The sequence below is a fragment of the Cinclus cinclus genome, chromosome 27 (assembly GCF_963662255.1).
Source record: "Cinclus cinclus chromosome 27, bCinCin1.1, whole genome shotgun sequence".
NCBI lineage: Eukaryota > Metazoa > Chordata > Aves > Passeriformes > Cinclidae > Cinclus > Cinclus cinclus.
In genome coordinates this window covers 1038014-1177226 of record NC_085072.1, presented here as the reverse complement: position 1 = coordinate 1177226, position 139213 = coordinate 1038014, and the positions used below count along the sequence as shown (strand labels likewise).

The 139213-nt window shown below is 51.3% G+C and overlaps 8 protein-coding genes across 13 annotated transcripts in view; 5 read left to right on the top strand and 3 right to left on the bottom strand.

The window, feature by feature from the left end:
• Positions 1–3617, top strand: part of CTTNBP2NL (CTTNBP2 N-terminal like) — a 13505-nt gene extending 9888 nt beyond the window's left edge. The window contains exons 3-4 of the mRNA XM_062509649.1: positions 1312–1419; positions 2151–3617. Coding sequence (XP_062365633.1) covers positions 1312–1419; positions 2151–3617 — 1575 coding nt within the window. The remainder of the gene's footprint in view (positions 1–1311; positions 1420–2150) is intronic.
• A 32259-nt stretch (positions 3618–35876) lies between these two features.
• Positions 35877–50987, top strand: WNT2B (Wnt family member 2B). Its single transcript, XM_062509368.1, has 5 exons — positions 35877–36040; positions 47311–47531; positions 49038–49315; positions 49716–49980; positions 50758–50987. The coding sequence occupies exons 1-5, from the start codon at positions 35877–35879 to the stop codon at positions 50985–50987; spliced, it is 1158 nt and encodes a 385-aa protein (XP_062365352.1).
• A 7667-nt stretch (positions 50988–58654) lies between these two features.
• Positions 58655–80868, bottom strand: ST7L (suppression of tumorigenicity 7 like). 2 transcript variants are annotated; one of them, XM_062509782.1, is made up of 16 exons: positions 80676–80868; positions 79243–79325; positions 78122–78281; positions 77566–77620; positions 76925–77040; positions 74932–75010; positions 74062–74216; positions 73840–73937; positions 73308–73422; positions 71512–71584; positions 70710–70812; positions 67431–67581; positions 67207–67299; positions 64508–64647; positions 59400–59468; positions 58655–59176 (listed from the first exon to the last, which is right to left on the bottom strand). In XM_062509782.1, exons 1-15 carry the CDS (start codon positions 80866–80868, stop codon positions 59415–59417), a joined length of 1668 nt encoding a protein of 555 aa, XP_062365766.1. In that variant the 3' UTR covers positions 58655–59176; positions 59400–59414. The 2 variants fall into 2 exon arrangements, with proteins under 2 accessions (XP_062365766.1, XP_062365768.1); XM_062509784.1 differs by lacking the exons at positions 77566–77620; positions 79243–79325; positions 80676–80868 and having other exon boundaries at positions 78122–78129.
• A 552-nt stretch (positions 80869–81420) lies between these two features.
• CAPZA1 (capping actin protein of muscle Z-line subunit alpha 1) lies at positions 81421–92583 on the top strand. Its single transcript, XM_062509539.1, has 10 exons — positions 81421–81464; positions 85636–85699; positions 85957–86008; positions 86843–86906; positions 88219–88425; positions 88808–88887; positions 89317–89395; positions 89875–89946; positions 90485–90547; positions 91135–92583. The coding sequence occupies exons 1-10, from the start codon at positions 81426–81428 to the stop codon at positions 91273–91275; spliced, it is 861 nt and encodes a 286-aa protein (XP_062365523.1). The 5' UTR covers positions 81421–81425; the 3' UTR covers positions 91276–92583.
• A 1018-nt stretch (positions 92584–93601) lies between these two features.
• Positions 93602–100224, top strand: MOV10 (Mov10 RNA helicase). 2 transcript variants are annotated; one of them, XM_062509451.1, is made up of 22 exons: positions 93602–93753; positions 94485–94578; positions 94674–94807; positions 94894–95132; positions 95290–95530; positions 95715–95837; positions 95926–96079; positions 96168–96322; positions 96430–96606; positions 96689–96836; positions 96930–97091; positions 97186–97289; positions 97520–97617; positions 97708–97827; positions 97909–98011; positions 98214–98337; positions 98425–98616; positions 98757–98831; positions 98914–99039; positions 99221–99309; positions 99433–99554; positions 99717–100224. In XM_062509451.1, exons 1-21 carry the CDS (start codon positions 93620–93622, stop codon positions 99545–99547), a joined length of 2907 nt encoding a protein of 968 aa, XP_062365435.1. In that variant the 5' UTR covers positions 93602–93619; the 3' UTR covers positions 99548–99554; positions 99717–100224. The 2 variants fall into 2 exon arrangements, with proteins under 2 accessions (XP_062365435.1, XP_062365436.1); XM_062509452.1 differs by lacking the exons at positions 93602–93753; positions 94485–94578; positions 94674–94807 and having other exon boundaries at positions 94967–95132; positions 95310–95530.
• Positions 100225–100624: 400 nt separating this feature from the next.
• RHOC (ras homolog family member C) lies at positions 100625–109442 on the bottom strand. Of its 4 annotated transcripts, none has more exons than XM_062509409.1 (7): positions 109349–109442; positions 107886–108145; positions 102332–102489; positions 101958–102078; positions 101540–101670; positions 101269–101400; positions 100625–101095 (listed from the first exon to the last, which is right to left on the bottom strand). In XM_062509409.1, exons 2-7 carry the CDS (start codon positions 107905–107907, stop codon positions 100664–100666), a joined length of 996 nt encoding a protein of 331 aa, XP_062365393.1. In that variant the 5' UTR covers positions 107908–108145; positions 109349–109442; the 3' UTR covers positions 100625–100663. The 4 variants fall into 4 exon arrangements, with proteins under 4 accessions (XP_062365393.1, XP_062365394.1, XP_062365395.1 ...); XM_062509410.1 differs by having other exon boundaries at positions 108073–108145; XM_062509411.1 differs by having other exon boundaries at positions 100954–101400.
• A 3228-nt stretch (positions 109443–112670) lies between these two features.
• PPM1J (protein phosphatase, Mg2+/Mn2+ dependent 1J) lies at positions 112671–120278 on the bottom strand. The gene is made up of 10 exons (XM_062509541.1): positions 120037–120278; positions 118645–118771; positions 117854–118177; positions 117248–117360; positions 115534–115618; positions 113898–114016; positions 113658–113721; positions 113378–113485; positions 113084–113235; positions 112671–112818 (listed from the first exon to the last, which is right to left on the bottom strand). The coding sequence occupies exons 1-10, from the start codon at positions 120276–120278 to the stop codon at positions 112671–112673; spliced, it is 1482 nt and encodes a 493-aa protein (XP_062365525.1).
• Positions 120279–130836: 10558 nt separating this feature from the next.
• The window catches only part of TAFA3 (TAFA chemokine like family member 3), an 8889-nt gene continuing 512 nt past the window's right edge, over positions 130837–139213 (top strand). The window contains exons 1-3 of the mRNA XM_062509589.1: positions 130837–130954; positions 138039–138188; positions 139104–139213. The exon at positions 139104–139213 is cut by the window's right edge and continues 96 nt beyond it. Coding sequence (XP_062365573.1) covers positions 130837–130954; positions 138039–138188; positions 139104–139213 — 378 coding nt within the window. The remainder of the gene's footprint in view (positions 130955–138038; positions 138189–139103) is intronic.

The following is a 139213-nucleotide window of genomic DNA, read 5'->3' as shown; positions in this document are numbered from 1 at the left end:
GCAGAGCCTCTCGGGAAGTTTGTATTCTGGCTTTTTTGTTGAGTTAATAGCATTTCGATTATTCATGTAATTCAGTGTTAAAGCTGAAGGAGCTCCTTCACTGGGTCCTTATGGGAAACAGTTTCACTTCAAGAGCTCATCTTGTTCTTAAGTGGAAGAACAAATTAATGTTCTTTAAAATAAACTTTTCATTGGAGTCCTCAAATCCCTGTGAGGCACTTGGGGAAGGCTGTGTGGGAATTGCTGCTGGAGCCACAGCAGGGGCTGTGCTGCTGTTAGTGCCCTGTGTCTCCTGCAGGCAGCACCTCTGCTCCTGCTGGGCCTTGCATCGATGGTCCTGCCAGGAAATTCTGAGTTTCAAGGGACAAGAGGCACAAACTGGAATACAAGCTGGAATTTCCAGCTGAATATGAGGAAAAATTGACGTAATTTGAGGGTGACAGGACACTGGAACAGGCTGTGGAGGGGCTGTGGGTTCCCCTTCCCTGCCAGTGTTCAGAACCCTCCTGGGGTGGTCTGTGCAATCTGCTCCAGGGCAAGGCCTTGGCCAGGGGCTTGGGCTGGATGATCTGCAGAGACCCTTCCAGCCCCAGCTGTTCTGGGGTGAGGGCACCATTCAGAACAGAGCCTCTCGAGGACATGGCACAGTCTGGGAAAAGGGTGCAGTTTGGATATTTAATAATAAAATGAACCTACATCCAGTGGGGGGGTTCCCTAACATGTTTGACGAGAATTGCATTGAATATTCTCAATATGATGATAATATCATATGTTGAACTTGTCCAAGAGCTGCTTTTCTGTGAGCTGGGTTGACCTCAGTGTCTGAAGGTGCCCTGGTGGCTGTCCCGTGTCAGTCCAGACCAGTGCCAAGGCACTGCTCTCACTGCCTGCCACTGGGCACAGGCACTGGGCACTGAACACGGGGCACTGGCACTGAGCACTGGCACGGGGCACTGGGCACTGGCACTGGGCACTGAACACGGGGCACTGGCACTGAGCACTGGCACGGGGCACTGGGCACTGGTGCTGGGCACTGAACACGGGGCACTGGGCACTGGTGCTGGGCACGGGGCACTGGGCACAGGCGCTGGGCACTGAACACGGGGCACTGGCACTGAGCACTGGCACGGGGCACTGGGCACTGGCACTGGGCACTGAACACGGGGCACTGGCACTGAGCACTGGCACGGGGCACTGGGCACTGGTGCTGGGCACGGGGCACTGGGCACTGGCGCTGGGCACTGGGCACTGGCACTGGGCACTGGTACTGGGCTCTGGCACTGGCACTGACTGGCTGATGCTCTCGGGCAGGTGATCCTGGACCTGGAGGAGGAGAGGCAGCGGCACGCCCAGGACACGGCCGAGGGGGACGATGTCACCTACATGCTGGAGAAGGAGCGCGAACGCCTCACCCAGCAGGTACCAGCCCACGGGAACCCTGCCTGGGCAGGGATGTGGTGAAAGAGCAGCAGGAGCCTCCCTCTGTAGGGCACTCACTAGCTTTTATCATCTCGACATGAAAAACAGCCTTCAGTTCCTCAGTGTGTTTTGGTAGCTGAGCAGTGCTCAAAGGTATTCGCAGGGAGTGAAATGCTTGGAAATCTTACTTCAGCCTGAAATCCAAGCAGTTCTGAAGGACAATTCATAGTGAGCTGCAGCACTCAAAATACAGAATAAGTCATGGAAGATCTCCTGGGGGTGTTATTCAGAGATGCTAATAAATATTTAATCCACTGTTTTCTGGTACTCGAGCTGTGCATTGTTAAGAATATGTAACACATCAGCATTTTAAAGCCTAAATGCCTTTAAAAGGCAAACTGACAAAGTAGTAAATGAGGTGGAAGGAAGCTTTGCTTGTTCCATCAGTGTATGGCAGACTGGGTGTGTATCTCACTAGAGGCCAATCAAATTTCATACAGGGTAAAACTACTAGTAAGTAATAATTGGCACTGTGTGCAAGCTGAGTTGGTCCAGACTGTTTTGCTGATTTCTGGGAAGGTAACCTCTTTCTTAGCCATTGTCATTATTTACTGTGTAATTTCTCCAAGATACAAAGTAAACCTGTTCCCTTTTGGGGTGTTGCCCTTCATTTACTTTCAGGAGGTTTTATGGTTTCCTTAAAATCCTTTTTTTTTGTTCTTGACTTCCAGGTGGAGTTTGAAAAATCTCAAGTGAAAAAGTTTGAAAAAGAGCAGAAGAAGCTGTCAAGCCAGTTGGAGGAGGAAAGGGCACGCCACAAGCAACTGTCTTCCATGCTTGTTGTGGAGTGCAAGAAAGCCACTGCCAAAGCAGCTGAAGAGGGCCAGAAGACAGCAGAGCTGAGCTTGAAATTGGAAAAGGAGAAGAGTAAGGTGAGTAAACTGGAAGAGGAGCTGGCAGCCAAGAGGAAGCGGGGTTTGCAGATGGAAGCACAAGTAGAAAAGCAGCTCTCAGAGTTTGACATTGAAAGAGAACAGCTGAAAGCTAAGCTGAACAGAGAAGAAAACCGTACAAAAGCACTCAAAGAGGAGGTGGAATGTCTGAAGAAAGCCCTGAAAGAGCTGGAGGCTTCTTGCCAGGAGCACAGTCCCTCTGGGCCTGTGCAGCCCAGCCCCTCGGTGACATCCAGGGGGGTCACGACTGACAGTCCCCCAGTGAAGTCTGTGTCCTGCCAGACCGAGAGTCTGCAGGCGGAGCGAGCGCACCCTGGCAGCAGCAGCAGAGCTGTTCACGCCCTGCTTGCCAGCCCCTCTACACCTGCTCACTCCTATGCAAAATCCAACGGGCACTGTGACACAGACGTGCAGATGGCTGGGGAGACAAATGCTGCAGAGAGCCAAGTTCCCAGGGAGAAATCTGCTGCAGCCTCAGAAAATGCAGTGGAGAATGGAAGTTCACCTGTAAGAACAGAGTCACCGGTGCATCTGCTGTCCCAGCTCCCTTCTGCTGGGGTGTCCCTGTCTCCCAGCAGCACAGCCGCCTCCTCCCTGACCCCTTCTCCCTGCTCCTCACCAGTGCTCACCAAACGCTTGGTGGGAGCCTCGGCCAGCAGCCCTGGCTACCAGTCCTCCTACCAGGTGGGCATCAACCAACGTTTCCACGCAGCTCGGCACAAGTTCCAGTCCCAAGCAGAGCAGGACCACCAGGCCAGTGGCCTGCAGAGCCCTCCCTCCCGGGATCTGTCCCCCACCCTGGCAGACAACTCTGCTGCCAAGCAGCTGGCCCGGAACACGGTCACCCAGGTGCTGTCCAGGTTCACCAGCCAGCAGGGCCCCATCAAGCCTGTCTCCCCAAACAGTTCCCCTTTTGGCACGGACTACCGAAACCTGGCGAGTGCTGTCAGTCCCCGAGCCGAGGCTGGGCACTCTCCAAGCCCTGTCAAGGTTTCCAGCCCGCTCAGCCCGTTGTCTCCTGGGATTAAGTCACCAACCATTCCTAGAGCAGAAAGAGGGAACCCTCCTCCCATTCCTCCAAAGAAACCCGGCCTGGCTCAGTCACCTGCTGCTCCTGCTCCACTCACCAAAACCTCCCAGGCCTCCTCCCTGGGTGCCCCCATGGACGTGGCGAGTAGCTGCTCTAACAACACTGTTGTGTCAAATGGCAAAGACCTGGAGATCCTCCTGCCAAGCAGCAGCTAGTCTCCAGAAAATGGGAATGTGACATTCCACAGCTTAGCTTACCCTGCAGCTAAGACACTGTTTTTCCACTCCATGTTATTTATTTCCATAGTAGCAGATTCTGTCTGTGTAAAACATTTAGTATATATTTTTTTCTTTTTAATAGGTAGGAAAATATTTTTTGTTTATGAAGAAACCTTAACTACAGCTATACAGTAGCCTCCAAACATCTCATGGCAGCAGTCAAATCATTAGAGATAACAACCATAATCATGTGGTGGGACCTATCAACCTCTAATGGGACTGAAATGCTACTTTTAAATTATGCAGAAATAATTTTTGCAGACTTTTTACTCCAGATGAACATTTTATAAAAGTGCCTGAACTAAGCCTGCAATATGAATGTGATTCTTGGGAAAAGGTGAGGAGGGAAACATCTAGCTGCAGAAACAAATTATTCTGAGTCCTGAATGTTGAAACCAACACTGGTTTTCCTTTTAATTCTTTCCATTTGCTAAGGTAATAAGTTAGCAAGTGTGCTACAAATTCTGCAAGGTGGCCACCAGACCCATGCAGCCAGCCAGGCTACGTCCTTCAGGACATAGCTCCCAGCTATTTGGGGAAGCACACATGAGTTTCTTGGGGTAAAATTTAGTTGTGGTAGCATCCAGATTACTTCTCTGTCAGTATTCCTTGTCCATATAGTTCTTTTTGCTTTCCTGCCAAGATGCCTGTGTGCTTAAGTGACTGAACTCTGGTTTCTGGTTGATCACCTGGAATTTTCAAGCTCTTCAAGCATTCTACTGCTGTGTGTAGAACTTCTGAAAAAAGGATGTTTTTATTTATTACTTGACAAAGATCTCACTATTACTTGAAAAAGTAACTCATCCATACAATACAGGTTTTTTCAACACCTGTAGCATGGGATCTTTGACTTTAAACAAAAGCAATAATTTTGCTCCTCGTCTGTGTCAGTTAAGTCTGACTGACCTGGATTTTACCCACTAGCTATGGCTAGCTTTCCTTGGCTGCAAATATGGAACCAAATCATTGCTGCTGTGGAATTGAATATATAGATCTGTGTAAGTATGTCACACACGTACATACTAAACACACAGTTTATTAGGGAAATACTGATCTCTTCTTGATCTTCTGCCTCACCTGAAGAAAAAACAGCCATTCACTGAGATTTTAAAAAATTCCTCAGTGAGGAATTGCTTAAGTTTGAGGCAGATTATGCCTGTGAAGAAGTATTTGGACCCAGAAGAAGCAGCTGATTCCCGTGCAGAAATGTTTGCTGCAAGAAGACCAACGGGCACAGCGTGGTGGTTTTCTGAGTCACTGCTGAGGCGTGCAGGACAAACACCACAGGTCAGTGGCAGAGGCCGAGAGCCCTGAGTTAATGGTCCCGGGTGCTGCACGTGAGCTGATCCTGCATTTGGAGGCTGGACTTGCTGCTCGGTGTGGTGCAGTGCTGTCTGCACAGAGCTCCCCCTGCCAGAGACCCGTTCTCCCCTGTCCCTTTTCCCTGTCCCCTGGACAGTCCCTGTGGCCGGGAGGATGCAGAGCTGTGCGTGGCAGAGAGGCTCCTTTGAGCCTCGTTCTGCTGGAGCTCTGCTGCTGTGGGCTGCCTGTCGTTGGAGTGACCCCACACAGCGTGGCAGGGGTTTAGAGGTTTGCACAGAGCTTTCGGTAGCCTTTTAGTATTATGGGCTGTTGTTCCTAATCCGGTGGAACAGTTTGTGTATTAACAGCAGGGGCACAAAAGCAGCCAGAGCTGAATGGACGGTGACTTTTGGAAGCACATTTATTACTTTTTTAACTTAAGTGTCCGCGGCAGATTTTTTTTTTCCCTCTTGCTGAGAGAAAATGTAAAAATGAGTGGGCACATGGATTTTGGCCCATGTATCCCTTCTGACTGAAAAGTGAGGCTTTTGTATACACTGCTTTAATGAGTTTCTTTGCTTTTACATTAATCTGACTGGTATTATCCCCTTTATTGATAGCTCTAGAGAGAGAGAGATACTATGATGGAGTCTAATAGGAAATGCACTGAGTACTGTTTCTTCTAAAATAAAATATGGGAAGGGGTATGCAAAAGAATGTATTTTTGCTAGTAGACTAACTTCTGAAAGAAACTAAGCACAAGGGATTAAAATGAATCCAACTAATTCAGTGAGACATTTAGAGTTAGTATTTAATTGTTGATGTAGATTCTGTGTGGAAGCAACTAAATATTCCTTCTCTAACTCATATGTGTCCTAAGCAGACATTGTTGCAGAGTTTGTCACTGGCTAATGGAGTATAATGAAGTGCAAAACATATAACACTAGTATTAATTCATTAACACTTGTAAATTTGTAAAGCCAAATGTACCGAGCTGAAGTCTTTAATCATTTTTATAGCTGATGGCATTAAACATGTTAAACATTCATATTATCAATAAAGGAATTTATTTTTAAGATGTTCAGATTGCTTAAGGAACTGTTTGGGGTTGGGGCTGCCCAGCAGGAGACAATTCTGCTGGTGGTAACTGGGCACCTGTGCCCACCTGGAACCTGGGGCTTTAGTGGAAGCTCTGAAATGTCAGAAGAAAGTGAAATTCTTGGGAGTATAGTGGATCCTGAGCAGTCTTGGCTGCTGCAGGCAGAGCATGTTGCTGCTCCGAGTCCCCCCACTTGCAGCTGCAGGTGCTGGAAGTTGGGAGGCGTGTGGGGCAGTTCTGCTTCAGGTGGCACAGCACACTCTGGATGTTGCAGACAGATCTGGCTTTTAGGTATTTTTCAAGTAAGAGCAATTTTCCTGGAGTACCTCTTTGCCACAGTGTCACGATACAGAATGGATGACACTTTGTATTAAAGAGCCCTTTGGGGCTGGGGAAGGAGAGTCCCCAGTGCCCTGCTGAAGGCTCAAACAGGATGCAGCCTTATGGGAATTCCCTGTGCCAGGAGTGCGGCTCAGGTATGTGGCAGCATTCAGCTGGGAGCCTGGCTGCAGGAAAAGCTGCTTTGTCTGGAGTGCAGCGTGTCCATGCACAGAACCATCGCCCCTCTGCCCTGGAGGGCTGGGGCTGCTCCGGGTGCCTCCCTGCCCTTGTGCAGGGCAGAGCCCGCAGCTCCTGAGCCTCCCCTCATGTGCCTCAGCAGTGACCTGATTTTCTTATCTTTACATCCGTTCGTTTGAACAGGTTTTGCAACAGCCTGGGAAGAAGCTCTTTATTCATCTCTCCAGGCTTGATGACATCCCCGAGGTGGTGCCAGTGCTGGTACCAGCCGAAAGCCACCGAACTGGTGCTGCTCCCTGCCCGGGACAGCCGGAGGTGAGGAGCCCTGCCCGGACAGGAGCTGGTGTGGCTCAGCCACAGCCCTGATGGCTTTTTATAGCAGCAGCGGTGGCAGGTCCTTGCCCAAGCGTGGAATGCTGACAAACCCTTGGGTAAACACCTCGGTGCTGGCTCCGGGCACCGAGCCCGGCGTCAGCCCGGCCCGGGGTGAGCCTGGGGCCCGTGTCCAGCGGGATGAGCCGAAGCCGGTCCTGATCCGTGTCCTGGTGCCCGCTCGGAGCCGCTTTCTGTGCGGGGGAGAGGAAGGCAGCTCCTTGGGCACGAGGCATTCCTTCAGCCCCTAAACCGCGTCCGTGCCAGTTCGGCTTCTGTGTCCGCGGGGCGAGGAGAGGAAGGGAAGCTCAGGACAGGACAGGGAAGCTCAAGACGGGGCAGGGATGCTCAGAACGGGGCAGGGAAGCTCAGAACGGGGTAGGGAAGCTCAGAACGGGGCAGGGATTCTCAGAACGGGGCAGGGAAGCTCAGGACGGGGCAGGGAAGCTCAGGACGGGGCAGGGAAGCTCAGAACGGGGCAGGGAAGCTCAGGACGGGGCAGGGAAGCTCAGGACGGGGCAGGGAAGCTCAGGACGGGGCAGGGAAGCTCAGAACGGGGCAGGGAAGCTCAGGACGGGGCAGGGATGCTGCCCGGCAAGGGCTCGCCCCGTGCCCGGTGCGCGGCGCAGCGGGGCCGCTGGAGGGCGAGCGGCGCCCGGTTACGGGAAAGGGAAAGGGAAAGGGAAAGGGAAAGGGAAAGGGTCGGGGCTGCTCCGTGAGAGACCGCGCTGAGCAGCGGCAGCGCCGCAGCCGGGCCGGGAATCGGGGCGGATCCGCAGCACATCCCAATTTGCAGGACACCCCCATCGCAGGGGTCCCATCACCGGGCACCCCTATACAGGGAATCCCCCGGGAAGCGTGATGTGCCCCAAATGCTGCTAGTTGTCAGGAAAAGCTCTTTCGCTTTGGCGTGCGTTCGCCCTGAGCACGAACTCGGGGCCATCCCGCCCGCGGTGCTGCGGGCTCGGTTTGTTTGCACAGCCCGGCCCTGGCTCTCCCCTCCGCCGGGGTGTACGCGGCCAAGGAAGGCTTCAAGCGCTGAGTGTTGTTGTGAAAAGTTTTCATGCTGCAGGTTTAGCACAAGCAAACATGCCAAGGAGCTGAGCTCTGCTTACCCTACTGCCCTGCCCCGCTAATTCCGCCTCGGGCAGCGCTGCTGATAACCCCTGGGAACAGCCGGGGAACAGCCCACCAGGGCCGGCAGAGCAGGGTGAAGCACCTGGGAAAATCACTCTCAGGGCCATCATCTCTTTCGGGATGAAGATACTGAAAGCAGCGCACACAGGACCAGATTTGGAGGTTGGAACACCACGTGCTTCGGTTGCAGTTCTCTGCTTCCAGTTTGTGCATCCTCCTGGCATTATTTCCTGGTCCTGCTCCATGCTGGATCCCCTGCTTGTTCCTGAGCGTCTGGAGGGTCTCCGGGGTGTCCTGGAGGAGCAGCTGCCCAGGGACACGTTTTGGCTCAGGCACAGCACTCGCACTGTTTAATGCAAGGTCACACGGTGACAAATAGACCAAGACAGGAACGGGGCCTGGCCATGAGGGAGCAGGGGCCAGGACCAGTCCCACTCTCTCCCCCAGAGCCCGCAGCAGCTTCCCGGGGGTTCCTGGGAATCCCCTGCGGTGCACCATGCCCGGATGAGCTGCGGCAGCCGGTCCTTCAAAAGGGACCGGGGCTGCGCGGGGCTCCTCTCGTCTGCAGGAGCCTCACGGGCACAGCGGCCTCGGCCGGGTGATGAATCTTCTGGCACAGAGGAAGAGGCAGAAGCAGCAATTAATAAACCCGCGGCTTAGGCTGGAACGCGGCTCTGCCGTGCCCCCGTAAACATCGCCGTTCCCTGCCGGCGATCGGGATGTGCCGGCGGCGGGCACGGGCGCACGAGTCCCCCAGGAAAGCAGGGTCAGCACTGTTTGACGAGGAGGAATCACCAGAGGGAGGATGTTTGTTTTTGTAGCAGCTGGATGTGTCTCGGGGAGGGATGGGAACGTCTTCTGTCACTCGTGGGCCGGGAGGAGGCCGGCGGGGCAGGGATAAAGCTCCTGACAAGTTTGGACTAGCAGGCGAGTTGATTAGCTGAGAGATGAAAATTCACAGCTCGGCTCTTGCAGGGGCCGGGAGCTGCTGGAGGGATGTTTACGTGAGGGGAGAGCCCCCCGAGCCCGCTGCCCCTCACCCGGCCCCCGGGGCTGCCGAGCCGGCCGTGCCCGGGCAGAGCTCCTTGGCGCAGCCCTGGGTCCCCAAGGCAAAGCCACCCCTGGTTCACAGCCACGCACCCTGCTCGGGGAGGAGGGGGCCTGGGGCAGCCCTGTGGGGACGAGGGGACCCCGACTTCTCCACGGCCGGGGCTCGTGCCACGGGCAGGGGTCACCGTGGCCACCTGAACACCACCGCAGCGGCCTGGACATGCCCCGTGTCCCACCGCCACCGCGGGCACCGGGCTCTGGACACCCCGCACTGCCTCGGGCGTTAACTGGAGGGGGGGTGACAAAGAAACCCGGCCTGGCAAGTGCAGGTGCTCGTCAGCTGAGAGCCCGGGCTGGGCTGTGTCTGATGGGACCGATTACCCGATGATAGACGCAGATAAATGTGTACAGCTGGAGGCAGAATAAATCGATGCTATATGTTGTATAATTGGCTTGAAAATAAGGTAATGCCGGGCTCTTGGAATGCTTTGATCTTATCAGAAAGACAAGGAATACACTAATGGCTTTAATTAGACTTCGGGGATGTAATGATTTCAGCCTCCTGGGTGAGCTGGTTTCTGGAACTGACCACTGGTGGGGATAGAAAGGCTTTAATCAGATTTAGGCTCTTTACTACCCACAACAGTGTGTCTGCATGTGTGATACAAACCTGCTGCTCAGGGTATTTTGGTGGGGGCTCCGAAGGCTGCATGTTCTTGGGCTTCCAGTGCCACTGAGATCCGTGTTTCAGTGCTTTTCCAGCTGAATTTAAGCTCAGCAGAAGCTACTAGCTTTATTTATTGACTTCTAAGTTGAAAACAACTTGTCAAAAAGCAGTGGAAAGCTGGGAATCGTCATGTATTTGATTGTTAATTATTGCGTATACTGGCTACAGCAGAAGCGGGGGCAAAGCTTCTCGTCTCTCCAGGAACACATCTTTGTGCTGTCCCCGAGAGCACTCGAATAAGCAGCATTTAGTGCACAGAGGGTGAGCAAGGTCTGAGTCAGCGCCGTGACTCACCGGGTGAAGGCGTTGCTCCTGCGCCGCCTGATGTGCGGAGGGGTGGGGATGTCCCAGCTCTCCGGGGCTCTGCCTCCGCTCCCCCCTGCCTGTGTCAGGGCCATGTCCCCCAGTGTCCCCTGAGCAGCGTCACACCAGCATCCCTGGGAGCCTGAGGGTTTGGCTGGGGCTGCGATTTTTCAGAGGCTGCACCTGACCTTCCCTTGGTTATTTCCCAGCAGAACTGGAGTGCTTGCTAAGCAGCAGCAGCCCAGATGCTGACGCTAAACATGCTGCAGTTATTCCTCCTGGGCTGTGTTTATGCCTTCCCTGTTGTAACTACAGACTTGGATTATTTTGGTCGGTTGACATTATCTGTTGTGCTTCCCTTATGTTAATTTGTTGGGCTGAGATGAGCTCCTGAAAAGGATTTAATAACAAGAGCTGCTGCCAATGAAAGCATAACCTCGTTCAACGCTTACTGAGCAGCCAAACCCTCGGAACACCGAGCCTCCAGGCGTGGTATCAACTCCTGCAAGTAGCTGAGGTTTCGCGTAAAGCACAGGCAAGAGCACAGCGAGGTCAGGGCTTGTCCCACAGGCAAAGGAGGTGGGTCCCAGCTCTGGCGAGCCATGAGCTCCCCAGGACCACCCTAATGGTGCCACGACTCAGCCTCATGCAGAGGGCACCCAATATTTGACAATTCTGGCTCAAATGGCAGGGCCGTGCCAGCGGCCCCTAAATTAGGGAACAAGGATAAGGCCCCTCCTTTCTCAGATCCCCAGGGATGCCCATTCTGTACCCCTCATCCCAGAGGGGTGACCACACACCGGTGTGGTGGTGGGATCCCCCCGGTCCCCAGGGGAACACCACGGGGCCATGGACACCCTGGTGCTTGTCCCACCCCCAGCACCACTCTGACAGGAGAGGAGGATGCAGGAACGCCAGGGGAGGAAGGGCATGAGCTGCCCGGGCCAGGCAGCACCAGGGGCCTGTCCCCCCACACCACCCCACTTGCTACATTGCCCCAGGATGTGAGATCACCTGTACGTGTGGGAAAGCTCCTCACCTCGGCACAAACACACACATGCTTCGTAACATAATCTCTTAAAAGCAAAATCCCAGAAATTCCTTTTTCTTCGTGGAAAATGTTGCCTGGGGGAGAAGCTCATAATGAAGGATGAAAGCTTAATCCTTGAAGCAGAGCAGGACTGGGGGGGAAGAGTATAAACATGACAGTTGTTGCTCAGTGAGTCGGAAAGAAAAGGTGAAGGGATAAAAGTCGTGGTGGGGCAGGAGGGTGAGGGCTGTGGGGATGGGCAGTGCTTCCTCCCTGACCGGGTCACATCCATCATCCCGTGCTGGCCACGACAGCACGGGTTACCCTGGCAGTCTCAGGAGCAGAAAAGAGTTCTGTGCTCTGGTGAGTGAAGGTGGGAGAGTAAATGATACTCTGCGCTTGTGTAATTCACCTCTGGGGACAGCCCTGGGTTACCAGGTATCAGCATTAGCCACTCTGTGAAGAAGCTTTACTCAAGATCAGGCACTGAGCATTATAAAATGAAGCACCAATGTGTGTCAGACTGATTTCTCCATGTTTTCTGAGCTGTCAGCATGGATGCTGGCAGGTGATGTGACAATGCTCAAACGAAATGCACTGGAGGAAGCAGCACCTCACTGCCAGCCCCCAGTAACCACCACTCTAACCTGCCTTCTGCAAAGCTAGAGAAAACCTGTTTAAACCAAAGTTAAACCCCCTGCAATGCAGGTTTCAGCTGAACCTCCCTGGCAGCGGGCAGCAGGAGAGGCAGGGCAGGGGCAGGAGGAGAACACAGCTCACAGCTGGGGACAGGACATGGGGGTTGTGCACTGGTGACTGATTTATGGCAGTGGAAGGAGTTGGGCTGAGGGTTTGGGGCAGAAATGGGAATTGTCCATGGCTCCTGGTAGCTCTTGGCAGCTCCCTGCAAGCCAGGCTGGGAGGGAGCCGTGGTGTGTCCCAGGAGGTCCCCAAGACAGAAACTCCCCAGCCTGTGAGAGGGGCTTTCCTTGCACGGCATCCCCAGTCCAAGAGGGAAAAACAAACAAGCTCCACTTCTCTTCTTTATTTTTAATTGGCAGTGGAGCAGCAGAGGTGGGGTTACACTCTCCAGAGCCCAACCTGCTCTGTCTTTGCTCACTGCACAGCAACGCTGTTTATGGACTCAGATTCCAACCTTCTCCTCTCTCGAGGCTGTGAAGATGTATTTCCTCTTGTGCCATTTCTCCTTCTGGCAAGCAGGCTCCCAGGTGGGTCTGGAAAATGTCAAAGTGGGAAATAAAGTTGTTCAATGTAAAAAAAAAAAAAAAGAAAAAAAAAAGAGAGAGAGAGAAGAAAAAGGGAAAGACAGAAAGGAACAAGCCCCAGAGGTGCAGTGCGAGGTCTGCTGGGAGCTGACCCCTCAGGTAGGAGTGTGAGGATTCAGACACGAAGCTTCATGAGATTCCCACTCTGTACCACAGCTGCCATGTGCCCAGCACTGGGCACCACAGCTCCGTCAGGGCGGCTGGAGGCTCCGGATTTTTCATCCCTGGAGCAGCCTAAAAACACAGGGCAAGACAAAAGGAAATAGAAATAACCCAAACCTGACCTGTGCAGCCTGTAAAGGACGGCAGACAGCAGGCAGGCTCTGGTGATGGGGTGCCCTGCATCCCTGCCCAGAACCTCGCTCCACCTGCCGAGCTGCCTGGCACGGAAAGCTCAACCTGCATGTGCTCGTGAGCGTGAGCTGGGCCAGAGAGGGCCAGGCCGCCCGCAGGAGCACCGGGGCTGGGCACAGATGCTGCAGATTAGAGAATGAAAAGCTGGGAGGTTTCTGCTGAAGACATTTTTCCATTCGTGAGGCCATGGGGTGGAGTGGGCGAATGGGGGGGGGGGTGGGGGGGGCAGCGCCTGCAGCAACAACAAAAGGCAGAACAAGGGGGAGGGGAGCACGAGGGAGAGATTTTTGATTCATACTCAAAAATTACCCAAACTTTATTGCCAGAATGTCTACATTTTTATGTGCTTAAGCACAGTGAGTTATGGAAATCTTAGAACAATGGAATGATCTCCTTCATTGCCCTCAGTGCGTTCAAAGTCACCACCCCTCCTCACCAAGACGAATCTCTTTTTCTCTTTTACTGACTTACAAAAATGCCTCTGCTATCAACACCCTCCACGTGCATCTCATAAATACCAGGGTGGGACATGGGGCTATTGGTGGGTGTTTCTTATAAACCCATCTCTGCCCCAACCCTTACTCAAGAAAGTTTTTATGGCATTTGGTTGATTTGGCAATTTTTCTGCTAGAACCTGCCTGAACAAGAGGGGCTGAGAATTCCTTGATTCAGGTCCAAGCTCAGAGCTTTGTGGCTCCCCTGCTCTTGTCTTTGCTCTGTGGGAGTCCCTTATCTGTCAGTCACGTACTGATCTATAAATCCTCTGCCTCTCCATGTGAGAGCATTGCAGGGTGTGCCTTACACGCTCCATCTGCCAGGTAAGGAACTGCAGCGCCAGCAATCCAGCTGCAGCACGTGTTCTGCAGCCCTGGACATGCAGAATGAAGTAGGTTTGGGTGGGTTTTAGCACGGTAGAGCAGGCATGGAGCAGAGCCATTCATTTCTGAGCACACCAGGAGCAGGGAGCCACGGGTGCCCTCCCAGGCACCATCCCCGGGCATCGCACACCAGGTTCCGAGCCAGCAACGCCCAGAGCAGGGAGAAATCCTTCCCCCAGCAGCCGTGCCTGTAGGAAAGTGTAACAGAGTGTGCAGCAAGGGCCAGCAGAGTACACACACCAGGGTGGTTTCCTTTGCTGCCGAGATAATTCCTCCCCACCCCTCTGAACCTGCATCCTCCTCGGCTGCGCTGGCGGAGCAAAGCCCGGCCACACAGGCCTGGGCTCTGATTTACAGCCTGCCAGCTGCCAGAGCTGCAGCCAGGGAAAGTGCTGAGCTGGGAGAAAATGAGGAGCAGACTGGGAAGAGTGGGGGGTTTGCCGGGGAGGTTTTGGGAGCCAGAATCCAGAACCATCCCACCTTGGCTGCGTGCAGGGCGGGCAGGGAGCACCTCAGCTCCTAAGCTGCCAGAAGGAACTGGGGCATGGATGGGAAGCCCCAGTGTCTGCTCAAACCCTTCTGACTATCCCTCATTTCCCAGGCTCATCCTGCCCATCCTGCCCCGCTTCCAGCTCGCTGAGGAGAGGGAAGCTGAGCGAGCCACCGGGAAATGTCTCCAGCCCTATAAACTGACACTGTTGTTTATAATATTCCTAAGTGCCATTGCGCGATGATAGCAGCAGTCTGACAGAGAAAATTTACTTTTATCCTTCTCTTTAAAATAAAGTTAGGAAGTTGCAAGTCCCCCAGGAGATGTTTTGGCCATTATGCTGGGTTAGTTTGGGCTGCCCACAGTGGGGGAATCAGAAGGGAACATGCCATACTGGAGGATGGAAGATGAAGCAGGGAGCTCTCTCCTGCGCGGAACAGCAGGGCATGGAGCAGGGAGCTTACAGCAGACTTTTACAACTCCTTGTCCCAAGCACCCACAGCCTCTGGAGCCACTCACAGCTGAACTTCCTGGGAAAGAGGCTTGGATTTGAGGGATGAAAATTAAACGCCGTTGATCCACTGGACGAAATTTATCTGTGCACATTTCACATCCCAGGGGATGAAACCATTACTTTGTCATTACAATTTGTGTGCAAACACTCCTCCATAGGAGTCAGGCACTTTGCTGAGGGCACTGCAATTTCCTCCAATCTCCAGTTTGCTTATATTGTGCTAAAATCAAACAAACAATCCCTGAACGGCAGCAAGAGCTGCAGAAATTTTCTAAAAAAAAAAATGCAGCAGGGATTTATCAGGGCTTCAGTGCAGGGCACAGCAGGGATTCCGTGAGGACACTGAACCTACTGATGGGCACCCTCCAGAGCACCCAAGCCTCTGGGTGTCAGCAGATGTGGCTGTTCCTACATGGTCAAGGGTGGGCCTGACTCTTCACTGACCTGCCTTTCCATCAGCTGAGGCATGGGATATCATAGAATTATGAATCACAGAATATGCTGAGTTGAAAGGAACCCACAAGAGCCATCAAGTCCAACTCCTGGCCCTGCACAGCACAACCCCAAAACAGGAAACAAGGGTAGGAAGTTTCTAAACATGCTGAAAGTGGTTTAGGGGAAGAGGTTATAAAATGCACTTAAAGGTTTTATAAAGTGTCCTGATCACACTCCTTGGTCACTGTATGATTTTGATCATAATTCAGAAAATGAGCTGGAGAACTGAAGGAAAGGGAATGGCCAGGAGGGCAGTGGATTGGTGTAGAATCAGTATGGACATAAAAGCAAGTTTGTAACAGCGACCGAGCCATGACTGATGCACAGTCAAGCACCTCAAAACGTGGAAAAACTAATTGCAAAATCCATAAACAATGAGTGCAGTACAAGCATCATGAGTCTGACGTTTGGCTTCTCATTGCTGAGCTGCTGGTCCAACAGCTCACAAGCCAGAGGTCAAGATTCCCTGTTCCTCCTTTTGATATGCAACATTCTCATTTTTCCATGTTGTTGGACACAAGAAGGAAAAACCCCCTCCGAATTAGCCGGCAGGGCGAGACTCTAATTGCTTTCCCAGCTCCTCCCTGAGCCGGGTCCGGACGCACCCGCACACGCCCGCTCAGGACAGAGCAAAACAGGACAGAGAGGAAAAAGTGCTGCACTTTGGGGTGGATACACAGGCTGTGGAAAGGTGCTAAATGTGAGAGCACAGCCAAGAGCTGCCCGAGCTCTGCCGCCATCCCCGTGCCCATGGCCGGAGCTCCAGCCCCTCGTGGCCCCACGGGCCGACTTGGCAGACGTGTCTCTATCCATTACCAGTTAATAAAATGGAACTGGCTGACAATGGGCTCAGAGACTGCCAAAATCCAACATGAGGGCTGCAGATGTCCCTGGGACCGGCAAACCCCGCTGGAAGATCCCTGCGGAGTGAAAGGTCACCCTCGATTTGCTTCAGATGCTGCTCGCACCGCCCGACAGCCATCACTGGAGGAGGGGCCTCCATCGCAGAGAAGATAAATCCTGCTCTGCTCCAGACTGTTATTGTCTCCTCTGGTTCAAATTAAGCGACTGGGGTCATTTTTTATATGTTGCCATTTGTCTTTTACCTGAGGGCATTGCAGAAAGGAAAGAAGAAAAGGTGAATCTAGCACGAAAGCAGGGAAGGAGCAGAGTCTTTAGTAGACAATTAACTGCACTGACATCGGGTTCTCCCTAAAACATCAAACTGGAGATTAAATGCAGGTGGACACAGCTAATTCCTTGCCAGTGGGTCCAGTGATAAATCAGCACCAGTGGCCGTGGCTGCAGGGCAGCATCCAGCCCTGATCCCAGGGATGTCACAGAGGAGGGGCAGCATGGGAGACACCCCAGCTCCCACCAGCACTGTCAGCCTCACGGCAGCACCTCCAGTTCAATGTCTAAGAGCCAGGAGGGAGGCAAAGATCCAGCCCAGCAACCAGACAGGCACAGGGTGACACCGGTGCCACCACCAGATGCCACCATGCATTTGTTCTCCAGGCGAATAAAATGCAACGGAGGAAACAAATTCTTCTCCCAACCCCTGCTCCGTGTTCCCAGAGCGCCAAAGGGCTCTGCCTGTGCTGAGGCTGGAGACGTGGGCTGGCTGTTCAGCAAGCATTTCAAGATACTGGGTATTTTATCAACTGCTTCATTAGAGGCAAATGGACTGCAGGAAGCCTCAGATGAATGAATGAATGAATGAATGAATGAATGAATGAATGAATGCCAGCACCGTGGGACGTGGAGAGCCCTGGCAGGTGGACCTTGCCTCTTTCTGATGCTCACATCAGCCTGGCTCACCCACATGGAGAAACTGCTTGGAAGAGGGGCAAAAAGGGGATCTAGTGCTTCCAGCAGCCTGATACGCCACAAAACCCCAGCCACTGTTCGCCCTTCCCAAGAGTTTATAGAAACATAGAATCTTTAAGGCTGGGAAAGACCTCTAAGACCATCGAGTCCAACCATTATGTGCCTGTAGAAATAAGCAGACTTGAATGAGTCTCAAGGTCCACTTCCAGAAGTCAGGAGAGGCCAGGAAGGAGGCTGGGAGCCTGTCTGTCCTGTCCCTGGCCATGGCTGGGACTGGGGATGCTCCACGCAGCCCTGCTGCTCCCCAGGGTCCCTCTGTCCAGGGAACTGCTGGCACTGGAAGCAATCCCTGTGGAATCGCTGGTGTTTGTCAGAGCCTTCCTCCCAAAGCCAGCCCCAGCCCAGGACGTGGCTGAGGACATCGATTTCTGCTGACAGGCTCCACACACACTGCTGGTTTTATTCATGGCTCTTGACGTGTCTTCTGCCACACTGGGCAAAATTTGGGCTCGGCCCAGAGCCAGTGTTGGGGGTAAGATATGAGCTATTTTCAAGTGGTTTATAAAATTAACATCCCCAAAGTATCCTGATGTTTGCCAAGGTGAAATCTGGTGTCTGCTCTGGATGATTTGATTATTTAGTGACCCTTTACATAATTTTCCTTTTCTTTTAAAGCAGGGAGATTTCCACTTCCAGCCCATCTGGGCATCCCACAGCCCCCCTGCAGCACCAAGACCCTTTCCAGCATTGTATGGGAAGGGAAACCTTGCTTCCAGCACCTGAAAACCCAACCAAGCTCCCAGATCACCTGCACTGCCTTCCTGCAAGTGCATCAGGGCAGCTGAGCTCCCGACAGAGCCCCACGATGCCACAGCCCTGGGCATGCCCTGGCACAGGGAGAAAAAGCATTACCTTGCCCTGAATTTTCTGTACTAAAACCAAACCGAAACAACTACTTCAGTGGAAATACAGAATGAAATTTAGACCTAAAGCCTGTGATCTCTGCTACTTTTGTCAGAACACGAGCAGCTCTATCCCAAAGCAGTCTCTTCTCAATATATTTGGTGCTTTAATTAAAAAAAAAAAAAAATTCTCTTTGACAAAAGCAGATGCATCTCATGCTTCCACTGAAAGAAAATGTAATATCTTAGAAAACAACAGTTTGATGAAAATCTGCCCTGTTTGGAGCAGTCGTGGAGAGCTCCATCCCCACACCCGGCACTCGACCTGGCTGGCCACAAACCACAATCCTGCTTTGGGTCAGGCTCCTTTTTTCCAGCACTCTGATTATTTTTTCTCCTGGGGATAGGGCTGGAAAGGACTCAGCCTTCAGCTCAAGACAAATCCTGCCCTTTCAGTAAAGTGTAATAAACTTCTTCCCCTGACACATAGGAAAATGTTTTAAGGCAAGACTTTATAGAGAGCATCAATCACTTTGGAGGTGATGGAATTGCTGCAGAATTATAAGCAAGTCTGAAGTGTCTACAGAGGACTCTAAACACTGTCTTCTATTTATTCTCTGTGTCCTTTGTAAATGTAAACTTCTGTGGAGTTCAGAGGCCCTTCCGTCTCCACGGCCTGTCAATCCAGCACCTTTCACCACTGCTAAAATCACAATTAAAAAAAAGGGGGGATTACAAAAACAAACACAGAGCTCACACGGGCGAGTGATGGCTGCGGACTGTTGTGGGATCCTGCCCTGTGCCCACATCTTCCCATCCCTGGCGTGCAGGAGCAGGAGCCCTGGAGCTGCCTCCTTCCAGCCCCCCCTGCCCAGGGACCGTCTGTCCCCAGGGCAGGAGCTGAGGGGAGAGAGGAGTGAGGATGGAGCAGAGCTCATGTGCTGGCCACTGCACCCACCCCTGGGTGCTCCTCTGTGAGCCCATCCCCTCCTCTCAGGGGAGCAGGAGCAGGGACAGAATGACCAGGAATAAACCCCAGAGAAGACAGGGATGCAGACCCAGCTGGATGCAGGGCAAGTTTTTCCCCTTGTTGTGCACGGGCAGGATTTTATCTCCCCCAGACACAGCCAGCGAGGAAGGGTTATGGTGCCCTCCTGCATAAACACCCAGCAGGGCTCTGAAAGGCTCTGAGAAGATCATGCAGAGGACAGTGCACTGACAGCAGGATGGAGCTGGGTGTGGGAGAGCCATCCCAGCTGGAATGCTGCTCAGGGGAGCAAGTGGGAAGTGACTCTTTCTTCCACAGAATGAAAAAAAGAGATAAAAGCTCTATAAAGTTAGAAGATAATCTATATTTAAAACTTCTATTTGACAAAATAGCTGGAAAAAATACTTTATACACTGAAATATTCCACAGCTGCTCCGGGGGGAAAAAGTCTCCTTTGAAAAATACCTTTCATGAGTGATTTCCTCTGACCCTGGATCATCCTGATCCTAGCACACTGGACATGGAGACTGCAGGGGGACGAGTTGCAATGGTTTGTCCCTGCCCATGAAGGGTCAGGAAATAAACATCTGGAAGCCTTTTGGTTATTCACATTAGCAGAGGTTTTGGTCAAACAGCTCTACACAAAACAACACATCCCCAAATATCACTGTAACGTCAAAATAAAGTGGGAAATTCCTGCAAGGGTCAGTCCATGACCCACCTTACCTGTGCCTGAGTGACAGCCCTCGGTCCCACTCCTGCCACCTTGCTGGGAATTTGCTTCACCAGTCAATGTGGCACTGGCTCTTGCCAGCATCTCTAGTCCCCTCAAAAGCCCTTTGCCTCAAAACCCAAATCAAAATGCAATTATTTGGGTAGAAAAGCAGCATTTTGGAGACTCTCCTGTAACACCCTCACTAAGTCATGCTGACAGGTTGGAGTTCAGGAAGGCAACATGGGGCACAAGCGTGGAGAGCTCCCCATGCACCTGCTGATGCTCACTGTGATCCCCAATCCCAGCAGGGCTGTGACCCCCATCCCATCAGGGCTGTGACCCCAATTCCTGCAGGGCTGTGATCCCCCATCCCAGCAGGGCTGTGATCCCCATCCCAGCAGGGCTGTGATCCCCAATCCCAGCAGGGCTGTGACCCCAATTCCTGCAGGGCTGTGATCCCCAATCCCAGCAGGGCTGTGACCCCAATTCCTGCAGGGCTGTGACCCCCATCCCATCAGGGCTGTGATCCCCATCCCAGCAGGGCTGTGATCCCCAATCCCAGCAGGGCTGTGACCCCCATCCCAGCAGGGCTGTGATCCCCAATCCCAGCAGGGCTGTGACCCCAATTCCTGCAGGGCTGTGATCCCCGATCCCAGCAGGGCTGTGATCCCCATCCCATCAGGGCTGTGACCCCAATTCCTGCAGGGCTGTGATCCCCAATCCCAGCAGGGCTGTGATCCCCAATCCCATCAGGGCTGTGACCCCCATCCCATCAGGGCTGTGACCCCCATCCCTGCAGGGCTGGGCTCTCAGAGCTGTGGCCCGCTAGCCAGCCGGGTCGCTAGCCAGCAGGTAGCGCTGCGGGTCCGTCCCTGGCCCCGGAGGCTTCGCTGCGTCCCCGCGACCGCCCTGCGGAGTCCGTGTGTCTGTCCGGAGCCCGCACGAGTGACAGCGAGCCTGGGGACCCGTCCGGCACGGGCGGTGCTGTGCTGGGACCCCCGAGCGGGACCCATCCATCGGGATTCCCAGTGTGGGACCCGTGTCAGGACCCCCGAGCGGGACCCATCCATCGGGATTCCCAGTGTGGGACCCGTGTCAGGACCCCCGAGCGGGACCCATCCATCGGGATTCCCAGTGTGGGACCCGTGTCAGGACCCCCGAGCGGGTCCCATCCATCGGGATTCCCAGTGTGGGACCCGTGTCAGGACCCCCGAGCGGGTCCCATCCATCGGGATTCCCAGTGTAGGACCCGTGTCAGGACCCCCGAGCGGGTCCCATCCATCGGGATTCCCAGTGTGGGACCCGTGTCAGGACCCCCGAGCGGGTCCCATCCATCGGGATTCCCAGTGTAGGACCCGTGTCAGGACCCCCGAGCGGGTCCCATCCATCGGGATTCCCAGTGTAGGACCCGTGTCAGGACCCCCGAGCGGGTCCCATCCATCGGGATTCCCAGTGTGGGACCCGTGTCAGGACCCCCGAGCGGGTCCCATCCATCGGGATTCCCAGTGTGGGACCCGTGTCAGGACCCCCGAGCGGGTCCCATCCATCGGGATTCCTGGTGAGGAGCGCTGCTGCTGCCGAATCTGTGCGGACAGGGAACGGGAACACGGCCGCGTTTGCAACAGGTCTTTTTGCTGGCGCGCTCCAGAATGCTGAAACATTCCAGCGGCCACGGCATTCCGCTGCCTCCTGGCTGCACTGCAAACAGCTGATCCCTGTAGGATCGCACCCGCAGCCTTTCCCAGGGCTGACCTGGAGCATCCCTGCCTCCCCAGCCCACCCCGCGGCCTCTCGCTCTGCCTTCAGCTGCTTTGTTCGCACTGAAGAGTTGCTGTAGCAGAAGTGCAATTCCAGCAAAAGCTGGCAGGGAATCCAGGGGCCGAGTCCGGAGAAATTCTGATAATGCTGTGTTTACATCAGGAATTTCTTTGGCAGATTAATCAGATGAATGAAGTAACAGATGGGAACTCGCTGGAGACACTGTAGCAGGAATTCCAGCGCAGGGCCAGGCTGGCAGCTCAGCCCCTGGAAGCGCCGCTGCCGGGACCACCTCTGCAGGGAAGAGGGGATGAGGTCAGACAGGGATCAGTGCTGGAGAAAAGCAGCACCCGGAGGGGAATTCTCCTCCGAGAGCCAGTCGAGAGCAGCCTGGACAGCAGCTCATCCCCTGGCACATGCCAGCCTGTCCTCCCAAGGCTCGTGACATCCAAGAAATGATGGGTATCGAGGGCATCGTTGCAGGAAAGGTCTCATGCTCTTGCTGCCAGCCTCACCCTCACCACCCTCTGGTTTTACCAGACCTAGACTTGGGTTACACCTGGAGTTTAAAAGCACACAAGATCAGAATTCCCCAGGGAGCAGGTGATCAGTCCAGCACGGGCTCTGGTGTGTCAGGCAGTGCAGGACAGATACAGCCACCACCACGGTTGTGCTTTATTTCCCGGAGGTTGGGATGCCAAACTTCTCCCAGACTGGGGAATTATTTCCAGAGTCAGCTGCTCAGGAACACGCCACGTGCTTGTTCAAACAGCCATTTGTATCAGCCCAGAGCTGTGCCTGTGTGCCTGGCTTGCCAGATGCGGCCTGAGGAGTGACAGGCTGCCAAGTCTGGCACAGGGCAGGGGAGGGAGCAGATGTGCAGGGAGCAAGAGCGCAGAGCCGAGTGTGGGGAGCCCTTCACTGGCCACAGAAGGCTGTTGGTGACAGGCAATGGTCTTCCCCTGCTCGCTCCTTCATTCAGAATCGTGTGATCACTTTACAGTGCCCATGCTCCTCCAGAGAGCTCCTTCACTGCTCCAAAGCAGCCAGGCACCCAGGTGGGCAGCACCTGTGGGCAGATGAGGGAATGTGCAACCAGGAGCACGAGTGCTCAGGGAAGATGTGGTCTGTGTTTGCTTCACGTGGTTTTAACTGCACCCCAGGATCTCATAAGCTCTCTTGCAATAAAGCTGCACACAGTTTTACTAAGCAAGGTTTGTAATGTTAAGGTTTAAACAGGTTGTTTTAGTGACACAGCAGCTTGCTGAGGAAACACCACTTCTGCTCCTGGGTTCTCCCGTCATGCTCTAAGAGCCAGTTCCAAGTGAAGGGCATCACTTAGATCACAACAGTCTCTTACATAGTACCAGATCCAGGCTAGCCAGGGCAGGCTGGAGACTTCTTGATCTCTTCATAAACCATTCCTGTCTGGCTGAGTGCTGCCCACAACGCTCGCCAGTGGCACCAGCGCTGAGCTCCTCCCAAGGTCTGGGCTGCACCAACAGACCCCAGCTGGGCTCTGGCTGCCACAGCAGGAAGGACACAGGTGTGAGGTGCTCAGGTGAGAGGGGCAGAGCTGGGCATTGCGTGGTCCTGGCTCTGCCCCCTGCCCTGGCTCCGTAGCTGGTTCCTGGGTCCTGGAGCTGACACGGCTTCCTGCTCTGGGGCCAAAGGAGCTGCTCTCCCCTAAGGCTGCAGAGGGGAACATACGGGACCCTGTAGCTGGGAGCACATAAAACCCAGCCCTGGATTAGTCATCAGCTCCCTCATGTTCCTTCCACTGCTGGGGGACTCTCACAGCAGCGCCCGACAACTGCTTGTGCTTCTGTCAGCTCCAATAAACAACCGTGTTTAATGCCACAAAGGGAGAGGGGGCTTGCAGACTCCATCCAAAAATAACAAGTTTTAAGCACGATATCCTCGCCAGCTCAATGGCTCCATCTCTCCAGCAGTTTGCCAAGCAGCACTACTGGGAAGCAGGGTCTGAGGGCCAGGATGACCCAGCACTAAAGAAGCTCTGTCCCCTGCTTGCTGTCCCAGCGCCCACCCGCATCCTCCTGCTGCATGGCCGTGCATGTTCCAGCTCGCTGGGCCCGCTGAATCACGCGCCATTAACATTCTCACTGTGACATCTCCGAAATATTTCAGGGATAAATTGGTTGCTGGCTGATTTGCAAAGCATTTAGGCAAAATTATTAGGAGAAAGGTTGGTGGGGAGCCAGGAGCTGGACCCCGAGGGAGGCTGCATGCTTGTGGGTCACTTGGATGCTCATCCCATGGCCTCGGGGAGCTCAGGCTGGGCCCCACAGGCTGACACGCCAGCCAGTAAACACGGTATAACTCACCCTCATAAAGGGCTTAAGTGCCCTGGTGCTGTTGGATAAACAGGACCATGCTGAATGCACACAGCAGCCTGGCACAGCCCTGCAAGCATCTCAGCATCTTCACAAGACCCCCTGTGACAGCGAGTGGCACCAGAAGGGACCCGGAGCCCAGTGCCACTGCCATCCCACTGCCTGCCCACATGGGCATGGGCAGGTGTTGGTGGGCAGGATTCCCACAGTCGGGGGGAATGGGTCAGCAAAAAAGCCAGGCAAGTTTTGCATAGCCACAACTCCACGTGCCCCACAGGCCAAAGCAGTGGCCAAGAGCACCCATCAGTCTCCTCCTGCCCACCCTGCCTGGAGGTGATGTGGAGTTCTAGGCTGTTAGAGGGCTGGAAAGCTGTTGCTGGAAAACCTGAGATAGGAAGAGAAATGTCGCCCCAAATTTATTGTATTTACTTTCTCCAGTGTTTTCAGAATTTTTTAGTCTTCAATAGTTTATATTATACACATTTATCAGCTTTCCTTCAGGCTTTTAACCCCAGATTCACTGTCTCAGGTTATAGTGGAAAGTGATGAAATGGGCATTCCTGGAGCATCTGCTCAAGGGAAAGTTGTGGCCAAATTTAATCAAATGGCCAAAATGAACCCAATGCAAGGCTGCTGCACAGCGAAACCCTCAGTATCCCTGGCACTGTGGACTTCCCGTGGATCTCCATGCCCCCACTGTTGCCAAAAAACACACACCTGTTTTATTACCAGCTCTATTCACATATTTCTTGTTCACCAGCACCGCATTTTTAAATTCTTTTCAGTGGAGAAAAAGGCAAACACACGTTATCAAAAAATATTTGCAACTAAAATGGCCTTTTCTGTAACAATCTTATTTTTAAAGAGCATTTTCAACCCTCCAAGCGACACCAACCCCACCAGACCACGCCGCGCCCGCAAGACCCAGCCACGGCAGGAGGGCGGTATTGCCGAAATCAGGGGAAATCACACAAACGAAGGGAAGACTTGAGCAAAAACGGTATTTAAATCCGGGCAGACGTATAGGCGATGAGTAAATTAACCCCCCGGCTGCGATCTACTGAACGGCACGGCCCCAGGAGCGGACAACGGCAACAAAGCTTGAATTCCCCCACGTTCTTGCCGGGGTGGCCGCCGCGCCCGGGGGCCCTGAGCCGCTCAGCAGAGCTCAGAGGAGCCCAGCTCCCCGGGCCGGGACACAAGTGCGGGGTTCCTGGAGCTGGGCTCCCGAGGGGAGGGAGGAGCCCCCCCGAGGGGGGCCGGCAGCGCCCGGGGCCGCGGGGACTGGGGGCGGCGGAACGGCCGAACCAGAGCCCAGCGTTAGGCTGCGGGGCAGGCACGGAGAGTGCACAGACACAGACACACACTGTGCACACACACACTGACACACACTGTGCACACACACTGACACACACACTGTGCACACACACTGACACACACACTGTGCACACACACACTGACACACACACTGACACACACACTGTGCACACACAGACACACACTGTGCACACACACACTGACACACACACTGTGCACACACACACTGACACACACACTGTGCACACACAGACACACACTGTGCACACACACACTGACACACACACTGTGCACACACACACTGACACACACACTGTGCACACACAGACACACACTGTGCACACACACACTGACACACACACTGTGCACACACACACTGACACACACACTGTGCACACACAGACACACACTGTGCACACACACACTGACACACACACTGTGCACACACACACTGACACACACACTGTGCACACACAGACACACACTGTGCACACACACACTGACACACACACTGACACACACACTGTGCACACACACACTGACACACACAGACACTGTGCACAGACACAGACACACACTGTGCACACACAGACACACACTGTGCACACACACACTGACACACACAGACACTGTGCACAGACACAGACACACACTGTGCACACACAGACACACACTGTGCACACACACACTGACACACACTGTGCACACACACTGACACACACACTGTGCACACACACACTGACACACACACTGTGCACACACAGACACACACTGTGCACACACACTGACACACACACTGTGCACACACAGACACACACTGTGCACACACAGACACACACTGTGCACACACACACTGACACACACACTGTGCACACACAGACACACACACTGTGCACACACAGACACACACTGTGCACACACAGACACACACTGTGCACACACACACTGACACACACACACACACACTGTGCACAGACACACTGACACACACACTGACACACACACTGTGCACACACACACTGACACACACAGACACTGTGCACAGACACAGACACACACTCTGCACACACACACTGACACACACACTGTGCACACACAGACACACACTGTGCACACACAGACACACACTGTGCACACACACACTGACACACACACTGTGCACACACACTGACACACACACTGTGCACACACACACTGACACACACACTGTGCACACACAGACACACACTGTGCACACACACACTGACACACACAGACACTGTGCACAGACACAGACACACACTGTGCACACACACACTGACACACACACTGTGCACACACTGACACACACACTGTGCACACACACACTGACACACACACTGTGCACACACAGACACACACTGTGCACACACACACTGACACACACACTGTGCACACACACACTGACACACACACTGTGCACACACAGACACACACTGTGCACACACACACTGACACACACACACTGTGCACACACACACTGACACACACACTGACACACACACTGTGCACACACACACTGACACACACAGACACTGTGCACAGACACAGACACACACTGTGCACACACAGACACACACTGTGCACACACACACTGACACACACAGACACTGTGCACAGACACAGACACACACTGTGCACACACAGACACACACTGTGCACACACACACTGACACACACTGTGCACACACACTGACACACACACTGTGCACACACACACTGACACACACACTGTGCACACACACACTGACACACACTGTGCACACACACTGACACACACACTGTGCACACACAGACACACACTGTGCACACACACTGACACACACACTGTGCACACACAGACACACACTGTGCACACACACACTGACACACACACTGTGCACACACAGACACACACACTGTGCACACACAGACACACACTGTGCACACACAGACACACACTGTGCACACACACACTGACACACACACACACACACTGTGCACAGACACACTGACACACACACTGACACACACACTGTGCACACACACACTGACACACACAGACACTGTGCACAGACACAGACACACACTCTGCACACACACACTGACACACACACTGTGCACACACAGACACACACTGTGCACACACAGACACACACTGTGCACACACACACTGACACACACACTGTGCACACACACTGACACACACACTGTGCACACACACACTGACACACACACTGTGCACACACAGACACACACTGTGCACACACACACTGACACACACAGACACTGTGCACAGACACAGACACACACTGTGCACACACACACTGACACACACACTGTGCACACACAGACACACACTGTGCACACACAGACACACACTGTGCACACACACACTGACACACACACTGTGCACACACACACTGACACACACACTGACACACACACTGTGCACACACACACTGACACACACACTGACACACACTGTGCACACACACACACACACACAGTGCACACACAGACACCCTGCCCACGGGCAGCCCCCACGCTGCCCGGTCTCTGGGGGTTTTAAAGTCACAATAAAGCATGGGGCTGAGCTCCTCACGGGTCCAGAGGAAATGGGCTCAGCTTTCTGCCGGCTACGGGGGATTTACACAGGCAGACGGGGACGGGAGGCAGCAGTTTTAAACTGAAAGAACAAGACTTAGATTAGATGTGAGGAGGAATTATTAACGCAAAAATACCCTGGTGCACGTTTCCCAGAGAAACTGTGGATGCCCCATCCCTGGGAGTGTCCAAGGCCTGGCTGGATGGAGCTTAGAGCAAACTGGGCTAGTGGCAGGTGTCCCTGCCCGCAGCGGGCCTTGGAAGTAGGTGAGCTTTAAGTTCCCTTCCAAGACAAGTAATTTGAAGATTTCTACACTCTGGGCTCCTCGGTGCTCAAGCTGACCCCAGCTTTGCAGCTGCTCCAAGTGCATCTCACCAGCCAGGAGCAGGAGGCTGCAGCCTGTGCAACGGCTGGAGCTGCTCAGCACGCTGTGTCACCCAGCAGCACACGCTGCCATCACCTCCACCACGACACCCAGACCTGCTGACACCTCAGTGAGCCGCAGCCCCGTGTCCCCCCTTGCAGCAGGGACAGCAAGTGGCAGTGCTGGTGGAGCTGGGATCCCATCCCAGGGATGTTGGAGCCCACTGGGAGCACAGAGCCTGACCCGTGGAGCGCACACTCTGCAGGGCACTGGGCAGGGAAGTGTGTCCATCATGACAGCTACCACAGCAGATGGGCAGGAGAGGAGCTGGCGACCTTTCACTGCCAGGATGGAGGGCCCTGCTACCAACGGGGGTCTTTCAATACTCTTTAGTATCTCTGGATCAAACCTTCCATTTCCATGGAAACACAAACTTTTAGGTGTCCAACCTCAGGGTCTTTGCATTCCTCCAGAGAGGCTGGATGCTTCTCAAGTCACACTCCTCACCCTCCAGGATTAGCTGATTAGCCAGGTCAAAAGCAGTGCCTGAATTCAGCTCAGCAAGAGCTGATTCATTAAATCTTTATTTCCTTGAAAAGTGGATTTGCACCAGACCAGACATTTTTAAGGTACAGAGAAGCACTAAGCTAAATAGAAATATACGTTTTCCAGGTTAAAAATGATTTTCACCTGCTCCAGCCTGGAATCACCACAATAGCTCTTGACAGCAGCACGCAGGTTATCAGAGCAAAGGCTGAAAGCACAGCTTGCTGCCCTGACTCCTTGTTGGATTTCTGAGAGTCTGGCAACAGAAAAGCTGATCCAATTTATCCACAGTTCATTATCCGACATAGCATGACATTGGGACACTCGTAGACATAATCCAGCTTCCTCCTGCCTTGCAAGATGTATTGACCAAAGGCAAGAAAACAGAGCATTAATAGCTCTCTGCTGTGCAGCTGAATCTGGGCAGCAGCAATGAGATTCTTTGGGCTATTTCTATCCAATCCCACACAAGAGTAAATCAGAAGCTTCTACAGACTTTCATTAAATTTCTCCCCATTAATACCAGCATAGCAGAGATCAGAATTTGTCCTTTTTTATGTTTTTCTGGTATTTTAAAAAATGCTAAAACTCTTCAGCTTCTAGCTGAGCTTAAGATAAAAGTTAACCTCTGAACCGGAGCAGTACCTTTCATGTAAGGCACAATACAGAGAGGACCTTTTACAGCAGATTTCACTCAGTAATGTGTGTTTCAGACTGCATGCTCCCCCATCCTCACCTGACTCTGGGAGCCAGGGTACAAGGAACCACTAAACTTCACAAGAAATTTCTGAAGATGGCAAGAGGGACCAAGAGTACCCATGGAATGAGACTAGCCAGGACTGAGTATAAATCTTGCTCCATCCCTGAAATTCTTCCAAGCCAGTCTGGACATGCCATAGAGCACCCCTGGTCTGGTGGAAAGTGTCCCTGCCCATGGCAGGGTGTCAGAACAAGGTGATCTTTAAGGCCCCTTCCAACCCCAACCATCCTGTGATTCTATGATCAATAAGAGAAAGAGGCCCTGTTCTCTACCCTCTGACCACCTGGACCACACTTGAGACACCAATATTTTATGCCTCCCCAGGGCTGCCCAGCCCTGGCAGATGCCCCACAGCAGCAAGGGCTTTGTAATAACCTGTTATCTGATCTGAGCTCTCTGGCCTTTCCTCTCTGGCAGACAGTCCTTCAAACCCATTCAGGGATGATGAGTCACTGAAGAAGCACTTAAAATCCATCCTGGATGATAAGGTTAGAGCTATGTGTGGTGCATTTCCTGCCCTAGTTTGGAGTTATGCTTGGGCTCTCCGCACTTCCTCGCTTATTCCACCTTCTTTCTCCTTCCGAATTCCCCACCATGCTAAGCTGCAAAACCTCCAGCAGTTCAGTGGAGATTCATCAGGACTCAGTAACCACACTGGGCTTCAGTAGGGAGCAGGCAGCAAGGATAGATCAGGTTTGGGAAAGCACAGCATTACCTGCTTCAAAGGGCAGAAAAAAACTGTGGGAACTTTGATCAGGAAATGTGCTACAATGATGCCACCGGCCCAGGAGCAGCTCCTCACTCGGCTGAACAAAGCAAATAATCCCAACCACTCCTTACATGGCTCCTTTGGACCTTTCACCATCCTCTTGTCCCTCATTTGGACATCCTCTAACAGCTTTACTTTCTTATACTGTGGTGCTCAAAGGTGCACCCAGGACTTGAGGTGAGGCTGCATAAGCGCCGTGGGTCACCTGTGCCCAGGTGGGTCACCTCCACGCAGGAGAAGGTGACCCCTGTGTCCAGGAGCTGAGCGTGGCTTCATGACAACAGCATGAAATCCTCATCACTGCCACTCACCCATCTGACCCATTGTAGTGGTTTGGGTTTCAGGAAATCTTTGCAAACCACCACACCAATGTCCATGGCTCGCAGCGTGCCCCTCGCTATCAGCAGTGCAGGATAAGAAATTTGCTTTACATTAGTGAAATGATTATTCTTAATACTCAGATACTGATCATATTCCTGAGGAAAAGGAAACATAAATCCCTCCCTGCACTGACAGCAACAACCCGCATCCCTAGATAGGAGAGAGCTAATTAAACCTGGTCATTCCAGCCAAAGCCCAACCAGCGTGTTTGTACAAGCTTTGCGGTCAAAGCATGTGCAGGATTTGGCCCTATTTCCCCATTTTCATTAATCACAGGGAAAATTCTCCACTTAGAAACAATGCTAGAGATAAACCTGATAGGACTTTTTTTCTCCCTTGGCCACTTCCCACTTGGCAACAGGGATGAAGTTCTGCCTTTGCAAAACATTTTGAAACCTGTTTCTGTTCCAGTTCAGAATCACCCACCCCAAAGCTTTCCAGGTTATCTGTAAAATAAAACCTAGAGAAATGGATGGCTTGAAATGCTTCAAACTGATAAACTCAAAATATGTTATTTTAACTGTAATTTTGGTTTGCGTTACAAAGCAGAGTGAAAATGTTAAAATCCACAGAACAAATAGCCATTGGAAATGGGAAATGTTGTTTTGAAATTGAAGAAATTGAATGTTTCTGCCCTGGGGGACCACCTTCCCTTTCCTCCAAAGCTTGACAGAGTTTCACAAAACACTTCAGGTTTGATGTGCTGTGTTCTAGGGGGAGCTGAGCTGTTTCTGCTGGGCAGGGCAAGAAAAGGCTCCACGAGCAAAAAAAAAACAGCTGGAATCCAGACAAGGTGCACTGGTGCCACAGTGGGACCAGTCCCTCCAGCTGGGCTCCATTGCTGGTTTAGACTTGGTTTTGGTGGCCCTGAGCCCCATTTCAGCTGCTGCAGAAGTGTCTGGAGCAGGCAGAGGTGTGGATGGGAACGCAGCTGCCACGGGGATGAGGAGCAGGCAGCCCATGCCGCTCCGCTCCTGTAAAAACCCACCTTAAACACTTCCCTGGTTATAAATAAAGCAGCCACTGACCTTGGAGATTAATCAGTGGGCTGGTGTCTCTGCGTGATGTCACCCCGTGTTTTTCCACAGGCCTGTCAAGTGTCAGCCCGTCGGATCTGCCCGTGGCAGCCGGGCCGGGCCGGCAGCGCAGGATTTGTGCATTTGTGGATTTGTGGATTTATGGCAGGTTCCTCCCCGGCTCTCCCGCACGCACAATACACAGATGCCTCTGCAGGATGATGGAAAGCGGAGCTGCTCGGCGCAGTGTGGGTATTTTTAGGTGTTATTGCACCATTTCTGGCCTTCGGTGACTTCTATGACTAACACAGCTGGATTTGGAGCCATCCATCTGAACCTGGGTGCTTGGGCACGTTGAGCTGCTCCAAGAGAAGCCTGTGGGTCTGGTGGGCAAGGAAGGGAGGGATGGAGCCAGGTCCAAGCTGATGCCATAGCATGGGATGAATCTCATGATGGGAGATCAGTGCAGGAAGGCACAAAAGCTCCTGGTTGGAAACCCAGGTCTGAAATCACGGTTTTATTTTCAGTATTTGACCTTTACTCCTACTTGCAGTGGAACCTGCAGCCTGATCCTCTTCCCATGTTTACCAGGCAGGAGCTGCTCAGCTCCAGCTGGGCACCAGTGGGAAGGGAGGATGTCCCCACGATGTCTGTGCCAGATAGCAAAGGGTTACACACACCACAGGGCTGCACAGCAAGGCACTGCATGTCCACACAGCAATTCATCAATTAATCTGAGAAGGAACAAAGCAATTAACACTGGAAGCAGGGGATAGACTAACTAAGCACATGCTGTCACTCTGCTAATGGGGCTGCCTTGTGCCTGTTTGTTTGGCTTCTGTTTCTATGGAGGTGGGGGCCATACTGAAAGGTCAATTCATTGCTCTGGTTATTTGTATCTATCCAAAATGCATTCTTAACCTCTCAGAGCCTGAGGAGATAGCCAGGGGCTAACTGGGGACTGCTCAGCCTTTGGGAGTTGTGTTCTTTTGGGGGATAAAAGACCTTCCTACCACAGCCAAGTGCTGGAGCCACCAGGACTCAACACTAACCACATGCTCACCTTTGCTGAATCAGGACCCTCATGTCCTGGTGCTGTCCCTCAGCAAGGGACCCCTTACCTGCCCCAGAAAGGAACTCCTATCCTGTCTCCAGACAGCTGGAACTGCTCTTGAGTATCCTCCTTGGCACAGTCTGGGGAATGTGGGGGTCCAGGGCCAGCTCTGCCAGCAGCAGATGCCCCAGCATGGAGCAGGACTGCCTGCCTCAAGCCCACCTCTCTCCTGGGGCTCCACTGGTGCTGCTGCACTGGGCAGTGACAATGTCCAGCACCATGTCCCCTGTTGTGCTGTGGCTGTAGAGGAAACGAGCTCGATGGAGGCTGCAGTCCCAGTACCACACAGCCCCTCATCGGTCCCTTCTCCACAAGTCCAGGAGCTCGGTCGAGCTGCATTATCAACCCCAAAATAAGTACCCAATAAATATATCTATAATAGGTCTCTGTTCCCTCAGAAAAAGGGTTTCCCATGAGGTGAGCCAGCCTGGCACGGAGGGTTATCCCAGGACAGTGATTTTCCCCCTGGGTTTCAGGTGGCTGTGATTAGGCAAGGCTCCCTGGCAGCAATCCCTCTGCCACCTCCGCCTGGTCCGTGTGCCCGGCAGAGCCCGGCACCTGTGCCTGCACAATCAAAGGTGCAATCCCAAATCCAGCACAGACAGCTGGAGAGGGCAGGGGCAGGCGAGATCACACTGCCTTCCTCTCCATGCAAAGATGGGGTGACTTCTGCAGAGCAGGGCTGGATCTGGTACCCACCCACGGCTTGCAAATCCTATCTCAGGCTGCCTCGAGCACACTGCAGGCTGGGTGCCACCTACGGAGCAGCTCTTTGGGGCAGGGAATGCTACAGACCAGTACTGCCCATTCATTTACTCACCCTGTTCTCCTCCTTAGGCATAACACTGGCCATGGACTGCTCCTCTGCCCCTCGACACAGCTCTGTGTGTGACACCAAGCTCTGCAGCAGCTGCCCCAGCTCCCTGGAATGACCAGTCACCACCTTCAGCACCCAGAGTAAGTCTGTGGAATGACCGACCTGCTAAGAAAATAGAGAGCCCATTCCTTTGAAGTTAATGAATTGTGAAAACCTTTGAAAGCAGAGCCTTGTTTATTTACTCACCACAGCTCATGTGGACAAAACACCCAGACACCCTGAGCACTGCTAATTTGAATGGAAGATCAAACATGAGACTCTGCCCAGTTGGTGGAGTGAGAGCTGCCCTGGCCTCTTCACTACCCAGCACAGGGAGAGCCTCGAACAAATCCAGGGCAGTCCATGGGCTGTCAGCTGGGTTTTATGGAGAGGAGAATCAAATAAGACACAAGGCTGACAGAGAAGTTCAGTATCCTGGACGCAAAGTTCTGACACCCAGCCTGAGCATTTCACTGCAACACTGAAATTCAGCTGTGATCCCTCCTGAAGACACCCATCCCCTCCCAGGACTGGCACTGCTGCCTGCACTGCTGCCTCTTGCTCTTATCCTCAGTTTCATCCCGAGCCAGAGGTCTCCTGCCCAGGCCCACATCACAGCCAAGATTTGCTGTGATGTTCACATGAATGTCGTGCTTGTCACCTCCTCCCTTTCCCTCCCTATAAGAGCAGGATACAGAGTACTCAGGCTTCTGTCTTTATGTTAGAACAATCCAGTAACAGAGAAAAGCCCACAAAACGGCCACAGCAGAGCCTCCAGCATTCTGCCCACTGTGATGGGTCTTCTAAACAAATTCACAGCCTTCCACATTCTATAAATATCAGCCTTTTCAGTGCCACTGCTTTGGGGATAAGCTGTAATGCAATATTCTGTGTGGGCTCTTGGACAAAAGGACAGCACCCCACCAGCACCAGCTTTCTGTCACTGCAGTTTTCTGAAGTATAATTGGATTATAACCATGTGTGAGCTTCTAGCCCCTGTTTCTGCCAGGCTGGGGAAGTCGCTCTCTGATCTGCACAACACAAATAGGAAGGAAAGAGCAGAATGAGCTGAGCTGGCTGGAGGAGAGGGGGTGGCTGAGGGCTCTAGCTATGTGGAAAGGACTTTGGTGGATAATGGGGTTTACAATACCAGTAATTAATCAGTAATTAATCTCAGTAATTAATCATTAATATCACGAAAGTGCTGACAACGAGAAGTTACCAAAATGCCTGCTCACCTCCGTGGTGTGGAAGGACCAGCCAGGGACCACAAGGGGAAGAGGGAACTGCCAAGCCAGGCTGGTCTTCACCAGCTGCCAGTCACCAGTTTTAGGGCGATGAAGGAAGGAAAGCTGAGAGCCTAGGGCAGCTCATGCAGTAGCTCTCCCTGTCCCACAGCCACAGGTGACAGAGACGCCTGTGAGAAGAGAGAAGGGAGAGCCCTCGCCAAATTAGCGCAAAGGGCTGTGTCCGAGCTTGGGCGCTGGTATCCCACAGCGGCTCTTGCCGTGGCCATCGCCGTCCCAGGGAGCGTACGTCCCCCCAACCTCTGCCTGCAGGTCCCCGGGCACCTGCGGCGCCTGCACCGCCTCCGCCCCACGGCAGGGTCCCTCCCGGAGCCGCCAGCTCCCGGCCGGCCGAGCTCCGTGCGCCGCCCGCTCCTGCCCGCGCCGGGCGGACACAGCCCCGCGGAGCGCGGCTCGCCCTGCGCTTTCCCACCCAGCAGTGACACCTGGCGGGGGCGAGCGCGGCCGGAGCGGGCCCGGCCCCCGCATCCCTCATCCCGCATCCCGCATCCCGCTGAGCCCCTGCCCCGGGCGGGGCCCGACGGGGCGGCCGCGACCGGCGGCTCCGCTCCGCATCCCCGCGGGTGCGAGCGCGGCGGTGGGAGCGGCCCCGGTGCGGGGCGGCGGCGGGGGCAGGAGCCCGGAGGGGGCTGTCCGACGTGCCCTCGGGGAGGCGGGGGTCGGTCCGGCCGGAGCGGCGGCTCCGCGTCTCTGACTCTGCCCAATGAGAGCCCGCAGCACGCCGGGCGCCGGCGATATTTGGCCGCGGCCCCCGCGCTCCCATCCCCAGAGCGCCCTCGCCCTCCGCGCGAGGACCTCCATGGCCCGGCCCGGCCCCGCCGCCCGCCCCGCGCCGCTCGGGGGGCCCGGGCCCCGCTGAGCGCCCCGCAGCCCCCGGGGAGCCCCCCCGTTCCCCCGCAGCAGCATGAGCCCGGGCGCGGGGGCCCAGCCGGGGCTCGCTCAGCAGCGCGGAGCGGGCGGACGCGCCGCGGGGCCGTGACGGGCGGTGCCCCGAGGGGAGCGCGGGCAGGACCCCCTTCCCCGGTCATTTCTCCGTCTGGACCCCGCCCCGGAGAGATATGCTCAGCCCAAACCGCCTGGAAGCGTCTCCTGGGATTGCCGTGGCCCCCGGGCCTGCGGAGTGCGGAGCCTTCCCTCGGACGGCGGGCGCGGCCCCCCGGCTTTGCCTTCCCCTCGTCCTCCTGCTGCTCGCCCTGACGCCCCGCGCCGACTCCTCGTGGTGGTGAGTGAGTCCCCGCACCGCCCCGACGGTCCCCGGGCCACCGCCGGCGGGAGCTGCGCGGGGCGCGGTCGAGGGACGGGGACGGAGACGGGGATGGAGATAGGGATGAGAACGGGCACGGGATGGGGGACGTGGACGGGGATGGGGACGGCAAAGACCGACCAGGGGCCGGGGCAGCGCCGGCGGGAGCGCAGCGAGCCCCGCAGTGCCGGAGCCGACGTGCGGCCGCGGGAGCCGGCGGGGAGCGGCCGGGGCCGTGCGGGCTCCACCTGCGCGGCTCCGGCGCCGTCCCGGGCTCCCGGAGCACAGCGGCGGAGAGGAGCCGCCCCGGGGCCGGTACCGAGGCTTTGCCCGGTCACCGCGCTGGTCACGGGCGTCCCGCGCCCCGAAAACGCCGCCGCTCCTTGCTTGGGGATGGGACTCGCTGCGGGGACCTCCGGCTCTGCCGGGGAGACGAACCTCATGCGCTGCGACACCTCTGACAGGCATCACCCCCCGGGCACGGCGAGGAGCGGGATGAGCCCCTCGATAGGGCTTGGACAGGGGAAGCGGCAGCAGCTCGGATCCCCCGGTCCACCTTGTCCCCGCCGGAGCTCCCATCCCTGCGGGCTGCGGTGCTGCCTGCACAGTTACATTACTTTGCTCCTGGAAAGCAAAGAAGTTGATGTCCCTTTTCCTTTAGATAAGATGAGGCTTTATAACAGACAGAAATGACACCATAACAAAAACCTTCTGGAAATTAGTCTCCTCCTGTCCCTGTTCGTGTAACAATGAAAATTCATCTATGCACAATGGCAGTAAACGAGGATCGAGAAGTTTTCCAAGCGCCCCTGTGCTGTATCAGTAGTTCAGCAACACTGGAGAAAAAAAAATAGTTGGCTGCAGTAAAGTTCTCGGCGTCCCCCACCCTATAAAAGTCCTCTCTAATCTTGTGGAAAACAGGGCTTTCCACGCCAGTCTCATCATCATTAACAGATCACGGTGGATGAGGCAGAACTTAATCGAGTTCAACCCATCTGCCACTGAAAGAAAACGGTAGTTTCTGGAAATTCTCAGCTACCGTGGAGCACTCTGTAAGGGGCCGGGAGCACTTAATAGTCATGCAGATAGCACAAGTATTCCCGGTGTTTGAGAGCACGTCTGGGCGTGTGGCAGCCCTGGCCGGGCTGGCATCCCTAGAAGAGCGATTGCAGGGTGAGAAAGGCGGGTGGGAAAGCTCTGGGGCTGGGAGGGAGAGAGGAGCCCAGGGCACAGGCTGCTCGGGCAGCTGGTGGCAACCGAGCACAAAAACTTCAAGACACCAGAAAGTGCTGTGGGGGGCAAATGGGACGTAGAAAGAGTAACGCTGTTCACAGCCGTGCCCAGAGGAGTTTTCCCGAAGCCTGGTCAGCTGAGGAGAACTGGAATCACTGGGAGAGAAAACGAGTCAGTGCTGGGGAGTCTCAGGTTGATACAAGCACTGACCTGGCTTCCAGAGCCAGCTCTGCCCCAACCCAGCAAGGCAGGTGAAGGCAGGACGGCTTCTGTGGGCAAGGTGAGGTTGCTAAAAGCAAAAAGCTGAGGAAGGGAACGAAGGAAGGGACAGTGGAGAAATTGGATTATTTCCATTGTCACGGAGGTTGGAGAAAGAGAGGTTCGTTAGAGCTGAGGAGTGGGTGCATGGGATAACCTGGCTGGGAAAAAAAGGAGGAATGGAGCAGTCACAGCATCATCTGCTCAGAGGTGGGCAGTTCTGGAAACACACGTGGATGCTGCCTGAAGGGAGAAAATTCCTTCTTTAGGAGGAGTGTTAAAACCACATATTTCCCTTGCTGTCGTACCCCGCTTCTCCCCACAGTGGCTCCGCCGCGGTCTGCCCTCACTCCAAGTGCGTGTCGCTTCCCAGCAAGCGGGAGGAAAACCAGCCACGTTTTAAGCCTCAGTAGCTGTGGCTTGTTTGGAGGAAGCTAGATTTAGCTCCCACAGCAGTTTGTGTTCTGAGCTTGCGGGCCGGTCCCTGGCTGGCAGCTCGGTGGGGAGAGGAGAGCTGGGCAGGGCAGCCCTGGGGACCGAAGCTTGTCTGGGGCTGGGCAGCCCCACGGCCACGGGGCAGCCAGGCACGGTGCCTTGGGGCATTTCTGCCAAGCAGCATTGGTCCCAAGGACCTTAAATACATGACTTTAAAAACAAAAACAATTCAAAATAGACTATATTAAACTCTTAAGACTCACACTTTCAATTGAACTTTGTCTTCTGGAAAGCAGAACATTCCTAAGAAAAGCCTAAATTGAACCGAGCTCTGTTGTGCTGGACGTGTTAGTGCTGATAAAATAGCGTGTTTAGATGAAATTGTGTTTTACTGAAAATGGTTTCAACCAGCTGCGGTTTGGGGAAAAAAGTTATTCAGTGATTTACATAGGTTTCCAAGCACATCTTTAGCACCACTGATATTACAGTAAATACATTTGTTGGTGCATCATCTTCCCTTATTTTAATTATTATTGCCAAATTCTTCTAGGGATTCACACACAATAAACTTGTGGAACTAGAGGAAATGCTTGTCATTTTCAGAGTCAACTTTTTAAGTAGTTTAGTAGGAAAAACTGGGTCCCCTCTGATCACAGTACATGGAAAGGAAATATCAACCAAATGTTTCTTCTAAACAACTGCAAATTATTAATTTTCAGTGATGTCAGGCATGGCCCAACCGCCTCACATAAATGCCAGGAATTGGTGAACTTTGGCATCCAGAAGAGTGGCCGCGGGTGTGTGTGTGTGTGCGTGTGCACGTGCTCAGAGTGCGGGCAGAGGGGACAGGTTGGGGACAGTGGCTTTGGCCAGCGTGCCTGTGGCCGGGCTCCGAGGCCACTGTGACTAACAGTGACAGCGGGGTGGCTGCGAGGAGCAGCACCCTTGCAGAAATGCTTCCAAACTCCGAAGTGTTACTTAGCAACAAAATACCAGCTGAAACACAGACGGAAATTAAGAAGGAATGCAACGGGAAAATCCCTAAATCCCGTTTACACTTGCGTGCGCTCGGCAGGGAGAGCAGCATCGTCTGGGGCTGGCAGGGCTGTGCCCCAGAGCCCGCCCGGCCCCCAGAGCGGCCTCCGAAATTCCTTTGGAAAGATTTGGGAGATTAGACAAATGTTGCTTATAAACATAAACTGTGCAATAAACAAACTTGCTGTAAATAACTAAGTAGAGTTTAGTCGCTATTGAAAGCCCGGCGAGCTGTTCTGGTGTGGAAAGCCATTCTGAAATTGAAGGTTTGGTTAAAGAAAAATGTACACAAAGCCCTGTGTGCCCCCGTGCATCCCACCCTCACACACACCCACCCTCCTGCGACCCACACAGACCCCCCCAGGTCCCCAGCACACCAAATCCTTGTTAGCTAACTTGTTTATTGCTAACCACAGCCCTTGGAAACTACAAATATTTAATTTCATCTGGCATTGGAACAGATGGGAGGCATCAGGCTCCCAAAGAGATAAAACAAATCTGTGGAAGGAAGAGGATCGCAAGTTCGGGTGTGGGTTGGAGAGTGGTTGGGAGCCAGGCAACCACATGGGGCTGCCCATGGTGCTGTCAGGATACAGGGGCTCCAAGACAGCTGCTGCGTCCCGGGGTGCGATGCCCGTATGGGGATTTTGAGGGATGACCAGTCCACAGTCAGGCAGCCATCACGGTCCAGCTCCTTTCCCTGGCCAGGGAAGGAGGAGTGTGTTCACGGGCATGGAAAACATGCCAAATCATGAAGCAGGAGTGCCCATGGCTGCCTCTGTGTCAGAGCACCCCCTGGACGTGGTGCCGGGCTCTGACCTAGGGTTTGGCAAGGACACCCTCACTGCAGATGGAGAAGGGGACATTCCCACCATAATGGGCTGTTGGCTGTGCTCCCATTAACGTTCTCCTCCAGGACTTGCCGTGTGTTTCCACTGTGACACAGTGCTGCTCGTGGTCCAGGTGCAGTGGATGGCCACAAGGAGTGATGGAAAAATGGAGCCATAGATGCGTGTGGATATAGGATATAGGATATAGGATATAGGATATAGGATATAGGATATAGGATATAGGATATAGGATATAGGAGAGAGAGGCTCATTAAAGCAGGCATCATGCTAAGGTGTGTGGGAGGGGAAACAGCAAAAATAGGAATGTTTGAAATTAAGCCAAGGGAAAGACAGCTGCATGGAGGAGCTCCACAGCCCTGTGTGTAACCCTGGGGGCCCGGGGTGCCCCTCGTCCCCTCCGTGCCAGTCTCAGCTGGGCAGACCCACAGCAGCCCCCGGAGGGCTTTGCTAGCACAGGGTCTCAGGCTGCGAGGGGGCTCCGAGGGCTCTGTGTCCGCGGCTGTGATCCCATCCCGCGCCGTGGATGAGCCACTGCCTCTGCCACCGGTGCTGCTGCTGCCGAGCAGCATCACCCTTTCTGTCTTGGCACAGTTGCAGCCAGATACGGAGCCATAGAATCACAGAATGGGTTGGAAGGGACCCTAAAGCAGCCGATTCCAGCCCCTCTGCCATGGCCAGGGACAGGGGACAAAGCTCCAGGAGCAGAACTCGCCACCTCCAAGGGGAGAGGACGTGCAGCGCTCGGGACACGGAGACCTCCGGGTGCTCGCCCTGCTGTCAGTGTGGTGCTGCAGAGCACTTTGCATGGCAATAAAAGCAGGAGGTCAGTGACCAGGAAGTCTTTATCCCGAGGCGCTCCACAGCTCTGGCTGTCCAGGCAGCCATGCTGTGAAAAATAAGTTTTAAAGTAATGTCAGGCTGACGGAGAATGAACCCCGTGGCCTTTGCAGCAGCCCTTGTGTTCTTGGTTAGGGGGGATGGAACAGATGGGTTCTCTCAGTCACTCTGCGCCGTTACAATAATCCTAACTGTGCCGCTCAGTCCATTTTTCATTAGGGTCACTTTCACCTATGGGAAATCTTTCTTAGAAAGAAATGCAGAAGCAAAAAATCCTTCTGCTCTTCCAAACTCATTAGCTTTTACCAAAAGTGATTTCAGCAGTGCCATGAGGAGATCTGTGCTGGGCCAGAGCCCATGGAAACACAGTTCTTCTTGGAGCAGTGCACACCCAACACACAGGATGTGCCATGGAAAAGATAACTGTACGTCCAGCTTTGGTACCAGAGGCTGTCTTACCTTCCCACCTTTTAGCAAAGGACTTTGACATCTGGGGAGAAAAAAATTGATTCTTAAGGGTAAAGCCATTGTCAGTATGGCATATTGAAAAGAGTAATTATTTTGTATTTATGCACCACCAACAATGTCCCTGAGGAACAGCTTTCACCCAATGCTGACTGAAGTTTTCAGACCTCAGTTTTCAGGTTGAAGCCTCCCACATCTGCCCGGGGGACAACAGACTACAGCACCCATCTGCTCCATCTCCCCAGGACCACAGAGTTTCAGTCGTCCTCACAGAAACTCCATCCCAATGACTGCATGGGGTGCAGGAAAGCCACAGAGAGGGGACTCTGACCAGGATCTGACTGCAGACAACTTTAAAAGAGGGATGCACAAGGAAGAGAAAGATACCGGTCCAGAAAATGAAAAACATGTCCCTTGAATGACACTGGTAGTGGCTCAGCATTAATGATATTAGAAATTATTGAAGTGAGACTAAGACTCTCAACATGCAGAGTAGTGGCTCTAAGTGAGGAAATTAGGACTATTAATCACTCAAAGGCGTTAACAATTCCAGCAGGCCAGGATGGCCCTGTTCCCAGTGGGGCTTAATAAAATACTCAGGGTTTGTAATACTAAAATAATATCTCAGATGTTTATAGCACTTTGCAACCCAAGGTGTTTGGCAGTTGGCTATAAATCGTCTGCCACAGCACGGAGAGCAGAGGAAGGAAGGTGCAGCATCCTTGGGAAGTATGCAAAGAACTCAAGGAGGTGAAATGCTGCCAGGCATTATGGAATTTGCTCTTCAGCAGGCAAAGAGGCAGGGGTGTTGGATTTGATCCTATCTGTACTTGCTGTCTCTTAACAGCTGCCTATGGCTTTCCAGCCTCCCTCCAAAATACGGATTTCATGAGGACTCAGTGGGATGGGAAGAGACCAGAAGCCAGGACAGTTTGGCTCCCAAGCTGATCCTTCAGGACTGGCAAAGCTGTTAGAGAGCCATGGGGAGCTGAATCACTCTTCCCAGGGGATGGACTCCAACAGCCTCTGATGCCACCAAGAAGCCGGACCATGTTTTCTTTTCAGACCACAGAAGCAGAGACTGTGCAGAACCCCCGGGAGCAGCCTGGGCTGGGCCCAGGGATTCCAGGTTGCTGTTCCCCAGCTCAGCACAGCCTGCACTTGGTAGGGAGTAGCTGTGCCAGGAAAGGCAAATTCTCCAGCTGAAAACTCTTTACCTGGGATGTCAGAGCCGAGCCTGCTGCCATTGCTAAGATCCTTTGAGCTGAAGGAGCATCTCTGCACCTCAAAGCCATTGTGCTGAAGGGACTCACGGTGCTGTGTCCAGCCAGAGCTCCCTGACCCTGGCCTCTGTGTCCAACCATGCTCCTCTTCCCACTTGGCTCTGCCACCAAAGGAGGTACAAACTGCTGGGAAAGTTTTGGGATCCTCGAGTTTTCACCCACAAACTCTGTCTACATTAGTAAGGGACATTAATGAGTGAGGAAGCCTCGTGCAGTCGTTCTTTGTGTGTCAGGGACCAGTCCTGGGCTCCCTGAGCTTCCTCACCTGGGTCCTGCCCCACTGCATCACCAGGGCTGCTTGCACAGACATCCTTCTCCCATGTAAAGCTGTGACACTGATTTTAGTAAAGCTTCACTTCTATCAATCTAATTTAAAACTGTGCCTTTAATGATATTGCTGCAACCCACAATGGGAATTTTTGACGTTTCAAGCAGCTGTTTTAATTCAGAGTGCTAAAATGTTGATTTGTCTGAGAATGGCAATTCCAAAGATTTCCCTTTTAAAGTCAAGTCATGTTCAAATAGGTTTTCCAGAACCTTATGAAATGGTGAAAAACGCAGTCTTAGCTAAATCAGTGTCTAGTATAAATTTCATTGGAAACTGAATTAGGGCACTCAATTATTTTGCAGGAAGACCTTGGTATTATGGAAGAGCAGCAGGACAGTTTCTCATTCCATATAATTTTACGAATTCCGATTAAATTAATTTCTTTCTTCAAAACCTCATTTTTCCAAGAGGCATTTCCCACCTGGTATCTCCAGCGAGCACATGCAGGGAGCAGCGCAGCCGTGGAGAGCTGTGAGCTGTTCAGACTCACCTGAGCAGAGGGCACAGACACGGTGTGGGCCACAGGAGCCTGCGAGTCCTCCGGGCTCCGTGGGAAGCGCGGGAGCAGCACGCATCCAGCACGGAGCCGTGCGAGGGGCTGAGCACAGCCCGCACGCTGCCAAGTAAATACATGCGTCTGCCTCTGATTTGCATGTTTATATTAGAAGCAATTTAGGTTTCTCCTTGTTTACAAGAGCCAAAGTCAGCAGGCTCTCCACAAGAACAACAGCTTGGAAGGCAGCACGTGACAGTTGTCTCCTGTTCCCTCGATGTTGGGACGAGCCTCTGGATGCATCCCTGCAGCTTCCAGAGGGGAGGAGGGCCTGACCTCGCAGGCTCCAAAAGCACCTGCCCTTGGAACGTGAGGTCTCCATCCTCTGCTGAGGTTGCTGCCTGGTGAGAGGAAGAAAAGAAAGGGAGGGGGGTTCGGGGTCCAGCAGCGCGGCCCCTCACAGCCGGCTCCCGGCAGAGAGCTCGGGGAAAATGGGAAACGCACCTGGCTTGGAACTGCACACCGGCCAGCAAGAGGTGACACTGCAGCGTCCTGCAGCCCAGGGGGGCCAGGACACTGTGCCAGCCCTCACCAAAGCTGCGCAGACGGTTCTGCGCTTGGCAAAGGGCAATGCCAGGGCTTCGTGCACCCTCGGGAGGCAGCAGCAGATGGAATCCCGTTGGACAGGGTGGGGGATTGTTACCCCACATGCACTTAATTATCCACTCCCTTCTTCCCTGCCTCCCAGCTCCTCCTCACTGCAGGCTCCTGCTTCTGCCTCTCTCCTCCCTGCCCTGAAGTCCAGGCCTGAGCAGCCTCCAGTATGGGTTGTGTCTCACAGACTTTTCCAAACTCAAGGCTTGAGTTTTGTGGGGCTTTTTAAAGCTAGAAAAATGCAGATTCCCCCAGAGTACAGCACAGCAGAAGCGTGCCGCTTCCAGCGCAGCTTCATTCGTTTGAAAACAAAGTTCTGATAAGGCAGCTGGGGATTTCTCAGAACATCCATTGTCTTTTCCCACTGCAGTGTTTTTAAAATGTCACAGATTTTGAGAAATAAAATTAGAAGGGATGCTTTCATCTATCCAAAACAAATGTTTGGGTTTTTTCCTTCCCAAAACTCTGCTTGGCAGAATTTTCTGATGTTCCTTGTCTTGCTCCATTTCAGAATAACTGAATCCAACTGGAGCATTTCTCACCAAGTGGAAGCTTTTGCCTTTGCCGAGATAATCACAGCCTTTCCAGGACATGGGGGGAATTTTCCCTTTGGTTGTGTGTTATGTTTCAGTACATAAACTCTGATGGAATGCTGTAGGCACTGTTGTAAATCTGCTGCCACAGGCAAAGGGAGATGCAGGCACTGACCCTGGCAGTTCTGGGATGCACATGGCAAGGGACTGCTGCAGGAGCTGGTGCCCTTCACACTGCTCTCCTTCCACTCTCTCCTGCTGATAATGTTTGCTCTGATCTGGGTATTTGGCAGGAGAAATAAGGAGAAGTAATTAGCTTCCAGTGTGAAAAAGGGAGTGCCTAGTGTTTATCTTGTCTGGAGGGTTTCCCTTGATCTTGGTCTCCCAGGGGATGTGTTAGTGCTTTATCCATAACTCTCCAGTCTGGGAGGCAGCTCTGCTGCCAGCTGCTGTGTCCCAGCCCAGTCCACTGCTGTGACTGGACACCAGTGCCCCAGCTCCACAAGATCCCTGGTGAGGTGGCCCATCACAGAATATTTTACCTTTTCCAGCTTCCCCAGCATCACTTTTCTCCAGCAAAGGGGAGCTCTGGCTACTTCTGAAACCTCCATCCTGCAGCCTGCTGCCTCCCAGCATCTCATCACTGCTCTTGCCTGCACAGGCAGGGATAAGCCAGCCATACCCATCCTTGCTGGGCAGAATGAATTTAGGCTTGGGGAGCTGGCCATGCCTCCCCATAGGAACTCTGCAGTCCCACTCAATGCCACTGTGCCATCATGCAGCTGGTGGGTCACCCCTCTGCCCTGCCCTGTCCCCGAGGGAAGGAACTGCTGCTCTCACAGGCTGGGGCTGCTCTCACAGTCTGGCACGAGCAAGGCAGTGAAACGTCCACAGTCAGCAGTGCTTGAGGAGCTGCTGTTGGTTTTTCTTTCCCAAACCACTTCTGCTACTTCTGTGTTCCCCTGCTTCAGGATGAAAGACTGGTGAGCATGCCTGTGACAATAATGCTCACTGCCCCTTGGAGTCTGGGCTTGCAAAGCCATGGGGAACTGGGTTTATTATCCTCAGCTCCAGCCCGAGATGAACTTGTGCTTCTGCCAGCATTTAAACAAAATATTTTAGAAGAGGGAACAGATCCCATTGCTTTCTGTGCTCGCAGGGCTTTCCTGAGCCTGGGAGCTCTCTCTGGGGTGGATAGAACTGAGAGAACACGTCCAGAGAGAGAGACAATGAAATAGTGTCCAAGCTTATTGCTTTTTATTATTATTGAAGGAAGGTTTTTGCTTCCAGTTTGGAGGTTAGAAAAAAATCTGAATATCACCCAAACCTCATCCCTTCCAGCCAGAATCCCAGCTCCGTGCTCTGTGGCAGAAATCATGCTCAAGCGCAAGCAGCCAGAGGGGTAAGCGGGTGGTGCAGGCGGGAGTTGACTGGGATGGAAAATTCCATGTTGCTGCCATTGTCCGGGGTGGTGTGAGAGTGCGGGGCAGAGCTCAGGTCCCTCCCCGTGACTGTGGAAAGCTGCCCATGGGGCTCAGCCAGGCTCTGGCAGGCTGCTGTCGTCTCTCTGCTCCGAGTTCTTGCTCTCTCCCCACTGCTGCAGAGAGGGGACCAGGATACAGGCGAGATACAGGCAAGAGAGGAGCCACAGCATAGTTCTGTCGGTTATGGAGCTTCAGGGCATGAGAACAAATGTTCAGGAGATGCACAGAGAGGAATCGACAGCTGGGGGATAACAGTGTGAGTAAGGAGTGCAGCACCGAGAGCTGAAGTCTGCTCCTCTTCCTCCCTCACCTCTGCATGCCACAGGTGTCTGTGCCACGGACATTCCTGACAAATGCGGGCAGGAGACAGGGCAGAGCCTGCCCGAGCCACCCTGGGCTCAGCTGGGCTCCATCCTGCTGTGCTCAGCAGGGCTGGGCGACGGCGCAGGCTGGGATGTTGGGAAGAGCCTGGGTTTTGCACATCAGCAAGTTTCTCTGCTGCTGCCCCAGGAGTTGACACAGCCCGGGCTTATGGGAGACATGCCATGACTCACAGCACCCAGAGCTGACTGTCTGCTGGGGGAGGCAGGCTCCACAGACTCCCTGCTCCTTCCTGCAGCCATGCACACACTGAGAGCAGCTCTGCTTGCTCCTGGCTGCTGCATCTCGGGATTATTTTATTTCTAAAAAATACTGTAGTGGCTCAGCTGTGCCCTGTCCCTGTGCCCCTGTCCCTGTGTCCTGTCCCTGTGTCCTCCTGTCTGAACCACAGCCTCAGGCAGCCCCATGCCAAGGGGTTGCTGTAGGGGGGCACATTCCAGTGTAGAGACACTCTGAGCAGAGCCTGCAGCAGCTCTGACACAGCCAGAAAGGACAGAGGGAAAGCTAGACTTCAATGTAAGACCCACCAAGCAAGGTGAGGACCTGGAGTCACTTGGTTTGTTCAGCTGGAGAGGAAGAGACTGAGGTCAGACCTCACTGGGGTCTACAGCTTCCTCCTGAGGGGCAGTGGAGGGGCAGCTCTGACCTCTGCTCTCTGTGACCAGGGACAGGACCCAAGGCAATGCTGGAACTGTGCCAGGTGAGGTTTAGGCTGGATATTGGGAAAAGGTTCTTCTCCCAGAAGGTGCTCAGGCACTGAACAGGCTCCCCAGTGCAGTGGTCACTGCCCCAAGGCTGCCAGAGCTCAAGGGTTTAGACAATACTCTCAGTCACAGGGTGGGATTCTGGGGATGTCCTGTGCAGGGATAGGAGTTGGACTCGATGATCCTTGTGGGTCCCATCCTACTCAGGATATTCAGTGACTCTGTGACTCCCCTCTGCAGGCAGGGCAGTAACGTGGTGCTGTTCTCTCCTGCAGGTACATCGGGGCCCTGGGCGCGAGGGTGATCTGTGATAACATCCCCGGGCTGGTGAACAAGCAGCGACAGCTCTGCCAGAGGTACCCTGACATCATGCAGTCGGTTGGGGAGGGAGCCAAGGAGTGGATCCGGGAGTGCCAGCACCAATTCCGGCACCACCGCTGGAACTGCAGCACCCTGGACCGGGACCACACTGTCTTCGGCCGGGTCATGCTGCGAAGTAGGTTCTGCCCTGTCCCCTTCCCACCACCATGTGCCTTGTCTTCCTGGGACAGTCTCTCCTCCCGCTGGGCTACCATGCCTAGTGGCTTGGATTACTCCCTGAGGAGAGCTTTGCCTTTCCTTGTAAATTAATCAAATAGTAATGGGAGCAGAGCGCTGCGTTTGGAATAGCTGCACCAGATGAGATGGAGCAGGGGGAGCACTGGGGGAGAAGGGGGAAGGAGGAGACACCTCCAGAGAACGGGCTCATATGTAAACAGTAATGGGATATATAAATATTTGGAGAGCAGGGTTGGCCAGGACTCAGCAATTCACGTGGGAACTGGCTGTTCCCTCGCATGGCAAGGGAGGCAAGGCACAGATGCAGCTTCAGTCCTTGCTTCGGGCTCTGAGGTGGAGCAGGACCGTGGCTCTGGGGCAGGTGTCAGCCCTGCACAAAGGAGAGACCTTCCCACTCCAGGTGAGGGACAGATACAACACAAGCAGGGATGCACCCAAGAAATGAACCCAAGGAACAAAGAGGAAAGGCACGAGGGGACAGGGATGAGGTGCTCCCAGAGCAGGAGCAGCATCGTGGGCTGCAGCAGTCCCAGGAGTGCTCTGGGGGCAGACAGACCCTGCAAGCCCCAGCACGGGCAGCAGCACTGCAGGACGGCTCCTGCTGCATCCCATGACGTGCCGGGAGCATCCAGCCATGTGGCCTCCAAATCAAAAGCGGCTGGGAGAGTCTTTCCACTCAGAGCTCGTATGGAGCACACGTGAGCGCCACAGAAGGAGCTGGTGAGTGGGAGCTTGCTCCGAGCTGCCAGGGGATGGGGCAGCTGCCCGTGGGTGGACAAGCATCAGAGCCACAAGCCAGAAGCCCGACCTGACTGGAGGGAAGGGGACTGGAATGCTGAATGCAGCAGTCACCCTGCCATGCTGCAGCCTGCCTGCTCAGCCACTCTGTTCCCATCACGGCACCTTTTCTTCTGCTCCATCCTCTCCTGGCAAAGGATGGGGAATGATGAAAGCTCCTCACCACAGCCCCATCCTGCAAGGCCCAAAGAGAGCTCTGCAGCCTTTGAAGTTGCTTTCAAAGGCTCTCAAAATGAAGAGTAACATGGTTTTGATTTGCAGCTTCTTTTACAACATTATAAAAACAGCTGCGAACTTGAACCAGAGACATAAAATAGCAGGCAGCAAGCTGTGCTGCACAGGGAGAGCCCAGCCCAGCAGGGCTGGCGCTGACTCCACGCTCCGCACGGCGCCGGGAGGGAGGAGAGTGGCCCTGGCAGAAGGGAGCTGGTCTCTGCATCCCGGGCATGTACCCTCAGCATTGCAATTACTCTGAAGGGCTCCAGGGAAGCCGAGGCTGGGCACTCTGGGCAGCAGAGATGGCTGGGCTTGGCTTACCCACTTACAGGATGGTCTCGCTCCGCATGGCCTGGTCCTCCATGGGCTGCAGGCACTTGGCGCAGCCTGGCACGCTCACTGCCCATCCCTGTCTCTCTCCCCATGGCAGGCAGCAGGGAGGCCGCCTTCGTCTACGCCATCTCCTCGGCCGGGGTGGTCTATGCCATCACGCGGGCGTGCAGCCAAGGGGACCTCAAGGTCTGCAGCTGTGACCCGCTCAAGAGGGGCCGCTCCAAGGACGAGCGCGGGGAGTTCGACTGGGGCGGCTGCAGCGACAACATCAACTACGGGATCCGCTTTGCCAAAGCCTTTGTGGATGCCAAGGAGAAAAAAGTGAAGGATGCCCGGGCACTGATGAACCTGCACAACAACCGCTGCGGGAGGATGGTGAGTGCAGCCCCTGCAGCGGAGCCCAGCTCACCCACCCCACTGGGACCTTCCCTAGGGGACTGGGCAGCCAGAACAGCATGGCCAGAGAAACGGGGCCTTGGGCAACTTGGGAGGGTGGTTCCTGCTGTGGTAAGGCTGGATGCTGCCCTGCATTCCTAGTGCTCCCCTGCACGCTCTGCCCAAGGGAATGGCCCCACAGGGGCCCACACTCACTTTGGCCTCCTGTGTCCTCACTGTTGTTGGCATCAGTGACCTCCATACACAGCCCTTGTCTCCCATTAGGAGCCCCATCCCACACAGCCAAGGGCTGATAAGCTGCACCAGGAATGAGTAGATGCTGGTGCAGTATCTGATGCCCCGGGTGCCCACTAGTCCTTACCCATCCCTCTTCCCACAGGCTGTGAAGCGCTTCCTGAAGCTGGAGTGCAAATGCCACGGGGTCAGTGGCTCCTGCACACTAAGGACTTGTTGGCTGGCAATGTCAGATTTTCGAAAAACAGGGGATTACCTAAGGAAGAAATACAATGGGGCCATCCAGGTGACGATGAATCAGGATGGCACTGGCTTCACAGTGGCCAACAAGAACTTCAGGAAGCCCACAAAAACAGATCTGGTGTATTTTGAGAACTCGCCTGATTACTGCGTGATGGACAAGTCAGCAGGTAAAACCCAGAGCTCCAGTCATTACTCAAAAGCATCTCTTCCTCCCTTCCCAGCAGGTCAGCAGCTCCCAGCTAGCCCAGCCTGGGGGCTCAGCTCCCCCCTCAACCCCAGTCTTTAGGGAGGCAGTTACCCAGACCCAGATTCTCCACAGCACCCTACCCCTGCACAGGCAGGACTGCATTTGTCCAAAATCCCCACACTTTAGACTAAGGCCCCAAACCCCTCAGATTCCTGGTCATCGCAGAAGTGGAGCGTATCCTCAGAGCCCATCTTCTGCAGAGCAAAGCTCCCTTGGACAGGCAACAAAGAACCTGTACCATGCACAGAGGGGCTGCAGAGAGCACATCCCTGTCTCCTACTGCTCCTGTGCTCTGGCAGCAGCTAACACCAGCTCTAGCTGTGGGCAAGGGAAGGGGGCCGTGCAGATTGCCATAAAAACCCAGAATGTTTTGGGTTGGAAGGGGCGTGAAAGATCATCTCATTCCAACCCTCCATCATGAGGGACGTGAGAGATACCAAAGCTGCGTCCCTGGCCGGGTTTGTGGCATCCCATGTCCATAAAGCACAGCAAGTGCGGGCTTCAAAGCGGTGCCTTTGGGGACCCCACTGCAGCACGTGCTGTGACAGCAACTAGGGGTTTGCCCACTGAAGCAGTGGCACCGAGGCCCCCGCTGTGGATGGAGATGCCAGTCTCACCAGTGAGCCCCACGGGTGGGAGGGCAGGGAAGCACTGGGACGGTGGAGAACGCCCTGACCTGCTGTCCTTCCTTGGCCAGGCTCCCTGGGCACGGCCGGCCGCGTGTGCAGCAAGGCGTCGCGCGGGACGGACGGCTGCGAGGTGATGTGCTGCGGGAGGGGCTACGACACCACGCGCGTCACCCGCGTCACCAAGTGCGAGTGCAAGTTCCACTGGTGCTGCGCTGTGCGCTGCAAGGAGTGCGAGGACACTGTGGATGTGCACACGTGCAAAGCACCCAAACGCGCCGAGTGGTTGGACCAGACCTGATGAGAAGGGAGTGCTGAGGGAAGAAGCCGCCGCCACCCCCCTCGCAATTTTTTTTAAACCCCTGTGCCCTGAGGGCCACGATGTTCTGGGAGCTGTAGTTCAACTGCATGGCTTTTATTTAATGAATCCTACAAAGCACTAAGGATAGGACCGCAGTTCCCAGGAGGTACCGTGGGCCCTTCGATGTGCTCAGCAAAACTAATCCCCGACCTAGCAGGAGGCTGCGATCCTTGCTTAAACTGAACCTGCAAAGGTTCTGGCAAAGGGACGGTGCAACCAGTACAGGCTCGGAGATCTGACTGTCAGGACGTGATGGCTGAGGAATCCTGCACCTGCCCAGAGAATCTACGTTACAGTAAAGCTTCACCAGTGAAAAACACTAGTTCAGAATAATTCACTCTTGCAAAAGCATTCTTGCTTTTTCTTTTTTGCAAGGCCAGAGGAAGGATGTTGTGAATCTGTAAACAGTTCCGTGATACCTGTGTTTCCCTCGAGCAGACCTGGCACATCCCACTAACCCCACTGTGCAAGAGTCACCTCTGCATGAGACTTGTCCCTGTGGCCCCAGCACAGGGAACCAGTGGAGCTGTAACTTGGAACTGAACCCCGAAGGACTGCACAGAGACGAAGGCCACCTCTAGATGCTGGTGGACATATGGGGCATGAGAGAGCAAGTGAAACCCGTGAACTTACTGGTAGGTTCTGAAGTCAACGATACAGCAGCATCTCTGTACAACTCACGTGTATGTTGTGTATACTGCTTACTATTTTAAGTCAAAATTCATTATAAACCTGTATCAGAAAATTATGTCCTTTGCTTTTTTAATTATGTCCTTTCCTTTTTTAATTCCTACACACTCAGCTGGGCATATCCCCAGAGCAGGAACCAGCCTGCAGCATTTCTCTTCCCCACTGTCTGCAGCTCCTGCTGTCCCAAAGCTTCCTACAGAGTTGAGCATCCAGAGCCCCAGGGGAATCCTTTCTCAGCACTATCCCACTTCAGGACATACGGATGCCCCATCCCCAAAAGTGTTCAAGGCCAGGTTGTACAGGGCTTGGACCAACCTTGGTGGAGTGGAAGGTATCCCTGCCCATGGCAGGGGGTGGAACAAGGTAAGTTTTAAAGTCCTGTACCACCCAAACCATTCCATGGTTCTACAGCACTGGGTTGAGCAGGAGATGCTAGATAAACTTCCAAATCTTTCCCCTTAAAAAACTCCAAGCACTCAAAACATAATCAACTAAAACTGAAGCTGATGAGAGGAGGGGAAGGCAGCTGCAGAGCTGCTGGTAGGTAAGTTCCAGGTATCCAACTCTCATCTCTACAAATTTCCTCTTTTCTCCACCAATTTGAGCAAGCAGACATTACAAAGAAAGCTTTATTTAGTGTACAGGTATTTTATAGAGTCTGATCAAAAGGTCCCAATCCACACAAACAAATGCAATGTCTAACAGTTGAACCTGGAAACTAAACTGACCAAGGTAAAAAGAAAAATTATCTTCTTAGTCATTGCAGTTCCCGAGGCTGAGGGGGCTTGTGCAGTTCCCCCACCAGAGCTAGGCTGCACATTGCCCCAGGCAGGCTGTGCCTCCTCCCCAAGCCAGGAAAAATGGGGTTCATTTTCCTAATACTGCTCAGCATTGTGCTGAAAGAAGTTTTCACAGAAGTTCCAAACCTACAACAATAAGAAAGGCCAAGTCAACAGGGACCTTCCAAGCCTTCCTCCCAGAGCTGAACACGCTCTCTGGGTTGGGAGGGACCCAGTGCCTGGAGACCCAGGGTCAGCTGTCAACAAACACTTCTTCTTTTGCAGAGGATCCCTGGGGGCCAGCTGTAGATCTGTGGGCCCACCTGATGAATGACACCTTAATCAATGGCTGCTGCTTCCTAAATATTCCCCTTGAATGCAGATGTTTGTATTTTAAAACAAAGAGGGAAGCTCTTTGAGGACAGGTTGTCTTGGGTTTACTGGCTTCCCCCCTTTCTGGTTTCATCACGGAGATGCTGAAATTGGATGCCTCCAGTGCTCTGCAGAGTAACCACAGCTGAGACAGGAGCCCTCCCTAGTGCTGCCAGGCCCACCTGTGCAGCTGCATTCCTCTGTCACAGCAGTAAATAAGAGGAGTAAAAACACTTGGAATCAAGTGCAAGTGCTAGAGAAGTACCTGGAGAAGCAGTCATGGAGACAGCCCCTCGAGCTCAAGTCCACCTGACAGAAGTGACAGTTTCTTCTGCAAAGGACTGTGCAAGGCTACGCTCATTTATTAACAGGCAATTAGCAGAAAGCCACACATCTGGAACAGAAATACACTTGTCAGTCAGAGTGAACTCCCAGTGCTTGTACAAGACAAGGTCCCACTGTGAGCTGAAGGAAATTCAGACTGGTCAGTGCCCCGCTGCAGATGGAAGTTCCCCTCAGCACACTCGTCCTTGGCAAGCAGCTGTTTTCCATCTCAAAACATTTCTGAAGGCTCCACTCTCATCAGGGAACACTCAGTCCCTCTCACAAGCTCCTCTTTAGCAATCTGCCTAAAATGTGGAGCAGGTTCATCTTCTAATTATCTTCCAGTCAAAAGCATGTCTGCACTCGAGGACAAGGTGCAGAATTAATTGCTTAATGAGCTTCTGAATATATCACCTTCTCTGAAGCAGCTGGACAGGACACGCAGCAGGAGGAGTTAGAAGGCATTGGAAACATGGAATCATGTGCAGAGCCAGGCATGCAACTTGACATCCAAATGCTCCTTGTGGGTCTCTTCCACAGTCCAGGAGATTCTATGATTCTGGTTTTCTCTATGTGGGTGAGAACAGGCCTTAGCTCAGGTGGCACCACCATTTTTTGGGATGGAGGTAATGGCAAGATCTGTAAGTTCTTGAGTTCAGCAATGCCAAGGTGAACGCATTGCCAAGAGACATCCCAATCCCCACACCCCCTTGTCCCCCTATGGGCCTTTTCTGTTCTTCACTGGGTTCATAAAGGCACAGAAGGCTTTGCTCAGGTACCTGTGCCCAGTGTAATCCACGGGGGAGCACCTGCTGTAACAGGCCCAGCCCCCAGGGGCAGATTTCTTATGGCATTTGGACCAACATTCACACAGCCTGACAAGATCTGTGTGCGAGGTTTCACATCCCATATCCCTGAAGCCGAGTCACAGAGGGCTGCTCCAGATAGCAGCAGGGGGGTCACTGCTCTGGAATCACAGCCTGTGAGTCAAGGCAGGAGAATGCAATAGTCACATACTGTGTCACTCTGTTCTATAACTGATGAAAGCCCACAGCCAAATTAGCGAAGAAATCAAGAGGTTGTTAAGAGAAGGGTCCAGCCGACAAGGCTGCGCCTGGATTGCACAACTCAATGCATCCACAGCAAAAGGAAAATGTTGCTGGCCAGAAATAACCAAAGGGGGAGATCCCAACGGAGGAACACACTCATTGTGGTGGATGCACCCTCAGTGATGCTGTAAGCAAGGGTGTGTTATCTTGCTCTCCCCAATGACCAGACTCACTGAAGATCCCACCAAAGAGCACACAACAGCAGTCGAGGCTGGAAATGAGGAAAATTCCAAGCACATGAGCAGCATCCCTGATCGTGGTCTTGTCCCTCCAGTAAGGGCTGGGGCGTGCAGAGCACACCCTGCCAAGGAGGCTCCAGACAGGGAGGAGGCAGCCAGGAGACAGAGCTGGAAACTGCAGCTGCCTTTACTCTTTATCCACCTTTATTGTAAGATGGGCGAATTCAGAGCACAGGACAGTGAACACAGAAGCCCAATGTGATCGCTACCGTCATCCCGACTGATCTGTAGAGATTTCTGACCCAAAAGCAGATGACAACAGCTCATACATCACCTCTGCAGCCATCCAAACTAAATGCAGACAAGAGGAGCCTGTCCCTTTTAACAGCAAAACAAGCTAAGCTGGGTGCTGCTCACAGGCTGGTAGAGTATGAATGCTGCAGAAGAGGTTTAGACTGGGTATCAGGAAAAGGTTCTTTCCCCAGAGGGTGGCTGGGCACTGAACAGGCTTGCCAGGGAATGGTCAAGGCCCCTTGGCTGCCAGAGCTCCAGGAGTGTTTGGACAATGCTCCTCAGGTAACAGGGTATGATCACAGGCATGTCCTGTGCAGGGCCAGGAGTCACACTCGATCTTTGCAGGTCCCTTCAGCTCTGGATTCTGTGTGATTCCAGAACCCCTACCTGCCCTCTGCACAGAGCACAGCACCTCATGTGTGCTCCTGACCTGCAGAGCTGGGCCCACTCAGCACCCCAGGGCAGCCTCGGTGCCTCCCCACCACACACCCCATCCACTGGAGTTTGGGATGTGCTGCTCCCCTCACTGGCTCATCTCTGAGATGGGAAGGGCAATATTAATTTACATCTGGCTGAGCCCCATACATACATCTCCTTCCCTAAGGGAGTCTGCTCTCATATTTAACCTCTTCATTCTGCTGGCACTGGAGGTGGATGATGCAGCTTGTGGAGAGGTACAGGCACTTCCCTCTCCCCCTCCTCCTGGAATCTTCCTCTCATTTGTGGTCCTTGGGATTCACCCAACGTTTCTCAGGAAGAAAAAAAAAAAAAAAAAAAAAAAAGAGGACCTCTAGACAAGTATGCATTTAATAAGCAGTGAGACAAATAAGCTCCAGTTATCCCAGTAGAATTACAACACCAGAGAACAATTTTCTGCATTCCTCTGAAGGCCTGAAGGAACCCAATTGCCTGCTCTCAGGCTAAATAGGTACCAGACACCAAGTGCTCCATAAGCAAACAGAGCCCCCAAAGTGCAAAAATGAAATAAGTAAAAAGCTTCACGTTACATATAAACCAGCCGTTTGCACCTTGTTATTAATGGACTCAACTATGACCTTTACACCCTGCCTTGCTCAGAGTCATGGATCTATGGGGCTTGGCACCCTCACAATTCCAGGATGAGGAGCAGGGAATAAACTTGCCTGGCCAGCACTGGAGAGATGCAGGAAGGGAACTCTCCTGTGACAAATCTGGATGGAGAACCACCCCAGGGCCATCCCCATATGAATTTGTCCCCATAACCTCAGTGACCAAGACATCTGACAGCATGAAAAGTCCTTTTGCCACATACATACATGCATAAAAGCTACTAATGGGCACCTATTCCGAATTTCAAAAATGAAGGGCTCCCAGCATGGTAAATCTCTGCCAGAGATTATTCCCCAGAATTCTGATGTGATTTATGGCGCACAAGAACTAGGGTTGCAATGAACAGACCTTGTTACCCTGAAATATTTAATAGTCTAAACTGCCTCACCTCTGCTGTAAGAGTTTTATTATTCTAACAGTGCCAGTAGCCAGTGGGAGGTTTTGCTTTAGCACCCACTGTACCACCATGGCACACTACACTGAAATGCTCCTACCTCAGTAGCTACATGAAATCCAATGGCCAATAGCATGTAAGCATCAACTTCCAAACACTTCCAGTCAGACAACATTAGGAAGCTGTTTCAGTAATGAGTTAAATCACATTTGTGTCATCTCTCCAGATGCACATTCAATAAACTCCCGAATTAAAGATCTTTAGACACTTTTCATTCAAGTCAGAGGCAAGACAGAGACAATTCACACAGAAATTCAGCTGCTTAACTGCTTCACAAACAATAGTTTTCCTGTAATAACACTTCCATCTTTCCTACCCTTCCTGTCCTTTTTGGAAAATACTCCTGGAGAAGCCAGAGGTTGGCAGGAAGAAATGCAGCTACATTCTCTTCCTGGACATCCTGATCAAGAACCAACCTGCCGTGACACGGTGAGACAGTGCAGGCACCCAACAAACCAAACTCACCCCAAACTCAAACTGCCTAAATGATCAAAGAGCCTGTAATTACCCTGGTTTACAAACATACAGATCCAGGTACAGAAATAAATGCTGATCTTTGAGATTTGCCTTTCACTGGCTACTCTGAATGAACTGAAAATATGAGCAATCTGTTAATACCTCATGAAGAAAGCCTTGTGAAAAAGCTGTTGCCATCCCAATAGCTGTAAAATCACCACAGTTCTTGTTTCAAGGAAGTTACATCAATATTCATCTTGTCCTAAGTCATAATTGTAATTTTTAATGTATATATACACACACACAATATAATTGATATGGTATTACTAAGGTATGGGTCAGGTGTAAGTCCCTGCTCCTAAGTGGCAAAGGAATGCTTCCCAAAAGCATGGACAATCCTGCTGGAAAATCACAGAGAGCACTCCTTCCTCAAGAATTGCTGGCACTTGTAGAGACAGGAAGATTTTCATTACACAGCTTGCTGCCAGCTCTCCTTTCAGAACAAGCCCATCCCCTTTCTGTTACTGTTATGTCAGGGGAGGACAGTGAGAGAAAGCAGCTCTTGGGATGATACATGGGAGGCAGAGCTTCATTTATAACCCCACACAACTGCTGGAAAAAGTTCAACTTTAAAAAGCATTAGGCTGGTTACCTTATGGGCCCCTGCAGACCATGAAGTGAAATCACATGAACACAACAGGCCTATTAATCACCTCAGTGATTCCAAAGCCCCAATGACCAACTGGAAAGAGAGCTGAGAGAATTACATTCTAGTAGTTAGGTAACTCTAAAAACACTGGTAGTATCTTTCTGTAGGGCTTCCCTTTTGATTCCTGGATGAATTCAAATAGTTAACCTGGATTTAAGTCCAGTCAACAGAAATACACAGTGGAGAACAAACAGTGACATTTCTACCTAAACATGTGTGTTTCCCTTCAGAGTTACAAATAAACTACACTTAGATGAGATGCAGAGGTGACCTTCTGCTTCACAGAACTTGGTTTACAAGGTAAAGGATTTGAAAATTAGGAAAAAAAATTCTTCTGTACAAGGAGGTATTTTAAGTCAATTCAAATGACTTGTAATTGACTGACATATTGTTTCAGAGAACACAGCAGGTGACAGCAAGCTTCTTCCATCCAGGATTCAGAAACTGAATTAATTTACACCACCTTTGGAAGAAGCCACCAGTGTCACAAACATTCACAAAGACAGTGTAAAATCTCCCCAGTTCTTAGGGGTAAGTATATGAGCTTATCTGCAAAAAGCAAGATGAAGGGTTTTCATGTGCTCAGAATTAGCATTTATGCACAAGCCTGTGCTATTTTTATCACTTCCCCCTTCTAAGAAACCTGGGCTGACATGACTCTGCTTCCCCCATGCCAAGCAGCAGACCTGTGTGGGAAAAAGACTTTTTCTCTAATGGGAGAGTGGAAGTCACACCAATTACCTCACACCACGGGGCTGCCAAAACCATCTTTTCACCTCTGCAGTAAACAAACCCTCAGGGCTGGTCTGTATGTGAAGCAAATCCTTAAGAATTTTCCACATCTCCATTCTCTTCAAGTCTTCATATCAACAGTGACACTACTTTGGACTGACACTTGAAAGTTCAGGTCCCCAGCATGACTCCCATGCAGTTATCACAACACTATGGCCAGTTTCAGAAGTCATCCTGTCTTTCAAAATGCTTTGTCTTGAAGAATAAAGGATGCATAATTAAATCTAAAGAAGTAACATCAAATAGAGGAGTTTACCATCTTCTTGAGCAATGCAAGCTGGTAAGATAGAGAAGAAACAAATCTTTGTTTGCACATTATAATCTATGTTAAACAGACACTTAAGAAGTCAACAAATTCAATGTGTTAAGTAGCAACCTTTTAATAAAGAAAGCAGAACCATACTTTGCTGTTAACAAATATTTTGAAAAAGGCTTATAAAATTAAATCTAAGCCAAGTATCTGGTGTATCTGCAGCTGAGAAGGAAGCATCAATACTCCAAACACCTGCTCAGTTTGTATATTCTCCTTTCTTACAGAGGAAGTATGAGCTTCCAGTTGTCCAAGTGATTTAGGGAGCAATAAACTATTGCTCAACAAGAACTATTTTCTTAGATGATTACAGATTAAGGCCAAAGAAGAAATTCACATGTTAAGCACCATCAACATGGAAGCCTGTCAAGGACACAGCCCAGATTTCTTCCTTGACTCCCACAACAGGGGGTCAGCCAACCACCAAGTGAGGCTCACGGCAATAAAACCCAACTATCATGGAAAATACACCCCAGTCACACTAGAGTCAGCTAATGCCAGGGGCTGGACAGCAGCAGGTCCTCAGTGTGCTCCACAGTGAAGATGAAGGGTGAAAGAAGAGTCCCAAAGCACTGGAAGAAACAGAACACAACAATAAATCAGCTCAGTTTCCAAATCGACTTCCTTCTGCAGACTCAAGGTATGAACAAAAACCACCTTTCCCTCAGGGCAACAGAATTCCCATCCCTTCACCGCTGATGCCATGAAATAGGCTCGCTGTAAACATTAGATATTCATGAAGACACACAGAAGCAAAACCATCTGGAAGGCCCAGTTGCAGCCTTGGCCACTCACCCCAGTGCAGTCTGTTCAGCTGGAGGCCAGAACACTGGGAGGACTCACTGGCCACAGCACGCGCAGCACCTGGGCAGAAGCACAGGGTTAGCATGGCATTCCTCCATCCCACAGCTCCTCCAGCTGCTCAGCACTGGGCCTTCAGGGCTCAACAACTTGGGAGTGGATTTCCAGAGAATCACAGAACTGTTTAGGGTGGAAGGGACCTTAAAGAACACCTTCTTTTTTCAATAGTCAGGCATAGACTATTTACAGGTCACCGACTCAACAGCCCAACCATCAAGACCAAGCTGTGCTTCCAGACGGGATCCATATTCTAGATGCCATCTAAACAGTTCCAGAAGTAAGATTAGGCTAAAACAAATCGTGCAAACTCCCCTGCACCTTCTCAACCCATCCCCCAGATATTCTGCTGGCACTCAGGTTATCCTTGTGCAAACCCTCATTTCACGAGTTAGCAACAACAGGACTCATTTACTTTGAAAGTTTTACTTTGGCCCTCCTGGCTTCTATCATAACCACAAATATTACATTAAAAAGGCTTTTAAAACATAACATTCACAGCAGTGTAGGAGCTTTTCCTTGCAGTGGGCTTCTTCCCTGCCTGTTTGCGTGTGGCACCTTCACATTAAGTGCATGAGTTAAGATGTAGATTAGCAAGGCAAGAAACCTTTGCCCTTGGCATCGACACTCAGCTCTGACAGGAAACTTCAGGCTTTTTTTTCCCTACCAAGTGTAGATCCACTCATTACACATTGGCAGGGAAGTGCACATCTCCAAACTATACACATTTCCTCTTAGATAAGCAAAGGACTCAAGTGTTTATAAATATGAAAAGTTCAGCAGCTGGCTAAAAAGTTAATTCTCCAGTCTCACTTAATGAGCTTTGGGGAAAGTGGTAGGGGGATTTGTTCTTGAAGTAAAGCAGAGTGTCACACAAAACAGGACTTGCCAGACATGGCTCTGCTTTGCCCTATTTTCTGCCCCTAGATGGCTGCCACGGACAAAATGGCAAGGACTCCTCCAACAAGGAACGAGGGAACAGTCAGAATGAAAAATGTTTTTGCCTAATCTTGCAATCATAAAAATTAGCCAATTTTTAATTTAAGTCCCATGACTCCTTGCTTTGTTGTGAAAGTATAAAGCAACTTTGGAACAGGACTGTCTTAGGATTTTGTCCAATTCCCTGAAAAAGAAAGCTGTTTTTGGTAGGATACAGCATGAACACTGCTCCACTATTTTTTCAGTACTTTAATAATAATTTATACTGCTCTTTTCCAGTAACATAGGGTTCCAATGTAAAAAATGGGATTGATCTGCTTGGAATGGTCCAGAGAAGCTGTGACTGCTCCATGGCTGGAAGTGTGCAAGGCCAGGCTGAACAGGGCTTGGAGCACCCTGGGATAGTGGAAGGTGTCCCTGCCCATGGCAGGAGGTGGAATAGGATGAGCCTTAAGGTCCCTTCCCACCCATGATTCTGTGAAGGTACGTTCAGTGTTTTCAGGAACTTCTGAGGTCTGGTTACAGTCTTCTATCACTCTTTATCAATGGTGTTCTTGCAGACTTCATGGTGTCTTTGTATTACAGAAGGAATTGTGCAATCTCACTTTTACAAGATGATACACATCCACCCAGTCTTCCATCTATGTAATTATTAAAAAATAAAAATTCATACTGAATGAAAAAACAATCAGACCCTGTTGTCTGCAATTTTGACAGATGTTGTTTTATCTAGCAGTGTTTTGCAGCTTGTTCAGAGAGAGCTGCTCACATTATCATTTGCATGCCTTCCTCCCTTCTGTCACTCACTGCAAAGAATCTGAACAGCAGCTACTTCAGAAACAGAGCTGTCTGATGATCAAGAACAGTGGGGTTCTCCAAGAGACCAGAAATCTGAATGAAACGAACAGCGAGGCCCAGGGAGCACCTGCACTGGTGCTGCAGCTCCCGTGGATCCTCTACCACTGCCTGTTCCACTGTCCTCACCAGCACCAACTCGCACAGCCGCCATCGAAACCTAGAATGGTTAGAACGGAATCCTACAATAGTTTGGGATGGCAGAGACCCTAAATTCACCTAATTTCAACACCTCGTCAAGGGCAGGGACACCTCTCAAGGGCACTGTCTCAAGGTGCTCCAAGCCACATCCAACCTGGCCTCGGACACGCCAGGGATTCAGCAGCCACAGCCTGTGCACCTTTACGGGCTCTAAGACATCAGTAAATGCTCAAGGTTGTGCCAGCACCAGTCCCCAAGAGCTGCAGCCCCCCCGAGGCTGCAGGACACCAAAATTCCCGTGGTGGCGGTTCCAGGGCGCAGGGCAGGAGCAGCTCCTGCTGCTCCCGCTCCTCGTGCTCCCGCTCCTGGTGCTCCCCGTGCCCACTCCTGGTGCTCCCGGTGTTCCCTGTGCCCACTCCCCATGCCCTCTCCCGGTGTTCCCCATGCCTGCTCCCCGTGCCCACTCCTGGTGCTCCCGGTGCTCCCTGTGCCCACTCCCCATGCCCACTCCCCGTGCCCACTCCCCATGCCCGCTCCCCGTGCCTGCTCCCCATGCCCACTCCCCGTGCCCACTCCCCATGCCCACTCCCCGTGCCCACTCCCCGTGCCTGCTCCCCGTGCCCACTCCCCGTGCTCCCCATGCCTGCTCCCCGTGCCCACTCCCCGTGCTCCCCGTGCCCACTCCCCATGCCCACTCCCCATGCCCACTCCCCGTGCCCACTCCCCGTGCTCCCCGTGCCCACTCCCCGTGCCCGCTCCCCGTGCCTGCTCCCCGTGCCCACTCCCCGTGCTCCCCGTGCCTGCTCCCCGTGCCCACTCCCCATGCCCACTCCCCGTGCCCACTCCCCATGCCCACTCCCCATGCCCACTCCCCATGCCCACTCCCCGTGCCCACTCCCCGTGCTCCCCATGCCTGCTCCCCGTGCCCACTCCCGGTGCTGCTGGCTCACACTGCATACACTGCAACTAGTAAATGCTGCCTTGTGATTTTTGGCCACTTGGAATATTTTTAGCAATTTGCCAAGGTTTACCCTGTGATTTATTACAGAGGAAACAAACTCAAGCACTAACAAATGAAAATATGTAAACTCAGACTTTTCAAGTCCATAGAAAGGTATTCAGTTTCTTAAACCCCTTCTGAGGCATTCAACTCGCTGTGGATTCAACTGCTGGGAAAAAAAAGTTTGATTAAGAAGTAACTGAAATATAATCTAAGGAGTCACTGCTTGGAGATTTACAGAGAAAAATTCCATATACAATACTTTTGAATTGCCATTCCTAAAACTGTGTTCTTGGAAATTCAAGGTTTATTGGAAATACACTTTGCCTTGCTTTTATCTATGGCCAAAGCACTCCAGATATAACAGCTAGAACTTTATTATCTCAAATTACTCTATTTAATAAGTTAAAGAATGGTAAAATGAAAAATACTTGGACTAACAAAATACATAGGAAAAAATAATTTTAAAAGCTTAAAGCACTGGAATTACTTGAAGATATAATGCTCAGTAAAGCAAATAATAATTGCTTTATTACAGTATGCTTGAGTGGAAAGGCTGGTATCATTAAATAGAAGATGATCTTCCATTTTTGGTATGAAAATTCAAGTACACGTTACTTCCACAGACCTCCAGAAGACAAGAGAGTATGTGTAAAGTATTAGCAGCCATCACAGTGTTATCTGTAGTTAAACTATTGAAGCAATCTATTAACTAAAACAGAATCACAGAATCGTAGAATGGTTTGGGTTGGAAGGGACCTTAAAAGTCATCTAGTTGCAACACAACACCCCTATTGTGAGCAATAAAACCAAAAATGATATTTTGATGCTGAGTACCATTTTTCACAAGTTTTCTGAATTCCTCTGAAAACACCAGGAATAGAATCATAAGTAAAATCATCTCATAAGTAAAATATGGAAGAATGTTTATCATCAGAGTATGATTGAGAGTCAATATTAATTCTAGCTAAAATAGCAGAATACTGGAAGTTGGAATTTCCTTCTCAGATGTCAATCTCAAGAGAGTAATACCGAATTCCCTTCTTGCCTGATGATCTCAGCACACAATTTCAACTTTTGCTGATAACAAACTGCCATACAGAGCATCAAGAGCCCCTTTGTCTGTGCCTGCTACCACTGGGTTGGCTGGGGGAATGCTGTGGCAATGTGCACTCTTCTTGATCATCTCTTTTCAGCTGAACAGACACTATCCATCTTTTCCTAAAGGAAATAAAGCAAATAAACACACTGCCAAATGACTAAACCCTGGAAGGTTTTTTCCCCACACTTGGACATGTCACTGGACATCCCAACTGCAAAGCCAACTCAATTGTACAAAGTCTTTTCTCTTTTTTGGTTCAAGAAACCCAGAAGAGGGAACTTCACCAAGCAATTCCTTGTTAGCTTAACATTTGACCTTGTATCTCTTTAGAAATCATACAGCTTTGCTAATGCAGCCCTTACAGAACTAATCAAGCAGATAGTTAGCCCCTAGTTACTATGAACCCAGCCAATTATGAGCAGAACTGAGATTTGTCACCAGCATGTCCAACTACATTTTCCAGCATAAAGATCAACAGCACTGTGTGGAAATGAGGCCTCACTCTCAGATCTGTGTGACTTGGACACTACACTGGGCTCACTAGTAAAGCCATCACTTTGAGGAAGAAAGTATTCTTGAAAAAGGGCTTTCTTCCTGGGTCTCCATTACCTGTTGCATTAAACCAGGCAGAATGCAAATGTCTTTTACCCTCTATTTTGACTAGCAAAGCCAGAATAAATGATTTCCGTAAGAGTTCAGAGCTCTTTATTTGCTACTTTGCTTTACTGTACAAGATCCACAGTTCAATAAAGGCCAAACTTACTGCTTGGAGTAGTTTGAGAAGCTGCCTATGCACTCTGTTTCTCAGCTTCCAGAATCCAGGGAAAGATGACAAGGCTACATCTATTAGCAGATGCTAATAAATACATAAGGGAAAGAAACCCTAAAAAAAGCAGGGCAGAGAAGGAGAAAAGAGACAAGCACAGAAGGCTACTTCACCCTAGATCTCAAAATTCCCAGCAACCCAAGAGATACCTTAGCAAGCCCCATGACAGAGACAGTACTTACTGCTTTTGCAAAAATGACCATCAGCTCAGGGAACTGGTGGGTAAGGAGGGCCAGCATGGCTGAAAAGGAACACAGGCCTGCTGTGAAATGGATGAAAAAAGGAAGTTCCTTCTGGGGGTAAACGGAGACTTCATGAAACGCTGAAAGGGAAAAATGAAGAATGTTGACATTTGATAATCAAGGACTGCTTTCTGAATTATTTCTGGACTTTCAGAAGGAAAGATTCCTGCAGCACATCTTAAGTTCTAGTACTTTAACCTGTTAAAAATTTGTCCCCTACATCACTTGCTTGTTTTCATTATTAATAGTCTTGACATATTTGTTTTCATCATTAATATTCTCTTCCCAGTCTTCTTTTTCACTTCCATTGGCTTTATTTTTGAAGCATTTCATCAGGCTCAGTTTTTGGTACCTACTTTTCTAAGAGGACAGAGGGAACACCTGTGAAGTTCACAAGTTGTCAAAATTACCCAAACCAACTAAAACAATTCAAGTGTTTTCAACTCTCTGGAGCTCTAATCCTGTTACCTGGAAAGGACACATTCCCACACCCTGTAAGAAGCTGAGCAAGTACAAAACAACCATCATGTTGTACACAATTTTTTTTAGTACTTCTTGAAGACTTCTGGTTGCAGACTTCACTAAATCTGTTCAGAGCAGCTGACAGAGCAGACCTCAAAGAAAACAGTGCCAGGACTGGGTTATAAATTCTATACATAGCAGCTCCTTGCAATTTCCAATCTCTGGTAACAAAATCCAAAGCAGGTGATTAGCCAGGCTAAGGGTGCCATGTGGAGCTTTCAGCACTCACAACACTACTACTGGTCACTCACTGAGGACCTGCTGGGTGAATTTGCAATTACTTACTGGCTCTGGATATCTGCAGCTCTGATTTCTATCCAATGATTTGAAAGGATTTTTAAATCAAGAAAAAATTAGTTTCTATAGACATGAGTAATTATAAAAGGACTGCCCTTCTTGACAAGCTGTTTTAAAAATCTAACAAAGACCTGAAATTATAAATGAGCCTTTTTTTTTTGTAAAATAAGAAAATACAATTGTATTCTTTCTTAAACTGAAGTCTGTGGAAGAAAAAGACACTTTACCCTCCCAGCTACTGTTTCTGAGCACTAGCACATTAAAGCACCATTAGAAGAATAAACCCAGCAGAAGTGTCTTATACTCTTGCAACTCATTAATGGCCAAGTGCTCAGGGTTTGTTTTTGTTTTAATGATATTATTCTGGAGCACACTTAAGTAGAATGTTTGTAGATCCATGTGAAACTTCCAGAGATGTTAATGGTACCTAGAGATTCATACTACATAGAAACTCACCTCATTTCTAAAACATTGAGCAATATAATTTAGGAGTGTTTAAAAAAACAGGAATTATTTCTTTTCGCAGTAGCTTTTCCTGCACTGGGAAATTAAAATCTAATTCAAAATAGGTAAAGACAATTAAAGCTAATTCTATAAGTTCACATTTGCAAAGCGTTACTCATCAGACCAACCCAGGCTTTCTGAATCATTGATTTGGTCAACATTATTTAAATAGATACATTTTTTAAAAATTAAGTGTCAAGATTTCTCAAGGAAGTACTGCAATAAAAGTGTTAAGATGATTTTATTTATAGGTAGTTTTATATTTAAAATGTAACAGGAATGCGAGAGTGATCCTGTTGAAATATCTGCATGTGTTGGTGTTTAATTATGCTGGGAAGTCTACAATTTAGGGTTAGTTGCTAACCAAGGAATTCCTTGTGCAATATCCTGCATAAGTGAGAAATGAGTAATTTAAAGCAGTCTGGGGGCAAATTTAAATTACACATTTTAAATATAACTTCAGGCTTTTAAATAGAAACACGTCTGTGCAGTTTTCCTTTCCACAGCTGTGGTCTCTGCTGGTGCTTTTGTAGTAGCCCTTTCCAGTCCCAGGGGAATTGTGTTTCTTCAAGATATAGAAGTTCAACCCCAAAAGGAATTAAATTAAGATGTATAATTAACAGCTCATTTTAATCTAAATTAATGCTATTTTCCTAAATATCATGTGTACAGGCAGTAATGATACACTTCATTTGTCTTGCCCAAAATAAAAAACATGCAGGCTCATCATTGCATAAAGTAACCTTGAAGCAAAGAGCAGCTGGACTTACTTTTCAGTATCAAATATTAGTATAAATCCATAGAAATACATGTATAAAAAGTTCCAGGAGGCAGCCAGCAGATAAATACAGACCACTGAATTAATGAGAGAAAGGAATGCATGTTCTGTGGAGCTACAGAATAACCAAGGATTCTTTGTAAGATCACAGACAGGTTCTACTGGATACCCACTGCAGGACTAGAACCATGGATTGATTCCTTGCTACAACAGCAGTGAAATCCATGAATACTTTTAAAAGCAATTTTTAACAAACGGTCAAGCTCTGTTGTTCCCAATGCTGGCCGGACTCAGCCTGAATGTACCACACACAGATTTCATCTCTGAAGGACTCAGGCCATTACAGCATCAAGCTGACATTTACCACACACACATCAAGTACTTCAGGATCTGTTGGGAGGGACATCAACAAACAGCTGAATCCCCTTCACAGGAAGCTCAAACTAAAAAAATCACAGTAAGGTAAATACAGAATACCACATTCTGAATATGTCCTTAGCCTGTGTTTTATTATCATTACTGCTTAGAAACCACTTACTTGGCAACAGTTCTCTGTCTGCTGTTTCTGTGCAGCTTGGGTAGGGATAGAAAAGATGTCCTTTCTCTAACGGGTATGGGATCATCCTAAATGCTGCAAAAAGGGTGAGTGACATTAGATCTGTATCTAATCAGGCAGCCAGCTTCTCACAGAGAGATGTTTGAGGGGGTAAAGGCAGAGAGACTAGTCTACTGCACAGAAAAAAAGTAAAAGGAGATACTTACTGCCTTCCCATGTGCAGTGCAGCAGATTTAGAGCCCCTTCTATCCTCTTCCAGTGCTGGAGGTGAAAAAAAGCATATGCTACTGCCTCACTATCCCCTCGCTTCAGAATGTGCTCTGGAGGCAGCACTAGGCTTTTCATTTCTAGCAAATACTGAAAGGAAAAATGGAAAATACACCTGGTTACATGCAATGTTCCAAAACCTCTGATTGTGAAACATAAATTATCATTTTAGGCATAACTGAGTGTACAAGGGGCCAGCTTCTAGCACAGAGCAGCCAGGCTGTACTAAGTGAGGAATGAAAAGCAGCAAAACACAAAAACACACTCCTGGGTGTGTGACTCTGAAATTAGGCTTTCACACAAAAAAAAAAAATATACAGCTTCAGGAAGACAAAATAAAAATACTTTCTTGTGGAACAGACATTAAGTATAATGCTGCAGGTGCAACACCAATGAGGGACAAATTTAGGCTGATAAAAAACCACAAACCAACAGTATTTTTGCTCCTTACTTCATCACTGAAAGTCTCAATGTAGGCAGTTGAGGACTTGTTAGCTCTGAAGTATGAGCAGCAAACCTGAAAGTGTCAGTGTGCTAACCAAAAGAAGAATAATAAACCAAACCCAGGAAAATCTTCTTTTAATGTGGTCTTACTGGGCTACCACAAAGTATCTTTGATTTCACATTTTTTCAATTTCTGCCCTCTCCCTCCATCAGCAGAAAATCTGATGCCCAGAGGGGTCAAAGAACACAAGGATTAATCATTTCCTATTTCTCTGCAACACAAAACACACCATTTTTTTAACGTACCATGTTTTCTCATGGTACATTTAAAAAGTCAGGCATTCATTTGAACTTAGGTTTTTAAAACAGATGACTACTTTTTACAGGAATGAAATGACAGTTTCAGCTCTACTATTTACCTGTGAGCTGTCCTCTCCTACCATACAGTGTCTCATTCAATAACAGCCAAAGCTAATCCACTTCTTTGATCAACATAGCTGGCAATTCCTTGCAGTGTCCCCCAAAGTGTAAGAATGCAGCTAACTCACCAATTTATTTCAGCAGATGCCACAAACTATGAGATTATTTACTAATCCAGTTTGAGGACTTAACTTTTCCCATTCAGACTCTTCAAGGAATGTAGATGGGGTTGTGCCCCAGCCAAATAAAGCACATTTGCTGCCTGGCTAGGCTCTTCTCTCAGTGCCTTGGGCCTGCACTCTGGAGGGTAATATTCTTGCTAATCCCCTTTAATCCTCTTCTTTTTTTTTTTTTAACACAGTAAAGGATCATTCACACAGCACTGCTGTGGGAAAATGGTCTCAAATATCTGACCCCTGACCTGACTCCTCATGCTCTCCACAGTGCCCACTTCTCCATTATGCTAACTGGGAATATAAACCCAGCAGTGGTGGTGAAACCCCACTGCAAGTATTGCCACAACACACCAATGCTCAACTCCAGCCTCTGGCTCTCTTTGAGCCCATGTTACCACATAAACAGAAAAATTCCTGTCTGGCAGGTTTTCACATCCATGTTTAAGCACAAAGCAGGCAAGGTGTCAGTACTGAAGGTACCTCAGTAGTGAACAGAAGGTTTTGAAGTCTTTTATACACAATAAAAATCTCCTAAGATATTCAGAAGATGACTGCAAAAGATTGTTTCATAAAGTAACAAAATGCAGTTACAGATTTCTAACTTGAAATGGCTTAAGACTTTTGTAGCTAGTTTTAACTTTCCAAACAAACCCCAGCCTTGTAAAAGCAGAACAAAGAGAAACAAACCTTATTTTATTTTCCTTATGCAAAATGTTACGTACAAAGACAATCACTTTTGTCAGATGTGTGAACAGGGGAACTTCCTGCTATACACAGTCATTTTTAGTCTCTGGGACTAAAACAGAGAACAGAACAGAGTGGAAATTCAAAGATGAGATTTTCTTCCCCCTCTGTGATCCATGGGGCAAAAGTTGCTTCACTTCTCTGCCCTTATTCACTTATTTGCTTTGACCACACACATTTCAGAGCTCTCAACAGCCTGCACCAGTAAATTCTGCTGTCATCTAACCAACTGGTTCCTCAAGGCAATATTGTAATAAAAGACCCACAAAGAATGGACATATGTACAGTTAGAAGAGAAAACCAAGTTACTGAAACCTGGAATCAGTTTCTGCATTTGTCTGCAGAACTACAGACCCTACTTTAACAACAGCCTATTTGAAACAATCTCTAACTCCTTTAAAAAGGCATATGAGGCTCCAGAAACACCTGGAGGACACCCAAAACAAAAGAACTTTTAGATAATGATAACGCATTATAATCTTCTGCCCCTAAAGGCAGAGGCTAAAGAAAAATCTGTCTGAGACTGTCTGAAATGAACTTGCTAGGCTCTTGATCAGTCATGCAAGCAAGCAGCAATTTCTCCCAGCAATTAGCTTCCCCAGTGCACATTCTATTGGACTGGACAGGCAGACAGGACAGGGCGGCTGGATCATTCCAGCCTCCCCAGCAGCAGCCACTGGGGCTCCATCATCATTTGCAGAGGATTAGACCCTGCACTGAGCCAACCTCCTGCTTCCAGCTTTCACACCGAGAGCATCACCAGTACAGGAAAAAGGGAAGCAAGATTTTATTTTCACCCAACGCTCTGTGGAATCTGTGCTCTGACGCCAGACATTAAATTACAGCCTCTGGTGATAGAATCTTAATCTTGTTTACACGTGGATGAAGAAAATAAGTGACTGCAGATCTTTCAATAACCATGGAGCCATGGTTGAAAGCCCAGCAGAATAAAGGGGTTTGGAATACTAGAGTGATTACTGCTTGGGGAACTTAATTTGGCTTCAGGAACTTGGAAGCAGGGTGCTGGAATGAGATATCTTTAAGGTCACTTCCAACACAAACCACTGTGTGATTATTTTATTACTTTAAATATCTACATTTATATTTATTAATGTCCATCCTTATTGAGAGTAAAGGGCCTTCAGTAATACATTACTGCATCTTCCAATGAGTTAGGAAATTCCAAGTTTATATTTTTTGTGCAAAAAACCCTGTTTGAACAGCAGCTATTATTTAAAACAAAATGTGGCCACAAAACATTCATGATATAAATACTAATGTTTTTTACCAACTCCATGGCTGGAGTTATAACCAAATTCAAGAAGACATGGGGCTGGAAAGGCTCCAATAATAAAATTATAATATAATATGGTATTTTTCAGAATATACTGGTCCACAATAGAAGTGGTCCAATAGGAAATAAAATACTCTTACCTTTGGAACATGAGGGTTAAATTCCACAGCTCTGTGAATTGCTTCCACAGCATTAATTTCTGCTGTACTAAGCCCTCTTTTGGAGGCAGTTTCTGGGGAGAACCTGAGGAGAAAAACCCACCTTGAACAAAAGTAATAAATAATAAATGCTAACCAGGTGCTTATTTGCACTGCAAGCTTAGAGTTCATTAAAAATTGGCTGATTTGTCAAGAAAGATAATCAAACTCTTCTAGGAGAAAAATGTTCCTGTTGAGTCAGGTACCTTGTCTGTTATCCATGCCTATATGACATGAAAATTCATGTCAATCATGTCAGGTGAGTGCCCTGACTTTCTGCTCCCTGTTACAGCATCGCCTGCTGGGAGGTAGAACTGGGCTCAGACCACGGTGAAATGCCAGCATCAACCACCATAAACATCCTGCACCCACCCCAAAACCAAACCCCAAGCAAACACTGAATGCACTTGGCCAATACATGAGCTTGTGAAAAGCATCCTCACCTGTACTAACTTTATGGATGCTTAAAAGCAGTTTGAACTGTATGTTATTACACACACAAATATATGTGTATGTATAAATGGACTCAATTTGCTCTTAGAAATGTTACTGCTATGTATTTAGGCATAACCAGGGATGTAAAAAAGACCAAAAAATTAAAATAATCCTCTAATCGAGGCAAAGATTTCTTTACAGATTAGAAGTAATTTTAAAACATAAAAGATTTAGACGTTTTTCTTTCATATTTTATATCAAAACCCAAGATTAGCAACAAACCATTGTTTTCACACGTGTTCTTGCTTACCTCTCTGAAACAGCTCTGGCTTTTAGCAGAGCTGCTGTGTAACATATTGCTGCTGACTTGGGAAGACTGATATCTGTGATAAAATAAAATAATTAAGCTGTAAGATTCTAAGGCAATACAAATATTTTTAAACACACATCCTCTGAGTTAAAGATTTTTCCTTGGGTATGGGAGACAATAAATGTAACACCTGGAACATTTCTGGTCAGTCTCAGATTGAAAACTCCAAGTTGCATTTAGGTGGTGAGAGTTATTTTTTGTTTCTAAATGTACCAACACACTGAAACTGAATCCAAAGAAAAATGCACATGTAAGTACACTTAAAAACAGAATGGATTTCCAGTATTAACACACAAAGTTTTGAAGTAAGCTTCTAATCTTTACTTAATTTTGCAACTGTGCAATAGAACAGTTTTATACAATTTATACAGTTTTATACTGAGAGACTGACCAGAAGCTGACTGCAAAAAAATTACATTACAGACAGAGAGATGAATTTTAAGAAAAACGCAATTTCCGTTCTTCTGCAGTTCCACAGGGGAAAATTCTATTAGTTGTAGCTTTGTGCAATATCTGAAGCCAAGTTTGAGCTGACAATTACAGATTAGAAGGTTAGCACTCCACAGAGCAAGTTTACTTTAAAAGCAGACAAAGTCTGGGGTCTAATTCCCAAGTATCACGTTGTGTATAGTCAGATGGTTCTTGCTTTTTTTGTAAATCCTGTCCTGGGCCTGTCCATCACTTCCTACAAGTCTGGCTGCTGTGTCAAGCAAAACACAGGGGTGCTGCAGGGAGTTTGAAACTCACACTCATTTTTCCAGATGCTGAGAATAAAATCAGCAATGCTTTCTTAAGGAAGTGTCACAATTCCTGGCGTTAAGAGAAAGAAGCACTGGGCAAAGTGCAAATGGTTTTCATAAATTAACAAGAATCCACACAGAAGAGGATCAAGGAACAGAAGCTGGCTGCTAGGCTGGCCATGTACAGTGGCACAGGATTTGGGCAAAAATATACCTTTGATTCCCTGAGGCAATGAAGAATTGACATAGGAGAGAACTCAACAACTTCTGAGCATAACTGTCATAAAATACTGCTATGTGCCTCCATTCAAAGGTGATGTAAGGCCCTGCTTTGACAGCAGCCCTTTGTGCACTCATGAAGTGTACACTCATTATCTATGTGGCAAAACTGAGGGAAATAAAAAAATGAGTATGTATTTTAATAACCTTTATTTAGATTTACACAATATCTGAAACCTACTAATTGAGACAAAATGAAAGCAAACTGCACCGTTTGATGCACACCACTGATTTGTGGCAGCTGCATGTTTGCACACTGCTGATCTCTGACAAGCAACCTCAGTATTACAGAAGCACAAGACCAAGCCTGGAAGATGACAAAAAGGAAAACTACCTTTTCCAGCTTATTCACATCAATTACTTACAGGGCTGTGTGCTGGCTGAAAAAGGCTGATGAATTTAGGCATATGCAGGGAGGTAGAAGAGATTAATTAAAATAATCCTTGAATTGAAGCAAGGATTTCTTTACAGATTAGAATTAACTCAAAAAACATAGAAAGTAATTCATATGCAACTCAGTTTGCCTAAATTTGACCTCAGCAGTCAAAAGGAGAACTTGACCTGCCCTCCACAAGCACCTATTTGTTACTGATGAAGGCAATCTGCTCACCTTACTGAGGTCATGGGCAGACTCCTGCCTGTGGACAGACATCCCTTGTCCATCCCGCTTATACTATTCTTCAAAAACACCCACATTTTTCAATAGCCAGCACTTACCATCATACTTGGCTAAAACTGCCTGGACATCTGCATAAGCCTGTAACTCCAGAAGGGCCTCCAGGAGGTTTTCATGGATGTTCAGCATGCTGAGAAGTGGAAACTCTTTCATCAACTGCAAATCAGTAAGGAGAAATAAATTACATAGAGAATTGCAGTTGAATCACTGAAATACTTAATAGAAATCAGTTCAATAATTCAGGATTTTTTAATGTTTTTGTTGTCTCAGAGTGTTAGAAACTAGCATGGAAGTAGCATGAAAAGAACTGCAGTTCATAAAAAATCACAGAATGGTTTGGGTTGGAACCAAAGCATGTCTCATTCCAACCCCCTGCCATAGCAGAAGGGCAGGGACACTTCCTACTAGACCAGGTTACTCAAAGCCCCATCCAATCATGATGTACAAACCTAATGGGAAAAATAATTAAATTAGATTAATTATGATGCCTAGAAATTAACTTAAAACCATCAATTAGGACAATGTGACTGACAACAATGGTTAACTGTTTGGTTTTTTTTTACATTTACTTACATCTCTCATCATTTTTACTGCTTCTCGTATTCTTCCAAGTTTCCTGGCACACATAGCCAGTCTCCTTTTCACATACACCAATACATTGGTGTCTCTTCCTGATTACAAAGACAAAAAGAATATTAGTCTATCAGTTTCAATCCCTACCTCTCCTAATTATAAGTTTAGTTTTACGTCTCTGCTCACACAAACTCAAGAGTTCATGTGATTCAAAGTCCTTACTCAGCTGTGCTTCGTGCTGGGGGCTCTGGGAATGGCAGTTCTGAGATTTTCTGTAAATCATTTCTCCTGCTTTCAGAGCCTGCTTGAAATATTTCTCAGCATCCACAATAGTTGTTGCTTCTTCCTCAGCCAGGAGGACATATGCAGTAGCACAACTGAAATAAGATAAAAACCTACTAGTTATTTTGAGGGATGAAGCTTAATATTTTTAGTAAGTGTTAGAAGTATTAGAAGTGGGCAAGATTCACTTATTTTTAAGATGTAAGCACTGACAGTATTAAAATTCCAAAATACTGACTTAAGTTCAAAGTGGGAATGACAGGAAAATAGAAACCTTTTCCATTTTACAGAAAAAAACACACACACCTCTCCCATTTCGAGAAAAAGAAAAAAAGAAAAATTGTTAAAGCAAGTTAAATTATTTTCCTCGAAACTGTGAAAATGGTCAGTAATTGTCTGGAAAGGTTTTTCTTTCTTTGATTTGCTTTTTCAAAACCAGGAGGTTTTAAAACATCTTGTACAAAAATAACAAGACAACGTAACAAAGCAGATCAGAGTTGTGGGTGAAATTCTTTGGTTTATGCTACAGAGTATTTTTAAATCCTTTACAGGAGTGGCATCTCTGAATTACAAACACAGTTCTACCACAATGCCACCTCTGAAATGCATGCTCTCAGATTCCATTAAGACCATTCCATACCTGAATGAGATTTCTCATTTGTTATTACCAACTAAACAATGATTTAAGAAAAAAAGCAGCACAGGAGATGTTTTTAGTAGGACAGCTCAATTCTTCAGGGCAATTTACAGCCCCATGTGCAATTCCAGCAATACACACTAGAAATACAGCAACTGAACTTAGAAACTTACTCATTGTTCAACTCCAGAGCTTGATATGCTGCTTTAATCCGGGCTTGCGGGTTCCTCTCCCGCCACGCTTTCTGCATGACTGTGGAAAAAACACAGAAAGGCTGCTGAGGAGCAAGGACACCTGTGACAGACCTGGGAGCCAGTGGAGGCAACACTGCTTGGAGCCAGCTCCAATTAAAAATTTTAATTTTTTTTTTTTTTTAATTTCCAGCTCTTCCAGACTGAAAATTCCTGTTTGCTGTACAATTGCTATAAGGAAGAACAAGTGTTTCAATTTCAGCCTGCTCCTACCACAAGCATCGAATTCTTGCAACGGCTCATTATGCCCCAAATTTAGTTTAAGAAAGCAACACCAACAGGAAGATTCCTCACTGACCATCTCAGAACTCCTACACGGAGCACAGACACAGCTTACACAACCAGGCAGATGTACAATTTCTAAATTGCTACAGATTTTTGGAAACATTTCCCAAGATTTGTTGAAAGCTTGGCAGGAGCAATCATTAAACACAGGTTCTTGCATAGACCTGCACAGAACTTTAATTTAAGCTTTCAAGCAGAACTTCAAAGAAAAGAGTGATGGAGTAAGTGGTGTCTTGCACAGGTAGAGTTTTGTACTTAATTATTAAGTTGCCAGAGCAGCTGTGGCTGCCCCTGGATCCCTGGCAGTGTCCAAGGCCAGGCAGGACATTGGGGCTTGGAGCAGCCTGGGACAGTGGGAGGTGTCTCTGCCCATGGATGGGGTGACACTGGATGGGCTTTAAGGTCCCTTCCAACCCAAACCATTCTGGGATTCTGTTCCATGATTATTTTTAGACAACTGTCAAATCATAAAGTGTTAACAATTTATTTTTAAATTTACAAAGCACATTCGAGTGGCATTACATGGCAAAGCCAATTCAAGATACACATTTATCAGCTTATTAGAAAACATTCTAGGGAACAGATAAAAAGGCTGAAATCTATTCAGAAGTGTCCTTTGAACTACAACTTGAATTCAAAATTATTTCAATGCAATGATTCTAAATCCCTCCCCATCATGCTTCCACTTGGTAAAACTGGAAAACACAAACTGAAAACCAACTTCTAGGAAAACAACACTCTCAGAGCTACTATTTTCTATGCAGGATTAACAACTTTCACACTAAAACCCAGTTCTGGAAGAACTCGAAAACCTCACGCTCATGGAGTTCTCTATCTGGCCTATCTCAAGGATGATAAGAAAACTGAAGAATCTATACATGTTTCCTTTGGAACAAAACCTCGGGCTGTCCAGCAAGAATAACGTGGAAAAATATTTGAGTTTTCTTTCGGAAACAAAATATTAGTCTTGGCTCAGCAAGCGAGACAATTCACTCCCTTTTGTGAAATAAAAACACATCTTTCATATCAAACATGTCACAGCCAGCTGACAAGGAACACCTCTGGAATGTGACAAATTGACAATAATTCACACCCACACTGACAATAACCAGGTAAAGAACATTTTCTGCACTAAACATGTGGAACACGAGGAAAAAAATCTGGAGACTGCACTGTTCATTACTATGGTTTAAATAAGACCACATTTTGGCTGTTGAGAATATAATCTAGATTTTCAATATTGTATTAATTATATGAAATGTGTGAGATCTTAAAAAATGTCAGGACCCTGACAGCACTAAAGTTGTGGAGAACGCACAACACAAAGCAACATTTTTCCACTAAACTTCACTAAACACTAAATTTCAAGGCCAGGCTGGAGGGGGCTTGGAGCACACTGGGACAGTGGAAGGTGTCCTTACCCATGGCAGGGCTGGAACTAGATGGGCTTTAAGGCCCCTCCCAGCCCAAACCACTCTATGATCCTCTACATCTATTAAACCTCTTCAGTAGTTGAGAAAGGCTGCAGTTTCACAAAGTTTTTGACACGATAACTTGCACTACTTTGAAGTTCACTAAAAGCACACACCTGACACTGTCCAACACTCATACACCTTACAGACATCAGTACCTGTGTCTGAAGGCCGAAGGGCATCCGTGTCACAGGTGAAAAAGGTCTGATGGTCTTGAGCAGACAAATTCATGTCATAGTAAGTAAGAGGATCCTTCCCAGTCACCCACATGTACCTAAAACAGCAGAAATTTCAGGAAGAGGCATTCCTAGAAATTAGTAATGCTGGTACTAAGGGGATATCTGAAGTGCCTAGTGCAGAAAATCTGTAACAAAAGACTAAAGCTACCAACACGAAGTTTCAATAATTGCAGCTCAATAATCTGTAAAGTTCTAAACTGCTTGGGAACTGGCTTCCTAGAAAGCAGCTTTACCCATGAAGTAACATCAGGAGACTTACAATATAGTTTAAAAGAAGAGAATTAAGATTGAGAATCACTGTCTCAACCTCTAAATAAAGTTTTTTTCCTACTTTACTCTCAGAACGCCCTGATGTTACAGTAATATTTTTGTTCTTAACATTGAAACTGCCAAAGTTTGGCTTGGTGCCTTTTCAACACAGGACTGGTATCAATCACCCCTATAATCTTGCAGGTCTCCAGCTGTCTCCTGACATTACCAGTGCAAGCTCCGTGAAGAAATCATGTGCATGCCCCCGATTAAATTTAAAAATATGCAGTGGAAAGCAAGATAATTAATACCTGCTATACTCTGCCCCTCTGAAAAGATTGAGAGGATTTCGCCACACTTTGCACTCTGAGGAATTAAAATAAAAAGTACATTTTAAATTAAAAGCACAGGAAATATCATCTTGAAGCTAAAATGCAGTAATGCAAAACCAGTTATGCTTTCAAAAGCTGTTTTAATTTTGTTATTATGCCATCACCATCTTCATAAACTTCTGCTATTCCATAAATATTTTTGCTCCCCAACATTTCTGGGGTACAAAAGCACAGGGTGAGAAGATTAAACAATGCATGAACACTCATGCACTATTTACCTTGCACATATTTAGAACAGTAAATAACTAATATTACTGAAACAGTTTTAGCTAAACATTTAACATTTGCTAAATCGTATTTTTAACAATTAATGGTTTAGAGTAAAAAATATTATTTAGTTTATTTTTAGCACTACTAACAAAACACTGTAAGATGTAGGCTTTGTCCATTTTTTTACAAGCATTAATGCAGAGCCAAAGCCATTAAAAGCCACCTGAAAGCTTAAGGAATGCTCCTGGGACACATCAAGAATCACCTGGCATGTTCTGCCTGCTGCTCTCGCTCTCCCCCTCCGAGAAAGCTGCTGGGGCTGGGGGGCTGCTCTCTGCACCCCCGATGAGGGGCCTCAGGTGGCTCACAGAAACCTGCTCTATGAAAGATGTGCCGTATTTTCGGAAGTGCCACCACTCAAACACCTGTCACCAGAGGAAAAAAAAATTCCTTAGAGAGAAAAAAGAATTTTCCTTAGGCCACACCCTGCCAGAAATCATAAGGGACGAAGAGTGATCACAGCAAGTAAATCCCACTGCAAATGATCAGGGATGGGACTTATCTCCATACAGAGAGATACATAACACTAATGATCTGGTTTGGCCTGTCTAGTCATGCAGGATCACTCACAGAACATGAAAGAAGTTGGGAAAAAAACACCATAATTTTAGTCAAATGTTATTTTTTTCCCTGCCTGGGTCATTAGGGTAATTCATAAACCCTTTCAGAAGTGCCTGTATAGAAAAACTGGGAACAGAGGTAAAACAACCATTATATCCTTCTTTTTTGGTGAGGATAATTCAAGTTGTAGCCCTACCCGTGGTACCAAATTTGTAGTATTCAACACAGGTGTAGTTTTTTTTATTTCACAAAAATAATCTAAAAGAAAAAAGGATAAAATGGCCCATTAAACTGAGATGTTCTGCTAACCAGATAGGGGCTAACAGAGAGTTAGCAGCAATCACAGTTGCTTAGCAGAAATTTTGGGCCAAAGATCTTACCATCTATTTTTGAAGCCATTAAAAATACCTGCATATCGCAAACCCTCAAGGACTACACCCAACTGTCAGTCCTGGACCAAGGTGAATCCTGCACCTGGATCAGGTACTGGTCTCTTCTCCCTGGTGACCAGTGACAGGACCCAAGGGAGCAGCTGGAGCTGAGTCAGGGGCAGTAAACCATTCTGGCATTCTGTACAAGTTCTTTTCTCACTCTTACAGTCCCAACATATAACACACAGAGCAAGAGTTGCAACGATACATCAGAGAAGTTCCTTCCCAGCACAAAGGCACCCTCTAGAGTCTGATATTCATTCCCTTTACCCCTCAAAGTCATCTGAGAGGTGCTAAAGTTGTTTAAAAAATAAAAAATAAGCATACTACTTACAAATATAAGTCCAGATATAAAAGATGAAGTTACTGTAAGGGCAAAGTAGAATTTTGGAGTCAAAGTGCTTAAGAACACAGTCACTGTTAAGAGAAACAAAACCAAAGACTTAGTAAGTAAAACTGAAAAACAAAAATAGCTTGTCTATTAAAGAATGCCAAATAGCATGCAAATATATAGTACACTATAGCCCTGGTAGGTTTGTAATGCTACACTGTTAGGGGAATCCTCATCACATTATTTTGTTTGTATCTACCTGTGACAGTCAAATTTTATATCCAACCAAAAAAAAAAAAATCACTATGCATTTCTAGACAAAGCTTCGTATGGTTTCACCCATACAGTGGCTGGAGGACCACAACAAGCCAGTGTAATCTATTATTTCAATTTAAGACAAAATCATCCTGTTTTGATGCAAACTTATAAGTGCTAACATAGATTTTCCACAGACCTCTCCCTCCTGCTATGGAGAGCACAATGCAAGGAATGCAATTATCTAGTGGTGCTCTGACCGTGGTTTGGACTCAAATTGCACATCAGCCTTGTCACCTGCCACCAGCGCAGGCTGGACAGGGACAGCGGTGGCCAGGGCAGGGCTCCATAGGACAGACTGACAGACGCCCAGGTGGGAGCACAGGGCAGTGCCCTGGCTGCTTTCAGCTGCCCCAGAAGTGCCCAGTCCTCAGCCGTGTCCCTAACTCTGGGGTTAGGCGTGCTCAGGGTGTCACAGAGAGAAGGTGGGGTGCACAACCACCCCCTAGGCACCGCCGGGACAGACTCACAGAATCACAACTTCGGTACGTTTGGAAAAGACTTTGAGTCCGACCTGTGACCAATCCCAACCTTGACAACAGGACCAGAGCACCGAGCGCCAGGTGCAGCTGCTCCCTGGGTACCACGGGGGGCAGGGATTCCACCACCTTCCTGGCCAGCCCATTCCAGTGCCCGACCACCTTTTTCATGAAGAAATGCCTGCTGGTGTTCGACCTGAACTTCCCCTGGCACAGCTCGAAGTCGTTTCCTTTTGTCCTGTCCCTGCTCCCTGCGAGCAGAGCCCGATCCCCCGGCTGTCCCTTCCTGTCAGGGAGCTGTAAAGAGCGACAAGGTCCCTCCAAGCCTCCTTTTCTCCAGACTAAGTCGCCTCAGCTCTCTCAGCCCTCCTGGTGTCCCAGACCTTTCCCAGCCCCGTTTCCTTCTCTGGACACGCTCCAGCCCCGTAGCGTTCCAGCTGAATGGAAGGTCCCAGAGCTGGACACGGCACCTGCGGAGCCGCCGGCACAGCGGGACAATCCCCGCCCCGCTCCCGCTGGATACAATTCCCGATACAGCCCACGATGGTGCAGACGGCCGGGCCGAGCCTGCCCGCTCCGCACGCCCGGCTCCGCAGGCAGGGGCCGCCTCCCCCCGGCGCCGTCCGCCCCTGCCGCCCTCACCGGCCGCCAGGCCGTCCCGGAGCCGCACCGGCACCCGCAGCACCGCGTACAGGAGCCCGAGCCCGGCGGCCACGGCCAGGAGCCCGCGGGCCCAGGGCGTCGCAGCCCGCCGCCGCAGCTGCTCCCAACGCCGGAACGCCGAGGGCGGCCCCCGGCCGCTCCCGCCGCTGCCGTTGCCGCTGCTCTCCGCCATCACCGCCGACGGGGGACGCCGGGACAGGGGCGGGACAAGCACCGGGGCGGGGCTCCGCCAGCGCGGGTTGCCCGTTCACCCACCCCATCACCGCTGCTCCAGGGCGGAGCGCGGACCGATCGTCCACCACACCATAGCCGGGATCCCCGGAGGCTCCGGGACGCGGCAGGTTCGCCGCCGCCGTGTTCGCGGTAGCGAAAAACCTGCCCGTTCCTATGATGGTGGCGGCAAGGTGTCTGCCCGCAGCTAAGATGGCGGCGGCCGCGCTTCCGGTCTGCGGTTCCCGGCCGTCTGAGCCCACGGGGCACGATCAAGGCGGGGCTCCTCCAGCGTGGGCAGCCTGCTCATCGACTCCATCACTGCTACTCCGCCCGAGCATATCCCACACGAAGTCCGGGAGGCGGCGGCTCTGTCAGCCGGTCCCACGAGAACGCACCCGTTCCTGTGATGGCGGCCACGCGGTGTCTGCCCGCAGCTAAGATGGAGCCGCCGGCGCTTTCGGGCGCAGCCGGGCGCTCCCGGCATGCACGGCGTGGGCCGGGCACACAGCTGCCAAGATGGCGGACCTGGAGGAGCGGGTGTCGGATGAGGAGAAGGTAAAGGAGGGGGGTGGCCGCCCCTCCGCTGTGAGCCGGCGCCGCTGCCCCTGGAAGGGCAGTGGGTGGGGAGATGCGGGCAAGCTTGCCTGGTGCTGGTGCTGGTGTGCGAGTGCCTCGGGGCGGGCGGGTCTCCGAGACCACCGGGCCGCCGCCCAGCTGGAGGACCGGCTGTTCCTTACCAGAGCAGCATTTTGCCTTCCGATTTCCCCGTTGCCTTCCGATTTCCCCGTTGCCTTCCGATTTCCCCGTTGCCTTCCGATTTCCTCGTTGCCTCGGTGCAGCTGAGGCGTCTCGGCCAGTCGTTGTGCATGAAAATGGTCGCAGTCTCAACCTAAACCAGGGGAGGTTTAGGTTGGGCATCGGGAGGGGTTTCTTAACAGAAAGGGCGATTAGACATTGCAAGGGGCTGCCCAGGCAGGTGGCAGAGTCCCCCTCCTTGGGCATGGTCAGGAAAGGACTGGATGTGGCACCCAGTGCTCTGGTCTTGGTGCATCGCTTGGTGATCTTGAAGGTCTTTCCCAACCAAAATGATTTTGTGAAAATGTGTTTTCAGCGCAGCTTTTCCCAAATCAGCAAAGTAACCAGAGTGTCTGTAAGGTGCTTTGCAACTTCTTCACTTCCTAAACACCCTCTGAGCTTGTCATTGCGTTTTCTACTCACCCCAGCTGCTGACAGGAACTTTGATGTAGATTTTAGAAATTGTACTGGATGGAAAGCATTAAGTAGGAGCAAATAGAGCCATAATTATTTCAGGAAAGAGAGAAATGAGCAGTTTGTTCCTCTTGTGTAGGAATGTAGGAAAGTTACAGCAAGTTCTCTGCCAGGTAATACACTGTTGTCTACACACAGTAGTTTAAAAATACACTGTTACTCTTCCTTCCCCCTTAGAAGTGTTACACTTCTTGCTTGCCTTGTTTCTTAATATTCTGGAGGAGTTGTTCAGGGTCATGGATCTTCAAGGATCCTCCAAGTCCAGGGGTTGCTTTCATTTTTCCCTTAAACTGCAATTTCAGCTTAATTTGAGTGATACCATTTGTGAAACAAGCAGAGCTTTAGAGGTGCAATTCATCTCCATTAGTCAGTATTTTAGGTGATGTTGTTTGAAATAAGTCTTCCAGAGCAGAATTGATACTTTGGCCTTTGGAACATTCCTTTTCAACTAACTCCATGCCTCACACAGGCAGAGAAGGATAACCTTAAGGGAGGATCTGAAAGAGAAACGTACCATGAAGATTTTCTGTAGCATGTGACTATCAGATTAGTCTAGAACTTTATGTATGTTAAGTTTTAAAGTCTGAGCTTACTGGTATTTTAAAGTAAAGCAAGAAACCCAAAAACATCAATTGAGCAACAAAATTAATTTATTCCATCCTCCAAGCTTCACTCCTTTATTCTCTATTGGTGTATTTTAGGTAAGAGATTCATTTCTCAGACAGGCTGGGAGAGCTGGGGGTGTGCAGGCCAGAGAAGAGAAGGCTCCAGGGCAACTGTAGATCCCCTTCCAGCATCTAAAAGGACTCCAAGAGAGCCAGGGAGGGACTTGGGACAAGGGTCTGCAGTGACAGGATGAGGGGGAATGGCTTCCCACTGCCAGAGAGCAGGGTTAGGTGGGATTTTGGGAAGGGACTCTTCCCTGTGAGGGTGCTGAGGCCCTGGTACAGGCTTCCCAGAGAAGCTGTGGCTGCCACATACCTGGACGTGTCCAAGGACACTGGGGCTTGGAGCAGCCTGGGACAATGGAAGGTGTCCCTGGGCATGACAGGGGGTGGCACTGAAGGGCTTTAAGGTCCCTTCCAACCCAACCAATCTCTGATTCTGTGATTTTCCTTTAAGTTCCTCTGAATTCTTCCCTGTTTTGCTCAAGTTCGTTCTGCTGCTGTTTTACCAGTTTAAACTGACAGCTGAGCAGCTTCCCTTCCCCTCAGACACTTTCCCCATTTTAGAAGCAGGAAGTTGATGCTGCAGAGCTGAAATGACACCTGAAATGGCCCCGCAGGCCAGGAAATGGGGCAAGCTGCAGAAAGTCCTATTTTGGGGCTTCTGCAGAGAAGCATCCTGACACTGGCCTCCAAGAAACCAGCTCTGAAAACCAACAACCATTCAAGTGCTTGACATTTCAAATGAATCACTCCCCAGCCTGTTTCCTGCACTCCTGATTTCAATAGTTTGACTGAAATGTTTTGTATTGTATTGATCTGTGAGAGGCAGGACAAGGGATGATTAGCCAAATGAACACTTTCCACTTGCAACCTTTGCTTTGTTCAGAACAGGGTTTGTAATAACATTTGGTTGAAGTACAGAGGCCTTTCTGTGTTGATTTAATTTTGTTCATCCTTCTGAGTGAGAGAATTTGTGGAAGACTATAAAAATTACATAATACTTGGGGTGTTTTTCTGTTTGTTGTTGTTTCTGTTTTTTTTTCCCCGTAAGGATTTCCTTATAAGAATCCACTGGTCTGAAGTTCAGCCCACTACAACAGTGCCCCCTTTTACAAGGGTTTAATGTTCTGCTGCTTCAACATCCTTGCATAAATGTATAAGATATTCAGTTTTTTTGGCTTTTTAGAGGCCTTTTTTGCCATATGTTGAAGCTCCTTATTAAAGAGAATCTGTTTGTACAGGGAGTTAATTTGCAGGGTGTGTTCCAGTGCTATCCTCCCACTAAGAGGGATCTCAGCATTAGTGGTAGATACCTGAGAGAGCTTTGGCACAGTGCTGTTCCGTGCTAACACCTGTGCTTGCTCAGAAAAGCACAAGGTGTCCTTTCAGAAATCTTTCAGCCTTTTGGGGCAGACTCTGAGCAAAGTCTGCTGAAGCTACTGAGTAGCAGGGTCTCTCTGAACTACTGCCAGGCTCTCTTCATCACCACCCAGATTTCTGACACTGAAATTCAACAATATTGTGGCACCAGTCTGTCCTAATTACAGCTCTTTAAACAGTACAAGTTTTCAGACAGTTTAAGAGTTCAATTTTTAGAATTGCTGTATACTTACCAACCTAAAACCAGAAGACTAAGAGAAAATGGTTTTATGTCCTGCACTGTATCATTTACACAAGATACTCTCTTTTTAATGTGTTCTTCTTACTGCTTGATTACTTCAGGCATAGAGAACCTACATCTGTTTTTTGAAATCATTGCTAATTTGGAAGACAGTCTATCTTTAGCTGAAGCTCAGTCCAGTTAAGGCAGAGTTGTTATTTGATCCTTTTGGAATAAGGCAATTGCCTTTTGTTTGGAAAAGTGTTTATTTCTTTTCATGGCTTGCTTTAAATAATTACATGACAAACAAAACAAACAATTTCTAATTAAAACAGAGAAGACCATTGAGAGAAGCGAGTTATTTCCAGCTCTGGTGATAACTCAGGTGAAGCAGTTGGATATATATATACATATATATACACATTTCTTTGTTTTGCTGCTTAAAATGAGAAGTAGAAAGCAATCAGAGTTGTAATGAGCAATTCTGCAGTCACTTTCAATAAATGTCTTGTTAGACCAGAGAGGTTCATTGGTCAGCTTTGTTAGCTGGGCATATCAGAGGAAATGGGACTTTTTATTATTCTAAGGGAGAGGTTTAATTTTGTGACATTTCCTCTTTCATTTCTTCCAAGGTCTTTCTATTCCCTTTGGTCCTGTAAAAGCCATAAAAGATCTGATAATGCAAACCATAAACTCTTACTAATTCCAACAGAATCAATACCTGGACCACCTAAATTCTAACAATGCAAGACATGTATATTGGATTTCAGAACACGTGTCAGTTTTATTACACTTTTAGAAGAGACGGGGTTTTTCTTTTCCAATTCAGAGTTTCTGGACATTGAGAGTTGGCCTTTTCAGGTATTGATGCCTTCATCATCACAGCTCCACGTGCCTTCATAGAATCCCAGAATGGTTTGGGTTGAAAGGGACCTTGAAGATCATCCACTTCCACCCCTTGCCATGGGCAAGGACACCTTCCACTGGACCAGGCTGCTCAAAGCCTTGTCCAGCCTTGCCTTGAACAGTCTTATGAGACTGTTCCTACATTGACAGTGCACGCCTAGATTTCTCCCTAAATCTTCCACTTTCTGTCACTTTAGAGTTGGTTTGGTTGGTGAATTGCTTCAATATATATGAACTCAGTAAATTATCTTTTGTCTTTAATTACTTTTTTGCTTCAATGTAGGTGCGTATAGCTGCAAAATTCATCACTCATGCACCCCCTGGAGAGTTCAATGAAGTATTCAATGGTAAGCAGTTTAGGAAAAAATGATCTGTGGTGTTTTCTTCACGTGTTATCGATTATAAAAATCCAAGGCTGTGTCACACCATACTGCTTTTAAGGTTAAGTGGCTAGGGAAAGCAAGCAGTCCTTCTAGACTACTTCTGCTTAATGGAACTATTCAATCATTTTAATGTTTGCGTTTGTACGGTTGAAATCAAAGTGCATAAAGAGAAACATTTGATCAAAATATGCAGTAACACACCTGAACCCTTTCTTCTCCAGATGTCCGGTTATTGCTTAACAATGACAATCTTCTCAGGGAAGGAGCAGCACAGTAAGTACTAAGATTTCAAATGCAAGTCAAATTACCATCAGACATACTTCTGTTTTCTTATAACCATCATTCTGTGACAAAGAAAACCATTTGCTGTATTCAGAGCAATCTTCTGTAATTTATTACCCCACCTAACAAAATATATAATGAAAGGTGTGGATGTTTCTTTTTAAAAGCCCTAAATTGGAATTTGTGCTGTATAAAACTGACAGGAAGGCAATCTGCCAAAAAATTTAACTCTGCAGCAGCATGAATGTCTGATTGTGTTGAATCATCTGATTTACAAAGTAAGTGAAGCCTGAAATATTGATTAATCCATAGCCTAAGTCTAGAAAAAGAACTGCCCTCAATAAAAACTTTTCAAAAGTTGTTGTTTACTTCCACAACTTCATCAGAAGGTGCTTAAAGATTACACATACAAGCTTTTTGATAATAAGATCTATTTCAAGTTAGGTGATGTGTCAGTCAGCAAGTCTTTACATAAGAAAATTGTTGTAAATATTTGTCTATTCATTTGCTTACCTTGGTGCTGTCTAAATTGTAGCTGGGGTGTTTCTGTTTTGCCTTGGCTTGCTCACATTTCCCCAGGCTACCTGCTGTTCTACTTTTGAACTCTGTGTTTTTCTGGTCATCACTAAACAAACCTGCTTTTAGACCTGGGGTTTGTAACTACCTACAGTACAAGGTACTGGAAATCCTTTAACGGTGCTTGTGTGTATTATTTGCCCAATGAAGTTGGTGTTTGCTATAATTTAATCACACAGCATACTTATTCTTGAGTCCAAATAAATGTGCATGTACAGCTAAAGTTTGTGTTCTTTTGATCCTCACCAGTGCATTTGCACAGTACAACATGGATCAGTTCACTCCAGTGAAGATAGAGGGGTACGATGATCAGGTAAGAGGAAACTTTGTACACCTGAGGTCCATATTTCTGCACTGTGAAAAAGCAATAAAAATGTGGTTTCGTCAGGGTGTTGGCTTTCAAGTCAACATCACCATCAGCTGACTCACTCGTTCTGCTCACAAGGCACCATCCCTGCTCCTTCCTCCACATATCATTATAATGACAAACATTCTTGCAAAAGAACAAAGCATAAGCAAGATAGTCTCTTTAAGTTCTGTGTCATGCTGCTTAGTAAATCCAGTTCATTGTTTCTTAAAGCTCCATGCTGAAGTCACAGGAATTTTCCTTAAGAGTATGAACGATTAAAGATTACTGTCTATTTAAAGCTCACTTACAAATCCTTATGTGGCTACTTGCTTATAATTCCAACTGGCAATTGATAGTAGATTCTTAATAATTTGTTTGGTTTATTTTCTGCAATTTTAATCCATTCCCAGCTACCCTGAAAAACAAACTTTTCTTTGTTGTTACAGAATCATTGATTTGGTGTAGTGATTATACCTAAAACTGTTCAGTCTATGCTAGCAAAACAAGTGTTTCCAGGGTTTTTTTTTTAACTTTTTTTTTAGAACAAACAGCAAGTCATAGAGAAGCCAGAAAGCTGCCTAGCCATCTGCTCTGTTCTCTGATCCAAGCTCTGACCCAGCTTTTCTGGTGTCCCAGATATGTTTATGGGAGGCATGTATTAAGAGAGGTGTTAATAGAAATAGCTTTGATGAGAAAGTTACAGTACAACCTGCAAAAGAAAAAAGCCCACCTCAATAACATCAATATTTGGAAAGCCAGAGAATTAAGGTGAAAAAGAAAAAAGAAGGGAATGTGTAATGCTGCTTTGCTGTCTGCTTTAATTGGTGTATTTTAGAAGTAGTCACATCTATGTACGATTTTTGCCCAGAAGCAGAGCTCTTGCAACATGAAACATGGCAGTAAATGGTAGGTTCCAGAGTAAAAGTCTCTATTTCCTTTAGAAATGAAGAAGGAAAACAGCTAAAATAACTGTAAAGGCAAAGCAACCTGCTTCTATCGTAAGGATACCAAATTTTAAGCCACATTTATACATTATTAGAGTTCAGCCCTTTCTGAAGAAGTCTAAGTGCAGTCTAACTGTGGAGAGCAGAGTTACTTTCAGCCTCACAATACCTGTTAATTTAAATTATTACTGAAAATACTTGGTTTTCTTTATGTGATCTTACAGCTCAGTGAAAGAACCTACTGTATGTACACTGATATGCAAGGAGGGAAACATGCAAAATAACACATCTGTAGCAGTCTAAATGTATCATGATTTCAACTTCTTTTGCAGGTCTTAATCACAGAACATGGTGATCTGGGCAATGGCAGATTTTTAGACCCAAGAAACAAGCTTTCTTTTAAGTTTGATCACTTAAGGAAAGAAGCAAGTGATCCGCAGCCCGAGGACACGGAGTCAGCTTTAAAGCAATGGAGAGATGCCTGTGACAGTGCACTGAGAGCCTATGTCAAAGATCACTACCCCAATGGCTTCTGCACTGTTGAGTATCCATCTTGTTTCCCTGGAAGTCTGTTGCTCTGAGTCAGTCACACCTAGAGCACTCTCTGCTGGGCAGAGCTGGTGCAGTTCTCCATCCTCACTAGCATTTTGGCTAACTTTGGAATGACATGAGGGTGCAACTATCTTGGTATGCACATGGAGGTAAAGATGGATTAGGCCTTTTTCAGTGGCATGACTGCCAAGCACCTTCACGCCTACCAGTAAGAAAATGCCTGCCAGGGGAGGTGTTGGACAATGTAACTTGTGGTGCATGTTCCCAGTGAGGTGCCACCACAGCAGCCTGCACCCTGCTGCCAAGAACAGACATTAAGAATGGCTTTCCTTAGCTTTTGGGCCTTTTTAACTCTTTTTCTAAATACAGGTTTATGGTAAATCTATAGATGGACAGCAGACAATTATTGCCTGTATTGAGAGCCACCAGTTTCAGCCCAAAAACTTCTGGTAAGACTATTTCAACACAGTGTGTTTTCTTCCTTTGCCTGATTCCTCAAACCAGCCCATCCTCTAGCTCTGACACGGTCTGAAGGACAGGGAGTTTTGGGCTTCCCAATAAGTTCTTTTCCTTCTGTAGTCTGTTTTCCTTGCAGCCCCCTTGGCACTTACCAAAGCTCTTCCTGTGACATATCCAGAGGAAAAGGATAAAAAAAGCAGAGCTGGGTAGATACTCCTTTACATCTCTGGAGCTTCTTTGTACTGAAGCTGCATTATATTCAGCTGGGCCGCAGAAATTTAACTCCATGCCATCTAAATCACTAAATCCCATGTGGTATTGCTGATAAAACAACATCAGAAACAAATTGCTTGTTAATTTGGTTCTTTTTCCTGTGAGAACTTCTTGGAAATAGTTTTTCATGCTTTGATTGGTTTTAGGAACGGGCGTTGGAGATCAGAATGGAAGTTTACCATCACACCACCAACAGCTCAAGTGGCTGCAGTGCTCAAAATCCAGGTGAGTTATTTTTCCTGGCAGTAATAAGAGAAGCTGCATTGTGCTTCTCTTACACAAATGCATTTGGCACAGAATGAGATGCTGAAATGCATCAGAGATGAACTTCTCAAGTCAGGATGTTATTAAGCTAAACAATTCAAGAAATAAATTCTTAAATCTAGTATTTTAGGAATAGTCTCAGATCTGGTCTGTGGTTTATTAGGTAACATTACCCTATAGGCCTCCACATTGCTTCACTTTATAGGGCTAAAACCTCTACCTTGAATCTTTTATAATATCTCTTAGCTCTAGGTATTTACTGATGAACATAATCTTGAACAGTCTTGACAAAGAATGAAACCTTTTAGAAAATCCATCCTGCTTTTAGTCTCCGTGTAAGCAAAGAAGACTGGCACAATGCTCTGTTGAGCCATTTGGGGGGCTCAGGAATTCTGGACTGAGTGGTCATGATAAAACCTGCATTCTGTCTTTTTGTCCAGGTCCATTACTATGAAGATGGTAACGTCCAGCTGGTTAGTCACAAAGACATTCAGGACTCTGTACAGGTGTCAGTAAGTATGCTAAAAGATCTCTATGATATGCAACTGTTTTATTCCTTTAACAGCTCATGAAGCATGCACTGCTATGACTGCCTTCTCTTGACTTCAAAGTGATTTTCTAGTGACAAGTCAGTGTGGTGTTCAGAGTCACGTAGGAGTCCCAGATTCCCAATTGCTTAAAATTCAGACTTACTAGAAAGTCTCTATTGGAAAGCTTCTCTTGGAAGTTAGGGTTAAAGAGGACAGAATATGCTTTTCTATCTCTGTGCAAGGGAAAGTTAGAGACATACAGTAAGGGAAATTAAGAAACCCTCTAGTAAGGTAGAGGGAGCAACAGCTGCAAAGGGACTCATTTTACCATGAAGGTTCCTTTTTGCTCACTAGGGTGCAGCCCTGTTCCAGTCTGGAGCACAAGCTCTACCCAATATGTAGTAAGTGAAAGGAGCCCAGCTACAACCACAAGGCACAAGCTGATGATGTTGCCTACTTTATCTGTACTCAGCCCATCATTTGCTCTTAAACATACAAACAATTTTTTTCTCCTTTGCAGAGTGATGTCCAAACTGCCAAGGAGTTTATTAAGATTATAGAAAATGCAGAAAACGAGTACCAGGTAAGATCAGTGGTAGTTAAATAAACCACAGAATCATATCAGTCTCTATTTGCAGTTAATAGAAACATGGCAAACTGACCTCTGTTTCTGTTCTTGGCTGAATCTGGTATTGACTGTAAGGATTTCCTAGAAAAGGGCAGTAGGATTTGTTTAAACAATATCGATGTAAAGCTGTAAAGTTACAAAGTTGTGTTGTAATTAACTGTCAGGTTTGCTGTGTGGCTTTTTAAAGCATTACAAATGATACCTGGAACGAGCATGGGAGGGGAGTGGGTGAGTCAATGTATTTTCCTCTATGACAGTTAAAAATACTGAGGAGGAAATTTGTGCAACAGTTTTTACATTGTCCCAGCCTGCATGTGAGGAGACTGGAAGGAGATAAGTCAGCAAGGACTAAGGAGAAGCTGCTAATTACAGGGGAGGTGAACAGAAGGCCTTTGACTTGCACACACACTGATGACTGCATCATTAATTTAGTTAATAGTGTGCCTTACACCTTAGAGAAAGGAGTCTGTGGCTTTAAAACTAAGTTGAGCTTTCTCATAGTGTTTTATGAGTTCCCTAACCAAATCTGCTTGCCCTTGCAGACAGCAATCAGTGAAAACTACCAGACCATGTCAGACACCACTTTCAAAGCCTTACGTCGGCAGCTGCCCGTTACCCGCACCAAGATTGACTGGAACAAAATCCTCAGCTACAAGATTGGCAAAGAAATGCAGAATGCTTAATGCAGAAACAAGGAGGTGTATGAAACATTCGTGTGCAAAAAACAAATGTGGTCCTATGCCAAGTAGATGGTTTCTAAACCAGAGCAGCATTTTTTTAGGGCTTTCAAAGTTAACAGGTTTTTTAGCCTGAGAGGGAACCGTGGAACAAATAGTTGTCTTTGTGTTTTGTGTTTCCTGCTACATAAACTTCCTGTTGTAGCTGCATTTAATAGGTCATTTAAATTCAGCCATCCATGGCTCAGAAGTATAGCTGTTTTCAATCTCTGGCTGGAAAACTTCCTAGCTGGAAAAGCCCTAATACTACCCCAGGAGAGGGTGCAGAGCGTTCCTTTCACCTGTATCTAGCGCTCCAGGTATCCAGTTTGTCAAACCTGCCAAGAGCTCACGGCGCTGCAAGACACAGTAAGTGCAAGACAGTGAGTCCTCGTGTATCCTTATTCCCAACCTCCACAAAGCAGATGCCTGCAGGCTTAGATTTTACTGTAGAAAAAGAGTTTACAGGATCCTTTACAGAATTCCCTACTGACCCAGCTCTTCCAGGGACGTAACTTTTTTTTTAATCTGAAGATTTGAGCCATGTTCCCTAAAAGTGAACATCTTTGTTCTCTCCTCCTTTGTGTACGTACGGTTACCAGACATCTGCATTTTTACAGAACTACAAGATGAGTCACTGCTGATCCACAAGGGCTGGATGGTGATTAAAAAATGCAGATGTCTACAGAATAATAGGTATGTTGTGCTTTAATGCTTTGTGGCAGGTTCATAGATTTGTATCACAGGTGTATGGATGGATAGTGTACAAAATAAATAAACTTGCACCAAAGTGAAAGAAAGAATCCTTTCCATTTGTCTCAGTTGTGAACAGTTTCTTGTCCTCCTTAGAGGGGATTTTGGAATAAATCTCTTACATGCTTGCTGTGCATTACTATTTTCCCCCTCTAATATCAAAATCAGCAGTCATAACAGTTTCTCTGAAGGGGAGGATGAAGAGATATACATATGCCTTTCTCACATCTTGGAACATGGATTCACTACAAACTGAATCTCCTTTGGTGAACTCCCTTTGTTTGCACTCGGTTATCACTGGGCACCTTGCAGGTTCTGGTTTTAAATTGGCTCATGTCTTGTTTATAAATACACAAGAAAAAAGGTCGAGAAGAGGGGTGGGGTTGCCTGTGCATTACACCTGAGGTTTTGCACAGTAACACCCCAAAATGAGTGTTTATCCTTTGTGAGTTTTATCTAAATAAAATATATTTGTATTTGCTGCCGAGACTGACAATTCATCCCTCAGGCAACCTCTGTATCAACTAGTCTTTGTGAATACACCAGTCTTTGTTTAAAGCTATTTGTGTCTGTTCTTTCATGGTCTCACTCCTGCTAATTCTTTCAGGTTAGGAAATGTTGGAGTCGCCATCCCTGAAAGTGTTCAAAAACATGAATGTGGCACTTGAGGACATGGTTTAATGGTGAACACGGTGGTGGTGCTGGGTTGGACTTTAATGATCTCAAAGGTCTTTTCCAGCCTTAACAGTTCCATGATTAGGCAGGGGTGGCATAGCTCCAAACCCACAGGTGATGCTCCCACCCTGGTATGGGAGCATCAGACATGGGAACTGGAGGGCTGAAGTTCCAAATTAAAAGTCACAGAGCTTTAATGCAGATTCTCACGCTGGAAATAAGGCAGCAAGGAAGTAATTTCACTCATCCTCGGTGTCTTAGTGTAACACCTACCTCAGACACTGCTGGTCATATCCTGCACGGGACAAGGCAGGGCTTTCTGGAGGGTTTGCACGGTGCTGTGCACCAGAGCTGCTCAGGGACTTTGATAAGAGGGTCCTTCCTCCCTGGGGCAGCACCCGGCGGACATTCAAGTTGTGTGTGCCTCAGGTGCTGTGGGCTGCGGTCCTGGATCCAGGAAATCGCTGCAGCAATTCCAAGAATGTGAAGTTGAAGCAGGGCCCAAGATAAGACTGCACACAACACAACTTTTATCTGCCTCAAGGCTGGTCTGCTCCTGGGTTACACTGGAAGCACTTCACCGCCAGCGCTCCAGCCTCAAGAGCGTTTCTATCTCTTTGTCCTTCTCCAAATCTTTAGCTAATCATCCTTTAGACTGACTTGCTCCCTGCCTGCCTCCTGGCCCTTCTCCCCCAGCAGCCTGCTCTGATCTCCCCCCCGGGATCCCCCCCAGTGCGGGCCGAGCCCGCAGCCGCTCCCCTTTCGCTTTCGTTTCTCGCTGCGCGACCAGCCCGGGTCAGCCCAGCCCAGCCCAGCCCAGCCCGGCTTAACCTGGCACTCCTCGGCACGGCACTAGCTCGGCTCGGCTCGGCTCGGCTCAACCATGCCGAAGTTTAGCGTGGCGGAGGCCGGATTTTGGGGGTGTCAATTCGTGCAGTTCCTGCGGGACACGGACCGGGAGCAGGAGAGCCTGCGGGAAACTCTGCGGACCATCTACAACCAGGAGTTCCGGGGCAGGTGAGAGCCCTCGTCCAGACCCGGGCAACATCACCCGGGACAGACCCCTAGCCAGCATCTCCCAATCCCCGGGCCAGCATCCCCGGTGCCTGGCCAGCATCACTGGTCCCCAGCAGCATCATCGGGGTCCCCGTGATTGTCTGTCTCACCAAAGCCTTGCTGGGATGATCCCCAGCTCCATGGGCCTCCAGCAGCTGCCTCGGGATGGCCTTGGGCACCCACTGCCCACCATACTCCCCCACCTCACCCTGCTGACACCAATCTCACTGGCCTTTGTGCAATATGAGCACTGTTAATCATTGGCAAAGCCAGGGCTCAGTGCATTGGTGGGACTGGGAGGAGGTACCTGGGGGGAGAGCCCTCACTACTGGGAGCGCAGTGGCTTAGCAGAGCCACTGTCTGTGTCAGCTCAGCTCCTGAGCACCAGCATGGACAGGGACTGCATGGCTGGCAGGGCCAGGCAGTGAGGCAGTGAGAGCTGGAATGGCTGTGGCATAGCTGGAGCAACAGTGGCACAGCACGGAATTGCTGGACTAGCCAGCAGGGATCTAAGATTTGCACAAGCCAGTGGGAAGCCCAAGTCCTTCTTCCTCTCCTGGAGCAAAGGGGACCTGCTGAGAATTCCCTCAGTGCAGCCTCAGTGTCCTGCTCCATCTTCCTGCTTGCCTCACCTCTTCCCATGGCAGCCAAGCCACACTCCCCCACACAAACCCTCTCCCCTGGCTCTGCAGGACTGATGCAAAGACACCCAGTTTTTCTGGCATCCTGTATGCGCTAAGGACAACCCACCAGATTCAGGTGTGTGGAGAGGTGGTGAAATTCAAGGTGAGTTCATGCTGGGGCAGTGCCCACTGGGACTGGCTCCTCAGGAGCCCCCTGCAGCATCCAGGGGCCACGCTGACTCTGGCTGCTCCTTGCAGGTGAAGAGGCGTGTGGTGGTGGCAGACCAGTACCGGAGACCCAGAAGGAATGCACAGACATCCATGTCCACATCTGCCTCAGGACAGCAGCTCAGCTCTGCTCCACAAATGCCCCAGACCTATGCCAAGCACTGGTATGACCAGCAGCACCCCACCTTGGCATGGCCCCTGGAGGCCCCACCCCGGCTGGGAAAGCCTGACCCTCCCTCCCTCCCCACAGGGCTGAGCTCATTCGTGGGAAGCACGGGGTAGAAATCGTCTCAGACTATGACCAGGGCAATGGGAATATCCGCTTCCCAGTGGTGCCGGGTGAACCCCGCACAGTCACTGTTCTGGTGCAGAACCGTGGGACCGAGGTGGTGACACTGCAGCGATTCCAGACATGCCAGCAGTCGCAGGAGCTCTCCTTCGCCTATGAGCAGGGGGCAGTGCAGGGCCAGTCCCTGCTGTTACACCCAGGTAGGATCCCATCCCATCCCATCCCATCCCATCCCATCCCATCCCATCCCATCCCATCCCATCCCATCCCATCCCATCCCATCCCATCCCATCCCCTGCCCCATGCCCTGCCCTGCAGAGACGATGCAGGACCCAATGTCACCACTTCACCATGCAGGTGGCATATACCCCATCCAGGTGCGGTGCCTCAGCACCTGCTATGGGCACTTCAGTGCTGTGGTGTTCTTCGAGTTCACCAAGGAGCCAGACGAGCCCTTCAGCATCTCACGTTATGTGGCTGCCATTGCTGAGAGCCAGCTGGCCAAGGACCTGGGGCCCTCGGCACTTTTCCAGCCTTACACGGCCAGCCTCCAGCGCCTTGTCACAGTCATCACCGAGGATGGCATCCCCCCTGACAGGTATGTGGTGAAGTCACCTGCTGCCATCCTGAACAGAGGGGCTCAGCCTGTTCTCCAGCCAGGACAAGGTTGAGCTCCCTGATTGAACGCCACAGGACAGTGCTTCCACCCTGTGAGATGGCTGGTGACAGTGGGGTTGGGGACACTATGTTTTCCCTGCATCACTACTGTCCCCTCCACCCAGCTCCCTGAAAAACGAACTGGAGAGGGAAATCCCTCTGGGCACCTACCAGTACCCAAAGAGCCTCAAGGACACGATCCTGCTGGGACCCAACACCAGTGCCAGCTCCAGCTGGGCTGCCATGCGGTGAGTGCCAAGGGCTGAGAGCAATGCTAAGGTGTTCCTTTAGTGCCAAACTGTCCCTGGGACACACTGACATTGCTGCTGCCCTCAGCTCGCTGCTGGAAGCACCTCTGCAGGCTGAAAACTACCACCAGAAATTCCAGCTGCTGCTGCACCTGGAGGAGATCCAGATGGAGGTGGACATCCGGCGCTACGACATGCAGGATGTGACCATGGTGAAGGACAGGGCGCTGCTGGTTCTTGATGTACGTAGGGGGGTGAGGTCTGGGAGGGCTGCTGGCACAACACCCCCACTCCCAGAGTGCCTGGCATCACGCTGGCCCTCTGGCACAGGTGCCTGGTGTTGCCGAGAACCGCCCATCCCTGCTGAGAGGGGACCACCTCTTTGCCCACCTGAGCAGCGAGCGGGACCACTCCCCGCTCGTGCGGTACAAGGGCTACGTGCACAGCGTGGAACTGGAGAAGGTCAGGCTGGGCTTCTCCTCCAAGTGAGTGATATCTGGTCCCAGAGATATCAAAGGCCAGGAGCAGGTTGGAAAGGGCCAGGAGGGCATGGGAGAGTGCCCCATGCACTGCTCACTCCATTCCTTCCTAGGCTGCAGAAGAAGTTTTTGAAAAACCTGAAGTTTGATGTGACCTTCACCTTCAGCCGGCTGCCACTTCAGGTCCAGCATCGGGCTGCAGTCCTGGTCATGCGCCGTGGCTTGTTCAGCCTCCTCTTCCCCTCTGCCTCCTGCCACAAGTCCCTCTTCCCAGGCCCCTTCCAGCCCCGGTGAGTGCCCAGCTCCTCAGGGTGGGAGGGTCTGTGGGATGGAGGTGATGGGGCTCCAGCAGCGCAGCCTCTGCTCCCACAGGTGGTTTAACCGTGAGCTGGAGACCAACGAGGAGCAGTGCAAAGCCGTGACCCACATTGTCATGGGGATGTCCCGGCCAGCCCCATACCTCATCTTTGGTCCCCCTGGCACTGGCAAGACGGTCACTATGGTGGAGGCCATCAAGCAGGTGAGTGGCCAGTGCCCAAATCCAGCCCTGAGCATTGCTGCCCACTCTCATCCATGAGGCTTAATACTGTCGCCTCCTTCTCCTCCCACCCAGGTGTGGACATGCTTCAAGGATGCCTGTATCTTGGTCTGTGCCCCCTCCAACAGTGCCACAGACCTGCTGTGCCAGTACCTCATCAAGGACATTGCCCCTGAGAATGTCTACAGGCTCATTGCCAGCTCCCGGAGCTACAGGGAAGTGCCTGCTGATATCATGGTAGGTCCCCACTCCTCCACCCTGAAGTCCTGACAGCACGTCTGAGCTGGCATCCCCCAGCATTGTGGGACCTCACCCAATGCCTGTGCTCCAGCCCTGCTGCAACTGGGATGAGGAGCAGAGCAGCTACGTGTACCCAAGCAAGGAGAGCCTGAAGCAGTACCGAATTATCATCACCACACTGGTGACAGCAGGAAGGTCAGAGGAGCTGGGATTGTCCCCAGCATCTGTGGCAGGTGGACCCAGGGCTGCCTTGCAGCCTGGCTGTGAAGGCAGTCCCTCTGGGATTCAGCAGGGAGGGGCTGAAGGAGGGCAGGCAGCAGCAGGGGAAATCCCTCCTCTGTTAGGAGGATGAGGGTGAAAGGTAAGAGGAAGGATGGCCAGGTGGGGCAGGATGCTGAGACAGCCTCATTCCATCTCTCCTCCAGGCTAGTGTCAGCCAACTTCCCCCCTGGGTTTTTCTCCCACGTCTTCATTGACGAGTGTGGCCGTGCGGTAGAGCCGGAGAGCGTGGTCGCCATTGCAGGTGAGTGGTGCCGGCTGCTGGCTCAAGGACCAGCATCTCTGAATGGCCTGGGCTCCCTCCCATTGCCCGCTGAGCTGTCCCTGTTCTCAGGGCTCCTGGCTCCCATGGATCAGACGACCAACCCCAATGGGGGGCAGCTGGTACTGGCAGGAGACCCCAAGCAGCTAGGCCCTGTCCTGACCTCACCACTGGCCATCCAGCATGGTTTGGGTGAGTAGGGAGAGGGTTGGGAGGCACCCCACAGGGGCTGAGTGACCTTGTGGGGAGCCACAGGAATATCACTGGGCACAGGAACCTCGCTGCTGGAGAGGCTGATGCTGCACAACCCCCTGTACAAGAAGTCGAGTGGAGGATACAACCCACAGTTCATCACCAAGCTGCTCTGGAACTACAGGTGGGGACAGGGATGCTGCAGGAAGGGATCAAGCTAGGCAGGGATTGGTGAGCATGGCTCTCCAGCATCTGTCCCCCGCAGCCATGTAGTGCCCCAGCTGGTGTGGGGGGTGGGAGTGCACCTGCTGTCCTGGGTGCATGGTGCCTGAGAGGGTTCTGGACCCACATGGCACCCACCCTGGACACTGTCCTGCCTCTGCCAGGTCCCACGAGGCCATTCTCAGGATTCCCAACGAGCTCTTCTACGACAATGAGCTGAAGGTGTCCAAGAGCAACGGGCTTGATGTCCGGAATCTGTACTGTACCTGGGAGGAGCTTCCCAAAAAAGTGAGGGGCACAGGAGGGACTGACTCAGGGGGATCATGGGCAAAGGGAGTCAAAGGCAGAGCAGAGCCAAATGTTCTCCATCCCCAGGGCTTCCCCATCATCTTCCATGGCGTTTGTGGGGAAGACCAGAGAGAGGCCAAGAGCCCCTCATTCTTCAACACGGCCGAAATTGAGGTCCTGGTCCACTACCTCAAGAAGCTGCTGCTGAGCAGGGGCAAGGGGAGCTGCCCTAAAGTGTCCCCCAAGGAGATTGGCATCATTTCTCCCTACAGGAAGCAGGTGAGGGACTCAGCTCTGCAGGTAGGGCATAGGCAGAGACCTCCCTGAGGGACAGGGAACACTGGGATGGATGGGCAGCCCCACAGCTGGCACAAGGATGGCCCTGTGGTGGCTGGATTTTGCCTTATGCCTCCACTCAGGTAGAGAAGATCCGGAAAGCCATCACCTCCCTGGACCCCGATCTGCAGAGGCTGCCGGACATCAGCCAGTTGAAGGTATGTCCTGGGCAGGAGGAGGGAGCCCTGCCAGACCCAGCTCAGGGGTGCTTCTGGCCCCTCACCTGTGTTCCTGCCCCAGGTGGGCTCTGTGGAAGAGTTCCAGGGCCAGGAGCGGCACGTGATCCTCATCTCCACCGTGCGCAGCTGCAGCACATACCTCCAGTTTGACCAGACCTTCAGGCTGGGCTTCCTCAAGAACCCCAAGGTACCACCTTGCCCCGAGCAGACCCTTCTTCCTTGGCATCCCCTTCTTCTCTCTGGTTCTCGCAGTCTGTAGAGCTGCTCTGGTGCTCAGTGCCGCAGCAGAGCTGCCTGCACACAGGAGTGGCTGCGAGTTGATGAGAGGTGTGGTAGCCAGGTAAAGACCTCTTGCTTGTCCTCTTCAGAGGTTTAACGTGGCCATCACCAGGGCCAAGGCTCTGCTGATCGTGGTGGGTAATCCAACAGTGCTCAGCAAGGACCACCACTGGCACAGGTGAGCTGCTTCTGGCCTCTGCCACAGGCAGTGCTCACCAGCCCCTGCCCTCTCCTGCTGCCAGCACGCGGTGCCTGGCCATGCCCAGTGCCCCCTCGTGCCCCCCTGCCTCTGCACCTGCAGGTTCCTCAGGTACTGCCAGGAACAGGGTGGCTACACAGGATACCCCTACGAGGACGAGAGCACAGCTGAGGACAGAATCGCCGAAGAACTCCGCATGCTGCAGCTCAGTGTTTAGTACCCAGGTGGGCAGAGCTGGGCACTGCCACTGGGGCCCTGACAGCAGCAGGGTCTGGTCATGCCATGCCAGCACCCTGGGGCAGCAGCAGGGCCAGGGTTACAGCTGGGGCACTGGGAGGCTTCTCCTGCCCCAAATGCAGCAGGGCTTACAACAGGTTTTTGCTTAGGGCTTGCATGTCTCCATCTCAAAGTCGGGGGGCAGCTCTGCCACGAGGTTTCTCTGCAGGAAGTGCATCTGGGAAAGGAGAAGCCCCATGAAGATGTATCCCCTGAGCCTGTCCCTGGCCTGCAGCAGCTCCTGCTCTTTCTGTCTCAGTCCTGAGGTTCTCCACTCATCCCTGTGGAGATGGGGTTGAACCTACCAGAACTTCTTGCCAGCCTTTGCTGCCAGGACAAAGCCCACACAAGCATCAGACTGGAACAGTTCTCCATTTTAATAGTTTTTTGACATGGCTGTGGCAAAACAATTCTCTGTGACTGGACTCACCATTCAGGAAAGGCTTAAGCCTGGAGGCTCTGGCCTCTGAAGATCACCACTGGGTGCACAGGGGAGCTCACTGCTGCTGTGATGGGTGACTGGGGAAGGCAGAGACCTGGCCTGGGACAGGCTGGCTCAGCTCTCCACTGGACAGCTGCCTGGCCTGAGAGCTGGCGCGGCTGTGCAGGCACTCTATTTCTCTGGAATAAATGTTTAGAGAAAAGCAGTGTATTGTTGAGTGCTAGGTGAGCCTTGTTTACACAGAGAGGGCTTCAGAGCATCAGGCTCACGGCAGCGCTGCCCTGACCTGCTCCAGAGGCAGGATGGCTCCAGCAGTGATAGCAGTGCCCGTCAGTGAGGGACTGGGTACAGCTGGGAAGCTCCTGCCTGGCCCTTCCCAGGTAAACTGCATCCTGGCTCTTCTGCAAGCACAGGGTGCTGAGCCCCGATCCTCCAGCAGCAGCTGAGGCAAGAGGGGCTGGGGGCCAGGCAAGTCCCCACCCTGCAGCACAAGGCCCCAGGAAGGAGCCTGGAGCAGCGAGGGGCACAAAGGAGAGCCAGAAGAACACCACACAAGCAAAGTTACAATTACTAAAATACCGGTTTGCATTTATTCTCCCAGTTATGCAGTTGGGTTTAGTGCTGCCAAGTCCATGACCGAGGCAGACTCGAAGGCGGCGACACCGGCAGAGCTGGGCACACGTCCCAGGAGGAGAGCTCCTGGCAGCAGCCGAGCCCAGCTCTGCTCTCAGACAGGGCTAAGGCTGCCTGGGCAAGTCTGTAACGCTGGCGTGTGCTGCCTGCACGGCCAAGGAGAGCGGGCAAAGCACACCAAGGGCCTGGCAGAGCCCACGCATGAGCTGTGACCGGCACCTCCTGCTTCTGTGGCACCTGCCCAGAGCTGGGGAAGGAGAGCAAACACCACAGCAACGCCCACGGGAAAGGCAGAACCGGGGAGCTCAGTACAAACCAGGGCAGCACGGGAGCGACACGAACACCCAGCCCACGGAGAGCAGCAGGTTCTGAAGGCACTGGCCCCTCGCGGCCCCGGAACGTCGCAGGGACACCCTGTGAGCGTGGGTGGCAGCTCTGGTGCAAAGCGTTCGGGGCAGGGAGTGGCACCACGAGGTCCTGCTTGGGCTGCCTGCCAGCACTCCCTCCCCGGGCAGGGCCCAGGTGCCGGTGCCGGCCGGGGCCGCTCACAGCAGCGGGCAGCCTCTGCGCTTCTTGTTCTTGCGCACCTGCAGGCCAGCCCGGGTGGCCATCTCGAACACCTCCCGCACCCCCTCCTTCGTCTTGGCCGAGCACTCAAGGTAGCCGAAGGCATTGATCCTGTTGGCCATGTCCCTCCCCTCCTCTGGCTTCACGGGCTCCTAGGAAGCAGTAAAAACAGCGTTTGGAAACATTGCCGGAGCACAACAGCAAGTGCCCTTGGGGCATCTAGCCCTTCCAGCCAGGATCTGGTATGGGCAGAGGTGGCTTGCTGGCTGGGGGACCCAGGGCTGTCCCCACCTGCTTCATCTTGGCCAGCTCCCGCCGCGTGTGCTCGTCATTCCGCAGGTCCTTCTTGTTCCCCACCAGGATGATGGGCACACTGGGGCAGAAGTGCTTCACCTCCGGCGTCCACTTCTCAGGGATGTTCTCTACAATCACACATGGAATCCTATGAGCTGAGGGGATGCTACCCCACAGCCTCCTCACAGAAACCAGCCCCAAGCTTTTCCCGTTGGAGCAGGGAGAGCTCACCCCACAGCATCCTCCTCTCCCACCACCTCCCAGGCAGCAAGTTCCCAGCATTTCCCTGACGTGCACAAACAATCAGGGGATGAAGGGAAGGCTCTGGCATCCTCGAGGTGCAGCACTGGGGCTTCCCAGACCCCGGGAAGTTCAGCAGCAGCACCGAGGAGGTGTGGGAGCCACAGGTCCCTACCGAGGCTGTCCGGGCTGTCAATGGAAAAGCACATGAGGATCACGTCTGTGTCCGGGTACGAGAGCGGCCGCAGCCTGTCATAGTCCTCCTGTCCTGCTGTGTCCCAGAGGGCCAACTCAACCTGACAGTGGAGAAGGACACGGCTCAATGGCTCTGCAGGCCAGGAGTGACAGATTTATCTTCCTCAGGTATAGCTGTCTCTTCCTCAAACTGGGGCAGGTTCAGGGTGACCCAGAAATGCCAGAGCCATGGGGTTCCTCCGTGGGCTGCAGGCGCACCTGAGCACACAGAGCAATCCTGGCAGCAGCACTGGGGGGTGGCACTGCCAGCATGGCACCACAGAGCGAGGGGATGAGAATGGCCATGACCCTCACCTGCTTCCCATCCACCTCTATGTCAGCAATGTAGTTCTCAAACACCGTGGGCACGTAGACCTCGGGGAACTGGTCTTTGCTGAACACGATCAGCAGACATGTCTTTCCACAGGCACCATCTCCCACAATCACCAGCTTCTTCCTGATGGCTGCCATCGCTGTGGGGACATGAGCAGGTGAGCAGGACAGAGCAGCACAGGCAGTTCATGCTCCTGGCCCCCCAAATTCCTGTGCACAACAGGCTGGGAGATACCAGACACAAGCACCTGGGCACATCCCACTGTGAGTAGCCAGTGACAGACAGGACAGAGGCTGCCTCAACCCTCTGCCAGACACCCCTCCAGCTCCCACATACATCAGCTCATGAGAACCACAAGATCTGGTCTGACTGGAACCATTTACAACCAGCACTGCTGCTGTGGCTGGGAGAACTGTCCCAGCTGTGGTCAGTGCTGGTGGCTGCAGGCAGGGACCTCATGGGAGGTGACAAACCACTCTGCCTTCCCCAGACATCCAACCCTCCCTGGCTTTGCTTTGCCACCCAGGTAACCAGGATTTTAGACAACCTCAGAGCTGCACACACACACTGCGTTTCTTTAAAACTATAAATTCTTCAGGGCAGAAACTGTACCCCGGGTTTCACCCCAGCATGCTCACCAGACCCCAAATAATCTGACCAGCAGCTGGAACACGCCAAGCCAAGCTCTTGGAGGTCTGTGCAAGCAGGAGGTGTGTGCCTGGCAGCCAGCACCGGGCTGGCCCCATCCCAGCCTGTCTGAAAAAGGAGCCTTTGCCACAGAACCAAGAGAGCCGACGCTGGCACTGGCAGTGGGAGAAGATGCCAGTCATCACTCAGCAAACAGAGCTGAAACCCCACCACAAAGCAGGAGGCTTTCTGCCTCAAGGGAAAACGGGCAGTTCCACAAAGAAAACTATGCCTTTGCATCCCTGACTTTCAAAAGGGGTTTGCAGCTGAGCCTGGGAACCAGCCAGGACAATGCCACAAAATGCCTGGCACAGCTTCTGAATGAGCCATGAGAAAATCAGCCGTGGTGGGATCACATCCTCCCCAACCTTGTGACCAAAATCTCTTTTCCATCTCCAGACTCCCAGTCCAAAGAGCCTGACCCGCTCCTTGCAGGCTTCAGCACATCATCAGCTCCCTGTTCCTTCAGAGATCCTGGGAATAACGCAGGCTGACATGTCAGGGTTTAATCCCTGAAAATTCACACTGCTTTGGGGGAAATTACAGGTGAACAAGAAACCTCTCCTGAAGGCAGGGATGTCCCATGCTTTCCCCCTCAGCTGCATCCCTCCCCAAACCCTCTGCCCAGGCAGCAGGATGGGAAGGAGCCACCCATGCTGGGGAAGGTTCACAGGAAGCAACCCTGTGGGAAGGACACACACACCGATGTTGATGCACTGAGCTGCAAGCAGTGGAGTGGATCATGCTGGGATCACTGCAGGACCACTGGGATCACCTTGGGAAGGCCAGAATATCACAAGCCTGGCCTTTAACCAGGGCACTCATACTGAGCCTTAACAAAGGCCAGGAATCTGTCCCTGCTCCATCCCACCCTCATCCTGTGCCAACAGAAAACGGAGGAAAAGGGTAAAACAGGAGTCCAGCTGCATCATAATTAGCTGCAAGTGAAGGATTAAGAAATGAGCCTGAATGGTTGACTCACATTCCAAAGGCAGGCTGCAGACCTACTTGTCTCATCAATGTGCCTGGCAGGTCATCCCTGTCACAAACCCCGGGGAACCACCCCAGTTTCACAAATCAAACTGCCCAAAGGTTTGGGCAAAAGAGAGAGAGTTTTCACCCATCCCCAGACCAGACCCTGTTGTAGCCATGGATCTTTGCAGGTTCCAAGCATTTTGGCTCACAAGCTGAGTCCATGGCTGCTGACTGCTCTGGAGCTGTTAATAAAAATAGAAAGCTGGCACTTGTAAGGTGAGAACAGTGAAAATCAAGGGCTGCATCGGGGAGGATGTGACATTCCTCAGCTGGGATCCTTGGTGTCAGGCACACATCCCAGTGGAGCAGCACGTCTACAGGAAGATGAGAATATTTGTGCAACACTGAAGTCAGAGAAAAAAAGGTGCTCCAAAGGGTCCCTTTTAGGAATCAGGGGCACTTTTTAGAGAGGCAAGTGCTGAGCATGGAGAGGGAAACAGCTCCTCTCCCTACTCCCCATGCCCTGCTGCTCCTGCCTGCCCCAGCTGGGCCAGGCAAACCCGGTCCCACAGAATCATTAAGGCTGGAAAAGACCTCCAAGATGCTCAATTCCAACCCTTGTTGCAAACCATCCTTCCTGACCCAAGGCTCATCCTCTCTCCACAGCACAGAAAAAGAATAGCTCAGGGAGAAAAAATCCTGTTTTCTTGGACGCAAAGCTTCTTTGCCCACAGCAAAACATGACACGCTGCTCTGTGACTCCGTATCTCCAAGAGGAAAGGCACTTTGGGCCGTGCCAATATCTAACCCACAGCACCACGCAGATGACAACATCTGCAGCCAAGGAGCAGCAGATGCCCAAGGACACAAACACCCACTCCCAGATGGACACCAGGATCTGCCCGTGCCCAGCCTGCAGACATTAGATTGAAACCAAAACCAACCCGAGTGGCACTGCTCCTGCCTGAACGCTGCCCTGCCTGCCCTACCCTGCGAGGGGGACAGCAGAGGCTCCAAGCTGAGCACAGTCACCACCCCCAGAGCTCCTTCCCACGGCCTCCAGCATCCTCCTGGACCCGGGACGGCTCCGAGCCCGGCGTGATGCCGAGTGGTGACTCACAGGGCAGAGGCACCGTCCCCACCCAAAAATCCCAGCACAATTCATTCCATTACTCAGGAGAGCCATCCAGAAATAGCCCATTACTAATCCAGAGCTGGTGTGCTGGGCACACCGTGAAGAGCAGGGCAAGGAGGCTGGAAGAGCTGTGAGCCCCAGGGGTCTGCTGGGTGCCCCCATCTGTGCCCTGGGCCCAGCAGCTGGAACAGAACCGATACCAGATGCCAGCAGCTCTCTGTTCCAGCAGAGATGAGCTTCTTTGCCAGGGGATGCTCTGTTGCTCAGCAGGATGAGGCCGGTCCCTGGGACAAGGATTCTTTGCACTGTTGCCAGATTATGAGCAGATAAAAAGAGTGGAAAACACGAAGACAATTTCATGAAGACAAAGAGGGCAATCCCAAGTACAAGTGCAGAAGAATTAAGTGAGAGCAGCCCTGAGAAGAAGGACTTGGGGGTGCTGGTGGATAAGAAGCTCAACATGACACAGCAGCGTTCACTGGCAGCCCAGAAACACTCCCATGTGCTGGGCTGATCCCACAGCATGGGCAGCAGGGCAGGGGGGGATTCTCCCCTGTGCCCCACTCAGGTGAGACCCCACCTGCAGAGCTGCCCCCAGCCTTGGGGAACAGCACAGGGAGAAGACAGAGCTGCTGGAGCCAGGCTGTGGAGCTGGAGCCCCTCTGCTCTGGAGCCAGCCTGGGAGAGCTGGGGGTGTTCAGCCTGGAGAAGAGAAGGCTCTGGGGAGACCTCAGAACCCCTTCCAGAAGAAATTATTCCCTGAGAGGATGGTGAGGCCCTGGCACAAGCTGCCCAGAGAAGCTGTGACTGCCCCATCTTTGGAAGCATCAAGGCCAGGTTGGAAGAGGCTTGGAGCAACCTGGGACAGGGGAAGAGGTTCCTGCCCAGGGCAGGGGGTGGAACAAAATCAGCTTAAGGTCCCTTCCAACCCAAAACATTTTGGGATTCTGTGATAATCTGAGGACAGCTTTACTACAACTGCCATCAGGCCAAATGATTAAAAGCACATGGTCATCCACAACAGACATGGAATTTGAGATTTTTAAACCCTGCCAAGTGCCAACCATCCCAAATAACAGCCAGTGGTGCCCAACCCACACTGGCAATCCAAACTGGCAGCTCTGGGGTGTGAGCAGCACTCACAGGGCCCTGCTGGAGATGCCTCCTGCTCATCCATGGAGACAACAAAAGGGAGCAGCAACTGTGCTAGCATTTCCCACTGCCAAACCTCACAGGGTTCCCACACCCATCCCTGCACCTGCTGTTGCTGCTGGCTGGGCCCACATGGGGATGTCTGTGGGTTTAATCTGTGCAACCACTGCCAGCATTAGCTGAATCCTGAGCAGGCATCTCCTTCAGCTCACCAAAAAGCTGCAACAAGACCCCAAATTGCTCTGTTCTACATTCCAAGCAACTATCCTAAAGCCATCACCATAAAATCAGCCAGGCTCCAGGGCAGCCCTCGTGTTGCTGGTCTCTCCCAGCTTTGTGCCTCAAATTGCGAAGTTCCTGCTGAGCAGGATGTGTCTATCATCCAGTGTCTGCTATGGGGACTCAGGAAGAGCAGAGAAAGATGTTAATGCTTTGAAAGACTCCAACCAGGGACAGAAATCTTTGAATGAACCTCCTTGGCCAGACTCGACTTCCTAGAGGTAACAGAGGGGTTTTGTTCTAAAGCAGAAATTCCCGAGCACTGCTGATGGCCCCACCCCGGTCAGACCGGTCACACCAGGGATCACAGCCCTGGCCAGAGGCACAGCTCTGAAGTCTGGGTAGGGCTGGGGGAGAAAGAGCTGCGCTAGGAACAGCTCCTTGGAAGGGACACCTCTCCACAGGGATACCCCCAGTGCTGTAGGGCCTGGTGTGACCATACAGAAATGGTTTTAGCAGTTTGGACTCCCTGGAGCAATGATAAAGTAAGTAAACTTCCAAATTAAAACCCCACAGGAATGCCCACTGAGGGGAATTTTCATTTGCTGAGACACAGAACCCATGGCCAAGGTAGGACAGGACAAGTGTCTCAGCCACTGCTGCAAGCCCCAGAGGGACTCTTACTACAGAATCACAGAATCATTAAGGCTGAAAGACAGAAAAGATTTCCAAAAAGAGCTGGAAGCAAACAGTGATGCGAAGGGGAAATGCAATGGGCAGGGCAGAGCTTGGGCTCCTGGGCAGACCACAGCTTGAGACCATCCAAGTGGTGCCGGCTCTGGCAAAGCAGCATCTGTAATTTCGTGCCCATCCAGCCCCCAGGCTGGCCGAGCTGTGCAGTCTGTGCAGCACACACCAGCTCTCAGCCCTCAGCCACCACTGCCCACTGCCCCCAGCCTCCTGGCTCGCCTGCCAGAACTACCCAGCACCAAGGAAACCTCTGTGTCTCCACTGAGGGAGCTGCCTGAAACCTCCCTCAGACCTCTAGACCTGCTACATCCAAACAACAAGTGATTGTCAAAATAGGAGCTCAACCCAGTGCTCAAGTTTAGACCTCACCCATATTTTTGGAGATTTTCTTTGGGCACGACCAGGCAGGCTGAGCATAACACACACTCCAGTGGCAAGGGGCAACTGTCCAGACCCGGAGCAGAGTGTCCAGGCTGGCTCATTTTCATTGCTAAATCCCACAAAAACCATCCAAAAGCAAAACAGAGAAAAGAACTTGGAACAGAAGAATTTGAAAGCTTAAACAAAGCTCAAACCACAAGTATTTGAGCATTGTGGGAAAAGCTGCCTGCCCTTACCTCCTTTTCCAAAGGACATCATGCCATGTTCTTATTTTACCTCCTGCAGTAGTGACAGCCTTTCCAGCCTCACGGTAGTGCAAGTGTCTTGCTGAAAGCTCCAAATAACAATCTCAGCAGATGCCTGTACTTGTGCAACGCCTGCCTGCCCCAGCGCCGATCAATATTTGCTAATACAATTCCTTACTTTTCATGTCAATACGCCTCTCCAGTGCAAACGGCAAGTTGGGAGGTGAGCCTGGTTAAACGCTCCTGATAACCTGTTGGAAGACAGTGACTTGGCTTATTTTCCACTTATGCTTTCCCCGGAGAAGCTGTAGCTGTCAGGAACCTGGATGCAAGAGAAAGTCCACAAAATCTCATGCAGAGTCTCCACCTGAGCTGAGGCAGAGGAGCTGGACATAAACTGAAACCGTTTGGACACCAAGAGCACTTGGGAAAATAGAAACAAAATGCAACTGGTCCCCGCGACACACAGCCAGCCAATCGACTGGAACATTTTCCCGGGGATGTCAGCTTGAGGGTCTCAGCCAGGCCCCTGCCCCCAGCCCACCCCACACAGATGAAACCCAGGGATCACACTCCTGTTCTCCAGGGGCTGTTGAGAGGCTGGGCTGGCTTTAGGGGAGCTTGGCGGCCACTGAGAGACTTGGCTGCCAGACTGCTAGTGCTGGAAAAGGCCACGCAGTCATGCTTTTGGAATGCTCCCCTGCTCCTAAGACATTACACAATTATTTCCCCTCCCGCAAGCCCCCCTAATATAAATGTTTAAGAATGAGCTCAGCAGCGAGGAAAGGGAACTTTTTTCCTTTTTCTGAAGAAAACAGAGAGCGGCTACTCCATGAGCTAGTCTGTACACGGGGACACTGCTGGAGTGGGAGCTGTGGGGAGGGATGTGGGATGGGGCAGCAGCCCCCAGGCTCTCATCCCAGGTCAGACATCGCCTGGGAGACAACCACGAGCTGGGACCCCAAGGCCACCCTCCAGGGCTGACAACCTGCAGTAGCTGAGGCGCAGCTGACCCGTCCCTCACCACACCCAGGCACCCCCAGGCACACCCACCCCACCCAGCAGCCCGGCCGGGCCCATTCCCCCACCCTGCACTGACCCCACACCCCAGGAACCCCACCTTTGGGCCCACACCTTACCAGAACCAGTAACCCCACATCCCATTTATAGCCCCAGATCTCAATCTCTCCAAACCCTACGAGTAAACTCCGCTCGCAGCTCTCCCGATAACCTCCAAGCCCCGTTTCTCCAAACTCCGCCAGTAACTTAGACCCAAACAGAACCAGTAATGCAGACCTCAGTTCCCCCAGATCCCAGCTCTGGCCCCACTCCGCACCAGTACCCCCCACCCCACCAGCATCCCCCCCTCCCCCGCCGTCCCCTCCAGCACGGACCCCAATCCCCCGCGCCCCCAGCGGTGCCCCCGCCCCGCTCGGCTCCCCCAGACCCCGCACCTCTGTCCGCCGCCGCCCCGTCCTGCTCCGGAGCCCGCTCCCCGCTCGGTCCCGGTCCCGGTCCCGGCCCCGCCGCGCGGCTGCGGGCACCGCCCCGTGCGGGGCCGTGCCGAGGGCGGAGCGGGAGCGCGGGGCGGTGCCGAGCGGTGCGGGGCTGTGCCGAGCCGTGCGGGGCGGTGCCGAGCGGTGCGGGGCTGTGCCGAGCGGTGCGGGCGGTGCCGAGCGGTGCGGGGCTGTGCCGAGCCGAGCGGGGCTGTGCCGAGCCGTGCGGGGCTGTGCCGAGCCGAGCGGGGCTGTGCCGAGCCGTGCGGGGCTGTGCCGAGCGGTGCGGGGCTGTGCCGAGCGGTGCGGGGCTGTGCCGAGCCGTGCGGGGCTGTGCCGAGCCGTGCGGGCTGTGCCGAGCGGTGCGGGGCTGTGCCGAGCGGTGTGGGCTGTGCCGAGCCGAGCGGGGCTGTGCCGAGCCGTGCGGGGCTGTGCCGAGCGGTGCGGGGCTGTGCCGAGCGGTGCGGGGCTGTGCCGAGCGGTGTGGGCTGTGCCGAGCGGTGCGGGGCTGTGCCGAGCGGTGCGGGGCTGTGCCGAGCCGTGCGGGCTGTGCCGAGCGGTGCGGGGCTGTGCCGAGCGGTGCGGGGCTGTGCCGAGCCGAGCGGGGCTGTGCCGAGCCTAGCGGTGCCGAGCCGAGCCGAGCCGTGCCCCTTCCAGCGCTGCCCTGCCCGGCTCCGGGACACCCGGGACCCTCCCGGTGTTTCCCCGCGGAGCCCCTGGCGCCCCCCGGTTCAGGTTCCCGAGGAGGTGGGGAGGGGCCGAGCTGCCCTCAAGCCCCCTGTGCCAGGTAAGGGCAGCAGCAAAGACCCTTCCCACTGTGACAGACACAGAGGGGGCTGGGGGACACGCCTTGTCGCCAGGGTCCCCTGCACAGGGGCACTGGCAGCAGGGGCCTGTGATGGTGTGCCCCGCGTTAAGGTGACCCCAGTGCCACCGGTGGGCTCCGGCTCGCCGCGCCCGCCGTGGGCAGCGGGCAGGGAGGACCGGGGGCAGCTCTGCCCGTGACATGCAGCTGCAGGGCAGAGTTCCTGTCCCTCAGCCAGGGAAAGGCAGCCCCGGGAGCCTGGCCCAGACCCAGGCTCATAAACCGCTGCTATTTTAAGGGCTTCCAGACAATTTTTCTTAATTTATCAAGCCCCAGGCCAGGAGTTTGTTCCAAAGGAAATGTTTCCTTAGTAAAAAAGGGAACCACAGAGGAAGCTTTAAATGCAGCAGCCTCTGCCTCCTTGCCTTATCCGACAGCCGGGCAGTGACCTGGAAAAGCGGAGCCGGTTCTCAGCCACCAGCATGAAAAGGAATGTGCTAGGGCAACAGGGCTGTGCAAACAAGTGTGAAGAGAGCATCGGGAGTATCCGAGGTAGCAGATGGCAGTCAGAGGGACGTGGGACAGCAGGGATGCTTCCAGCCGGCAGCCCACCCTCGAGGCAGAGGTAGCTGCTGCTTGGGTGCCTGGGATAAGCACATTCCTGGGAGCCACAGCCTGCCCCGCTCCCTCCCCCACAGACAGGAAAACCATTTGCCTTTTCTCCCTTCCATTCCGTGAGTAATGTTGCTGTTCCCACCAGAGGCCATTGCTGCTGCCTCCCAGCCAGAGCCAGGGGTCCGAGACCCCCAGGCAGCCCCATGCTGAGGCTGGCAGCACACCAGTGGCTCCCAGTGCCAGGATGGATACTCCATGGACTCTCACCAGTGCCAAGGGCAGATGGACAGCAGCTCACATGGCTCTGCACAGGCCTGTTTGCCTGCCTACATGAATTAATCAGAACTAATTGGCTTTTCGGTCAGTCTTCTTTGCAAGAGCTCTGCAAAGGGAGACTGAAGTAGGACTAGGAGTGGCAAAATCTTTATTTAAACACACAGTGCTACACAAGGACAAGCTCCTGGCCCCAGCACCACTCCCTGCTCCCTTCAGCATGGATTCCAACAGGTTCAAACCTTGTGCATAACTTTCACTTTCCATTATGTGTACCCAGTTTGTTTACATCTCACTGGTTACAGGAGATAAACCTTCACCAGAGGTGACACTTGACAAGAGCTGGCTGCACCCAGTGACAGGACAAACAACTGGTGCCACGGAGCCATTCCCAAACAAGGGACCATGGCCCAGCTCTCTCCATCCCCACACTGCCAGGATGGGACAATCCCTCACAGTTTAGGAGGTTGGAACACTGCAGAGGTCTGGGAAATGGATACTCCAGGTCAAGAGACGTGTGTGATGCAAAAATCCAGTGCAGAGATCAACTGCTCCAGCTTCTCTCTGCACCAGTTCTGAGATCACTAAGGAGAACACGGGCTCTGTCTTTCCCTGCCCTGGTCACACAAAGCTGCTTTTACTGTGGGTTCCCAGCCCTGTGCTAAGCGGATCCAGTGCAGTTAAGCTGTTAAGCTCACCTGAATAGAGCTTCTCTGTGTGAGGCTGCTAACTCAGAACCACTCCAAAATATAGATGTACATTCATAGACTCCACACCAAGAAAGGATTTAGACATCTTCCAGCTCAGCTCTCCAGTTAATAAATAATTAGCTCCAGAAGCACTGCAGTGATCCAAGGCATGAAAGGAAGGGGTAGAACCTGTGGCACAGCCAGTGCCAGTGCAATGGCTTATTCCTCCTCAGGGCTCTGGGTGCACAGCAGAGCTTGGTCACTGTTCCAATCTCCTAGACTAGAGACAGAGACAAGGTCCATGACAGAATGAAGGTGTGAGGGGCTGAAAATTGGGAGCACAAGGCTGGGATGGTCATTGTAGGGCCACAGCTGGACTTGTGCCATGCTGAGCATTGCCCAGCTGCCCATGGGACTTTACTCCCAGTCGTATCCTGTGTGAGCCCCAGCTCCAGCAGCAGCTTCAGTGTCACTGGCCAAAGCATCACAGGGCAGGAGTTGGGGGTGACTGCAGCAGATAGGAGCACCCCAGCAGCCCCAAGGCTGCCACACAGGGCTACAGTCAGCACAGCCATGGCAAGAGGCAAAGGATATGCTGAGGAGCCAAGGAGCCTTCAGGCTTCTCACAGTATTGAGAAAGTAGCAGCATAAAAACATCCCTCAACCCCAGTGTTCACTCTATCCAAGTCCTCTCCATCTCCACCTGGGACTGGGATGCAAGCAGGTGGAGGGGGATGCTCTGGGAAGGAGCTCAGACTGAGGCTCCAGGTTTCTTACTCTTCTTGCAGTTGGCTCAAAAAACAAGTGCCTAGAGGAGGGGTGGCCCTGAGGCAGTGCCAGCGTCCCGCTCATCTCCATCCAGGCAAGGTGAGCCCCGCTGCCCCAGGCTCATTCAGCATCATGTGTAGTTGCCGGGGCCACCCAGGGGGATCACAAAAACAGAAATGTCGTCACCAGAGCCCAGCTTGTCGTTGGCCAGCCGCCAGCCCCGCTCCTTCAGTACCCCCCGTGACCGCACCACCAGCTCCTGGGCCACCATGGTGTACCTGGAGGCACAACAAAGAACCACTCAGCAGTGACCCCTGGCCCCCCTGATGCAGCATCCTGGCAAGGAGGGCAAAGCTAGAGCAGCTAGAAGTGCAGGAAAGGGTCCCTTGGAGAGATCCAGGCTCAGATATGCACGTCCAGGGGAGCAATGCACACTGTGGAGCCCAGAGGGATGTGTGGCCACAACACTGCTCTGGGGAGCCAGGTCAAGGGGAGGTGGTGGAGTGCACAACATGCCTGTCCCCCTGCCCACTTGCAGCTCACCTGCACGGGTCATTGGGCTCGTAGCTCGTCAGTACCTCCATCACCACACCAGCCACCTCCTCGTCATTGGTGACATCCCAGAGCCCGTCGGTGCCCAGCACCAGGACATCGTCAGGGCAGTGCTCATACTGCGTGAGGTCATAAACCCTGACCTGGCAGGCAACAGGGCAAGATGCAAGGGTGAGAGGCAGAGAAGGCTGCTGCTGCACTGGGCATATCATGGATCTGGTCCCACCAAGTGGCTCTGGCCACTGCAGGAACCCCTGGGGCGAAGTGGCTGGAAGCCAGGCTTACCTCTGGGAAGCAGGACAGGAAAGGCTTGATGTGGATGTTGGAGCTGAACACCTTGAGGTCATGGTCTCCCAGGCCTCTCGTGACCCCAATTGTGGCCATCATCCGAGCCTGGAGAATGGTGGAATCAAAAGAGAACTTTAAGCAGCTTTTTCTCTCTAGCTCCATTCCCAGCTGAGAACTGGTGATGACAACACCACCAAAACTGGGCTAAAATCTCCCAAAACAGTGAGAGCAGGCAGGAAAAAACAACCCCTGTCAAACTTCTATCACAGTACTTCACCTTTTTGCCTTCCCCAAAGATAAGTGGAAACTTCAAGTCATCCTCTTCTATCTTTTTGTAAGCCCTGGTCAAAATAAGCCAGAGACAAGGTGTCAGCAGGTAAAGGCTTCCAGCACCTCTGCTGACCACTTGGGACCTGGGCACCCAGTGTACCAGAGCCCCCTGCCCCATGGGATGGGATGCCAGCGATGAGCAGCCACCACAGCAGGTCCCCAGTGCCATCAGAGGGTTGGGGGTTACCAGCCGTTCATGTTCTGGTCTCTGTAGAGCATCTTCTTCCCCAGCTCCTTGGGCTGGACCCTGCGGGGGAACTCCAGGTGGGTGAACTCCTTCCCCAGCAGCTCGGGCCTTAGCAATGCCTGCAGGAAGAAGGGTCAGGCTCAGCCACAGGGCTGGGAGAGCGAGATCTGTGGCTCCAGCCCTGCCCAGATCAGGATCCACCATCCACCGGGACTTTGGCTACAACATTCCATGGTGGGATAACACTGGCTGCTCTGGAGCCACCTGAATAGATGCTGACAAAGCAGCTTCAAACCACCCACCTGTGCTAGGCCAGAGAGGAAACTGGAGCTGAGGACAGCCATGCCAGCGCTCAGCAAGAAGGTGAAGCTTTTGCAAACAGGGTTTTGGGAAATGAAGATCTCCAAAAGGGATCAAACAATCAAACACCAGCAAATTCCAGGAGAAGCTGGAATTTACCCAGAAGGAGTCATAGCTGCAAACCTTCCAGGATCCCAGGCTCAGCACAGGGCATGGCACTCACCCAAGAAAAAGAGTGATGGGTCTTTTCTGAAACAGTGTCCTAGCTGTGAGTGTGACAAGGGATGAGCAGCAGCACAGAGCCCTACCCAGGGCAGCCCCAAGCCCTCATGGAGCACAGTGTGGAGGGACCGGGAACAGGGAGTGTTGGAAAGTGCTGAAGGGGAAAGAAAAGCAGGAAGAGAAAAGGAGATCCCTTGGGAAGATGGGGTGGCAGGGTGTTGGTGCAGTGGCATGGAGACCCCCAGCCGCTCTGGGGGAGCCCTGAGCACAGCCTCAGCATCACATGGCAGAGCAGTGTGTGCCTGTCCCAGCCTGTGCCCTGCCCCTCGCAGCCAGCTGAAGAGGATTCTGATCACAGCAGTTTCCTCCTCTTGGTCATTCAAAACTCTATTCAAGGAAAAACGCCTCAGTGTTTTTCCAAGTACATTGCAAGCCAGGAAATTTCATCCAGCAGGACCTTCTCCAATACAAACTCCTCCTCCCCTGTGCTGCCCTCGGAGAGGTCTTTGTAAACTCAAAGTCTGCCTGGGTGGCACCGGGGGGTTCATCCAGGAGAGGGACAGGGAGCTTTCAGGGTGAAAGACAGAAACCTGTTGCCACACATCAGCTCTGACTCTCCAGGGAGCAGCCAGGGAAGAAACTAGGACTCGGCAGAGGCACTGCAGTGACTCCGACAGTGAAAGAGAGCACACACTTCTCCAGGTCACAGCAGCCCAGACAGGGGATGCTCCCTGCTCTCTGAATAGCAACAGGACAAGATGGACCAAACTGGCTCCATGCAAACGTGTCAATCCAGCCCCATGCCAAAAGCCTGGGCTCTCGATGTCCTGTCTGTGCCAGGCTCGCAGTCACAGACCCTCACACTGAGCCCACAGCAAACCAGGGCTCTGCCAGACACAAGATGGCCCCATGCCAGCTCTCTGCATCTCAGTGCCTCTTCCCATGCCAGGAAGCAGTCTGGTATGGACAAGCGCCAACAGCAGGTGCCAGCCATGGGGCTGCCCTTGGGTCCAGAACCCCACCATGGCAGCAGCCCAGCAGGCAGCACAGGGGGCTGGGAAGAGACCAGGAGGTGTTTCAGCAGGAACGAGGTTAGAAGAAAGGACCTTCTTACTAAAAACTGCAGCCTCTGCCTCTCTGTCTCTGGAGTAAACTCCCTGGACATTGGAATGATTTCCCCATTACGGATGATAATGGCCCTGCAATGAAACATGGAAGGATGAGATTAGAGAGGAGACTTGGTGGAGGAGCTGAGCCTGGATCTCCAGGGCTGATTCCCAGGAGTGGTGCAACCCCTTCCCCTCTGCTGCCAACGCTTTTCTCAGCCTGAGGTGGGGGCTGCTTCCTGGATTCACTGCCCCCCTGGGCAGGGCATGGCATACCTCCCTCCTGTGCAGGAGAGGGGTAGGAAGGAAGGGGAAATGGGAGAGAAGCATAGGGCAGAGGGGAATGAAGCAGACCAAATCAAAGTACAGGATATGGTTAAAAAAGGAGCAGCACAAAGGTGGGACACCCTCCTTTAGATGGGAGCTGCACACAGCAGGGGCAGAAATTGCCTGCAGCAGCACACAGGAGCACATGCCCATCCCACACCAGCACTGACACTTGCTGCTGGGGCTGCTCTTAGAGTTTAATGTCTGAAAAAAACATAAAGATCTGATTATGTTTCTGGATGTCATGGTAGGCCCAAGGATCTTCAACACTGGTGGCTGTGAGTCTCATCCAGTGATGTAAGGCCAGGCTGAGTTCAGCTCTGGCAGTCTGATGCCTGAGAAGACAACACAGATTGTTACCCAGAGGCACAGTTACAGCCCCAGGACCCTCTCCCTGCATGCTGGCATCCTGCACAGCCACTGCTGCCATGGAGGGGGACCTGCACCCAAAAGCAGAGGTATGGGGGATCTCCTTCTCTATCTCAAAGCTGGAAGGACATCCAGCCTCAGAAAATTGACCAGAGCCTGTATTTGCTGGTCTGACATTGCTGGGGACAAGGTAACCTGCAGTAAATACCCAGAGCAACTGTAGCTGCCCCATTCTTGGAAATGTTCAAGGCTGGGTTGGACAGGGCTTGGAACAACCTGGTCTAGTGGAATGTGTCTGCAAATGGCAAGGGGGGAGGGAACAAGATGAGCTTTAAGGTCCTTTCCTACCCAAACCATTCTTTGATCCAATGATAAATACAGGGCAGTTCAAACCAGCTTCACCTGGAGTGTCACCTTTAGTGTAAGATGGACCTGCTCTTCTGCCATTGCTTGGGGGTGTGGGCACACACACATGCAGTTACATTAGCCCAGCCCTGGAAACACACATGGCAATTAAAATTCTAGGGCTCCAAGCTCCCACTGCACTTGTCTGCACATAGATTTGTGTCCTTCTCCTGAAACAGGTCACTGGTATGAAGTGTACTCTAAAATGACTTCTTGCACATTTTCGAAAGCTCTGCTGAGTGCAGTTTTCACTCTCCAACCTGCAGCCCAGACCAGTGCCAGCAGCAGGGGCCAGGGTGTGATCAAGAGCCATCTGGTTAGCAGAGAGGATGTTCTTAGGAAGGAAGGGAGCACATCCCAGATTTTGGGAGGCAATTCTACAGCCCTATCTGTGCACCTGGCAAACACAGAGATCACAGCATTGTCCCCCGGGGCACAGAGCAGGCAGGGGATGACTCTGCCCAGTTCTGCCACCTTCACCCCCCCCCCCCCCCCCCCCCCCCTCTAGACAGGGCTGGAGCTGGGTGTTTCTCAGCAGCCATCCCTCTGGCACCACACCCAGTTGAGTGGGGTGTCCCCAGTCACTGAACAAAAGGTGAGGGCTGCCCTGTGGGGCTGTACCTGCTGTCACCAGCGTTGGCCACGTAGAACTTGCCCATGAGGTAGATGGCAGCCAGGGCACAGCACCCCCCAGCAAGGTGCTGGGACGCCCGCTCCCGCTCAATCTGGTCGTCCTGGGGAGACAGAGAGGCTGCAGGGTAGGTGGGCAGCCCCAGATAGCACCTGGCTGCTCCAGCAGCACCTCAGCCCCAGGTGGGAAGCAGTGAGCAGCCAGGACACCTTTCCCCACGCAGCCATGGAGCGGCTGTAGGGCTTGGGGGGCCAGGGGTCTTGTGGGGCAGTCAGGGATGTGGCTTCACTGGGGCAGTGGGAAAAGCAGGAAAGAGCAAGACAGGAGGGGAGCAGGTCGGTCTCTTGGAACAAAGTGTAACGTAGCTTTCTGCACCCACACAGGCCTGGAGCCCAAAGCCTCTGCGGTCTGAAAGCTCAAAATGTGGAGCATCACAGAGCCCTTTCTGAGATCATCATGCTTGAAGCCCTCCCTGCAGTCCCCTCCTTGCTGCAGAGCTGCCTTTTACCAGTGGGGTCAAGCTGATGCAGACACAGACAGCAAAGAGGTGCCCCCAGGGGATGGCCTAGATGATCCCACAGGCAGAGGATCCTCACCATGTGCTTAAAGGCATTCTCAATAGCACCGATCACCAGGCTCTCATGGGACACTGCTTTCTCCAGGTGAAACCGTGGCACAGCATCGTTTGGGACCTCCCCATGGTCCTCTGTGCAGGACACCTGGTTTGGATCTGCAGAACCGGTCTTTGCATCGTGCAGGAGGCAGATGGGAGGTGGGGAGGGGTCCTGCAGGATCTCCACCAGGTCCCGGAGCTGCTCACAGATGTGCAGGTGGAGCCTCTCAGATGCCATGACAGCAGCACCGCTGCCCGCATGGCCATCAAACAAGGCCCAGTAGTGGAAATAAAAACCTTTCCTGCCCTGCAGGGAGAATAGGGAAGGTTAAATGAGCCTGTAAGGAAGCAGATGGGATGGGGAATTCAGAGTAGCTGGGGCCACCAGCTGAGGACAGTGACACGAGTCTCACTGGTCTCAGTGCAGGCAGGAGCAATGTGGGAGCTGACCAAGGGTGTCTGGACACAGCTGATCCCTGGCTGGAGCCCAGTCCTGCCTCAGATACCTCATGCCTCCAGCAGCCTCCGAAGGGGAGGCACCAGCACTGCAGCCACCTCTGCAGCCTCCCAGGGCACATGGGCTACTGGTCTCCCTGGTCCAGCCAGCCCTGGGGTAGTCACATGGGGATGGAGGATGGTAGAAGCAGGCAGAGAGAAGGGCCACGAACCAAGGGAATCCCCAGTGTGCACACATTGCCACGTCTCCCATCTCATGCCCTGCTGCTGGGCATCTTCTCTGTCGTGTCCCTGTTTGTGAACCACCACAGCTCTCACCCCATCCAGCTCCCCGCTGCCTTCCCTGGATGACAGCCAGCCCCTTGGGCTGGGCCTCTGCTCCACAAACACCACCTCACAGCATGCCTGGTCCTCGTTGTGCTGGCTCTTCCCTGCATTTATCACCCTGCCAGGAGGAAAAAAGGTGTAAAGGCCCTTTCTTTCACATCATGTTCCAGCAAACTTGCCATCTTGAAGCAACTCTTCCCCCCACCCCCAACCCTCCACTCAAGTCCCCAGGGATGCCAGGGATGCCCTGTGCAGGTGATCCTGTCCTGTCCCAGGTGTCCCAGACCAGTTGTATGGGTTGATCTGGGGCCAGGAGCAGCACTGAGTCCCACCCACAGCTGGGTCCAGGGGGAAGCAGTTGTCCATGCACCTACCAAGGGAAGTGACCAGAAATAAACTGGGTTTGCTGAGGTCCCTAGCACTGCCCCAGGCAGAATAATTGCCCCAAAACCTGCATCAACCTCAAACAGACACCCCCGGGGGACACGGAGAGAACCATAGCCTCATCCATGTCCCATCACCTCTTGGGGGGAGCAGAGGGCTCAGGGAAGGAGCGGAGAAGGTGATGATGACGAAACCAGCAGAACTTTTGCAAAAATATTCATACTGACTTTTCCCAGCCTGTGCTGACACAGCAGATTTCAGGTCTACATAGCAGAACCTGCTCACAGGAAGAAGTTGTAAACACAGCAGGGTGATTTTTCTTTGGGCAGACTTTCCAAGTGGTTTGCAGAAAGAACTCCTGGGACACTGAAAAGGGAATTTTTTCACGCTGCGTACTCCTGTCTCACTATCTCCAGGGGCAAGATCAATATCTCATAAAGCTCTCTGGGATATCGGGAAGATCAGCTCGAGGAAGGGATGCGGGAGTGGGCTGACAGCACTAAGCAGCAAAAGCCTTCAAAGTCTGACCTTCCTGCCTGCTCTCAGTTAGGGCTGAAACTCGCAGCTAGCGAAAGAAGAAAACAATCAGGTCCTTGAAGGGGAAGTCTCAAGCAGTCTCACCCCCAAGAAAGCCCCTGCTCCCCCCCGAGTCCTTCCGGAGGTGCCGCAGCTCCTTCGCCCTCGGTACCCATCGGTGACAGCGGGTGTTGTGCAGAAAGCGCAGAAAACAAAACGTACAGAAAAACCTAAACCCCTCGGGGATCGATAAGAGCACGGCCCCTCGCTGCTGGTCTCCCATCACGGGCATCCACTGCGCCCGCTCCTCGCTGCTGCTGCTGCTGGAAAGGGAACAGACGCAGCTCACCGCCAGCCGCGACCCACTTTGGTCCCCAGGGTCCCCAGTTCAGCGCCGAGCGGTGCCATCCTGCCCTCCCCGGGCTGCAAACCTCCGGCCCCGCTCCCGCTCCCGCTCCCGCTCCCGCTCCCGGCCCCGCTCACTCTGCGTAGCCCGTGCTCCAGGGCAGGCGGCCGCGGCCGTCCCGGGGGCTCTGCACCGCCCGCCCCGTGTGGTCATCGGCGCGGCGCAGCTCCTCGGGAGTCAGCTGCAGGAAGGCCGGCCGGCAGAACGCGGCCGGCGGCGGCGATCCCCGGCCGGCCCCGGCGCCCCGGGGTTCTGCGGGGGGCTGCGCTCCCAGCCCCGCCGCCAGCTGCGCCACGGCAGCGCGCACCCGCAGCAGCATCCCGAGCCGAGAGGAGCCGAAGCGAGCGGAGCCGGGCCGAGCCGGGCCGAGCCCGCCGCCCCGCCCCGCCGCGGTGCGGGGTGGGGGGAAGCAGGAGCGGCAGCTGAACGCCGCAGCGCGGAGAACGAGCCCTCCCGGGGGATGACTCCCCCGCCGGGAGCCCCGGGGACACGAGCCATCCCGGCGCAGAAAATGCTCTGGGAAAATCTTCCCGACAGGTGAGTTTCCCAGCTAGATCGTCCCAAGGCTCCGCCGGAGCCACCCACTCCGGGACAAGGTCCCCGTCCAGCGCCAGGCGCTCTGTCACCCGCTCGCTCTCATCAGCCCACGCGCGGCCGTTCCGGGCTATTAATAACCAGCAGCCTGCGGAGGAGCAAGGACGGACCGTGAGAGGGCTGAGAGCCGAACCTCTCCCTTCCTTCCACCCAGGATGCTGCGCTCCACCGTGAGCAGGATGCGGATTTAGCTGATCAGAGCAGCACATCCTGCTTGGCTGAGAGGGGAAAAGTTACCGTAAACATCATCGCTTGTACGGCCTGACCTCAGCACCTCCCTGCTTCTGGGTTCCTGTGACGGCAAAAAAAAAAACGATGAAAAACACACGGTACTTGCCTACTGTAAAGGAAAATTGAGGCTGTTTCTTAAAATTTGTGTTCCCCAGTGCCTTAGTTTCACGGAGGAACCTCTGATTCCTGTCAGCATGGGCTTTCTGCGTTGTACGTTTCAAGCAGAAGCAGCACTGAGAAGCCCTCCAGCTTTTCGCCATCTTCAGCCAGAGATCTTCAAATTGTACCAGATTACTAGGATCAGAATATAGAATTGACTCAGTGGTACCTATATTCCCACCTTCTAATCCCAAGATTTAAGGTCTTCAGTACACATTAAAGCTCATCCAGTACCCTTCAGGACTGGGCAGCTTCCCTGCCCACAGTGAGGGGTTGGAACGAGGTCATCTTTAAAGTCCCTTCCTGAGGGGTTGGAAATAGGTGATCTTTAAAGGTCCCTTCCAAACCAACCCTTCCAGCCTAAGGCCAGCACCCCTCTAGTTCATCTTCAGCATTCACGGGTCCCCTCCTTAGCTCCTGATGCTTTCCCCTCGCAGCATCCCTGTTCAGCTGCTGGTCATGCATGGGGTGCTCTTAGATGTTCTGAGTGCAATAACATCGTGTTATTAAGGCTGAAAATCGCTGCATTCTCCAGTGTGTCTCCTGAATGTGTCTCCTTGCTGTGGGACTGCCAGTCTGCCCTGTACTGCTGAGTCACCAGGATGCTTTCCTTGCAAAGAAGGATTTGGCAGTTTCCAGTCTGACTTCTGTGACCCTGCTTCATATTTGTTATTTCCGTTTTGTTGAGCACTGCACGGAAAGAATGGTCTGACAAATAAACACGTTCCTGCAGGAATGCTCCCTGAAACAATGTGGTGCTAAAGACTGTTTTCCAAGAAAGAGGGCTCCATTTCCCCCTGTTTATCCTGCCAGGCAGATCCACGTGCAGTTTTCTCCTTATCTACGAGGCTGATGTTCCTCTTCACACGGTTGCCTGGCACAAGGCCTGGGGATGCAGATGCTGTAGACTGAGTCAGACTAATAGCTCAGGGGAGGCCAACACCAGTAAACAGTAACCTGGGATGCCAGCAGCTCTGCCCTTTGTTCTTCCCATCCCTCTGGGAGTCCCGCCTGGGATGCTCATGCTTTCCCTGTCTCCCCATCTCACCCAAAATGCCCTCCCTGAGCATGGGGTGTCAGGTACTCACCTTCCATGGGCACAGCTTCAGGAGAAGCACTCCAGCATTCTGCTATGATAAACATAAAAATTAGTGACACAGGAATTCGTCTTAAATTATGCTATTTTAGTTAATTTTTCATGCAACTACTCAGCATTGAAAAAGCCTTTCTAAGTTTCATCTTTCATCTATGCTGCTGAGTCCCAGAGGTGGTAAGATAGAGCCAGGGATATTTCTTTGTGAAAGAGTGACATGTTGGTGGCATTTAAGCCAGAACAGAAGTAAATTAAACATCTAGATCATAAAAGTACCAGATGATGTTTTAAAACAGGCTGCAGCACTGCATTAGTTGACTGTAGAGCCTGACTGTGTAATGAGTAATATATTAATTTATAATTAGCATAATACAGTGAAGCTCAGCAAATAGCTCTGTGCACTCTGGATAATTCATCAACAGAAGAAGCAGTTCTTAATGGTTTCCAAGGTTTGTGTGTCCCCTGTAATTGGGAAGTTCGGCATTTATTGTTATTTCTTGACGGGATAATTTGATTGCAACCACACATCTTTTTTCCCTGTTTTTTGCTGGAGTGCAGAGAAGCCTTCAGAGCGTTGCTGCTCTGGGTACGTCTGTGACCTCTCTGCAGGTGAGCACATCAGTGTTTTGCAGAGCAGATGACCTGGATGTGGTGCAGATTCCCAGAGGGTGTTACCCTCTCCTCTCCCTCCTGCAAAGGGGAGGGGAGAAGGGGGCACACTAACCTCCTTGGGTCGCTTGGCTTTTCCCCTTCTGCTGTTTCAAAATCTTCCATACCATTTGCATATCTCCCAAGGGATCTTCATTCAAAATTCTGCTCTTAAAATCTTCAGGAACCTCCTGGTCTCATTTAATATTACCTGACAGTAGAAATACAGAAGAAGAAGAAGAAGAAGAAGAAGAAGAAGAAGAAGAAGAAGAAGAAGAAGAAGAAGAAGAAGAAGAAGAAGAAGAAGAAATGTATAACAATAACACTCACTGGAATTTATGGAGCCTTTGGGGAACTTACTTTTGGAAGCTCAGACCCTCATTCCAGAGGATGCAGGGAACAGGACTTCTCCTTGCTTTTGCAGCAGTGCCCAGGCTTCCCAGAGATCTCTCCCTGCACCACTGTTTTGACAGGCTGGGAATCTGCACTGAAATACCCTGTTGTCAGCAAAACCTTCTGAAAAGGGAACAAAATCCTCAGAGACAGCCTGGAGGCACTGGGGACTCCTCAGATGAAGGGGATAAATCAACTTGAATCTTAATTCAGTGATCACTGAAAACAGGGTGTGATAAATCTTCCCCAGGAATAAAATGTCAGGAGTTCTGCTTTTTCCAGCTTTAATAATTTGTACTCTTCTGCCTATTAGCAGCTGCAGATAAGTTGATTGTACTGAACATTTGAAGTCTTATGATGTGTCCATCTGCCTTTGCAAAACCATTTGCCCCTAACCCTTATTGTATCCCAAGCCTCAATCCATGAGTTTTCTTCCTGAAAAAGAAAAAAAAGCGGGTTGGTCACCTGGAAGGTATAGAAGGATTCCAGGAATGTGACAGATTTCTTACGTGAGAGCAGGATTTATCACTAAGGATACATCAGGAAATGTTGGTAGGGTTGTTTTGGGCAGTTCCTTCCCTTTCCAAACTTGGCTTGTTATGGATGCTGGAAACTTGGGTCCCCTCATCCAGTAAAGTACTGGGCTCCTCAAGGAGTCAGAGCCAGGGAAGAGAGCAAGGCTGAAGGCTGCTGCTGGACACTCAGTAAGAAGTCAGGATAATGATGAGAAAGAATTACTGTCTTCACTTCCAGCAGAATTCAAATTAAACCGGTTTTAGTGAAGCCTTTATTCCTTCCCTGCATTTAAATGCCGTGATCTGGAAAGCGACAAGTTTATATTTCTGTATCATTACATCAATAAAGAGCTGGAGTTTTGTAGGCTTTCTTATTAAATAATCTGGCCTAATTTAACTGGAATTTGGCTGATGTGGAAAATAGATTTGATTTTGTTTGCTCTTGATCATTCCACTAAAACTTTGTGATTTGAAAGTAGTACATTTGTATTTACTTATCACAGCACTAGAGACCTGCACTGGCAGGCTCTCGATCAAATGACCTGATGAATATAAACAGCAGATTTAAATTAGTTTCATATTGATTTTTGTCATTATTATTAAAACCCTCTGATCTGAAGAATGAGATGCTTATATTTCCTTAATATCTTATTACCGGGGTTTGGGTTAATCTTGTAAAGCTTTTCCTTTTTCTATTGAGCAACCAAGTCTAACTAATTGGAATTTAACATATGGCAATTTTGACTCTGTAGAGGGGGAAAAGGAACTCGGTTTCCTAGGACAAAATAGCAGAGTAACCTGTTCTTGTCAGGGCCTGGGGTGCTCTCCCCTGGATACCTGTGTGCATTTTGGGGGTTGTGGGTCCCCCGGGAGCTGGTGGGTCACCTCAGAGCATCTGCCTTGCCATCTGTCTGGTGCCCTGAGGGGTCCAGGGTGCCAACGTAGCTCACAGCAATGCCCTTCCCAAGGGCTGGTTTTTGGGGAAGAGGATGCACAAAGGCTTTGGGGATCCCATGGGAGGTAAATGGCTGGGAAATCTGCAAACTGCCCACGTGTGATTTGTCTGGACAGCTGCTGTTCACCTGTAACTCAGCTTGGTCTTGGAAATGATTCCACACTTCCAGCTGAGAGGTGGGGTGGAAGGTCCAGGAGTAAGCAGTGAGCTGTCTTCAGAAACCAAAGGCTTTCATCGATATGTCAATAAGTTTGAGCAAAGCAACCAGAATGAGTGCATGTAACATCAGCCTCTCATCTCAGCTGTGCTGAGGTTGCAGGTCTAATTCCTGGCAACAATTGTGAAAATTCAACCTTTGCTCTTGCTGTTTGTTGGTGTTTTAAAGCTGGTTGCTGCCTGTTGCAAGAGGAGCCATGCAAGCTGTGTCCTGGGAGCACCAGGAAAGCTTTTCTGCACAAGCCTGGAGCTGCCTTGGGGGAAGAGCTGGCCCAGGTTGGTGTTGTGGTCCCAGGTGTTGGAATCTCCTGTGTCAGGGAGAGTCTCCTGCAGAGCCCGATCCAGGCTGGTGACGCTATTTCAGTTCCAGGAAAGCTGAGTTTTGGTGGTTTGACACCAAACCACGGAGGGAGGAGAAGAAGGCTGTAGGAGTGGGTCCATCTGTCTGTCTATCCCCACACCATTCAGCACCCCTCCGTGCTTGCAGAACCATCACACCTTTTTTGGCGGGGGAAGTTAGTTTTTGGGTAAATTAGCTCTTACCAGGCTCATCCTTTGAGGAGGAGAATGCTAGGGCCAGCAAGCAGTCCGGCAGGCTGTCCGTCCGTTCCATCCGTCCCCTCACCATTCCATATCCCTCGGAGTTCGCGGGGCCATCACTCCTCCCCCCTCTTTTTTCTTTCTTTTTTTTTTTTTTTTTTTTTTTTTTTGGGGGGGGGGGTGGGGGTGGGGTGGGTGTGTGGGGAGGAGGCAGCGGGGAAAGGGGTTGTGTGTGTAAGTAATTTTTCCGGTAAATTCTCTCTGCCCGTTCCTCCTCTCCGACTGCATTGACGGGCACCGGGGCTGACCGGGGCGGGGCGGCGCCCCCGCGGGGGCGGCTCGGTGCGCAGCCGGTGCCGGTGGCGGTGCCGGGGGCAGCCCGGGATCGCGGGGCCGGTCCCCGGGCGGTGGCAGCAGCAGCAGGCGGCGCTGCGCCCCTTCGTGCCGGCACCGGCTCCGCCGGGCTCCGCTCGCTCCGCGCTGCCGCCCCCGCCCAGCCCCGCGCTGCGCCCGGCCATGCCCGCGGCCCCCGGCGGCTGCGGCCCGCGGAGGCGGCGCTGACCGGCGGAGCGGAGCGGAGCGGCCCCCGGCCATGGGCAGCGTCGGGCCCCGGCCGCACCGAGGCCTCTGGCAGGTACGTGCGGAAAGTTTGGCGCGGGGGAGCGAGACGGCGGCCCCGGGGCGACTCCGAGGGGACAACGAGTCCCGGCGCGGGCCGGGCAGCCGGGGTCGGGGAGCGGCCGGGATCGGCGTGCGAGCGAGCACCGGCGACACCGGGGTGCCGGTGCAGGGCTCCGCCGTGGGGTCCGGCGCTCCCGGCTCCGCTCGGCCGCCGAACGCCGCTGCCCGGTCCCCGCGTGTCCCGGTCCCCTGTCGCCCTCCGGGGCTCCCCGCTGCCCGTGCGGGGCTCGGGAGGGCCCCTGCAGTGAGTTTCTCGGGGCCAGCTCTGCCCTGCGCCCCGTTACCGGCGAGTCCGACGGCAGCGGCGCCCGCGGTCCCTGCCCGCCCCGGGGCTGTGCGGGGATTCGGACCCGATGGGGGCCCTGTCCGGCCACCGGCTCCGGGCGTGGGCTCGTCACGGATGCTGTTTTGCCAGCACTGCGAAGCTACTCGCCTTTCTGGGAGGCAAAGCAACGCTGGAGACATCCCAGGTTCTGCAGCCAAGGATGCTCTTTTACTCTGGAAGAGGCCGTGGATCCCAACTGCTGCTGCCTCCAGCACAAGCTGTCCATGCGGCCAAAGCCTGGAACAGGACAGGATGGGATGCGGGCTTTAATCTTCCTCTGCTTCCTCCCTCGCTGCTGTAGCTCCTGCAGCCAGGATGGGTTTGCCTCTGGCCAGCAGCAGAGTAGGGCGGTGGCACTGAGAGCCAGCGCCTCGTGTGGGTGGCTCGAGGGGTGAGCATAGGTCAGATGCCCCCATCACCACGAGCAGAGGCTCAGTGGCCCTGAGGAGAGCATGAGCTGTACTGGACCCGTTCTGGAGTCACGAGTCTGTCCTGCCAAGGCAGGGAAGCAGGAGGCTCCTGCTGCTCATCCCTTTTGCTGCAGGGAGAGGCATGGGGGGGCTGCTCGGTGTGTGGCTGCCCTTTACCTGGAAGAGCTCACCTGTGCTGGGACGCCCACACCCCAGCAAAGAGCCTGCACAGGTGAGATGTTGTATCCCTTGGGGAAACAATCCTGGCACTGGATGAGGCTGAGGTTTGGGCTGCTGGCAGAGCTGACCTTCAAAATGCCAATGGCAGTGGGATGGTGGGATCCACCTGTGAATAAGCAGGAACCGGCCCATGCTTGGGTGGAATTAAAAACTCTCCTGCTCACCTTGGCTGGGAAGGAAATGCTGCAGATGCTGGAGGAGTGAGCAAGAAGCTGGAAATAAATCAGTGTAGAGAAGAGGATGAAGGAGCACGCTTGGGGGAAGGAGTCCTTTGTGTTTCTCTGTGCTCCCAGGCCACCTCTTTGCCTGGTCAGAGGGCTTCATGCTGCCCTCATGAGCACATCTTCGGGCCTGGACCACTGTGGCCATGTCATGTTAAGAGCTAAAATGGAATGTGCAAAAGGACACTGGTTGCAACTGAGATTGATAGTCTGAGAGACTGGGAAGTTTGATAGTTCCTTCAGGTCCCAACTCATACCCAAAAGGCAAAAGCAGCTGAAAAATGTTAGTGAAAAAATCCACAAAATTCCAAACAGCACATAACAGGATGGAGAATAGTGAGATTTTTCAATCAAAATTAAGTGTTTTGACATGCCAGAATACCACTCTTCATTCCACTGACATTCCAGGCTGAAAAATCTCAAGTCAGACCAAACATTAGTAGTTGTAATCTCACGACACTGGAGGTTGGTAACTGTCAAAACAGCAATTTCTGCAGAGCTGTTTTTTTCTAATGGGAGTTTGGGCAAGAACGGGAGCGCTGAGTGCCTCTGCCAGCATGGAGCACTGGAGGCACCTTGTCCTCGTGCTTCCCTAAACCACATGTGCTCCCCTGGCCACCAGCGTGGTTCTTGCTCAGCTCAGTGGTTTCCCTTTGGAGTGTGGCATGGACAGTGTGGATTGCATTATTGATAACACCGTAATTTATTTATGCTTCCTTGGCTATAGGAAACAGTTCAGCCTTTGTGAGCTAAATATACTTTGCACTGGGAGTGTGTTGCTGTCCTCTGTGGATGGAGCAGCCAGTGGAGTGCTTGGTTTTTGGTCCAGCTGAGAGGTTTCGGGATGGCTCCTGGAAACTCCCATGGCCTGGAGGGTCCCATGGAGATGGGCTCCTCCAGGGGGACTCTGGTGTGTGCTCTGGGGCTCGGGCCCAGTGCCTGGGAGCTGGGCTGTGCCCCTGGCATAGAGCAGCAGCCAGGAAACCAGGGTCTCCTGCTGGGGACCTGGCTGCTCTGCTGGAAGGCGCATGGGAGGTTCGTTGGCGTTGGGGACTCACTGTTGCAAAAACTGCACTAGCATTGTGTCTGCTGTCCTCACATCTGGGCTGCTAGATGTGCCCCATGATGGGGCTGCTTGTCCAGCTGGGACACAGCTCCTGCGAGGTGCAGCGTGGCAGGGCAGGGGTGACCCAGGAGCAGGGCACGTGCCCTGCTCCCTGCTGGATGCAGTGCTGAGGCACTCACTGCCTCTGGACTCAGGTGAAGGACTGAGCAGTTCTGAGAGAGCTGTTTGCTTTGTCATTGAGCAAATAGTGCATGTTTTAAGCTGACATCAGTATTTACACAGTGGGCTGTCACGTCTCCAAAGGGAGTCCAGCAGTACTGGCTGTTTTGTGATCCTCCTCTGAGAAGCCACATGCAGAGCATATTCTGCTGCAGCACCAGAGATCACCTAAATATGGGTTTGCAGGAGAGAGTCTCACAGTCCCATCACATCACCTCGAGGATCAAGGGTTTTCTTGCACACTGAGCCATAGTGGATTCTTTCTGGCCATGGAGGGTCTGGAGCAGGAGCAGCCCCTCATCACCCAGTGGGCAGGGATGGAGTCAGGACAGCGGGTGGGATGCTGCGAGCCACTCTTCAGTCTACTCCTGGCCAAGCTGACCATCCCACCACATTAGTTAGAAGCAATTCCTTACTCTAAGTTCTTTTTTAACATAAAATATGTGGGTTTGTCAGTATACCTTTGTTTTTTTTCCTGGGCAAATGTCAACACTTTTGATGACATTTTCTGATTTTTGTTTTCCAGATGGGAGAATCAAAGTGCAAAATATCACTTTAAATCACCACTTTGGAATGAAGCACTTTTCATTTTGAAATGTCAGTTTAAAACAGGAAAATTCATTTTAAAATTCTTCAGAACAAGAAATGTCCTTTTTACCACTTCAAATTACTTTGTTTTGATTAAAAAGGTCTGCATGTTGTATCCTGGATCTTCATTAGAGGAATCTGTGGTTTCACTGTCCTGTGGTCCAGAGCAGATAGAAATTTCAAGCATGGTTAGAAAGTGAAGATTTCTTCTCTGAGAGGTGTGGGTTTGCCCAGTGCACTGCTGGAACTCTGTACTGCCTGTGGAGGGGACTGTGGGTGCAGGGCTGGCCCAGGGCAGGGGTACCCCAGCACCTGCTGCTGGTCCTGGGAGCACTCCCCAACCTCACTGTCATCAGCACTCATCTTTGGGGCATCTTGTTAGTAAGTTATGATCCAACGCTAAAATTTTATGGGGGAAATAGTTGTTTACTGGGCCTGGTTAGACCCCGGAGGTGATAGTGGAGGCTGGGAGGTCACCGTGTCCCTTGGCAGGAGCCAAGTGGTGACATTGCTGTTGGTGCTGCTGCCTGCAGAGTGCCAGAGCTGTTTCCACCTGAAGGGCTGTGGCTGTAAATAGTGAAGAGAACATATTTAAAGAACTCAGCAGTAAAATACAAAATCTTTTGGGATTTACATTTTTCCTTAGGGGCTCTTCGTGATGTAAAACTTGTCTTCTTCCCAGCACGTGCTGCCTGGAGTGGGAGCCAAGAGAGGTTTTCAGTGTGTCCAGGGGTAGCCAATGCACTTTTGAGTGTGTGGTTGTGTGAACTTGGCTTCTGTGCTGGAAGGAGGAGCAGCCCCAGGCGAAGGTGATGCTCTGGGAGAGCGGACTGCAGGTCTTGGCAGGTCTTGGCAGGTCCTGGCAGGTCCTGGCACTGCCATGGGCTCTGTGTATCCCGCTGGCAATCAGCTGCCCCCCTCTTCAGCTTCCTGCAGGGTGCTGGCTTCAGGACCTCCAGTGGGATGAGCCCATCCTTCTGTTTGTCAGCAAGTGGTTTGCAAATGCCAAGCCCTGCAAGGGACCTCAGTGACCCAAGGGCAATAACAGGTGTAACCATGCACAAAAAAGGCAGAACCTGAAATGACTCGCTGCTGATCTACTCTGGCTCTTCCCACACACACTGGGTGTGCATTTAGTGTTTGTCATCTGCTTTAATAGCCTACTATAAAGGACCTGATTTTGTACTCTCAGCAGTAAAAATCAGGAGCAGCTTTGCAGGTCCTGCTGTTCAAAGGGGTGAGCAGGGTTATGGGGTGAGCTCCTGGGGAAGTTTCAGTGGTGGGATGGGCACACATGCTCATGCACCTGAGAGTGTGTGTCCTGAACTGGGGCTGGTGGGATTTCCATGTGCCCCCAGCCACTCCCAGGGACACAGTGGCTCACTCTGATTGTAGCTGTCACTGCCCATGTCCTTTTTCTCCTTTCAGATGTGCTGATGTCTGCTCCTTGCAAAGACCTGACCCACCTGAGGTTGGCAGATTCACAGATGTGAGCGTGAATCCCCAGTAAAAGGTAACCATCACTCACCTCTACTACTGCTGGTGGGATCTCTTTCTGTCCTGCTGAGATGGCCTATGCTGCTGCTGAAGCCTGAGGTCATCTGAGGGTGGTGGGTGAATCACTTCATCTCCCAGGGCCATGTGTCCCACAGCCAGGACACCCCAGTCCTCACAACGTTCAGGAGTCATACCACTGCGTGCAGGAGCATCGGTGAGTGGATCTGCACCTCCCAGCCCTCCTCAGTCCCTCTTCCTCCACATATCTCTTCTTCTTTTTGGTAGAATGAGCGAGAGAGATATACAGAGCCTGAGCAAAAGGGTTCTGGTGCTCAGTCTCTGCCTTACCACGCTGTGGGGTCGACTGACGCTGGCCTCCTCGCATCATCACAGGAGCCATTCAGGTAGGGGAACAAGATCCTGTCTGCATGTGTCACATGCTTGTGCAGTCAGCTGGGTCCCCGTGATAATGGTAGTACTTCAGGGTCTTCACAGGATGCCTGAGGTGGGGGTTACATGGGGTTGAGGTGCTTGGTGCAGTTCTGTCTCACATTTCTTGCTGGGGGGAGGAGGAGTTTCAGGCTGTGCTGCACACCAGGAGTGGGGGGGCATCTCTCTGGGGACCAAGTGCTGACAGCCTCAGGGAGCTCAGTGTCCATCCCTGTTTCTGGGGTCTGGGCAGCAAGGATGAGTGTACCAAATGTGTGGGACAGCATCCAGCAAGCAGACACCTAGAGGCACCAACACTGTGCCACTGTGCCAGCTGTTGGATTGGCTTTTGGAGTGCCCATGTGTGCAGGAAACTCCCAGGACTGCTGCTTTGAGATGGGCAGGAACATGCAACCACAGGGCTGTGAAGCTGCTCCTTGGAGTTAGAAGTTGTGAATACTCATTATGGGGCATTTAAAACCCGTGGCTTGGTGAGTTGGGATGGTGTGAGGAGTTAAAGAAGGAATTTCTTCATGTCTGTAGCAAAATCTGAGACACATGTAATGATCTATATATACGTCTGATACATCTGTGAATCTGTTATCTCAGTAATTCTTGCTCTGTGAGCAGTGGATGTAAATCTTTCCACCAGAGTTGCTGTGAGTATCACAATCTCACTTATTATGTAGTGGACACTCTCCAGGTTTTCATTAGAAATTAAAATTGTCTTCCCCCTGGTTGCAGAGATCATCTAGAAAGATGGAACAAATGTAAAGTGATGTAGAATTGAAAGTCTTGCTGGAAAACATCACTGTGGCTCTGAGATGTTAATTTGTTATTACCAGCTGTGAATTTGTGATTTCCTCTCTGAGCACTGGAGTGCTGCTTTGTAGCATGGATGTGATTTTTTGGAGGGGTTATGTGAACCCATGGCTGAAGCTTATGTCTGGAGTAGAGGAGTGTCTGAGAAGTTGTGCTCAGCCCTTTGTGCCCATCCTTCCTCACACAGGAGCCTGATGGGCCACTGGGGGAACCCAGGGCTGGGGGTTCCTCGGAACATGGTGGGAGGACATATGGGGAGGTGGGTGCTGGTGTTGCTGGTGCTACTGGTGTTACTGGTATTACTGGCAGAGCTGTGCACCTGGCAGCAGAGGCAAATGCTCGGATCCTGGGGTACCTGCTGTCTGCTCCATGTGCCTCTGCTTGGAAAGAGTATTCATGGGTTAATTTGAAACCATTCATGCTCTTGATTGACCCCACACCTGACCCTGTCCTATTTCTGTCATTTTTGCCTGGCAGTTAAAGCAGTTCTAATCCTGTAATCCCCACCCCCATTGCTTAAAACCAAAACACATCTTCTGGAGTGACTCCCTCACCCAATCAGTCAGCAGCTACCTGCTTTCCCTTGTCCTAACCCTGGATACCCCATCCTTGGAAGTGTCCAAGGCTGGGCTGGACAGAGCTCTGAGCAACCTGCTCTAGTGGAAGGTGGCCCTGGTAGTGGCAGGGAGTGTTGCAAGATGAGCTCTAAACTTGCTGAGTTCATGGGCTTTACTCTCATGTTGTCTGCCCTGTTGTTGCTGCATTTGGGACAGTTCATGGTGAAGGTTATGTTTGAAACATAATGCTGCATGATAATGCTTCTTTCATAATGCTGCGTTCTCAGTGGCAGTGACATCTGTGTCCAAAGAAGCTGCAGTTATGTTTCTGTGTGGACTTGAACAGGGATACCTCTGTCACTGATCCCTGAGACCCCCAGAATCGGAGGGACAGATACATCCAGAGCTTTCATCCCAATAAAGAATTATGTTTATTCACAGGTACAACCACATAAAAATTATCAATAGCACAGCAAGATCTTTAATTATGACCTCAAACTTACAAATTTCTTGAAGAGAGGGTCCACATGCAAACCCTCTGTTTGCTGTCTAGGGACACATCTGTCTGTGGCAACCAGATCTGATAACAGAATTACAGAATATCTTGAGTTGGAGGAGACCCACAAGGATCATTAAGTCCAACTCCTGGCCCTGCACACAAATCATACCATGTGCCTGAGAGCCCTTGTGCCCACCCAGCATGTGGAGATACTGCTATGCCCAAGGAAAGCACTGCTTCCTGCAGAATATGATTGGCTTTAAAGAGCCACATGAAATAAGCACAGTCATTTGGAAACAAAATAGGAGACTCCTTGGTGATGAATGATTCACCAGCAGTTTAATCCCCTGTGTAACATGGTGAGGTCTTCATGATGAGCAAGGCTGGAATGTCTGGATCCAACTCTCACCAGGGTGGCCCCAGCACCTTCTAATGCTGATAATCAAAGGGCTGTCTTAGCCTTTATTTATGTTCATCACTCAACCTGAAGCAGAAGTAAAAGATTTAAGTTAGCTGGGATTTTTTCTTTTTGGGAAATGAGGGTCTCTGGGCATTGCCTAGCACTTACACGCATCCAACTTCTCTTCATTTTGTAGCTCTCCCCCAGCAAACAGTATTTTACACTGAACATGTGAAGTTGTGCCCACGCTCCCTGTGACACTCAAAATGTGTCATTTGAGGTTATGCCATAAAAATCCCATGTTCTGCTTCTCATTTAAAGGTCAACCAGAGTAGGACAGCATTTTTATTTTCTTCTTGCATGCAGGATTCAAAAACCTTTGCTCTTAAAATTATTTTATGGCTCCACAAGATAAGCTGTGTCTTTTTAAAAAGTGTTCCAGTGGGGAAATACCAGTTAAATGGGAGGGAGAAGCATGCCAGAAGCTCTGGAACTTATCCCAGGCTCCCAGGAGGTTTCCTGCTGTCGGTGTTAAACACACCATCCATCTGATACGCATTTTGTTCCAAGTTTCCTGCTGCTCAGCAAAAGGAGAAGCAGCTGCAGGGAGCTCTGGAGCCCGTTGCTCACACTGCACGGGGGCTCAGCCTCTCTGCTCGCATTTCCCAGGTGTGGGACATGAAAACTCTCCTGGTGGATCCCTCATGGGGATGCTCATCTCCTCTGCAGCGAGGAAACAGCAGTGTCTCCTGCTGACGTCCTGGGAATCACCATATCTGAGGCAGAGGGATTGCTTTGCTCTCAGTTACAAATCCCCAGATTCCTGTGCTGGTGTGAACGTGGGTCTGGCGTGGTTCACGTTGCCTGCGGGTCAGGGATGCAAAGACAAGGGGCCCTGGTGTGCCCGAGCTGAGGTGCTTTATGCCAGCTGGGATGGCCCTTTAGCATCCCCATGGGCATGTCACCTCTGCTCAGATCCATGGCCTGGGAAGGGGATGCACTGTGTGCCCAGGGGGGCTGGGTGTGCCCATGGGGGGCTGAGTGTGCCCAAGGGAGCTGTGTGTGCCCCAGGAGGGGCTGTGTGTGCCCATGGGGCTGTGTGTGCCCCAAGAGGGGCTGTGTGTGCCCATGGGGCTGTGTGTGCCCCAAGGGGAGCTGTGTGTGCCCCAAGGGGAGCTGTGTGTGCCCCAAGGGAGCTGTGTGTGCCCATGGGGCTGTGTGTGCCCCAAGAGGGGCTGTGTGTGCCCCAAGGGGAGCTGTGTGTGCCCCAAGAGGGGCTGTGTGTGCCCATGGGGCTGTGTGTGCCCAAGAGGGGCTGTGTGTGCCCCAGGAGGGGCTGTGTGTGCCCCAGGAGGGGCTGTGTGTGCCCCAAGAGGGGCTGTGTGTGCCCCAAGGGGAGCTGTGTGTGCCCATGGGGCTGTGTGTGCCCCAAGAGGGGCTGTGTGTGCCCCAAGGGGAGCTGTGTGTGCCCCAAGAGGGGCTGTGTGTGCCCCAAGGGGAGCTGTGTGTGCCCAAGAGGGGCTGTGTGTGCCCAAGAGGGGCTGTGTGTGCCCCAGGAGGGGCTGTGTGTGCCCCAAGGGGAGCTGTGTGTGCCCCAGGAGGGGCTGTGTGTGCCCCAGGAGGGGCTGTGTGTGCCCCAAGAGGGGCTGTGTGTGCCCATGGGGCTGTGTGTGCCCAAGAGGGGCTGTGTGTGCCCCAAGGGGAGCTGTGTGTGCCCAAGAGGGGCTGTGTGTGCCCCAAGGGGAGCTGTGTGTGCCCCAGGAGGGGCTGTGTGTGCCCCAAGGGGAGCTGTGTGTGCCCCAAGAGGGGCTGTGTGTGCCCCAAGAGGGCTGTGTGTGCCCAAGAGGGGCTGTGTGTGCCCCAAGGGGAGCTGTGTGTGCCCCAAGGGGAGCTGTGTGTGCCCAAGAGGGCTGTGTGGCTGTGCCTGGACAGTGGGGTACTTGCCAGCACCCCACACTCAGCTAGCTGCAGTAAGGCAGAGGGAGTCACATTTCTCTTTATCTCTGAGCTGCACCTTTCTGAGCAAATTAAAAGGGCTTTGACATGTTAGCAAAGTGCTATTGCATGGTTGTAATGAGCGATTTCTCAGTTCTGCCTGGCTCTCCCTCGGCTGAACCTTTTAAAATTAGCTGAAAATGAGCAGCCAGAGAGCAGGAATGCAAGGGAGCAGAGGGGTTGCCTGGGCAGCCCTCCCAGGAAGAGCTCTGCTAATGAAGCTTTTCTGAAAATGAGTCAAAACCATAACTACGTGTTAACACTGAGGCTTGAGGGTTTAAAATTCCCTGATGAGATGCACTGGGTGGAAGAGTGACTGACTCCTTGTGGTCCTGGACCACAGTGTGACAGGAATGTGGGCTCATAGGCAGCCCAGGCCAAGGATCTCTACTTCTTCCTCAGATTTTTTGAAAAATCCCATGAAGCATAAAAAAAGGGCAAAACAGTCATGTTTGTCCTGCAAAGAGTTGCTTTCCTTTTCACTTTTACCGAAGTCTACAATTTCTTTATACAAAAAGAATGGAATACATTATTAAAGCTGAATTACTATGGCATTTCAAATGGAAGGTAAAATTTTTGGCCATATATGCTATTACAAAATATTCCATATAATGATTGTGTAATTATTATGGACAGAAATGAAAGTAAGGATTCATTAAAAGAAAATGACCATGAAATAGCAATAAATAAAGTAAATTAAAGGCATGGTGATTGCACAGCCCATTGTGCCTGTGTGCGGTGGGTGCAGGGCACAGGTCTGTGTCCTGGAGCAGCTCCTCACTCTCCTCCTGCCCTTGTGTCCTGGAGCAGCTCCTCAATCTCCTCCTGCCCTTGTGTCCTGGAGCAGCTCCTCACTCTCCTCCTGCCCTTGTGTCCTGGAGCAGCTCCTCACTCTCCTCATGCCCTTGTGTCCTGGAGCAGTTCCTCACTCTCCTCCTGCCCTTGTGTCCTGGAGCAGTTCCTCACTCTCCTCATGCCCTTGTGTCCTGGAGCAGTTCCTCACTCTCCTCCTGCCCTTGTGTCCTGGAGCAGTTCCTCACTCTCCTCATGCCCTTGTGTCCTGGAGCAGTTCCTCACTCTCCTCCTGCCCTTGTGTCCTGGAGCAGCTCCTCACTCTCCTCATGCCCTTGTGTCCTGGAGCAGCTCCTCACTCTCCTCCTGCCCTTGTGTCCTGTCTGATGCTCACACACGGTGGGAGCAGGAGGGCTGGGGCTGCTTTGGCTGGAGCTGGTACAGCCCTGCCCGCTGCCACAAGCCAGGTGTTTACACTTAGGTGAGTGTTTACACTTAGGTGAGCGTTTCCGAGCAGGGATGTGAAAATGTGTAAAAACGTCTGCAAGACAAAAGCATTTCCCCCAGCGGCGGGGGAGAGATCCCATCTCCCTCAGCTTTCCTTGGAGAGGCGAAGTGGCTGCGTTGCCAGAGCTGGGCAGTGTTTGTGGGTGAGTGTGGGGACTTGCCAAGGTCTGCAGTGGCGCTGGCCGTGACAGAGCCGGCTGTCCCGGTCCCTGTCCTGGTGTCGCTGGGGGTAGATGGGGTCCCCATGCAGCAGCGTGCTCCAGCAGTGACCGGCCGAGAGGCAGAGCTGGGAGCTGGGGCAGGACGGGGCAGCTGCTGGAGCCCCACGTGCTGGAAGAGGGCAGAGTGTGGGCTCGCGTTCACGGCTCCCTGCAGCAGCAGCGCGCATCATTCCACACTGCCCTGCGTGTCCTGCTTGCACCTCTTCCAAGCCTTCCCTCTGGTGGCAGGTGGGAGGTGTCCTGAGCCAAGCAATGCCCCGATGCCTGCGTTCCTGCGAACATTTTGGGATGCCATATTTCAGGAACGCAACTTTCCTGTCCCCTCCCCAGCTTGGTTCTTGTTTGCTAGGGAATAAAAGCCTGTTCCTGGTGACCCACGGGACCCAGGGCATGCCCGTGTGTGGCTCTTCACTGCTTCTCCAGCGCTCATTAAGCAGGACCTGCAGGCGTCTCTGGGGTCATGGGAATGAAGTCTCTTAGCCCTTTCTGGCTGATTTGTATTGTGCTTGTGTGAGCCATTACCCAGCCGAAGCACTGATTTGAGATGCTAACCAGCTGTAAACTCTGATCCCAGAGGTGATCAGCCAACCCAGTAGTTTCCTATTTTCCTTAATATTTCAATGGCACTGGGAGGGGGGAGCAGCAGAGCAGCTTGGATTGCTGATGAACACCATGACATTTCTCTGCCACTGCAGGTTGGAAACCCATCCCGATCCTTCCTTCTCCAGGCAGAGGGTGCAGGATGGCGAGGTGGAGGCGTTGGCTGTAGCTGGGGTTGGAGGTGATGGTGCTGTGCTTGAAGCCAAAAGCTTGGCTTTGGACAGTGCACGTCCCCTTTTGTAGCAAAGTGCATCACATTATCAGCTGCAATTAGTGAATGTGCTCATTAGTTTCAGTAAAGCTCTTGGCTTGGCTGTGGCAAGAGGGGATGAATTTAGGAGGGTGGGATGGATGTGAAGGCTATTAGGAGCAAAAGCTCAGATGCAAGAGGTGTGGAGCAGGCACCACCATTTTTCCTTACAGGTGGGCTGGGAAGATGCTGTTTCCAGACACCTGTATGTCACCAGCAGCCCTGGGGCTCATTCCTGAGGCCGGACAGCTGAGGCTGCACACCCCGGGCTCTCCTGGTGCCTTGGGCACAGCTCACAGCACCAGCGTGGCCCAGGGCAGTGGGCAGGAGGTGCTCTAGGGTCTCTTCCCAAGGCACTGGGCAGCACGTGGCCCAAGGTCTCTGGGGTGTGACGGTGGCTGTTTCTCTTCCTGCAGTGCACGTAGAGCCTGGCACGTGCGAAGTCATCGCGGCTCACCGGTGCTGCAATAAGAACAAGATCGAGGAGCGCTCGCAGACGGTGAAATGCTCCTGTTTCCCAGGACAGGTGGCAGGGACAACACGGGCGGCTCCCTCGTGCGTGGACGGTGAGTGCCCATGGTGCAACCCCGTCCTTTTCAATCCCTGACCTCATCTTTACATCCAGTACACCTGGTGTGGGGTGTCCGTGTCCCTGGCATTAACAGGGGAGACCTGCCCAGGGATCCTGCAGCAGAGCAGTGGGGAAGGGGACACATTCTGGGGACACTCACACAGTTGGTGTGGCTGTGAAACTCCACTCTGAGAAGCCCTGGGCTGTGTGCTATGGGGGTGTTACTGGGGTTCCAGCATCACTGTGCTGGGGTCAGGTCTGCAGCACGTCCCTGCACGTCTCCTCGTCCTGCTGCCACAGCTGGAAGCAGGGATGTGATTCTTGCCATGCAGCACCTTTGCCTGTGAGGAGCACCAAGCAAAACTCAAACTATGTGTTTCATTGAATCCCATCACGTGCCATGACCAAAGAGCCATTGGGAGCACTGCTGGCTCCTGCCAGCATGGTAGTGATTTCCTTGACAGCCAGTGCCCTGGAGCTGCAGCTCTGTGCAACACTAAGTAATGCCAGAATGAATTGTCAGGAAAGGCTCTTGTCCCCAGCTGCTCAGGTCATATTGTTCCCAAATATAAAAGAGCCCACTCTGGCTGCCCAAACTGGAGGCATGAATCACAAGACCCTAATAGAGCAGAGTGGTAGGAGCCAATCCCTTTGCTCTGTAAGTGGAGCCTGAAACAAGTTATTGAACAGCACTGCTCTCACTGGGAGCGAGGACGCTGGGCTCCTTTTTCCTGGGGTAGTGAGAGAAAACAGGGTGTTCTGGAGGCAGGTGGAACAGTTGGGTCAGGTGAGGCCAGGCAGGTGACGAGCAGCTCCTTGGCCAGGGCTCCTTGATGTGAGCTGTGCTGAAGAGAGGGGCTGTATCTCCTGATGTCACAGCCTGGCCACTGATCCCCTCCTCTTCCCCCAGCCTCCATCGTGCTGCAGAAGTGGTGGTGCCAGATGGAGCCGTGTCTCGAAGGGGAGGAATGCAAAGTGCTGCCTGACCTCTCAGGATGGAGCTGCAGCAGTGGCAACAAA

Excerpts from the sequence above, each read along its gene's own strand:
- ST7L (XM_062509782.1), bottom strand. The coding sequence starts at position 80,868 with ATGGCGGAGAGCAGCGGCAACGGCAGCGGCGGGAGCGGCCGGGGGCCG. Across the intron at positions 73,938-74,061 it reads CCAGCACGAAGCACAGCTGA|GAAGAGACACCAATGTATTG; the intron begins GTAAGGACTTTG and ends CTTTGTAATCAG. Across the intron at positions 67,582-70,709 it reads TTAACCCTCATGTTCCAAAG|TATTTGCTAGAAATGAAAAG; the intron begins GTAAGAGTATTT and ends TTTTCCTTTCAG.
- RHOC (XM_062509409.1), bottom strand. The coding sequence starts at position 107,907 with ATGATGTCCTTTGGAAAAGGAG. Across the intron at positions 102,079-102,331 it reads TAGAGGTGGATGGGAAGCAG|GTTGAGTTGGCCCTCTGGGA; the intron begins GTGAGGGTCATG and ends CTCCACTGTCAG. Across the intron at positions 101,096-101,268 it reads CCACCCGGGCTGGCCTGCAG|GGTGTCCCTGCGACGTTCCG; the intron begins GTGCGCAAGAAC and ends CCACGCTCACAG.
- MOV10 (XM_062509451.1), top strand. The coding sequence starts at position 93,620 with ATGCCGAAGTTTAGCGTGGCGGAGGCCGGATTTTGGGGGTGTCAATTC. Across the intron at positions 94,579-94,673 it reads GAGAGGTGGTGAAATTCAAG|GTGAAGAGGCGTGTGGTGGT; the intron begins GTGAGTTCATGC and ends TGCTCCTTGCAG. Across the intron at positions 98,617-98,756 it reads TTTCTCCCTACAGGAAGCAG|GTAGAGAAGATCCGGAAAGC; the intron begins GTGAGGGACTCA and ends GCCTCCACTCAG.
- PPM1J (XM_062509541.1), bottom strand. The coding sequence starts at position 120,278 with ATGCTGCTGCGGGTGCGCGCTGCCGTGGCGCAGCTGGCGGCGGGGCTG. Across the intron at positions 118,772-120,036 it reads TGGAGCACGGGCTACGCAGA|GGTGATAAATGCAGGGAAGA; the intron begins GTGAGCGGGGCC and ends TCCTCCTGGCAG. Across the intron at positions 118,178-118,644 it reads GCAGCGGGGAGCTGGATGGG|GGCAGGAAAGGTTTTTATTT; the intron begins GTGAGAGCTGTG and ends TTCTCCCTGCAG.
- WNT2B (XM_062509368.1), top strand. The coding sequence starts at position 35,877 with ATGCTCAGCCCAAACCGCCTGGAAGCGTCTCCTGGGATTGCCGTGGCC. Across the intron at positions 49,316-49,715 it reads ACAACCGCTGCGGGAGGATG|GCTGTGAAGCGCTTCCTGAA; the intron begins GTGAGTGCAGCC and ends CTCTTCCCACAG. Across the intron at positions 49,981-50,757 it reads CGTGATGGACAAGTCAGCAG|GCTCCCTGGGCACGGCCGGC; the intron begins GTAAAACCCAGA and ends TTCCTTGGCCAG.
- CAPZA1 (XM_062509539.1), top strand. The coding sequence starts at position 81,426 with ATGGCGGACCTGGAGGAGCGGGTGTCGGATGAGGAGAAG. Across the intron at positions 81,465-85,635 it reads GGGTGTCGGATGAGGAGAAG|GTGCGTATAGCTGCAAAATT; the intron begins GTAAAGGAGGGG and ends GCTTCAATGTAG. Across the intron at positions 86,009-86,842 it reads CTCAGGGAAGGAGCAGCACA|TGCATTTGCACAGTACAACA; the intron begins GTAAGTACTAAG and ends GATCCTCACCAG.